At 31.9% G+C, this 130481-nt stretch overlaps 1 protein-coding gene across 1 annotated transcript; it reads right to left on the bottom strand.

The window, feature by feature from the left end:
- Nucleotides 1–13366: 13366 nt before the first annotated feature.
- Nucleotides 13367–99798, bottom strand: LOC123709775 (protein embryonic gonad-like). The gene is made up of 3 exons (XM_045661315.1): nt 99562–99798; nt 59482–59559; nt 13367–14567 (listed from the first exon to the last, which is right to left on the bottom strand). Exons 2-3 carry the CDS (start codon nt 59557–59559, stop codon nt 13662–13664), a joined length of 984 nt encoding a protein of 327 aa, XP_045517271.1. The 5' UTR covers nt 99562–99798; the 3' UTR covers nt 13367–13661.
- Between the last annotated feature and the right edge of the window lie 30683 nt (nt 99799–130481).

The raw sequence follows: 130481 nt of genomic DNA, 5'->3' as shown, positions 1-130481 counted from the left end.
TATATGTTTATATTATGTTACATGCATGACATAGTTTCGTTTTCCTTGGTGGCTTTTACATTTTACTACTTAAAAACATACGTAAATTTTGCGTTGCTTAAGACAGCTCTTGTCGCGCACCACCACTGTGTGGAACAAGTTACCCACTAAAGTTAACATATTTCGACTTAGGGTCCTTCAAGAAAGGAGCGTACCAATTTTTAAAAACTCGCTAAACCTTCTCGTAAAGTGAATGTCCATGGGCGGTTTCACTTAACATGAGGTGACCCTGCACGTTGGCCTCCTATTACATTAAAAATACCTGTATAAGTAACACACTGCACCGGTCGTTTAAATCTTTGGCAAACTCTATTTATCAAGACGTCGTCTTTAGGTATAACATCTCACTTCAAACTAACGTATTGCACACTACACGAATTTGGAACGTTAGAACATCTGCCGAAAGAATAATAATTATAATTTTTTGCTTAATATATCTTTTATTGATATCTATATCCAACACACATACTGCAGTTGCAGTGTTCCATTAACGCTGGCAGGATTTCCTCGCTGTATTGCTTATTCGTTGAGCGAAGGAAGCACCAGCTCAGTGGTCACTGGTACCAGGCATGAACTTAAATATTTAATAACAGCCTGGACACTTGAACTTGTGTATATCTTATCAGTTATTATGTTTTATTTTTTGTACATTCAAAACCACGTCGAAGTCTACTTATACAACTCATAATACATACTTTAACTGCCACCATTGACAATCAGCTGACGACGCCCTTGGTACAAATGTTATAATACATTTTTTGTTTTATATATCCAAACGATTTTTAGATTCCAAAACAGTCAAAATAGACCATTACAAAGATTACATGGTATTCAAACTATGTAGGAACAAAGCGTTGAGAAAGCAATCATTTAAGCACATCTTCTCTATATACGCATATCGGCACCTAGTGGAGTATCTTCGGAAATTTATTCCCCACACGCAGCCTTACTAATTTTGGTGTTGCCAGCGTACGGTTTATCGATTTCCAATCGTAAAGCGCTTCGGCGACGCTTAGAGATTTTAACGTAGGATTTTGACAACAGTAAGCTTTAACAAGCCCAACAATTGTGTTTTGAAATTGTTAAGCTGGTTAACCGGATAGTTAGTAGTAAGTCAATTCAGAGCAGTGTTGGCCTAGTGGTTTCAGTGGCTCTCATCCCTGAGGTCGTACTATCCCCGGCTGTACACTAATGGATTTTTTTCTATGTGCACATTTAACATTCGCTCGAAAACAAATGGAAAACATCGTGAAGAAACTGGCTTGCCTAGGACCCAAAAACCCGAGGGCGGCTGGATAGGAGGCTGAACACCTACTTGCCTGTACACCCAAGGCCTTGCCACCTACAAGCCCAGATCGAAAAAGGTTGTAGCGCCACTGATTTATTCATTTCAGTTTAGAAAGTAAAAGGCAACATATATCTAAAAGTAAAATCTGTTTCACTGAAAAGAGACTACGAAACATATATGGATACATTAATAATTCTACTATATCTTCAGTTTTAAGAGATGAGCGGCATCATAACTACTTAATTGTCTTGATCAATATTATAATCGTCGCCCAATACAGAAAGACCTAGGTTCCTTCTTTAAGTAAGTGTCAATTACTACAAAAGAAAGGAAATGTTTTATAATTGCTTCTATAAATGTTATAAAATATAATTCAACAACTTTTTTGAAACAAACAAAAGATAAAATGATAAACTCAAATTCGAAAATTGCATCCATCTTTTTATTTGTCAAGCTTGGAGATAAATTCATAAAATCTCTTGACAAATTGGACGAGTTTTTGTTGCCAAAATCGATTTCCAATGTCTTGTACTTGACATTATCATATTATTTGTTGACTCCTGCGACTTTGTTTACCTTTGTATTTATAATCAAATAACTGTTTATTAAGTACATAACTTTACATTATAGATGCGCGCTTGGTACCATTTCATTCTCAATGGTTTTATGCTTGTAATTTTCATAAAAATAGTTTCGGAAAAAGTTATCTACTTTTGTACTAACTTTAATACCATTATTTGGTTCAATAAATTAAAATATTTTTTTTAACCGTGAGATAGATACAACAAAAATTATTAGTTTTGTATGAATAGTTTCAACAAAAATGTTTTTTTTAATATTTTAATTTGTGAAATTATACTTTTTTATTTTTCTCATTGACTTTTCGACTATTAATTTCGTCGTAAACGTATCTAATTAAATTAGGTAACATAAGATAGAATATTGTTTAGAGATTTTTTTATCTCTAAGCGCAGTGCCATTTGGTAACATATATGGTAATAGTTTAATGAATGTCATATAGGCGAATCATATAGATATATTATGAACAAATATAATACGAAAATATATTGATATAAATAATACGACCTTGAGTTAATAAGTAATTTGTCTAAGCGTTTGTAGTTTTTATCGTATTTTGAACACTTTAGCGACATATATACATAATTCAACAATTTGCGATCAATAAGCCGACGGATTATTGGACCCCCTACAGATATCTAATATACCTTTTTGCTTAATCATTCTAAAGTTATGTGAATTAAATTTAGTTATATTTTAAATTCCCTCCGTTAATTTAAGTAATAGTTTGATTGATTCATGGATTTATTAAATAAACAATTTTCTTGAATTATATTGACATATTTTTATGTTCAAGTGTTTATACAAAAAATTAAAGTAATATCTCATCTTATATATGACTTACCAACCTGTTAGGAACACTGTATACTCTGTATATTATTACATACATAACTTAATATAACACAAGTCTCCAAAGTGACGTTTCAAAATATATATTTGGGTATTAAAATCATTTAGAAACGCTACGATACATTAAAAAACAATTGAAATTATACTACAAATGTGATATTTATATTAAAGGTCATGAGCTATTCAAAATAAAGATATTAGAAAAAGATAAAAATTATGTTTTACCAACGAACTGGTCAACATTCATTTCACGACGGGATGGCGGAAGACGGCTTTAAAATATACACTTATTATATCATTAGTAAGCAAATGATCTAATAAAAATCTAATTTCTATTATATTTTCATAATTTATATTATAAAAATTTAAGTTATAGTAAAATATAACGTATGTAATACGAGCAATCATATTTCTTACTTCGTCTTTTACTTTTATTTTTAGTCTTTCAGCCTTCTACCGTAGCAATCATTGTATTACAGAGTATCAAAGCTGCAGCAACTGATAAACAATATATTTAATATCTTTATACACAAGAATATAAACAGTTTCGGCAACATTCACGTCAAAGCGATAATTATTAGTATAATCTTTATATATTTATGTATTTACATTGTATATTGTGGACGATTGGGGGACCCAGGTAACTTCTTCGATACAAAAAGTCCCCTCGGGATTTGGGTACTGCGATATTACAGGCAGTTACATGAATTTAGTTAGTTAGCGTCTTCATAAGATCTCATGTCATTTTCTAACATATTTCCATAATAATAACAAATGTGTTATGTTTGAGAACACAAAATAAAAATATCACTTTTCTTCTAACGATGAATATTTTTACGTTACGATATACGAGTAATCGAGAATCGTATTAAGCTGCGAGAGTAAGCGCGGAATGTTAGCTCGTTGACGCTGGACTGTGCGAGTCACACACAGCAAAAAGGCCATGTTTCCGGCAGCGATGGTAATTGTCCGTAACGTACAGTCTCATAATCTCTCAGTAAGTATGCGCTTTCGTTAATTACGCTTAAACCAAATTGGATCAAAACTAAATCCTAGTTCTAAGTTCTAAGTTAAGTAGCTAAGTTCTAGTGAATCATAACTTCTTTTAAATAAATATCCATTACATTATTCGTGTGATTATTCCACCAATATTCTTAATGCTATTATTGTCACTTGTCTTGTGTCATTTAAGACACAGTTCATTAAATTAAATATTTAAAAAATTCGAAAATATCGTTGTCGTCGGTATCTTGTATATCATACACATTTGGGTCCAATAAAATACATAAGACACAGCCATCGAGCTCTCGGAATGAAGTTTTATTAAATGATACTTCGATTACATCCAATTAAATGTTAACTGATGCTTATTTAGGCTGTTTACATGTTACGTAAAGGTATTTTTGCAATGAGAAAAAAATCAGCGAAATTAATTCAACAAAAATATATTTGTTATGTTTGTTAATTTTATTATAACAATGTAGGTTAAGAAAATTGTAAATACTGTGTATTTGATTGTTATATTAATAAATTAATTAATCTTTCTTATATTGTTACTGAAATATTATTAAATTAGAAAAATGGTAGCGGTGGTAAACGAGATTGTCAATCATTAACACTTGCCATTTTATGTAATAGGACGCAAACGGGCAAGAGTCTAACCTTGTTTTAAGTGATATTTTCTTATTTTGCCCATGTACACCCATGTATATTGCCGGAAGGCTCGCAAGTGCGTTGCCGGTATTTTATGAATTTGTACGCTCTTTTCTTAAAGGTCCCTAAGTGGAATTGGTTCGGAAATACTACTGTGAGTAGTGTACGATTAGTTAAGGTTATGTTAATCTCAGCATATAGCTGCAAAACTGTTCAATTTTATTTCTTACTTTCAGTTGTTAATACCATACGCTTTGCTTCTCCAGGTACATTCGGGGTTCGTCAATACATGGGTCTAGGAAGCTTTCGTCAGCGTTACGTTTGTTTTCTGCTCCAGACCGTCGGACGGCCCAGCATGTGCCGAGATGTTTATTTAGTTTACTTATTGCAGTAGTATATTGTCCTGGCCCGAATGTTATATTATTTTATATAAAATATGCAAAAATTTGAGGTCAAAACCTAAGAACTCTCTAAGAACAATTAGCTTATAAATAATTAAAAATAACAAGTGGCATATTTTTTTTTAAATTTAATTAAATAGCTAATTTCTTTGTGTACGCAGACCTTACCGAATGTACCTTATATAATGTCAAGGTGATGACGCCCGGTGTACACTATAAAAATTGGTTCATTATTCCTTTTTCATTGATATCGTAATTAAGCTCACGAAAAGTTATTTGCAAGGTGATTTGTATTTCCGGTTTTTATCGTAACTATTGGCATTGTATTTTAAATAATAGAGGACCTTTTTTACTCTACATTAACCAATCGCGTACATCAATAGAAAATAAGCGTTAATTGATATGTAACGAGTGAATGCAATGTAACAGTCAAAGACCTCACGTCTGGGCTCTACTCCCAGGGCGCAACTCCGAAGATTTAGGTAATCTCTAGGCTTATAAAACTAAGCCTGATTGAACAAAATGTCTTAGTTGATACACGTGTTTTTTGTAGAATATGAATGCATGAAAATATTTTTTTCTTTAAGAATCAAGAAAAAAAATCTACACGAAAAAAAACTGTATTTAGCCGCGCTGATATCAAGAATTACAGTTCCAATTAGAAAATCTCATGTTTTATTATTTTAATAGTCCATTTATCGAGGAATTAAAACCAATGTGAAACTCATAAGAGTTAAAAAATTGTGTAACTAAACATTCCCTCTGAATCATAATTGACATCGGTGAAAACGTTGCTTTTCATTTTATAGAGAACGAACACACGGCGGAGCATATATTATATACTAATAATAAAGCCTTATTTTTTTCTTCTCATATTCTTAATCTCCATTTTAAATTTTGTTTGTAGTATTATTAGTATTTACTTATATCTTAATGTAGTTGTTTCATGCTATTTCTATTAAGTCATCAGCCCACCGACTTTTTGTTTTATAAAATATAAAATTATAAAATACATTATCTAATAATTCTCATCATAAGAAACGTCTTCGTCAAATTAATCCTTCAGTATTTCCCCAGCTACTCATTAAACAATATCCAAACAATCACATTGTATACAAAAACCAAAAACGAAATATACATTCACACACACACACAATATAAATATAAAACGCTGTTAACAATTATCATCTAAATAGAAATAAAGTATCATATATATTGAATTGTAAAAAGAATATATTTAATATAAAAGAGGAGTAACAAAGACACGATACACGATATTCGCAAAGCATTTTTAGTTTTATTAAATATTACTATTTGCTGGTCATTTGTGATATTGTATTGTATGAATAATTTAATATTAATAATTTTACACCGATTGTAAATAATTTAACTTTGATATTATTTTATGTTTTTAATATGTCATTGTAAAAATTTTAATATGTCATTTATTTGACATTTGCATGCCTATTTATATATGGTTGATTGTTGGGATATTTATAATTAATCGATCTAACGAATGTACTACTATCTTGGTAAATAAATGATTATTGTTATTATTATAAGGGGTGGGAAATAGTAAAAGCGACAATAAGTCAGGCCAGTCAATTAAACCGTTGCAAATAGCGTGTAAAAACATCAGGTCGTATTGTTTATGTCTACATTCAAGGGATTCAACACCAAATTAGTCGCAGGAAACTATATAACTAGTATACTTTCAGAATTCCTTGAAACTTAAAAATCCTTTTTTTATGTTCTATTGCATTATATTCTTGAAGATATGGGACCAAACAGTGCATGTTCTGGACTCCTAACAAAAACAAATTACAGCTGTTTTATTAAATTTATATTCTTTTTTTTAAAAGATTTCTACACCAACTCTGCAACTACCACGATTAAGTTACGTTTCTGTTTAATATTACATTTTTTCATATGAAATTTGTGTTTTGTATGGGCGGAACAAAAATTAGTTACATATACTCTATAACACAAATAACTATGACTTTCTATAGGTAAAATAAATTTCAAAATCTGTTAAGCAGATCCAAAGATATTATTTTCGTATTGATAATTTCAAAGGATTTTAAAAAGTTATAGATTATCTGATACTACCTCGCCGAAGGGCAATTACATGTTTTTTGTATGTTCAATTAAAAGCTCCTAAACGGTGTGAAGAAAACTACATAAAATTAAAAGCGAAAATATAAGACGAAAAACAAAAGTAATAGATGCCTTACAATATTTACTTATTTTTTTACTTAAACAGAAGTGGCAATGGGGGCGGGGCATATAGCAAGATACACAGATAAATGCTGGACTTTAAAGACAACTGTATGGAAAGGACCAAGGGGAAGAGGGCGCACCAAAAAAAGATGGATAGAAGAAATAGAAGCGGTAATAGGAAGTGAATGGAGAAAGAAAGCCATGAACAGAGTCAGTTGGAAAAATCTGGAGGAGGCGTGAAGGGGTTCCGATAGACGGTACTGAATTTAGCTAAGATATAGGATAGCAAGATAAATAAAGTAATGTATACAATGTAAAAAATCTAAGCTGTAAATTATCTTTTTTGTCATGATTGGAAATTAAACGGGCTTTATTATTATTATTAAACGGTGTCCAATGTTTCGGCACAGCAGTGAAGTGGTCATGTGTGTTTTAGTGATCAAAAATCGGTTACAATAAAGGAAATTATTGATAATAATTACACTGTTCTGTCAATTTACTTTCTTAAAGCATTTTATTACATGAATTATTGAATACTTATATAGCTGTAGATGAATGTAAAAATACCCTTAATGGCGAAGTAAATTGTTGGTTCAGTGCCTTTTTCATCTTGTCAATTATTTTATTTTGTATGCATGAACTCATAATAAACCAGAGCACTCATTATAATAATGAAAATGCTTCTTGTAACTCATAATTTTTAATTAGCCCAAGATTATGATTATATTTAATATAATAACATGTTCATAAATGCCGACACAGCGAATGCTCTCATTTGTTAGCGCATAACTGTACGCTTATCCTAATAAGGCTTGCGTACAATAAAACCTTAACAGATTTAATTGATATTATTAAGTTTTCGTTCTCATCTGACACCTGTACGGTAATATAACATTAACCCTTATTTACAAAGCGTTAATGGCGCGTATCCCGTGTATAGGTTGCAATGGTGTTTGGTGAGATTTTTGTCACGAAGTCAGGCAGAAGTAACGAATCATCATTTTTTTCTACACAGTCAGGATGTGGGTGAAAAGAAATGCGCCTCGTTAGTCGAAATATGGTTGGATTACTTAATGTTCGCTCGTTGTTACAATTATTTTTTCTCATTAAGATAAAATACTTCAACTGTGTCTTGCATGAAAATTGAGATTTTTATGAATGTGGTATATTTATATTAATAAAATGAAAATAAAAATGAGTATAATTTGTTATGTACATAACATATTAATGTATATATGAAAAATTCAATGGTCGTCATGCTCGCTTAAATGTCATTGCTTGTGGCAGCGTCCATGCGTCGGGTTGTCTCTCTCCCTAAAATATGGCGAGGGGGCCGATGGCTGGCCATGCGTTATACTCGTGATGGGGTGCTACTTGTTCCCACGAGTATACCAATGTAAGTGCGTGCTCCTATTTTACCATGCCTCCCACTGATAGAGGACAAATCTTTGTTTTTAATTAATTTTTTTATTATTAATTACTTCAGATATCAAGTGGAACATGGTGTAATGGTCGCAGCTCCTTACAAACGTTGTGTAAAACAAAAAACTAAAAAGAGTGGCGGAGAGTTTATTGCCAGTTCTTCTCTTCCGTTCTACGATTCCCTTGATTAGAGAACTGGCAGTAAATGTAAAATTAGAAACATTTCACAAACATTTCTTTTTTTGAGGTTTGAGTGTACATTGTGTAACCTATATAAATAAACTTGATTTTGAAATTTGTTTTTTTTTAAATAGAACGGTCATACATAACGAAATATATCTGATGAATAATAAAAATTTCATTGTTATTAAATAAATTCAAGAGAAAGGGTATTGTTTATCAAACGTAGGTAATTAAAAAAAAATTTAATGTGGTGAAAATTTGTTTCCATAAATGCATTAAATCTCAAAAACTAAAATGAATGACTCGATATAATAATCCGATAAAAGTAATGAAATGACAAACATACATTTACCTATGAAAGCCTAATTCCCTAATAGACTATCCAATTCAAACAATATGAATACAGGCCAAACTACTTTTTGAAGGAAACACGTCTTGCTATTGCAAAGCTTTCCGAGCCAGCCTCTAAGGCACGCTCATGCTGAGCCAGGAAGTCATTGGAGCTCTCATTCTTTTAAATTTTTATTTCCATACATAGTGAATACGAAAAGAAATGTTGCTTGTTAGTGCGAGTAATGGGCAAATTATTAAGTGTACAGTCGCAAGAGAATTACCTTAAAGATTCCATTCCTTGCTTAGCGTTGAATGAGTTTCGTTACGTGTTCTCAAATAGCTATCTAAATATGGGGTTAAAATTTGCGATCAGTATTCTTGTAATTGCTAACGGCGTAAAACCGATCGGACTTAATTATCCCTGCTCGAACACAAAACTAGCTACTGTGGAAAGGTGTGAAATAATAGCAATAAAATACTCAGCGCTTATGTAGTCATTAAAATGGGAAATTTAGTGTTGTTTTAGTATTACAGTTAATTTTAACTGGCCTGTTATATTATTGCGTAAAATCCCGATACAGAAGTCAAAAGATTATTTTGAATTATTCCGTATTCCTCGCTAAAATTTTACGTGTTTTTGTTGTTTGAAAATATATTTTGGAAGCAAATACATTAACGTATATTAAATTAATTTTGATAATACATAGTTAACGCCCAACTAATACATGTATGTGTTAAGTTTAATCACAAATCAATTTGTGTTAGTGTTATTAACAATGTCATAATGCAACTAAATCTGACTTACATAGATAATTCCAATATATTTTTTTTTTGTAATAACACTTTGTAAGTTTTCCTCATAGTGGTCAAATTAGATTAAGTGGTAAATTAATAAATATATTAATGATTCACCTTCATTAACTATCTCCAATGTATTTGCGTTTTGTTCTCGCTACAACGTAAGCGCTCTTGTCACGCCTATGGCTGATAGAGGCTAAGCGTGTGTTTTTTTTTTAATATTTCCGTGTCATGTGAAGAAAGGAAATGGTTGCCCCTAAAAGTATTTAGTAAAATTATTTAAAACTGGGAGTTTCTTAGAGTTCTCCATTCTATACTCTTGATTTGAGAACTGACAATAGATTAAAATGTTGAATTGTTTTATATTCTCTACTGTGCAAAGGTAAAGTAAATACTTTTTTAATTTCATATCTACAAAACTAGCCTGTACGTGTTAAAATAGATTTTTTTCCTTTTAATGCACACTGTACTTATGTTGTTTAAAAACTATTAATTACCATTTGCGAGTTGCACACAAATCACTTTTCCATTCGAATGTACAATCAAAATCATTGCGATTTTAACGAGTAAACATATCGCCCTAATTGAGATTACACCTTTAACCAAAAAATTATGTCGTTACAGCTTAAAATGGCGCTGATTTATTGAGATGTTTCCTCCGTAGACAGCTGGAAAGTGGAGCACGAGGTTTTGCTCTATATTTAATTTATTTTCATGATGTTTATTTAAATTAAATTTCTTTATATTACATTTATCTACATGACACCATAATTGAAGGCTTATCAGCAGGCCTGGTAAGCATAACTGAATTATGCTTACTTGCTACTTACTATTTGTAAATTTACCTTTTTTGTACATTTTTTAAGCACAATTTTTATTAATAACAATAAAAGTAGTGAGCAGTGTATGCTAGTCGCGCTTCTCTCCACCATAAGGTCGAAGGAGTCGATGTCGAGATTAGAATCCACGTCCACGTTTGTTGTCCACGAGGAAACCACTAAATTTAAACCGATGACCAATTCGTCTTAGGTTCCTTCAAGAAAAGAGACCAATTCCTAAAAATACAGCAACGCACTGGCGAGCCTTCTGGCAATGTAAGTGTCCAAGAGCGGCGGTATCACTTTTCATCAAAAATGGCAGGCACATAAAGCTGAAATATATGCTATGCCATTCAAATTGTTTTTGTCTTCTTCAGATATAGTTTCTCTAGCCTAAGTAAATAAAGCCATTCGATATTCCTAATTATGTAAATCATAGCCTACAAAACTTTCTCACAACGTAGTTTCAATATTAGGTATCTATTGAATAATTAATAATTGATTTTCGGAAGCCCACAGTAGTTGACAGTAGCGTAACAATTTTCGATCAATTTTCGTCAAGCCATTATAAACCTTACATCATAGGCTTGTCTATTCTAATTTAACTCAATATTTGCCTAGTTTATTCACGGAATAAACACTAATACTAGAAAATTAGTGTTTGTTCATTACTTATATATTTCTGTAAATTCATATATTGTAAGAAATTTTAATAATTGTTATTTAATTAGATTATTATTTTAAGTATCCATTTCAGTCACAGTAGATTTAACACGTTCCGGCTGTGCACTAATCTTTCTATGAGAACATTTGTTCGCTATGGTGAAGAGAAATATAGTCAAATCATTCATAAAGGTGAACTCAATGTACACTTATGAACGTCAAAAATAAATATGTATATAATGCATCTAATTTTACATTTTCTGCCAGTTCTCAAATCAATGGCGTAGAACTGAAGATAGAACTGGCATTAACTCTCCGCTCCGCTCTCCGCCACTCATCTGTCAAGCACAGGAGACTTCTAACCTACTTACATTACAATCTGTGGTTGGGTCATTATCTGGTCACAGTACTAAATTTTTTATATTTATGGAATGTATTTAATAAAAAGAAAAATGTTTCTTGACTTCCTAGTTTTTCAATAGTGGAGGAATTCCTGTTACATTAGATTTTTCTAATGCCTTATGACACCAGTTATAAATTATTATTTGTTAGGAAGCATAAGGATAATAATACGGATTCCCGTTAGGAGGTGCCAGGTAACATTGGCACCAAAATGTCCAGGACATGCGTTTTGCTGGTATATCATTTTTTGCCTTGACTATGTATCTTCATAATAATTTAGTTATCTTCTTATTTGTTTTTTGTAACACCTTGAGCCTATTTTATGTTAGTTGAGTAGTTTTTTTTTTTGTTTTAGGTAGGTCTTCGCATATAATTATCAAATCAATCTATACCAATACTATAGAAACTATTTTAAAAGACTAAGCATGGAGTTTCTTTTCTATATGAAACTATTTTTGGAACTAGTAATTTTTTGTAATATTTCTAATTTGTAATTTTGACTTTCAAACGTGCAATTTTAATAGGTCTTCTTGAATTAAATGATTTGACTTTGACTCCCCACTGGAATACTCTGAATTACCAATGAGTCTGTGTAAGTTAGGTTTTTGAGGGATAAATAATTAAATAAAAGAAATCATTTCTTTGCTGATTTATAATGAGCATTCAACTATGATATTGACATGAGCAATACAAAAATGTATAAAAGTATAAAATCTCCAACAAAATGAAAAACAAACAACGAAACATTAACACAAATCAAACCAAAACACAATCTAATTATAAATTACAAAATAAGAATTATTCTACTTCAATCTTAACTAATATGACTCAATTAACTGGCCTTAAAACTAAAATAAATACTTAAGATTCCAAAAGGTCTAATTTACTTGTTTCGTTAACGAGCTGTTTGGTAAAAAAAAAATCTAAACAATTCTTAATGTAGCATTTTTTCGATATAACATATCGTTATATATATCTATATAACGGCTATATCATATCGTTTTATTATGGTTACAATATTTTTCTTTTAAACATAACAAACAAGATTCTAGTTTTAGTCAACAGTTGATAGTAGCAAATACATTTAAATAATAAAGATATATTTGACAACAAAGAATGGTCAGAAGGAAAAATCGAAATTGCAAGATAATGGTCTCTCAGTTTTTGAGCTTATTCATTACAAACATAAAAAATGGAAAGAACAACTCATATATTGGTGTAGAAATTACGCCAAACTCCAAAATGGCTACCATTTAAACACACAAGAAGAAAATACAGCAAGCTACCACTAGCATCTCGATGCAACATATAGTAGATACCAAACAGCTTGTCTAGTTGTAACATAGTCATCAGTAGTCAATATTTACATTAATTTTAAGCTTCAACAAACTGGCCACAAATCCCATTAACTACATTGGTAATACATATATACACTGGCAAATAACACTGGCACAAATATCAGTTTTACGAACTAAATTTTTAATATATTAAATTTTAGGAAACAGGAGTTTTCTTTCTCAAGAGCTACTTTGAAAAATAATTTAATGTTTTAATTAAAGCCGATATTCTGTGACAAGCTCATGAATTTAAGACATAAAGTATGATCTTTTTTTAGATTAAACATGTGTTCTAAAATAAACTATATTTTGAGCATTGTCAAAATAGTCAGAAAAATGATTTTGGATAAGTGAATTTCTATACAATAAAAACAAAAAGAAACGCAGCCAACTTTTTCGAAAATAAACTCATTATTATTTTATTCCTAAACACACATTAAAAGTCAAAACACGACTTATAATAAACATGGCATTCGATATCACTACCTCATTGTTTCTTTAACTTAATATCTAAATAAAATCAAAATGAACTAAAATAATTAAAAATTTAAATACTCTACATTGAAGGAATGTCCGGATTCTTAAATACTGTATGGCAGAGTAATTTCTTAATTAATTTATACAGATCTAAGGTATTTACATTTAAATAAACGTGTCTGGAATGATTAAAATAACATTACCCTGTCATTGGTACTTCCTCCGTCCGTCCTAGACTTAAGTCGAGGGGATTTTTCATAATATCTTTGCTACTGTCTGAATTCAAGTCAATGCTGAGTTCTGGCTCGGAATCGCTAGCGTCATTAGGATTCCTAAACAATACAGCAGTAGACTTGATGGATAGATCGATAGGTTGATCTTGCTCCACAGCTATCCCGGCAACAGCAGGGGTATGTAAAAGTAGATCACCACCATTGTGACCTTGCCAACTCATGGCTGGAATTTGTCGCATTTGTGGCATTGGAGATGGCATAAAGGCCACACTACGAGGGGTAAAACTAGGTGTTGGAGTCAGCTGATGAGATAATCCAAAGGGAGCCATTGAGGGCTTTTTCCGTTTAACATCTTTATTTTGATTTCTAATCGCATGTGAACGAATGTCCTTGTCACTGCTTGGCGATGACGCAGATCGGAATATACTTAAACCACTAGTGCTTCTTGAACTATTATCATCTTCTGGATCAGCTGACGATGCCCCCGAGTCAGACGGCGAGACGCTCTGCCGGGTTACGTCGTCAGTAAATGACTTCTCAGAATTTTTATAATATTCAGCTAAAGCCGCCGCCGGCAAAAGATTTGTTGGGAGGAAGGAAGGATTTATTGACGTGTTAAATGAAGGCGGTGATTTATTTGTCTGTAATTGTTGTATATGCTGCTGTTGCTGTTCCTGCAAGAGGCAATGTATTTTGAACCAGTTCGACCTCCTTCCGTACCTCGATCCAGATTTTGACATTCCAACGAGTAGGCATTTTCGTAACCTGCACGCTTTGCAAGCTGTCCTGTTCTTCTTATTGATGACGCATTCACCATTGTTCTTGCATTCGGATATCGAGGACAGGTTGTTATATGTCCGCCCGAAGAACGACTGTAACAAGAGAAATTCGAAATTTAAAATATGTGAATCAAAAATTCGATTTTTGTAAAAAAACGTCTGCATTAATTTCGTGTAAAATATTGACTTCCGTAGCGGGCATAAGAAGTAGTAATTTATATGTCATACAGTTAAAGTCGCATGTGAGCTTATTCGATTCGACCCATGCCCGAAATTAAAAACTACATTTTTCAAAAAGTCATCATAAACAGTCGCTCGCAGTGAATGTGGGTCATATCGAGCGACGTATCTCACGCTTAATATTGCAGATGTACTCTCGTGTCCTGTTGCGTTCATAAATTATGGGTGTAATTCGTGGATTTTGGATTTGGAAGTTGTCATGCTGAGAGCGGCCTCGGTTCTTTTACTCAATTAAAACCGTACAGAGGATAAATTATTTGACTGTGCTACAGTTTCGTTCGCCAATTTCGATTTTCAGTAAATAAAGATCTGTCACATTATTTTAGATTGGAACAACTGGCCGTTTTAAGGATTCGAAATGAAACTTAATACAAAGAGATAATGATATGAAATCTGATTAAAATTTTGTCAAATAAACATAATTATGGTTGGTATAATTTTAAGATAAAAAAGAAACAGTCATAACTGGGATCGGTATGCCCATCTCATATTTAAAATGTATATTAATAATACACGTAACGGTGTATCATTCAATTGTTCAAAGTATACGTACTGTTTGATGATAATAGATTGTCCTACTCTAGTAACATTTGATATTTTTTTACGTAAAACATTATTTTACATAAACCTATAATAGAGAGAGAGAGAAAAATATTGCTCCACATATACTGTCTCAAAATTTCAATAAAAACCTAATATTTTAGTATGCACGAATCTAAATTTGCAAGTAAACATCAGTTATTAAAAAAAATCGGATTAGAACGCATTAAAATATGTATACTAAATTATGCTTAAAGCGTTTCATAAATAAACCAGAATATAATGAAGCGTTCTAGATTAAGTTGAAAGGCCTAAGTCCGACTTTTCGCGAACATTGCATGAGTCAAATGATGAGAAATTGAAGAACCCCTCTTCGTTATGGGTGAGGATATCGCGCTTTAGATAACAAGCTCTAATTGAGCGTTGTACGTGCCTCGGATCTACACTGTAATTGTACTAGGGTACTTTTATTGTTGGTCATATTCTAGAGATTAATTGGTTATGATAGTCCTACTAAGTGGACTGTCCTGGTTTAAAGCAGTATGTTTTATTGTCGGAAGGAATTGAGAAGATTTTTGCAAGAATATATTTTTAAGTGATTACAACTAAGGGCTAATTTATAATCAGTTTATTGCTTATAAGAAAATCTTCTAGGAAGTCAGAAGAATGAGAAATATAGAAGTTAATGTAATAATATTAATCAAAACAATATTGAAGTTATAAATAAACAGCATATACGCTTATTAGGATTTAAAATACATTCTTGGCCATCAAAAGTGGAATTATTTAAGGTATAGATAGATCTTGTCAGTTCTTTGTTTTGAGATATTAATTAAAAAACGGGACGTTGATAGTTTAACAAAAGTTTCATTAATAATTTGTATTTTTATTGACATATTAAAAATCAATAAACGAGTCAAAAAACAATTTTAGATTAAAAAAATCACTATATAGCCACAGAATACAGGAAGCTTCGCCTCGGCTGAACATGAGCTGTGTCCCCGTTTGAAAGTCAAAAACAATTATTTAAATACGTTGTCAATTTGAAGCGATCAACTCATTTCCTACTGCCATTTGCAGAAAATCATATCATTTGTGATTTATTTCGCAGGAATATGAATAATGTAAACATATCAATGTCTCATTATTGAGGCAGTCAATATAGAACCTATCAAGCCACCGTAAAATACATCTTATGTAACATGAATTGCGATTCAAAGTTCATTATATCTAATCACAAGTCTTAGATGAACTTTGTCATATAAATATACACTCTATGATTGTAACCATAAAAACGATATTCGCTTCGTGGTAAACATTCGTGTTTGAACCTAACTGAAAGAGCTGTCAATACAATCTTTATCTTAGATCATATCTAGCCATAGGGTGACTTGAACGGTATAATGTTTTTAGATTCTTTACCATTATTTTATTCATATTTTGTGGTGTGTAAAATCGTTACTATAATGATATACTATAGTCTCGAATAAGACTTTAATGTGGAATGGATTTTAGTTTTAACAAAAATGTGTTTATTCAATATAAACAATGCATTATAATGTGTTTGATTTGGGAACCCTTTTATGTAATAAACACCTGTGTAAAAGTACGAGCCATGGATGTACATTTCGATCACTTATAAGCGTGACGATTTACCAAATCGTCGGAGTTACGTCCTGAGAGTATAGCCCTACGCAGGAACTCTCTTCTACAAACAGTTATTCGTTCATAGCGATTAACTAAATCATGGGAGTTACACCCCGAGAGCATAGCCAGACGTAGGCACTCTCTTCTACATACAGTTATTCGTTCATAGCCATTAACTAAATCATGGGAGTTACACCCCGAGAGCATAGCCAGACGTAGGCACTCTCTTCTACATACAGTTATTCGTTCATAGCGATTAACTAAATCATGGGAGTTACACCCCTAGAGCATAGCCAGACGTAGGCACTCTCTTTGACTGTTAAATTGTATTCATTCGGTATATAGCAATTAGCACGTCATTATTTCGCTCATATTCTATTGTAACACGCGAGTAGTGAATATAGCGTAAATCAATAAACCTCTATTATTTAAAGCATCCCGTTGACCCAGGAACCGTACAGTAAGGGTTCCCAGATCTTTTATAACAAACATAATAGTAAACTTTTGAACAGTTTTCTTTAATTTGTTTTTTCAATTACAATTTAGTTTTTTTTTTTTTTCACTCTTCTTCTCTCAATTTTCTTTAACAAAAACAATGTAACCCGTTACACACGTGAGTGCATGAGTGAGTGTAAAGTGTAACTACTGTGTCTGCATCTCTTTTTTTAATACAAAGATCTTCTTTTAACATGGTACATATAGTTAGTATATTTTCAGGGACAGTAAAATTTTAAACTTTAGATAAAATTTCTTATTCAAAATATTCATATAGTGAGTATGAATTAGAAAATTCGTTGTATAAAATACATATTTTCTGATTATGTATACTTACGTTTATTAGTTTGATATACAGCGATAAATTTAAATTATAATAGGCCATAGCTAAATGCTCGTGGTGACTGCTCGGTGCCCAGATGTCTTGTAACAATCATTAGGCAGATATCTTGATCGTGCAAACAAGCCGTGTTACAACGGACGCCACTTAGCTTAGTAGATTTATTACTGTACTAGCAGCAAACGCTTCTGTATTACACTTAAAATTTCATATAAATAAGTTTCTATGTTGACTGTACCAATCAATGCCAATAATATGCCAATTTGGTGACTCATAAAATTGACTTAACAATATTTACGGGGTTAAAATATTATAATTAAAACTACATAAAATTACAGTGTTGTCAATAAAACCTAAAATTCCGAGTAGCGTAAAGATTATTTTTCTAAAGCTACATTAAAATCTGGTAGTCATCCATAGATTGTTTACCTGCAAGTTACCTGCTACGCTGGTAAACATCAAATATCTTTAATTTTATCGATCGAACTTTGGGCTTAAGATATTGTGTTCTTCACTGTTACATGTAAAACCATAATTGCTTAAAACTGTTATAGACTATAGAATTTATAAAATGAAAAATAAATGTTTTAAAGTGTTCCAAGCTCAAACACAACTTTGTTATTTTTAAGCGTTATGGTTTATAAGATCTTTATAAAAGGTCACTTATAAATATAAATTTAACATACTAAGCATCATTTACAGGTCTTAATAGCGAGTTTTTGTATGATTCCAGACTACATTGAAATTGCATACTAAATGTCTGTATCGCTATTGTAAGCAAGAAAGTACTTTGATTGAAACATGTCTCGAAACTAGTAGGCGCCTTTAATGCTTATTAATTCATTGTAACTGTCTAAATTAATAATTTAATTTATTTTTTAAACAATAGATGGCGCTGTGCATTTTGATACGCGATAACAACGCTTAATATATATTAATTAAAGCAGAGCCCCCTGTTCATACAAAAACACCCCGTGCTGAGATAAAAATACCCTTAAGGCCAACAGTGAGATTCCATTAAAAAGAAAAAAAATGCTTTGTAATAATACGCAATGGAAAGCATGTTATAATATGATGAAATAACTGTCAACATTTTTTCATTTTCCAAATAGTGCGTGTCGTAGGTGTGGATTCTCACGACCTACAAAACCTCAATTCTTTATACAAAGCTATTTTCTAACGCATTATTTATTGCCGACAGGTCATGGAACATTTAATGTATTGCCTATATACAAACGTTAATTAAAATGTAAAATTGTTAATTGATTGTAATTATTATTTTAATGATTTACGCGATCTACTTTTCTAATGCCTAAAGAGACTAGTGTTAGTCTAATAGTAGTGGCTTCAGCGTGCGACTATCTCTGAGATCGTATGTGTATCCCGAATGTTTACTAATGGCCTTTCTGACTGCGCATCTAACACTTGTTCGTCAGATAAAGAAAATAATCGTGAGGAAACCGGCTTGCCACAGACCCAAAAAGACAACGGCGTGTGTCAGGCACAGGATCTACTTGCCTATTAGATTGGCAGATGATCATTAAACAGATATAAAAATCTGCAGCATACAGCACTTATATAGGTGTACATTTTAAATCAAACATATTCCTGTGTATATTATTAAAGTATATACTTCGGAATACCATATTAATATTAACTTAATGCACACGTACGAAGAGGTGGGCATACAATAACTATCCACATACTAATATTTCGTAATTTTAGTTATTATATCAATTATTAGAGAAACCTATCACCTACCTCACAAGTCAAGCGTTTGGGTGGCATTTACCTGTGTGGTTTTGGAAAATTTTGGGTGAAAATGGGTTATTTGCGATTATATAATGGTAATGTGCAATATATGTATTTTTTATCTGGATGAACATTAACATAGACATATACATAAAAGCATAAAACGCCATCAGTGTATGACGCTTGTAGTTGCTAAACGCAATGACAGTATGTGGTTTTTGTATTTAGGTTTCAACCACATCTGGGTCAGAGACGTAAAACAAGCCGTAATAACTACGTGTCGTAGATCGTATAAAAGCCATTTTTATATCAGAAAATCCTCTTAGCATACAAGAGGATAACATATGAAAAATTAAGATTATAATATTATATTTATAAAAAGATTACATTTACGTTTTTTATGTAGCATTATAGTGAATTAATATTGTTGTTATGACTAATACAATTTCTAAGTGGCGGTGAGCAGGCCACAGCATGCATGGACAAGAACTGATGGACCCGCAGGACATCCTTGACATCCTTGAGTAGAGACCTGGGCAGAACAAAAGACTGCGCGGCCGTCCGCCTACTAGGTGGACTGACGACATCATCAAGGAGTTCCCAGTGGATACAAAGAGGCCAGTGTTGGGCGTACTGGAGGAAAATGTAAGAGGTCTACGATCAGAAAGGGACCGAGTAAAGAGGATGATGATGAAATAATAAAATTTAAAGTGTTGGCTTAGTGGGCGTCAGCGTGCGACTCGCATCCTTGAGGTCGTAGGTTCGATCCCCAGCTTTGCAACAATGTATTTTCTTTCTATGTGCGCATTTAAAATTAAATTGAACGGTGAAGGAAATAGGGTGAGGAAACCGGCTTGCATTAGACCCAAAAAGTCAGGCACTGAAGTCTCATCACCTATTCTATAAATGATCATTAATGATCTGAGGCCCCGACCTTAAAAGGTTGTAGTACCATTGATTTATATTTTATTTGTATAAGAACAAGTCCGTATTTACATTTCTGATATCCTATATTTCCTTTTACTTTTCGTCGAATTCGTATTGAGCAAATAAAATGTGTTATTGTACTTGAATACAGATTCAATATTACAAAATATGCTAATTTTGTGAAATTACGTAATGGCAAACACGCGATTACTTATGTCAAGTGGCTGTACCAATAAAATCAATTGGCAAGTTGGCGTGTTCGGAGTTCAATGCAAATAATTTCTTTTTCTGACTTATTCAAGTGAATTCTGATATTTTAAATGTTGGTTGATTTTATTTTTCTTCTCATACAACTGGGTTAACATATGTAATTAGAATGAGTTTGTAAAGTTGCGAGCATGCCTAAGAATCAAAATGGTTGGCAACGGTGGTAATCACAAAATGCTAATTACAGCTATTAAAAGGCCGGCGATCCACTCGCGAGCATCTAAAATTATCCATGGGTCGCGGTATTACTTAATATTAGGTGAGCCTCCTGACAATTTGACCCCCCCCCCCCTCCCTTTCAGAGATAATTCTTTATATACATTAAAAAACATATGTATAAAAGTAGCTTTTTTAAATCATATTTTATTTTGCACGTATATGAATACCTTCGAGTTAAAATACATATTAAAAACATTATATAATCATAACACCAAAAATACTATGAGCTCCAACTTATTTAACGTAATTTATTCATAGTCGTGCGCGTAAAACATTTTTGGTGTTAAGATGCGCCTACGCACTTGACCCGTGATCTATGGAAATCTCAGGTGGAGTGTGAATTGTGATCTACTTTAACTTTTGGGTGCTATGTACATAAAAAATGACTGACACGTCACTATAAGGACATTTAAAGACAATATATTTGATTTATCAATACCCAAAGTCCTAACTATGTGTTCACACTATCAGAGTTAATATGAGCTAAAATCAAAGCCTGGTAATATATACTAGTTGGCCTCGTGGATCGAGAATGCGACTTACATGTCTGATGTCGTAGGATGGAACCCGTCCTGCAATGGACTTTTATATCTCACTCACAGAAGAAAAAAAATTGAGTTATTTCTTTTTGTACTGTTAGTAGTTCACACTTTTTCCTTATTTCACAACAATGATATCATGTTTCTGTGAAATTGTGTTATGTGATACATATACTATATCTATACACTTATCTTGATCAAATTGTGTTGAAAACCCACTGACGCAGTATTGTTTCTAGGTATTAATAAAGTTTTAATGCTTCTGTTATAAAACTAGTTTTTTCAATTTAGATTAGACGTTTCTATAATTAAATAAGAGAAATGTCTAGCCAATGCTATTATAAAAGAAAACGTTTTATCTCAACAATATTCAGTGACATTTCAACCTTTTATATTTTGGCTTCATTTCTGCATCTGTTTCATGATTACTTGTCAATCTAAAGGGAAATTAGTGTGATATACGCCGTCGACTTTTTGGGTCGGGTCGGGTCTAAGGCAAGACGGTTTTCTCACGATGTTTTCCTTTAGCGTTACCGAATGTTCAATACGCACATAGAACGAAAGTCAATTGGTGCAAAGCCAGGATTCGAACCTCAGGAATGTCATACAGTATATATGATATTCAATAAGTTCATAGATAGTTTAAGTTTATTTGATAATTTCGCGTCAAAAATATGATTTACAACACAATACACGATGTAGGTCACAGTTACACGGTTATAAATTGACCGTTGCATGTAAATATCGCAATAAAATGTAAAAAACTGACTGTTTATGACACGTATTTATATTAATGAGTCATTAATTACGTCAGGCTTCGGTATCATGTTGATCGTGGTTGTAATTACATCATTCTTATATTTATTATGATCATGACGCTATAGAATACATTTTGGCAATTTTTCAACGTAATAAGAAAGGAAGCTGTCCGAGCTTTTTAAATCGTTTTTAGAGCATATTTTTCAATTGAAATCAAGAAATCTAAATTTAATATTATGCCAAAAAATTATTGGAATTAATGTAAATAAGATTCTTTATGAAAATCCCTACTTAAAGCAAAATTTCATTTATAATAATATTATTTTTGTAATCAATTAATATAATATTCAGGATTTAAGGAAAGTTTAAATTGAGATTACCTTCTAAAGTTTAGAATTAAAGCTTTAGATAACATTTCGAATGTTTTTAATACAAGCGGAAGACTACACGTCGAACAGTATAAATAGTCGTAAATATAATGAAGGCGACTTAAGCATACGATTTGACAATAAAGCCAAGAAAAGCGAAGCGTGGGTGCTTGGATGGTTTTATGTAAAATAGAAAATATTTGTCAAATAGACTGACTTGATCTGATCTGATATGACTGAAATGATCACGAAGCAGCGCCACTGATTTTTTAAATGAAAATTCAATATTTACGTATTATATTCTAAGTAACAAATACGTAAGTACGGTACATTTATATGTAAAATTATATATATAATTACATATATCTTATAACATCAAACTTCTGAAAGTCAGACATGGAACGATTGAGAATAATTTTCCAAGGTTGATAACGCAGTTCAAAATTGTTATTAAAAAATAATTATAACAAAACCGAACCTGTCATATTTTCATTCACTTTACAATGTGGTAACAATTCAATACTATCTTTTTATACACATCCAGTTTTTTTTGCACAAATTATACTACTATAAATGTCACTGTAAATATTCAAATACTCAACTACGATGGCAGCCGTTGCATTAAACCATCCTTAGGCATAAGAATTTGTCGTGTGTCAGTGAAATGTCCCGTTCGCGGCTAACATCAAATTCTGTTAATTAATTCAGCTCCTTCATGCCTGTTGAGTTTATATTTATTCACTTTTTATCTGCGCACACGTTGATTTAGCGTTTTCTAGTTTTAAGACACGAGCGATAGCGATAAATTGGTATTTTGATCAATTATTATTGTTACAAGTAGCACGCCTGTGATGTTATTTTTATATAACATGGGGGCAATAGACAAGAGGTTCATCTGGTAAGTTATACCCGTGGAGACTCGCAGAAGGCTTGCAAGTGTGTTGCCTGCCTTTTAAGAATTGGTACGCTCTTTTTTTGAAGGACCCTAAGTGGAATTGGTTCGGAAATACTTCAATAGTGATGATGTGCGGCAAAAACTGCCTTAAGAATTACACAGTTGTGGAAGGACTGACGTCCAGGTATTGAGTAGTATTTTGTATTCTGCCCTGACGTTCGATGACGAAACTCATATGCAGTAATATATACAACTATTATTTATTAACATTTTGACGAACATATACAAAGCATTACTACTATAATAACTGTTTATTGCCCTTATTCACTTTTTACAAATCTCTTCCAAATAACTCAACATGTAACAATAATTTAATAATCATATTTGGATTCCAAAGCCACGCTGGAGCTAAATAAAAACGAATAAAACTTGAACCAAAAATTTCGTAACTCGAAAGCATTCTTTATTGTTTAGGTCATCGTACGTCGTATTGTACCTTTGATTGTGAAGATTTACTGTCTCCGAGGTGTGGTGATAAATTTATTAGCTTTTATCACGTAATGGACGGAGATATTTTAGCCGGCAAGTGTTTCGGGCGACATTTAGATATAATATCGGTGAAGCTCTCAGTTGTATAAATGATTTGAGTTTTACTTACAGTTAGAAGTAAGCGGCTTCTAATTATTTATTTTTACTAGCGGTTACTTTGGTACTCGTAGTGTCAATGTTATCAAAGTTAGAGACGCTTTTTCAATTTGTGAAGGTCCTTAATTGCTAGTGGAAGAAACATTCACACATTATATTGGTAAAAGAAAAAAGTTATTTTACATTCGTAGCTTGTACGAGTATCGTATTGAAAGCGGCATTTTTAGACACAAATCAGTGGTGACACAAACATCGTTATTAATAAGAGATTAAACTAGTGTATACATGTTTCTGAGAACAAATAAAATGGACCAACACTAAAAATATACTTCACCGTTTCACAATTAAGAAATCCACATAAGAATGTATGTTCGTTAACATCCTTCTAATTATTATAACGTGCCGTGGTTTATCTTAGTGCATCGGCCATTATGGAACCTGATTACAGATGGGTGATGTCTGCCTTTCCATTTGATTAGAATCTATTTTATTTCCTATGTTTCTTAGTTGACCTGTAGCCCGGTTAACTAAGACATTGTGAGGTTTAAAGGTTTTAACGAGTGGACTGTTTTGTATATTGTATTTAATTGTTAGAAGGTATAAAGCTATTGTAATGTCTTAAGTGTTTGCTAATACTGTTCATTTACATCATTTACATAATATTACTGTTTCCTTTTGAATAATCATTATATTTTTCACTTCCTTGTATAAAGATTAAGTAGCGATCACTCGCTTACTTCGGGCTTAAGAAATATAATTCCAAATAATCCAAAATATAATTATGTGTAGGTTAATAATAAGTCTGTTGTGTCAATTGGACGATTGGCATTTAAAAATATTGGTGAGAGTATCATGCCAGTTTTATTTGTCCGTTCAACGACTTTGGTTTGAGAAGTGGCAAAGTAGTAGTAGTCATATAATGGTGTGTAGAAAAGTTATATAAAGGTATAATATTTTGTTTTAGACATAAATAAGAAAACCTGATTCATATTTTTTTAATTATAGCACTATTATGTATAATAAAAATGAAATAATATCTGTCAAGACCTAATTAATATAGTGATTATATAATAATAAACATTACGAAATTAAATATTAAATAGTAAAAAATTGCATCAATTACATAATTCTTGTTCTAAAATCTTCAACTTCATCTTATTATATAAAACAATACCTTTTTACGATTGGCGTGTGGTCCGTAAAATTATCGAGAGCTTTCAACGGCAAAAGTTGTAGCCGGGCGTTGGCCCGAATTAAGATTGATGAATGTCACCGGTAGAGCTCTAAATTGTTGTTGGCAATTTAATAATCCGTATCTCGAAAATTTCGAGTTTAAACATCTTTTTCCTCGTTTTAAAAATGAGTTATTGCGTAAAAAGTTTTTGTAAAACTAAGTGTGTCAGTAAACATCTGCCCACTGAAGTGTTCCAAACCAATTTGACTTAGGGTCCATTAAGAAAAGAGCGTCACAAAATAAGTCGGCTACGCACTTGCGAACCCCCTGGCAATGTATATATGTGCTTATGTATCAATTAACGCCAGATGACCTCTCCCCTGTTGATTAAAACAGAAAAAAAGCAACAAATTGCGAATGAGGGGCTTAAGAAATATTAATATAAGAGAAATGTATTCCTTTTTTATTTAAGTAATCACAAATTTATCTACGATGGTGTTACAATTAAACTTGGTTTAAGCTAAACATAACTCAACGTTATCTTCACCTAAGTGTGAGGTCAGCTTAGATTAGCATTTAGAGGATTCATTTAACTGGAAATCGTGTGATTCGATTACAGAATGAAGTTAAGCTTTCAACTAGACTAAAGAGGTTAAACCTTTTCGATAGCTGCATTTATTCTCAGGAAACGTATATAACAAATCTATATAAATTAAAAAAAGCGCTAAATATGTTGATACTCGCATAACGAAGGCGGCTAGACCAATTCGATTTTAAAATTTATTTCTTGAACTGAGAGAAAGGTTTTCGGAGAGAAAAATTAAAAAATAACTCTTTTATTTAGTACTTAGGTTTACGGTTTCGAAAAACAAATAGTCTTTATAACATTCAACATAGCATTGTTTTATATTTTATATGTCATATATATAACTACTAAGAAGATAAGATTAGTAGAAAAATCGTTAAAAGTCGAAACGAAATAAACTGACGACTACTTTGCGAATTTTCATTCGCTTTTCAACAATAGGTAGAGTGATTCAAGCGGAATTTCATAAATCCTAAGAGAAGGTTATTTTTTAGGATTCCAAAAATAATTGTAACCCATGCCAGATCGGGCAATAAATTTTTTAAAATTAATAACTTTAACGAAATTAATAATATATTTATAATTAACTGTATTATTATATGTTTAAGACTACTTATCAACTAATAATGATAAAAAAATACGAATATTAAAAATTATCCCTTCGTAATGATAATAAGTAGCTGTCAAAAACACCATACAATTAGTTTTCAATCTAAAATCAATCACATCTGAACCGAAGATATTATATACTTTTACTATGACTTAAGTTACTGGAGGATGCGAACAATAGTGATAATAATTATTTATTTCGTAACCATGCAGCTAATATAAGTTATATATAAAAAAAATATACTAAAGATATAGCCAAAGATGGAACATATGACATACAAAAAGATTCAATCACTTACGAAAGGAAAAAATTAAATACATTTAACTAAGTAATATTCGGCTGTGTTGTGTGATGGTGCGTGTGAGTGGCATATGTGAGTGTGTGGGGTGTGCTCATGATGCAGGTTATTTAGCGATATGCGTATTCTTTTAAGCATATTTTGCAATAGCTTAAACAACTCAAGGCTTAAATAGTCGTTGTTTGACCGGGCTTTTCATAGTTGGGGTTGATGTGAGGAACGTGAAACTAGGCACGGTTCTGGTAGGGAAGAATATGGAAGTGCATTTTTTTCTAAAAGTAAGTTGCAAGTTATTATTTTAATCATTATTGATTAGTTTTAGAACTACGGTTGCTTCAATGATTACTTAAAGTAAAAAAAAATCAGTGGCGCTACAGCTACTCTTTAGGTCTGGGCCTCATATTTGTATATCTGTGATCAGCCTGTGCTTTACACACGCCGTTGACTTTTTGGTTCTGAGACAACACGGTCTCCTCACGATGTTTTCCTCCACCGTTCGAGCGCACATAGAAGAAAGTCTATTGGTTCAGAGTGGGGGATCGAACCTACCTGAGGTCAGGTATGAGAGTGGCCCGCTGAAGTCATTAAGCCTATACTGCTCTATTAACGTTTACTAATTTTTTATAACTTATTAATAATTAACTGAAAAATACGACGCCATGTTTTACGTTATCTTATCACTTGTACCACACACCAAGCGATAACTCGGTAGTAATTGTTTCCACCTTATAAAATATAAGACATTTATTATAATACCATCTTGTCAGTCTGTCTATTGAAATTCGAGCGTATCGTATCGGTAATCGACCATCATTACAGTTATAAAAACGATTCCACAGTAGAAAAAATCTGAATCAATTACTGGTTTCACGATATATCATAGTAGTTAATAAATAAAAGGGACCAAGATATGAAAATACGTCCTTATAACATTTATAACAGTTTAAGTAAACTCTTAAAGTAAGCTATTAATAAAAAAATTAACTGAATTAATTTATTACAAAATAATTACAATTTATAATAAAGTCCATTTAACATAATTTTTTTTCAAATAAAAGATTTAGATAATTCAATAAAAACAAATTGTTTAAGACTGGTTTGGTACAAAGAAGTGTTAATTTCAGCACAAATATTTTTTTTATCAATGAGCTAGATTGATATCTAATAAAGTTTTTATCTCAATTTAATAAAGTTTATTGCTCAAGTTGATAAAGTTTTTATTTCAAATATTTTTTTATCAATGAGCTAGATTGAGATCTAATAAAGTTTTATCTCAATTTAATAAAGCTTATTGCTCAAGCTACTAAAGTTTATATCTCGATTTAATAATGTTTATATCTCAATCTAATAAAGTTTATATTTAAAATTAATAAAGTTTATTGCTCAAGTTGATAAAGTTTTTATTTCAAATATTTTTTTATCAATGAGCTAGATTGAGATCCAATAAAGTTTTACCTCAATTTAATAAAGCTTATTGCTCAAGCTACTAAAGTTTATATCTCGATTTAATAATGTTTATATCTCAATCTAATAAAGTTTATATTTAAAATTAATAAAGTTTATTGCTCTAGTTAAAAGTTAAGATTTAAACTTTATTAGATTGAAGTATAAACTTTATTAAATTGAGGTATAAACTTTATTAAATTGAGATATAAACTTTATTCACTTGATATATAAACTTTATTAAATTCAGATATAAACTTTATTAACTTGAGCAATAAACTTTATTAACTTAAGATATAAACTTTATCAACTTGTGATACAGTGGCGTAACAAAAGGGTGGCAGGGCTGATAAAATGCCACGGGCCCCCGACCCAAGAGGGCCCCTGCCCAAGAGGCCGCGAGCTAAAAAAATGTTATTATTATTTCATTGTAAATGTATGCAGGTTTCCTTACGTTTCCTTCACCGAAAAGCTAGAGAATAGATGATGAAAGTATTGAGATATAATGTTCTATGGATGAATTCCCTGCCGCCTAAGAGAGAAGTTATTATTGTGGCATTAGTGGGACATCGACAACGTGTATTATACTCAATTATGCTGAATTTTTCGAAGTTTATTAAAATTTAACTGAATACAACGTGACGATTTTTACTCATAGGACCCCATTAAAAGAAATTGCAAAGGACCCCAGATGGTATGTTTAGTTTTTGTATAGCGTTAACCCAAGCTTGTGATGTCAGAGGTATCGGATGTCCGAGGACTTCATGGAAATTGCTAACAAAAATTGTAATCGGTTTCGTTTTAGGAAGTTTCGGAGTATCGATGCTGTTTCGCGACAAATTCTGACGAATCAAAAGTCATTCATATACCATTCAAGGGTATTATATTTTAAGTTTATTTGTATATTATGTGCAATTAAAATATTCACATAGTAGTGTGAATTGTCATGTTTTTTATTCTATATAATAAAATTGTTTGTTTAATATTGTTTGCGTCCATAAGGAAGTTTTCCGCCTTAAGGTCAAAATAGTTTCCTAAGAGGAGTTATGATATGGATTATCTTTATGATTTTTATGTATCCATTTTATATACAATGCAATATTTTATATTATTTTTAAAGTACAATATATACTATATCTTGAATAATACAAAAACTTAAAGTGTGTTTTTCTGTTCTTATCTCGAAATATTATTTTGTTGCAAGATAATATATGCATAGTTATTGGATTTCGGATCCTAAAGCGTTACGTTCAAACTCCGTTCGGTAAGTAGTTCCTTCCTTGCAGGCACTTCTTAGACCATTGACGATGACTAGACTACTCCATCTCCCACTGCTGAAATATCATGTGACAGTAGTTATTTCAACCCCTTCCTAGTGTGGGTGTGCAAAAATGCGGGGCTTCAGCCAAATGGGCAGCTATAACCAGACCACTATCTCACATAAAATCGGCGTTTAGAAGCAATAAAGACTATAATAATAATAATAATAATAATAATAATAATAATAATCTTTATTTCTTCTCTCACATATACATACATAGCAGGTTATTATGATTAAACTAAGATGATAACATTTGGAAGTGTATGTGAGAGACTGGTCTCTGTAACAGGAGACCTGAGTGACAGATAGCCAGCCTCTCCACCACCGGACCGGAACACGTACAATCAGGTCATTGTCATAATATACAATAGAAGAAAATAAGCAAGTGCTAAAGGAAGAAAAAAATGGAAACGGAGTCGTAAAAATAAATTTGGTGTGTGTTTGTGTCTGTGTGTGTGCGCGCGTGTGTGTGTGTGCGCGCGTGCGTGTGTGTGTGTGTATGTGTGGGCGAGTGGGTGTGTTACAGAGTAACAGTTATTAAATCTTCTGTTTCATCATAACTCAACGTCTTCAGCCAATTAGTAACCATTTTTTTACATTCATATTTCGATAGTGGGTAAATGTTAATTTTTTCATTTAATTTATCATACAGGTAACAGCCTAGGAAACCAAAGAATCTTTGCGAGAAAGAAGTTGTCCATCGTGTAATACGACAGCAAACTTTATGTTTAATCCGCTTGTTAATCCGACTACCCCAGCGCTCCCGATAGCGAATCCCCCTCTGGGCATCCTCCACTGAGATGCTCAGCACCCGGTAATGGACCCAGAGACTGCCCTTCTTCTATGGGAGGCAAACTTTGTGCTCTAAAACTTAAAAAAAAATACGAACCAATTCAACTTAGATCCCTTTAAGAAAAGAGCGTATCAATTTTTAAAAGGCACTTGAAAATCTTCTGGTAATGTGAGTGCCCATTAAGGAAGCAATAATCACAAAGAAGGTTGATTTGGTTTAATGAAAAAAAAAATGTAGTTCCTTCAACGAGCTTTGTGAATGTCCCTGCCCGTATCGCTTAACATTTGGGGAGCCGTCTGTCCGTTAGCCTATCTCTCTTATTTTACATGCTAAAGAGTTGCGCTATTGGGTTGTAATAAAACTAGGACTGGCAGTTGTTTGATGCCGTTTTAGTTGGCTTTTCGTAAGTTAAATCAAGATATGAATAGGTATTAAGCGAGAAGATATTCAAAGAGTAAGAAAGTTTGATTTCTCCAGCGATTGATATAATTGTGCCTTTTTCTATGATAAAAAGAGAGAGTATAAAAATCGCTCCGGGCGCTAACAATTATTTCGGTAGCGGCTTCCTCGCATTATTATAGAAGCGCTCAGATCAATATCGTAGATATACAAATGATAAATTATTGTTAGAGTTTGACAGGTATGGATTTCAGAATTTTATTTTATTTTAAATCGACTTTTATATTAATACACGCTTCATTAATGTATTTATTTTTAATTTAATTATAAAACACTCCCAACATCTAACGTTGTAACCAAAATTATGTCAGTGTACGATCAAGTCAACCGACAGCTTACCAAACAACTTCTAAACTTGAATAGAATAAATCTGAAAACAATGATAGGGACAATTACGGGTCATTGTCTCCTTAATAAACATCTTTATGTCCTAGGCACGACAGACAGCCCCCTGTGCAGAGGCTGTTTCAGCGCAGAGGAATCAGTCACCCACGTAGTCCTGGAATGCTCCGTGAAGCCTGCGAGGTGCCCAGGAGACTTCTGTGCTTCTGGAAGGAGTTAGGCTGGCTTAGTTAGCCAGGACTTTACGCACAATGGACCTATTCAGCGTCTAAGTGCGGAAACAGAGTCCACACATACATACATACAGTGTACGATCAGGGATCTCTACAGTTCTGTAAAAGGCTACATTGTCTCTTCATTTCCAAGGATCAAAACCAGTAGATTTTTTTCAAACTCATAACAGAATAAATCCTTATCCTTAGAGCTTGATACATTCAGTAGTGAACTGATCATTAAAAAAAAACCGTTGCCAAACGCCTGTCTGGTATCAGCATTGCTACACAAAAAAATACTAGTAAAAACAAAAAATGAAAGTGTAATATTTCTTTGTAAATTTATGTTCATCATTATTGTCATATGTTTTAGAATAGCTCTGACCGATTCTCATAGCATATATACGATCGTGATAATACGTCCCTGTCCATCAAAAATCAGAGGTACGAAATGACAGACATTCAGCTAACTATAATTGTTCTGTTAATCATTTCTCGTGATGATGGGTTATTAACGAAGCCTGAGAATGGAATGTGTTAAACGATTCAATCAGATCTATATCGGTTATATGGTATATCCTTTTTGTCTATGAATAAATTGGGTATTTTTTTAAAGTAGGCTATGGCATTCAAAATATTTAAAAACTGATAGTATTAAGAGCGTGATGTAAATGATATTGTTGCAGTTGCCAGTGAGGCCCAGTGAATTACATTGGGTTACATAAAACTGTATATTTGAAGCGGCGTTTGTGATCAGGTTAGGTTAAAGCAAAAAATTGGTACCGTCTTTCATTCATTTCAGAAATCGTGATGTTTTAATTAATTTCTATGGGGTATGCATGAGATATGTAGATTAAAATTTGGTTGGCTGTTTTAAAGTGGAGCTGTGATTCGACAAAGCCCATAAGTTGTATTTAAAACAAGCTTCTAGGTGCTCTGTTGCCAATGGCTAATTTGAGTTCTTCCAATTTTTAAAAGGCCGGCAACGCACTTGCTAACCTTCTGACAATGTGAGTGTTCAAACACCGGCTGTGTACCAATGGACTGTTCTTTTAATGTGCCTTTTTAACATTCGCTCGTACGAAGAAAACATCGTGAGGGATCCGGTATGAATTAAGGACCCAAAAAGGGTTTTAGCACCTCTATTTGTTTTCTAGTATTTCAAAATGCTAAAAAGGAGTATTAAGAATATAACCTGCATCATGAGCACATTCGACAGACACACCATCACATACAGACCCTCAATGCCACACCATCACACAACGCAGCCGATTAAAGGTATTACTTAGCTAAATGTATGAACATAAATTTCAGTTCAGTTAATGTGAATTGTAATAGTGCAAAAAAACTCCTCAAGACTTTTATATTATTACAATGAAATAATATAATAACGGTGGGACTTAAAACTTGATTAATAATATTAAAAAATATGTAAATAATTGGTAATCAAAAAATTATAAATACCGAATACAATATTGGAACCATTCCTTTCCATTCATTAGCGAAAAAGTAATTGTTTTTTAACTTTCTGATTGGTCTGGCATTTAGATTTATGACAGCTTATTTGATAAAATTAATTTATTATGAAATTGATTGTGAAAGATTTCGACATATCGTTAGTTTTATTTTATTACAGAAGTTAAGAATAGTTTATATCTTTACTATCATCATCTTCAAGCGCCTCTAGGAATTTTCTCGTGATGCAGCTGTCCAAAGAAGTATTTATATTCAGCGTAAGATGTTCTAAAGGGTGAGTCTCTTCAAACGTTGCATGTCTATGGGTAAAGCTATAATCTAAGTCATCCACAGATTTTACTAGGCATTTGAATCTAGCGAGATACAATCTCCATTTTTAGCGTTCGCCTCTTAAAGGTCCGATACTAATTCAACATTAAAATAGGTGTCCACTTGTTTACTCCCCCATCATATATAAAAGTGTTCACTGTTCCAATTAATTAGAATAGTAGAGGTTTGAGGCATAAACTCATATGAACTGGTGATTTTGTAGCCCACCTTTGAGGGAAGATTAGGATCTTTTTTAATTTCTTGGATGTCAAAAACATATTGAATATTCCCTGTACTCTGAGTACCTCTTACTAAGACGGCAATTACAGGTCCGCTATCCGTAAACGAGAGTATGAAATGTATCAACAACTAAACTAAAATAAAATATGTTTTAATTGCCATTCAGCAATATAGATCGTATCAAAGTGCCGCCGAAAAGACCGTGTAAAAATTCCCATGTCGATCAAGTGATCTCTATATCTAGGAGTTAAATTATAGACTATTAATGATCGTATATTGTAATTATTTTGTCTAAGTGCTCGTTATAACGATTTGAGACAGCGATCTAGTGAGTTTTACATCGGCAAATGTAATTATATACAATAGTGGGCTTACACACTGTACATTAATGTTATTCATATTCCTAATTTAGTTGAATACTGTTTTTTTAAGACTATTAATGGCTAGAGTAATAATGCTAAAGGTAAGCGCTAAGTATGGCTCCCGTATCAAAAAGATGATAAATGATTTTGACATATGGGATGCTTAGTTCGCGCCAAAGGTTAAATTCAGAGACGAGAAGGAAGTTAAGGAAGACTAAATCTTACCCGGGTCATTTATTATTTTAAACTTATTCACGTTGTTTCGATTAGTAAGTTATTGAGTTAAATTTAGAGTAAACAAGTTCTACGGCTATCTATTCTAAAACATTTCAGCAATTTAATGAATGTATAGAAACTGCACAAATTTGATTTGAAGATTGATTTAATCAAAGGACATTGTACGGTTCCTGGGTCTACGGGGTGCTTCGAATAATAAAGGATTTTAGTTTTCCCACTCACGTACAACAATACAATATAAACGAAATAATGAAATGTTAATTGCTGCAATGTAACTCAATGTAACGAATGAATGCAATGTAACTCTCTTCGACTGCATACCTCGTGGCGTAACTACAACGATTTAGAAAATCGCCACGCTTATAAAACTAAGAAAGCCTGTGAGTAAATGTACAGCCTTGGCTCTTACGCACAAATAACAATCACTTTAAATAATGGGCCCAACTCGGATTCAAGTTGATTCAACTCTGATTTTCAGTGGACCCACACTAACTACTGCTATTTCAAATTACAAAAACCAGTCAAAATTAAACGGTCTGATGGCTATAAAACCCTGGAGGAATCATGTTAAATTTCCAATATCTCAGTTACGTAATAATTGTTTTTTACCTACGAATACATCAAGCGAAGTGTAAAATTAAGTTGTGAACACTTAAGCTTTTTACCGGTAATTGGATAGACAAGTTAGCGCGTCTAATTTATTGCGATCATTCATTTTTATGTATTCAACTTTTTCTTGAGTTTTTTAATGAAAACGCGCAGTGCGTATGCCATTATGTATGAGCTTGCAAATACCATAATATTAAGTCAAACCGATAACTGGCTAATTATCTGTAATAAGTGTAAAGTTACAGTGATTAGAGCCGTCAGAACACTTGTACTTTTAACCAGTAATTGGACGGACGAATCTAGTTTATTGATATCGTTAATTTTTATTACGTTCTATTTTTTATCAAGATATCGCAAATGTACTTTCGCATATTATCTACAAAATAAATGTATAAAATATTTCATATGTACTAAATATTCTTTTAAGTGGAATAAGTAAAAATATATATGTAAGGAAATATAGACCAACGAAAATATACCACTTCTTAGTTAGCTTTGATAAAAATAAATGTTTATTATGGAACATAAGATACAAGTATCAGTTATTCCATGTCATTAAATTTAAATAGGTAGACATCTCTACTCATTGGCAACTAAGATATGGTCTTTATTTATGGGAATATGTAATGGTGTAATTATCTGAATATGTTTTGTTAAGAAATTATTAGACGTACTTTCCATATTTAATGTTAAGGAGAAATAAAATGACTTGTCTTCTCTATAGAATATTTAAGAGGAAAGCAGATGAAACTAATTTGTTCGAAAATGGTCAAAAGCTGTTGTCCTATATCCGCCCATGTTGCACACAAACGAGTCGTGTACATACAAGATGACCTCACGCACACGAGCGCAGACTCACCTGCAATGAACGATCCACTCGTGCGCACTGTCACCTGTTAAGTAGCGCTTACATGACGTCTATTTAAAATCCATTTTATAATTATGACATAAGTGTAAAATAACTTAGATAAATGACGATCTATATACCTTGTGGTATTTCTAAAAGATTGGCATATTTTATTATCCTTATTTGAATAAATTGCGTTTTAAAATTGAAATAAAAACAGCATAGCATTCCTTAAACGTTTAGCAATGTGTGAAAAACAGAAATTGGTCTGTTAGTTACATTTATGGAAACACATTTCAAAACACGTATTCATTATGCCCATAGAAAAAATACAGTTAATTAATCCCAAGTCAATCCTCATTCGACATTTCCTCTACCGAATTAAAATCTTAATTAAACAAAATGTAAACAGAATTCTCCGCGCGCCATTGTATCTATAATTGTATTACCAATCTTAGGAACTATGACATTCCACACACACAAAGATTGTGTCACCTGTTGAAGACCTCCTATCTACAATATCAATACTATTGGTCAATAAACGCTCACATGGAAGCGCTGCTTATAGAATTTCAACTTTATTCCTTTGGAATAGAAATCACATTAAGTGTCCACTTGTAACACGTAACACATTAAAGGTGACGACTTGTATGTGTGAATCTTGAATGGGTGAGACCGCTGGTGTTATTTAGAACTTTAATGTAATGAGGTTAGGGATTGGTTTTGTCTGAATCAGGAAGTAGATTGGATAGAGCACAGCGAAATGTAGCTGAGGTCGTGGGAAGCTTCGTTTCGGTTAGTTACGTTATTCTCGAGGTAACTGTACCTTTTGATAAGATATTTGTGACGAATGTGTACCGGATGAATTTAATTAATTTGTCTTAATTATAGCGTTGGAAAACATGAATGAAATTGTGTGATTTCTGTCGCGTGCTGTTTATAAATAGAATTTTACTATTTTTTTATTGGGCAATATTTGCATTAAAAATCAAAGCAAAATTTAACTAAATATTTAGTTAACCTCCTATGTTATTTTCGGTCGAAAAATTTGTCAAACGTATATTGTATATTTAGTTTGTATAATGTTCTTTAAATGTATATATAAACAGTGAAGAGTATCTTTAATTACATTTTTAAGAACAAAAAAAATATTTTATTTTTTACAAACATCACACATATTCAAATGAGGACAATCCAATACTTATGAAAATATATTAGAAAAAGGTTATACACGTGTGAAAATGACATGATGTACTTAAAAAGGCGCAGCGCGAACTAGATAACAACTTCTTCAAGTAAGCAACGCGCAATCGGAGGTCGCCTGGGTCTACCAAACATACGCGAATATAGAACATAATTGTGTAGGAATAAATAAAATAATAATAATAGCATATAACACAGCAAGGTTGCTGTCTCTATGGAGTTGCTAAAAATTTTGCTGAAAATGACTTTTTCCACAGTTTTATTGTAAATCCGACATTATTATCGATATATTTAAAGTTTAATAGCGATAGACTATTAATATAACAGTGCAAAACATTGTGTCAAATACTAAAACGGCCAGATTCATAATTAAATAAATTTGTCTTATTATAATAACATTTACGACTGATTTTCAATTTCTTCGAAACCGAAGCTTGTATGAGAATCTTTTTAACAATCGCATAAATTATACAATTAGTAGCTAATTGCTAATAGTTTGATAGCGATTTTATAGCTTTTATAATCCACTGATGTTGCCGTCCGCTTTTACCTAATTAAGATCGGAATTATGTTCCTTTCATTAATATGGTAATAGGTTAACGCAAATTCAGATTAATTTTTGATTGAGTCATTAGTTTGGGTGTATCGATTATCCCGATCCCAAACAAAGTTTATATAAAATTGTATATGAACAATTCATCATAGCGTTTAAATATTTTGACGTAGAGAACAATATGTTTATTTACTAGATGAATTGTTAAACTTCGTATCACCTAAATATATTTGTGTCAAGCCTTAATACAAACCAAAGAGATCGAAACTTACTACAGCTATGAAACACAAGTTTATAAATACATAACAACCAAGTGACAATTTTTACTCTGCAAAGGCTGCAAATATTTCCCATCTAGGCAAGAAAAAATTAATTGTAGTTTTTACTTACTGTTTATGCTTTGTACCGTTTCCTTCCCTGCACTTTCACAAATATTTATTCTCGAGTTTGAGCTACTTACGAAGACAATTCTTTTTTTATATAAATAGATAAAATCAATATTAAACATATATGGTTTATATCGTATAATTATAATTATCATATCTGATTCTTTTAAATAATTTTAGAGTCAGATTTGTTTGGTGTAAACGGATTTGTAGTCAAAGTATCAACGTTACTTTTGACGGCGCGTTTGAACCACAGATGTGTACCAATATATTTTACGTTCTTATAGGACTTGCTCGAACGATGACGAAGGATTTCCCCAATACTGGGGATGTTTTAGTCCTAAAATTGACAAAATATCACATTTCTGTTTATTTAATGTTGAAAACAAGCCGAGACGTATACTACCTACTAAAGTGCCACTGCGTGTATATTATAGAAATGTGAGCAACACTGCAGCCTAGTTGCTTCAGCGTGCGAATCTCATCTCTGAGGTCGTAGGTATGTGTATGTGTGCACATAATATTCGCTTAGCGGTGAAGGAAAACATCGTGAAGAAGCCGGCTTGCCTTATACCCAAAAAGTCGAAAGCATGTTCAGGCTGCCGGTCAGCTTGCGTATTATGATGCAACAAATGCTGAAATCTGACGCCCAAACTATTATTATTATTTTAGAAATGTATATGCTACGTACTTAGAGTTTAATATAATAGAAATTATTGAAGCAGTAACTAACATGAAAGAAGATATCTATCCTAATGAGAAGTGCAGATACCTCCAAGTTAAGCGGTCATTAGTTATGTAAACACTTGGATGGGTAAACCTTGACCACTTAAAGTCCGTTATCTTGTTAGTATTATGTTTGGAGAGCAATGCTAATAAGTATAACGGGGAAATTAGAATTTACTAAGCGCCTTGTTGTTAATTATATTTGGGGCAGATAAGATTTCTGTGATTTAAAATTTTTTTAAATGTTTAAGATAGTAAATTATCATGTAAATGTCAAGAATTTTTTGGTTTATTTACACTTTTTACACACACAAGAAAATAATAAACATAGCTTGGTATTAAAAATATGTTGTCTTAGTAAAATTAGTGATATCTCATATGCCTTTGAAAGGCTGAAATATTTTACTTTTAATTCAACTGAAATATGTTAAGGTAGGCTCGTGTTAAATCATCAACTACAAGTTACATTGGGATATAAAATAAATCGATATTTTCAACCACGTTTAAACTGTTCTGGTTTAAGAGGTCTAACCCCGAGAAATGGGAGCACGCCGTATCAGATCTCACACATCACGAACATCCTTTATTTGCTAATTAGCCGATAGTTGATTGAAGAATTTTCCTACGTACTTGGCTCTTGCATTATCGTTGTTTTGAAGAGGAAACAAAAATATAGTTTGTTTTAATTATAAACAATATTTCTAGAAGCATCGTATATCTGTTAGTGTTTAATAACATCTTTCTTTTGTCAATATATTCAATATTTATTTTACTATTGTTTATATATTTAATTTTTCTTCATTGACGAGTATCAGGCATAATAATTTGTTTGCATAACTGTAATTTGGATCATTCAGAAAACACTTGTTTATCTAGAAGTATAATAATAATAATAAGCTTTTATTTCTATCATCTCATACGTTTTGGATATCCTTTTTTGACAAGGCTCGACCAAATCCCGCCATGAACTTGATGTGCTACTCTCTGCTATGTACCAGCAGCTGTTTCCTTAGTCCATTCATCTTCTAAACTGTCTTCCTCTTTAGCGTTACTTTGTTACTATTAAAACTTTCTATATAATTTTCTGTTCCTCTTGCCAAACTAAATAATCACTGAATGAATGCAATGTTCCCACATTAATCTTAAATCAATTTCTTATTCTTGGACAATTAAACACGTTGTAAGCTATTATCTTGTCCACAATAAAAATAGACGTGCGTGCGCGCATCGTGTAATGCAATCTGCGTTCACGCTTCGTCACCTCGCGCTACTGACTTAATAAACAGAGCTTTTTTTATTGCGATCAAATACCATTGTAAATTATCTGAGTTAACAATGCATGTTAATCAATGAAAATTATATCAATATCGGAGATCAATGTTTATTGTATTTGTAAGGAATTTCAAAAGAATTTAAAAATGAAAAATAACTTTTTCGTTTGGTTGAAAATAATCTTTTACAAATACACATTCGAGAAAAAAAAAATTGTATGCTTTCATAATTAACAATCGTAATTCGTTTTGTCACTGACAATGGAAAACAAAATTAAGATCAAGTAATATAGAAGAATATAACTCAAACATCTCCTCTATCTCACTTTGATATTTCACGTCGAAGCGGAGTACGAAATTCCACCGGTATCACTCACCATCCGTTGTTCCAAAACTAAGTGTTTCTTAAGGCAGTTTTTGCCGCCGATCACCACTATGTGGAACCAGCTGCCCACTGTCATCAATCAATTCGATAGATTCCATCAAGAAGATAACGTACCAATTCTTAAACGGCCGGCAAAGCCCTCTGGCAATGTGTCTATGGGCTATCACCTAACATCAGATGATCCTCCTGCCCATTTGCCCTCTTTAAAGAAAGCTTTCAGTCGAAGATTAAGCCCAACAACGGTGTGTATTAATTAACTAAACCATTGCCTTACAATATCCCCTTATTATCAAATGTTCGCAATGAAATCGAAAGTTAGTTATAAATGATGACCATTAGTCAAGTACAAAGCAATTTGTAAGTTTTAAATATAACCAATTATCATTATTAATATATGTGTTATGATAATTACTGGTTTCAATGTAACTATGATGTTACTACGTTTTTATATGAGCATTCGAAGCGAACTAGCGCTAATGAATTCGTCCATGGAAATCCCATGGAAAGTATATTATTACCATTACAAACATTACCAGTATATTATATGTTTAATTTTTTAGAAGAATTAGTTCCATTCCACATATATTAATTTATAATAGGTCCAATTCCCGGTAACTATGGACTTCCTGTCTATTTACACATTTAATATTCACTCGAACGGCGAAGGAAAACATCGTGATGAAACCGGCTTGCCTTAGACCTAAAAAGTTGACGACCTGTGTCAGGCACAGAAGGCTGACCATAGGTCTATTAGATTGACAAATGATAATGAAACAGATAGATATGAGGCCCAGACCTAAGAAGACTGTAGCGTCACTGATTTGTTTTATAAGATTATATTTGTACGAGAACCGTTTAACCTAAAATAGTTTAAAATAAGATATTTGTTGCAAGGATTTTTCTAAGTAGTTTTCTATTTTTTTCTAATCGAATAAACTTTGAAATAATATATTTGCATATTTATTATGTAAAAGGAGTCAAACGGGCAGAAGGCTCATCTGATGTTAAGTGATACCGCCGCCCATGGACACTTGTATTGCCAGAAGGCTCGCAAGTGCGTCGCCTTTAAAGAATTGCTTAATTTCTTAAATTATTACAAATAGGCTCTGCATAAATACATTTAATAAAAGGTTACATTAAAAATTTAGGTCGTATAATTATTACGAATTCGTTATGGTTAATGAGATATTATAAATGAGGATATTAATCACGTGGGTGGGTTCTAACTAAATATGGTATGTTATGCTAAATTACGAAATACCTATTGATCTTTAATATTTTTATGGTAATTTGAACTGTTTATCTGTTATATTGTAAAGATTGTTTTTAACTTATAAAACGTTTTAAAACAACTTTCACATTCCGCGTGTCACGCGTTTGAATCCCGATCGGTGTAGAGATAACCTTCATATACAGTAGAAAGAAAAGAGTTGCAGATTTACATTTTCTTATAATAATAAATCATAATTCGATATACTATATATTTCAGCTCTACCTACAGCACCTACCACTCCATAACGTACGTATATAATGCATACTAATTCTTAAAAGGCCGGCAACGCACTTGAGAGCCCTCTGGCATTGACAGTGTCCACGGGCGGAGGTATCACTTAACATCAGGGGAGCCCGTTTGCCTCCGTTCTATATTTAAATAAAAACACCAAACATTTAAAGAAACTTGCCTGTATATGTATCTGAATCCACGTTGCCCCACGATGTATTTAAAAAAAATTGTTACGCCATGGCTATCAAACTATTTTGCTGCCTTCCTATAAGTTATATATCATTGCCGTATAACGCCTTGACTGCGTAGGAGAGTATTTAGACTATATGTTTTGACTATAATTATAAATAACTTAACTGATCTTATTATTATAACATTATGATAGCTAAGCCATTGGCATGTCTACTTTTATATGGCTGATGGTGCGGTTTTTTTATAATTAATCTGAATGTACTATGCACATAAACAATGTATTATTAATTAACGAAATAGGTGGAATCTGAAGCTAGAACTAAAATACTATAACACATAATGGTTTAATTTTGCATTGATTCGTTTTTGAAGTGAAACTACTTTATCGGCTTGCAAAAAATTTACCGTCACATTTTTCGGTTACGCGTCACATTTTTCCGTTACGCGTCATCTTTTTCTTGTCCCTACCATGGTTGATTCGATGAGACTCGAAGCCATTAATAACAAAAATATATTATTACGATAACAATGATAATAATAATTAATGAAATTCTGTGATAATCTTAGTAGTAATAAGATAAAATGAAATTATTGTATTATTATAGACATGAATCTAAATGAACTTTATTTAACCAATTTCTGTAAAGTTGCATATAGAAGATCATTTTTCGATTAATAAGGTAATATAGAAGTTTCACTTCTTACGTGTGTACAATAGTACACGCACACATTTTTTTTGACCACAGAATCTACTTAAAGCAACAAATTATGGTTATTCAATAATTTTATAATGTCGCTCACTGAACTAAAGTAAACATTGGGTGGTCCCTAATGGGAGATCTCTGCTTTAGTACAAAATTATTCAAAGTAAACCAATAAATTGACATAATTCCAATCACTCGGTGCCTTGTATCGATAGTTGAATCGATTTTCTTTCGATTCACCGCTGGAAGTCGGTAAAATACGAGCGAACCCGACACAAACGTGTTAACTTAACGGTTTTTATATGCGTTTCCATCGGTTTATTATTATAACACTCTTTATTTTTATCTAGGACTGATATTACGTTATCGGGACTGGTATTTACTCGGTTAAGATACCTGTACAATATACTAAAAAAACATTATATTATGATTACGTAAGTCGATTATACAAAATGTACATGCATATACAGTTCTTAAGAGTGTTTGAAGCTGCTAAAGGGTAATTAGTTGATATTATATCAAAAGCGGTAAAAGGCAAACTTCAACATTTTTTTGTCTGACCTACTGATAACTAATTAATCGTTCACCATGAAACAATAGGCGCGGAAGTGACATAGAGCCCCTCAAGAATAGAGGGTACCAATTTTAAAATACCGGCAACGCACTCTCGAATTCTCTGGTATTGAGATTCACTTAATATCGGATGAGCCTACTGCCGTTTGCTCCCTGTTCTATAAAATTACGTAACTCAGAGAGGGTTCACAACCCACGGCCCTAATTGTCTCCCATGAGATTTCCAGAGTTTCTTACAATATATATGCAATGTTTCATTAGTATTAGAATTTACTATATTTAGAGTACATCAGACATAAACTGTTTTATTAAATGGAAACGCAAATTTTATTCCAAGTACAAAATTAGTTTTAGATTTGATCTCGCTGATTAAGGCTGCTATATTGATAATATTTGCTTTTATTGGTCGCATTAACTAAATGGCTGGGAAAAGAGAAAATTACACTTGCGTTTACGCACTGTGTTACGAAGAAACTGTTCTCTTATACTAAAGTGCGTAAATTACATAATATCTCAAGTTCCGGGGTCTTTTGTATTGTAACAGTGACTTATAATATTAACTCCTCTGTTCTGTGTCTTCCTGAAACGGAACTTTCGACGTGTTACTTTTAAAACTGATCATTAAATTCTCATAACAGAAGGTGAATAGAACCTCACACGATTGACTATTACTTAAGGAAACAGCCTCACAGGGGTCCTTCCTTATAAAAAGGCACACACGCTCTATTTATAGAGTAAAAACATAGGAATTTCCCATTACTAGTTACCATTAATGTAGATGCAAGTTTTATTTGAACCATTTTATCGCTCAATAACACGAACTATGAAATAAAAGTCGGAAAGTTTATCGGATTTTAACGTAAGACACAGTCGAAGTAAGTAAGAGACGAATCTCCTTGTTAACTAAATTATTTTTTATGTGTACGATGTATGTATGTAACTTTGCTGTATAATAAGTGTAAAAAAAATCTAATTAGCAATGGAAAAATACATGAAGAATTTTTACTAGCCATATCTTACAAAATATGGACACAAAAATCTCTAAGAAATAATCTTTATTTTATTTGTATTCGTAATCCTACTGCTAACATAAAATATACAAGAAAATACTATTTAACATATAGCCAAAGATGGAATACATAATATATACAAAAAGGCTCAAATATTCATCAATAAAAATTATTACATACGTAATACCTACTTCGGCTGTGCTGTGTGATGGTGTGTAAGTAGTATATATGTGGAGTGAGCTCATGATATATGCAATATTCATACTCTTTTAAAGCATATTCCGCTATAGTATAAAAAGTCAAGGCTTAAAAATCGCTCGTTGTATTTCCGGGATACAAAATAGTCACCTGAGCATAGTCAGTGTTTATGTGAGGGACGTGAAGCAAAGCACAATTATGAGTCTAATAGGCCGGAACATCAAAAAAAAACAAAATTGTTTACTGTCTCAAATTTTACATAAAATACATAAGTTGAGGCAGCAGCCGTAAGTAGTCAGAGACACTTGTGTTTGGGTTGACTCGCTACTTCCCTTATTTATACAATATTGAGACGGGTGTTAGAAAAGAATACAAAACAAAACAAAACCCTGCCAAAACGCAAAGTCATAGTTTCTCTGAGAATTCTATGAACTTATTCTGTGCATGCGTATTTTGTGTGTACGTGCGCATGTGTGTTTGTGTGTTATTTAGTATATAATTATGTATGTATGTCTCAAACTAACGAATTCGTACTAAAATGTGCTCAGTTTCCTCATATGTTAAAGTTTTTAGCCAGTCTGTTATAACTGAAGTTTAGCGTTTATTTTGTTGTAAATTTATGCAGACTGAGTCACATACTGACGGCTTGTAAAAATCGAACGAACAATTGTGGAGTGGGCCACAATATCACTCAGTCTTCTATCCCGGCAGGCAGAATTAAATGGAATAGATTTATGTAAATATAAGCACACATTCACATTTAGCAGGTATAATTGTCTTATAACAATAACGATAACAATCCACTTGTTCTGTATAAGTTAACTGTGGTGTATCTATAAGGTTTAAAGTAAACATGGAACATGGAAGTGCATTTTTTCAAGAAATCAGCTGGAATTAATTTATTAAATGCAAGTTGCACAGTGAGTTAAGCAAAACACAGCTATTTACATACAACAAAGTTGTGATCGAAAAGTGTTTTGATAACGTGATCCCAATGTAAATACCCCATTACACCAAACCAATAAAAAAGGGGCCATTCGTTAACCTATTAATCTAATTTGGCTTACATAACTAATACGTGACAATTTATTCATTTGAATCGCGTGCCATGCCGTCATCTTAATTAACGCCAGACGAATTCAGACTTTATGTGTCGGTTTACAAGAGAGTTTAAGGGTGAATTTTGTGTGATGGATAAACGGAGATATTACGTTTGGTCGAACATTTAAATGTATCGTTTGCGTGAGGAATTGTCAATATAAGACAGTAAAAGCTACACTTGATAATCTTGACTCAAAGGGAGTAATTTTTTTTTGTAAAATTTTGCTTTAATTAAACAGTTTTGTTATGAGCCACCCAATATGGAGTTGATTTACGGATGAGATACCTGCCACTAAAAATTAAAGTATTATTGTATAGGTACCGAGACTTTACAGTTGCATTATGGTTACAATAGATTATAAAAATATTACTACTGAGTAAACTGACTTAGAAAAGTGAACTTTTCGTTTCATATAACTCATCGTAAAATTTTCGTGTGTTTCACAACTGTTATTAGAGAAAACTGTGGCCGTACGTTGGGTGCCTATAAATTACCAATCGAATCAATGTTAGGTGTCGATTTAACAAGCGATGCATACAAATATTTTGAATTGAAGTAAACCCTCGTTTTATTAAGACTACTTTAACGTAGTAGTTACGCTTGTAAAGGGCATTGCGCCGTTTGAATAGAAAATTAGGATATCTCAAAATACATGTCAGAATTCTATAGTGATTTGATGAAAACCAAAATATAAATTGTTATTTAAAAAATATCACCATTGAATTGCCTTGATTATATTATAATAATAATTAAACTTTTGCTATATAGAGTGAAGTTTATTAATGAGGGTAAGTTGAACAGAAAAGTGGAGTAACAAAGTATCAAACTGGTGACACATGTACAATAAACACAAAATATGTAAACATTGTAGAAGATGGATATACCAGATTAAGGAAAAACATGGCGGGGAGTGACACAGTGCAGACAGAAATTACGGGATTTGGAGTAGGCTCTTGCTGAAAACGGGCACACCGATACCTAGGAATAATTGAGGTGATAGAAATACAAAATATCTGAAATAAACATTATTATTATTTAGTAATAAATCCAACCATTCCTTAATGCGTGTTAGTCTTAAGATCGACGCTGAACACGTTTAGAAGGTTGAGGTTATCACCTATGACTATACATACATAAAGAATAACATTATATTTCGCAAATACAGCGATTTAAGAATTCCGATAGCGCGTGTGATATAAATTGAATCAATAAACGTTTTTACCTTCGCTGTCAATAAATGGTTTATAAACAATAGAATATGTGTGTTGTTTAACAATATGCACTTACAGGGTCAATCTTGTATTTGAAAGAACATTAAGTTATAATTCTCTAGCAATGTGTTGCAAAATAGCATATGCAATTAATTAAGCAAGCTAACTGTTGTTCGTGTTAATAAAAATTAATATTTACTTGTAAGAAAAACAGTTTTTCATAATCTCCATGTCCATGCAAGACAGTTTATTTATTTATTTATTTATTCTATCTTAAGTAATTCCGTAATTAGCTAACAGCATATTATAGTAACCATATTAAAACTAAACATATTTTATGTTTTAAATAAATTTGACCTGGCAATCGCACTAAACAATCGAATTATGAAATTATGTATTACTTGTGAGATACAAGTGTATGTGGCCAAATGAATACATTTATTTAAATAATATTTTTTTATTAATTTTTAATGACTACTTAAGAAAATTGAAAATATTGTTTAAATGTATTATATATCTAATAACATTTATTAACAATTTAATTTGTAGGTTTATTTAAAACATAAAGGATTGAGAATACTTGAGAAGACTTAGACTGCCTATGAACATAATCGTAGTTTAAGCTATTCTATAGTATTGTAGAAAATTAAGTCAATATAATATTATTTATTAGCCATAATTATTGTAAATGCTACATTGTAATTCATGATAAGTCTCACTCTCTTTTGGGGGCTTTATTTTATGTAAAAAAACATTGCACTAGAAAAACTATCAGCATATGATAGCAAATGATCAGCAAATTCCCGACAGTTAAGATCTTTCTTTTATAAGTGCGAAAGACCACACACCCCTACCGCGTACAATCAAAACCTTCATAAAAATACCTAAGAATACTCCGATGTCGTAATGATATTGAAATAAAAATACATATTGATCTTGGCTCGTATCAACCACCTTCAGGTACAGCTTACAAATTGTGTCAAATGACTTTTTATACATTAGGGCTGATACAATTTTTAATAATTTATTTATTTTGTTACACAATTGTACTTTTTATTATTTTAGATTATAAACTGTTTCATTTGTGTTTATAAGGGCGTTCAAAATTGCCGTAATACGCATCATCAATAAAATAATAAATCAACATTTACTGTCAGATTTCGAAAGGGCGCAGAACGGAGAAAAAATCTAAGAAACACTCCACTTGTTTTAACAGACAAACACTAGTATCTATTCAAACAAAAGAACGTGTTCTATGTTTTGTTTAATAATTATGTTACTTTCATAATTTACCTCAGATATATAGCAAGCCTCGAAAATTTTGTGAAATGATTGTTAAATAATCTAATAAAAAAATAATTAATATATTCCGGAATTCTTCTATACAGTGTCAGTTTTGCGCACCTAGCCTGTCCTGGTCCTGGCTAATTAAGTCAGCCTCCTTTCAGAAGCCCAGAAGTTACCTTGAATTCGCAGGCTTCAGGGATATCCTCACTGTTCCGTGGAATTCTGTTCGTTGAGAAGCACTGATACGTATTTCAGGACTACGTGTGTGACTGATTCCTCTGCGCTGCAACAGCCTCTATCGCGCCAAAGAGATATTTATTAGGTGGTCCATAATTGTCCCTATCATATATATAATAAATGCATTGAACATTTGTGCCTGCCCTACAACTTTGAAGGATATATAGTTCAGAAGCCGCTTTTAACTTCACCGATGTCACACTCACCTATTCGCAACCATTGTATTTTAATTCGACCGTGTTAGGAATTACTGATATTAACCAGCTAAGATAGTTTGCCAATCGAATTTGCACTCTATACACTTGCAATAAAATCGCAAACAAGACCAATATATGATGGCTATTTAAAATGTATAGTAACATGAGTAATTTATCGTACTGCAAAATGGATTAAGATGAATTTGCTGTGGTCAAGTTTAACTGCTGACTTTGAAATCATTCAAGTTATTTTCTGTCATTAAATATGTATTACTGGCCAAAGATCACTATAATAATTCATTATAAATGTAAGTGGATAATGGTAATCTTCACTGTCAATATTTAGCGCCATCAGAAGATCAGATCTACGACAAAAGGAAGCTCTATTAGTATGGAATAGAAAGCTCACCGAGGCTTTTTTGTAGCTTTTCTGATTTCTGTATTCTTCATAATTTTTCTTTAAAATAGCATTCTGCAAAAATCCATGGGATTATTTGGATTCTCTATCCAAGAGTATACACTCTCACTCAGTATTTAGTCTGTCTTATATGGGTAATAACTATTTATATGACTCATAACATCACTTCAGCGTATTTATTTGGAGACTACGCTAGGCATGCTTTATATTTCAAGCATTTGGAAAATAAAAGTTGTGTGCCTCATTGCAAATGCAGGTGCAGAATAAAGACGCTATATAATCAGTTATTAAAACATCTATTTTATTTCATTTATTTTTTATGTAATCATTTATTATGCGTAAGAAAGGTGAATCCTTTAAGGCCTCTGTAGTGAGGTTATGGAATTCACTTCCTGTGCCTATACGCTTAGCTCCTTCTCTATGTTTCTTTAAATCTCTAGTGTACAAGCATTCTCCACATCGTATCCCAAACTTTCGTACTAACTGATCTGAAACTGACCTTAAATTATTGTGATTCATATGCACTTTTTCTTTTTCATGTGTCATTTTTTTAATATTGTGCTGATCACTGTTTACATAGGTTTTTAGTTTCGTCTAAATAACTATACGTCTTATGTATTTTTGACTTCTATTATAGTCAATTATATTATATTTCTTTACATGCAACGAAGTGTTAATAAATAAAAAAAATAAAAATTTTTGAAAGTCACCATAGATAAATAGTAAAAGATAAAAATTTATTATCATAAGGAACTATACTCTTGCATATTTTAACAGTTTTCAAGTATAAAACATATAACAAAGAATATTTTCACGACGCAAGGCACCCGCTGGGACGCTATAAATCGCAATGCGGCTGTACCCAGCATCTCACAATTATGTTCGCGGAATTATAATGAGCCGGTGTGCTTGCTTTATGTTATTGATGTGTTTTATGGGCACGAAAATAGACCTAGGCCAAGGCAAGGCTTCAGGGAGGTAGTTGAGTAGGAGGCCTTATTGTTACACCTACTAAGACTGACACTGGTAGACTGAGCATATGGAATTTCATCCATATGACCTCGACGTCCGTCGTTCCACAGTTGAGAATTTTTGATCCGATTAAGGTCCTCCAGGAAGAGCGTACCGTCTATTAATAGGCCACCAACGCACATAAGAATCGTCGAACATTCTGAGAATATATGGTATCACTTAACATGAAGTCCGTCTATGTTTTCCTCCTGTTCTAAAAAAAAGAACATTAGTGATAAAATTGTATACGATTATGAATAATATTTTTAATATTAAAGTTCTCCCTACCTTAGTACAGCCAGGTGTTAAGTAATACTTAAACTTTGAATTTAGTTACAAATATAGCTATTTATAATAATTAAACGATTTAATGCAATATTCAAAAGGCTATTTCTAGATTAAGGAAACAAGTTTCATAAAAACAGAAGCTTCACGATAAAGGGTAAATCGCTTAAGGGCAAATTTATGATACCTTATTATATATTCCACAAGGCCCATTTTAGCTTAGCACCGTTGAGGATAAAAAAAACGATAAATTCGATTACGGTGGTCAAAATTGAGTTGATTGCAAACAATTTGATACAATTACACCGTCGCACGCTGTTATTTTCCGAGAAAGGTGCGAAGGAAATTTTGAATTATTACGCTCGGCGCGAATAAATCAGATGGTGTAATTAAATCCATTTCTGCAGTGTATCGAAAGAGTATTACAATTTTACCGCACCAATAACATTTTAAAGGGCATGTCGATATAACTGTAACATTCGTGCACTTTTTTGGTCGTAAATTACAATGACAGTTCATACTAAGATGAACTTTGTAGTTTAGAAAAGAAATGCAGTAACTGATACTTTTTGTTGCCTTGGTCCATTTCTTGATTTTTCTTGTTTTTTCACTCCGTCGATTGGATCTAATGCATCGAAAAGTCCTTGTTCTAAAAAGCCTTTATTCAAATGCAAGACTTCAGAGTTACAAGTTAACATCAGCCACTAAGTGAACACCATCCATCGCAGTAAATTAAGTATTACCCTTGTTCAAAGCGCTTAAAACTTTTTGACACGTATTCCTATTTTTGACAGTTTTCTCAAAAATTCCTGTAATAAAATATTTCTTTCTGATAGCACGCATACATAGGGTTTCCATACTTATTACATAACATAGGTTCCATCGAATATTTTACTTGAGACAGCCATATTGTAGTATTTCCGACCCAATTTGACTTAGGAAAGGAAGAGAAAAGACCGTACAAATAAATGCAACACAAATACGTGCTCTGTTATTGAGAGTGCATGGGCAACTGTAGCACTTAACATCAGGTGAGATTTCTACCCCTTTTCTCACTGTACTATAAAAAAATCAGCTATTTAATATTTCGATTTTTGTATTGAATTTCTATAATGAACCTATGAATATGATTATTTTCCTCAAAGCTTTTTATTATTAGTATAATACCTATTTTAAATATCTGTTTGGGCATCCGTATATCAACAATAGACCCAATCAGTGATCGAGAATCACTACCGTTACAACATACTTAGAGGAGATTGGGCATATTTGAACGAAACATCAAAATTTTAGTTTTCAAGTGGGCCACTATATAATTAGTCAATAATTGATGCAATTAGTCAATAATGTACAATTCTGAATGGTTAACTTAACTAACCGATTTTAATAAATACGATGTCAAAGTATTTCTTTTCATCATCTATATGCCCCCTCTAATTTATAAATCATAAGTTTTAAAGATCTAATAATATCATTTTATCACTGAGCTATTAAAATATGATATAATTCAAAGGGAAATAGATGATAGTAGATGTGGTACCGATAGTAGTAATAGTTTTTAAACGTGTTGGCCTAATGGCTTCAGTGTGCGACTTCCATCGTATTGAACATTCGCTCAAACAGTGAAAAAAAACATCGTAAGGCTTGTTTGGACCGAAAAAATCGGCGGCAGCACAGGAGGCTGATCACCACTTGCCTATTAGAATGATGATCAAGAAATAGATACTCAGAAGTAAAACGTTTGCAGCTGACTTATGTTTTTTAGAATTTAAATTTTCTTGTAGAAAATAGAACCAAAAAGTCCCCTATCTCCCCATTCAAAATCACGATTATCATGATTCGTTGGAAGATCAATAGGCACATGATGTCTTCCATCACAATGGAGGGGAAAGTGTAGATTTGCTAACGATGCTTTTTTGGTGTTGAAATCCATATGCCTAAAATAAGTAGACCACTTTCTATTTGTCACAAACAAATAGTAAAAATAAATCTACCAAAAATGTATTTTATTAAAAAGACAAGTAATACCTCTAACCTTTAAAATTAATATTTAAAACAATTTTAGTGAACTTAATTAAATATTTTACTCATACTTTGAGTGTTTAAAATAATCTTGACGTTTTCGCTGTCAAAAGTCAAATGTCATTTCAGTGACAGTTGAAGTTTGTGTTATTAAAAGTTATTTTGTGTAAAATTAAACAGGAATCCATTATTTAATTAGGACTATTATGTTCAATTGTTTGTCGTTTAAACTTTGTTGGGGTAGATATAATTAAAAGCAAGTAAAAATATTCACCCATATAACATTCAATTTCACATTCTTAGTTTTAAATTTAACTACTTACTACTACTATTCGGACAAACACAAAAGCTGGCGCCGCCGCAGAGTAGGCGGAAAATAATGAACGGGTAAAATCTAATTCTCCTCCAACTTTGATTCTGTTGCCTTTGGTGTAGACTCATAGACTCTAGTGCAGAAGTGCTAATTAAATGATTAAGTTGGCGTGTCTGCCATACTTAGACTTACTTACATGATCTATAACATAGTCCTGGTGACCTCAGAGCTATACTCGTTCAATAAATAAGTATTGCAATCCCGCGAAGAAATAATATGAATGTAATAGAACCTTGTTAAGCAGTAAGTGATGAGACAAAATGGTAGGTACGTAGCTAATTATAGTAGGTTGACTCTTTTTTTGGTGTGCCTGGATCATCAAATTCAACCGTATGTTAACTTCAATCGTTTTTGCGTTCACATTACCACGCATAAACACATACCAACCAACATTTCACAGTGATATTATAATTTATATCTAAACCTTTGACCCGTATAAAATAAAAACTCGAATACGAAAATTTTGACACTTATAAAAACCGGTTACATTTAATGACAAATTGCGTACAGCTTTACAAAAAACCGTCAATAAATTATTCATACCGCGTGCTCACATTATACGTCATTATAATATCGAAGTCGCGATCTTTAATTTCAATACTTGCGCAATTTTTTGGTTCATTTGCTTCGAATGAGGCTTCGATACAACTTTATTCTCAATGTACTATTACAGATTCAGAATGGAGCGTGGTTGTGTATGTTCTGTGCTATTGAAGAATGTTGTAATCCACAGGTCTGACACGTTATCCATTTTTGTGTAGGGTATGTCAAATACCTGAGCAGTGTTGGCTTAGTGGCTTCAGCGTGCGCATCTCATCCCTGAGGTCATAGGTGTCGATCCTCGGCTGGGAGGCAATGGACTGTCTATGTGCGCATTTAACATTCACCCGAACGGTGAAGGAATATCTTGGGGAAGTATACAGAAAGTCGACGGCGTGTATCAGGCACAGAAATCTGAGGTGCAGACCTAAAAAGGTTATAGCACCAAATGTCAAATCCCTGTATTCAGTAAATACAATAAGCTTTTGAACAACAGTCATACTAGCGCCAAGTGGTCCTTGCCCATCATATTTCAGACATAGAGGAAAAGGTCAAGGTTCTTAGTACTAGGATAACATACATATTAGTTTTCTTTTTCAGATCTGACATACTTCTTCTTTTAGGAATGTTATAAATACAGTTGGTATTTGTAACATTTGGCAATAGATGGCGTTAATAAGGCAAAAAAAATGGCAAGCTAAATTACCATGACATATATTTTGTAGTCAGTCGAAGCTTTCCAAAGTTAAATCAATTAAAAAGCTTATTCTGCATTTAGTTACTTGAGCTAATGTATGTTTACATAACATGTCAATATTTGACATTCATTGTCACAATACATTTAAGTACTCAAAATCTTAGACATTGATTTATCTAGATTAATGTGCAATAAATTATTAAATATTTGTAGAGTGTATCTGTTAAGAATCAAAGAACTTTTAGCCTATATAATTGAAAATATTACAGTTCTTTTTTCGCAAATATTTTCATTAACTAATTCCCCGACTTATTGTCGTCGAAGGTAGTAATGTGTGCGTATAGATATTTTCATTAGCAAAATAGAATTTGTAACTAGAAGTACTTGTACTACATATTTCTGTAAACAACTTTTTATTTACAGAAACTTTTAGAAAGGCTTAAGCTTTTGTCTAACATTATTTCTTTGTAATTCTCTGTTATGTTTATTTCTACAATTTGCTCAGTGGTGTACCTGTCGTAACCATTCTTTTGACAATCAATCAGGACATGTAATACTTCAGCTGTATTAAAAATAGCGTATAGTTATTATAATACTATAATAAATATTTATTATACATCGTAATTTATAAGCCACGCCTGTATATAATGTAAACGCCTACACAATATTTAGTTTTATTATTAATTGATAAATCACATTTTAGTTTCCCATTATGTTCATAATGTATTATATCATTTTATTTACTAAAATCTTTAAAATATGGGCCTTTTTTAATAGAAGTAACATGTCTGGTTAATGAAAGATAAATCATCTATGTAGGAAACTAATTTAAAACTGTTTATTATATAAAATACACCAACTATAACGTTAAATAAATTATGAAAATCTCTTGTTAGTAAGCTATTTGATCGTTACAGACAATACACCTTATACAATGAATTCATTTTAAGACCTTTCTCGCAAATATCAAATCAATATTTAGTGTGAATGTCTTTAGTGCAGACCGTAGTCTTTAGTTGTAGATTTTAACAATTATGCTAATTATTTCTAAATTATTATTTAGAGGTAAGTGCATGTGTACTTTTTAATTACTGATAATTTAATTTCTTAATCAGGAATTGAATAATTGTTAAATAATTCAAAAACATTTTGGAAGTAGCATGATTTCCAAATTGTAAAAGTTTCTGTTCGCTTACTATAATTATAGAAATTATATGACGGAAAATACGGTACCCCAAAAGTATTGAAATATTCTAAAGTGGATTACATTAATAAATAATTCATTTGTTAATTATAAATATGCATTGATATGAGAAAAACCACAGGAGGTCTACCATTTAAGAACACTTCACTCTAATATATAAATCGCGCCTAATTTATATTATTTACAGCGGTAAAAGGTCACTTACCTGCTAATAATAACAATGTATGTAGTATCTTTATCAATCCCATTAAAATTTATGTTAATTTTATTAATTTTTTAATTATTTTTCTCAAGCCTACAATAAATTCCCGCCCACTCACGAGTTGCGTTTGTTTTAATTTGAATAATTTCCAATTTATGCTAAACGTGTTTTAAAATTGTTATAAATCTCAACAGACTGTATGGCGTATTTTAAATGTATACAAATTTTATACGAAATATTGGTATTATACATATTTTAGTTTTTTATATACCAAATAACTTATATATTCCAAACAGAGCTTTGCTTTTAATATTTTGATTAATTGCATACGTAATAACAGAAAATGTTTTAAACTACATTTAATATTTTTTTCAGAATTTACTAGTAATTATAGATGAAGGGAAGTATAAAAGCACAACTGGATCAGTCTCTAATCCACATCTAACTTTAAATATATGAAATGTAAAAAAATCGCATGTATTCTTCAATATTAAAACCTGAAAGAGGTAATGTGATAGGTTTGTTAATTACCTTTTTATATTCAAAAACAAAACTCAAAATAATCCTGATTATTTTGGATTACAAGAGTATAAGCCTCCCGTAGTAATAGTAACTTATATATTTCAATCAAAATTAAATTTCTATTTAAAATATAATGCTTATCTAACTCGTCGACAGGTTATAAAACACCTCCATATTTTTAATTCGCAACAAAAAGTTGTCTTGCGTCGGTTCGATTGAACGATGTCGTTCCGTTATCGCAAAAACGACGCAGGAGGCGGCGCAGCAGCGCACTTAACAGAAAATTGAAACGAGCTACATTATTTCATGACAAAAACTCGGCAAATTGATTCGGGGTAGCAAATTGCGCTGCGCTGGCGACACTCATGGCTTATTATGTATCGATGACTCTTCTATACATTTTGCATTTAATTTTAAATAAAAATGTCATATTATAAGAACCTTATTATACACATAGTATTATATATTTGTAAGTTTTTTTAACAATTACTTATTTCCTGTTTTTAAAAACACTTTGTAATAAATATTAAAGTGATCAAATCTAAATCTTATGCAGGCTGTTAGACGTGGTTTGTTAAGACATGTAGATAGGTGATGTTTTTTTAAATATTTGTATGTTTTGTTTTAATAAACTGGATTGATATCAACGTTATTCCTAAATAACATGGTCTACAAATTTCTATCACTTAGATTCTATAACTATTCTAACGTTCAGTCTTAAATGCATGATTCATGATGATTAGATAAAATTCGCTACAGATAATGTTGAATATCTTCATATGTTTCAAATAACATACAACTTTATTTAGAATTATACACTTGTATGTGTAACTTTATCAATGACAGTGACTCTCACTATTGCCATTGCGACACGTAATGCGCACGCGTCACACGTCGTTAATCATACATTACTGTTCCGATAGCAATAATAATAAATTTTGTAATTTATAGATCCATTGCGTGCGCAATTATTTAATAGTTTCTCTGATTTTGACATATTCCTATCTATTTGTAATGAGTTTATTATTTACGGTGCATACAATTTATATCGGTAATTACGGCCTCTATTTGAAGCTCTCATATCTCTTATTATAAACTGACAAAGAAATTATGCGATTAAGTAAACAGGAAATCATCCTTGTCTAGTTTAGTTTTTATAACAGCGATATGTCGATTAATATGAATACAGGTAGGGTTATACTGTATTTATTTGTTGCTCTATAACATTATTTTTTAGTAAGCTAAGTTTATTTAATTTTGTAATAAATGTATTAAACAGGATAGGAAAGTACGAATGAAATATTTTCAAACTAATTCTACTTAGGTTCCTTTAAAACAATTCCTAAAAGACTGGCAACACACTCACGAGGCCCATGGACACTCTGACAGTTCATTGAGAGTGTACATGGGCGGCGTTATCACTTAACATCAGTTATCTTCCTGCCCGTTTACCTCTTATTACTTAAAATATTTATATATTGTTGGTTTAACATGGATTTTTTTAATGAACCGTGTAGTTTTTAATGTAGATGTGATGTATGCTTTGTTACTTTACCGCAGATCTAGCGTAAAATACCGTTTCAGTGGAATATTAAAAGGGATAATAATTATGCAAAAGCAATAAAACATTTAATTGCGCAATCAAAATGCTTCCCAAAGAATTTGCAATGAAAAATCGAGTACCAAATATGTCTTACCAGTTTAAAATATCTGGCTGTTATATTTCGCATGCTTTTTGGAATAGTAATTAATTTTACATGAATTTTTATAAGGCTAAGAGATGAATTTGTTAACATTTATTAAGAGAAGATTTCGTGTTTTATTAATTTGTTTTTAATAACGCTGATGTAACCAAAGATCGCTAATACATTTTATTACAAAAGTTTAACTTCAACCCACGATCAACTACATTTTATTATTTCTTTCAATGTATATTATATACATATATTTTGTTTAATACATCTGTCTTTACTTAGATGTCATGGAATAATACGATCTACTCTAACTAAAGACAAATAACTAATTTAATTCTGTCCAAATTCTTCTAATAAGGATATTTAACATAAGAAAATGTCCAACAAGACTACTTACTGTCTAAAGCATAGACTGTAAGTAACCCCTGTTTTTTTTGTTCAGTATTTAATATTTACGACTAACGTGCACTGACACTTTTCACACATTCAAATAATACACATATGATGCGAGATCATTTCCAATTATTGAAATAAAATAAATATTTACTAATTAAATAATTGCAGGAATAATTGCGGAAAAGCTATAACTGTTTTGAGTTATTTAAATACATAATAATATAAGTCCATACAATCAGTCTAAGTCGTTGTAAAGTGATTTATTCTCAGACATCAAGTGTCGGTGTTGGACCATTGACACGTCAGTAATCTTGTTTTGTGTAAATCGCTACTGATAGGAAAGATACAAAAAGTAAAACCGGATTTCCTTTTATAGGAAAATAATACCTTGTTTAGCATAGTTTTAGATAACTAATCTTACAATATTCGAATTAGCAGTTAATCAACCGTTATTATACGATTTGAGACTTCTATCGGACACATGTCGTTGATTTTTGAAGTTGAGAAATGCTGGTTTTCACACGTTATAAGCAAACTATCAAAGAACGAGATGTAACAGAATATAAGCTCAAAGAATATAGAAAAGCTCAAAGAATATAGAGAAGCTCAAATAATATACAAAAGCTCAAGGAATACAGAAAAACTCAAAGAATATAGAAAAGCTCAAATAATATAGAAAAGCTCAAAGTATATAGAAAAGCTCAATGAATATAGAAAAGCTCAAAGAATATAGAAAAGCTCAAAGAATATAGAGAAGCTCAAATAATATAGAAAAGCTCAAGGAATACAGAAAAACTCAAAGAATATAGAAAAGCTCAAATAATATAGAAAAGCTCAAATAATATAGAAAAGCTCAAATAATATAGAAAAGCTCAACAATATAGAAAAGTTCAAAAATATATAAAAGCTCAAAGAATATATAAAAGCTCAAAGATTATATAAAAGCTCAAAGAATATAGAAAATCTCAAAGAATATAGAAAAGCTCAAGGAATACAGAAAAACTCAAAGAATATAGAAAAGCTCAAATAATATAGAAAAGCTCAAATAATATAGAAAAGCTCAAATAATATAGAAAAGCTCAACAATATAGAAAAGTTCAAAAATATATAAAAGCTCAAAGAATATATAAAAGCTCAAAGATTATAGAAAATCTCAAAGAATATAGAAAAGCTCAAGGAATACAGAAAAACTCAAAGAATATAGAAAAGCTCAAATAATATAGAAAAGCTCAACAATATAGAAAAGTTCAAAAATATATAAAAGCTCAAAGATTATATAAAAGCTCAAAGATTATATAAAAGCTCAAAGTGTATAGAAAAGCTCAAAGAATATAGAAAATCTCAAAGAATATAGAAAAGCTCAAATAATATAGAAAAGCTCAAATAATATAGAAAAGCTCAAATAATATAGAAAAGCTCAACAATATAGAAAAGTTCAAAAATATATAAAAGCTCAAAGAATATATAAAAGCTCAAAGATTATATAAAAGCTCAAAGTGTATAGAAAAGCTCAAAGAATATAGAAAATCTCAAAGAATATAGAAAATCTCAAAGAATATAGAAAAGCTCAAAGTCCACTTTAATGGTTCCTTACGAGATTAAATTGAGAGAAAGAGCTAAAATTCACTCCACATTGTTGCAATGTTTTCATTAATACTATTTACGAGATGGCACCACCTTCATATGGCATATCTTCACTGATCTGTGGCTGAGCTAGCTTTGGTAACACTGATGCATTAAACACATTATATTTTTAGTTATTGTTTTCGCTTATAAAGTATAAGGCAGTACAATATACTCATACATAAAAGATCCAAAAGTCAGTTTTCAACACTTAAAATGATATTAAATTACTAAGTAATAAAATACTGTATTTTAATAGAAGACAATTTCTATTCGTGACAATGTTTACACATTATCTTTATTGTTGAATCAATTATGAGATAATCTTACCTTGCATCCCTCACAAGTGAAAGCTCCGAAATGAAAACCAGCTGCTGGCTCTCCACAGACTTTACATTGCTGGTTCATCTGTAAAAAAAGGGATTTATGGGAATTTTATTTTACAAAAAAATAAAGTTTTTAGATGTGGAATAAATCAGGAACATTTACGAAATCATTTTTTTTTTAATTCTAGTGATACTCCTATAATGGCTCTAAAATTGTTGAATAATTATGTAAGTGGGTCAAATTTAGACGTTGATTAGAAAAATTGTGAAACTGTCATTGAGCTTTTTTATGGCTAAAGAGTTGTGTGTTTTGGTGGAGTTCGTATGATATAGTCATAATTATATACGACATCGTTAAAAGGAGTATTAAGAATATATATCCCACTAAATCACCTGCATCATGAGCTCACCCTCACTTTACCAACACCACAGCCGAATTAGGTATAACTTAGTTAAATGTATTCAATAATTTTTAATGTTTGTTCTCTTTTGTAAAGTTTTGAACGTTTCCGTAAATATTTCTATTCCATGTTTGGCTATATTTTTAGTGTAATGGTTTGTTATTATATAATTTTTGTTAACTGTAGAATTACGAAATAAGTAAATGTATAGATTTTTTTAACTTAAACCATGATTTTGTAGCATAAGTTAAATAAACAATGATTTATATAACAAAACTTTGAAATTATCTTATTATTTTTTCCTCTTCACTTATATGAGTTGTGAAAATAAATTTGAATGGCTACTTGAAATTAAATTAACTTGATTCAATCACTAACTTTTTGCAATATATGACTGACAGTAGATAATTGCAAAAACAACCAAAATTACTAAGTCAATAAAGAACAACTTAACGTCAAATTCATAACATTTCGAGGTTATCGTTAAGTGTTGATTTAGAAATTTAATTCTAATTATAACATTACAATTTTTTTATTTGACGGTCGTTTCAAGAGTACCTATTGGCCATCAAATCCAAGATGTGTTGACACATGTCATACTTAGCTATCTCAACTCTGAATGCACTCTCAGAGTCGTCTATCTCTAATTGATGATCAATCAATCAAAACCGTTTACGCCGATATCGTTTAGAACAACATACCGTTTATATTGACCAAAATCATACGTCCCGGCTGAATTCTATTTATTGGGTACTTAATAACAACGTCATCTACAATAAGAGTAGACTACTCTCTGTCATTATAACAGATTTTGACTATAGTTATAAATTTCAAAAATCGCGCAATGAAAATGAATGCCCGTGAGGCCCACCCCATATAAGAAAGAGCTTTTAGCTTCCGATTCAAATTTATTTAAATCGTTATAAAATAGTTTTCGTAATCTGTTACTAAAGGACTTTAGATAATGCTGTGCCTTTTATCTTATTCTACGTATTACATATACGTGTAAACATTAATAAAAAATGTAATATTGAAAATTTTAAATAATTCATTTGATCTTAATAATTTGTTTAAACCACAATTCAGTTAGCATCGCGTGTGCACGGTGTGTATTTAGTGCAAGAATTTTCTCGTCGACAGCTCGTGAGGTTTCGTTAAAAAATTAAATATAAAACATAATAACATGGTGTTGAAGGAACGCTGATGTGGCGTGACTTCTCTCTGTTATCGCAGTTTGCAAACGAGCTTTCGTTGTTACAATTGGACGTGAACATTAATTTGTGAAATTTTTATCAAGTTTATTATGAATTCCAGCTAAATGACTGTTTTGTATATGGGAGCGAAGTGTTTTTAGAATAGCCATAGTATTTACACATACGTATAGACTATAGATTATAGCGTGTTTTGTTTAAGGTTTAAAAGTACGAAAGAGTGGTCAATAAACTAAGTAAATCTATTGTAAATCTATTCTCCACAAACCACAAAAAAATTTCATATAGTAATTTTGTATAGTTACTTGATTATACGTTTTACGAGAACAAACGTAACAAAAATGCCAAAAAGGCAAATGAGTGGCATTTGTACATTCCGAAGTCTGTGTATTCTCACAAACTACAGGATCGATTTTTTTGTGTGTTAAATATTCTATAAATTAGGAAAGAATATAATTATTTATTCAGATAAACATTTTACTGGATTATTTAAAGTCGCATATAAGAAAAAAGGTCAAAGTTCAACCGTTAAAAATATATATTTGTTTTAATAATTAATCTGCGAATTTGTAACGAGGCCAAAATTCCATTATCGTCCGCTGACGTGCTTAACACTGCTTGTTGGAGTGAAAACGATCCGTCAACAGTCAACAATCAAAACGGCATCTCGGCGTATAAATATAAATGCATTTTGCGTTCTCTTTTTATACGACTCTTTTGATTAATTAAAATTTGAATTATTTTTTTATAAGAAAGCCGTAAATGCTACCAAGATATCGTATTTTTTTCCAATTAAATTATTAATAAAGTAAAAACTAAATCGAACTAAACTAAAACTAAGTCGATGGACTAGAGCTTATCTAAGTTCAGAGGGGTTAAATAAAACAAATGTGTTTGTAAGAAATACCTCCAAACCAAAGTGAAGTGAAAATGCATATATATGGTTGTCTGTATTTTATAATTGTATAAAGAAGAGTGGCCAAACCCAAAAGAAGGTGGGTCCAAATTATCAGGCGTTAAGAGAAATACTCTAAAACTGACCATAAATCATAATCCAGCGCATTAAGCTTTAGTATTGGCGCCAAAATGAGAAAACTCAATTAATAATCATATGCAAATGACAGATTCCAAATTCAAATGTAATATTTTGTTTATTTTTAATTGTAACAGTATTTATGACCAGACTAAGCATATCCATATTTTCTATTGCAAAAGTTAGTATTTACGTATAGCTATGTTAGTAGGCTGTGGTGGACCACAGACATACATTGGGTGAAGGCCAGTCTGTCAGTCTTTTCTTGCTATTTCTACCAAGTCATCAGCCCACCTTATTTTTGGTTTGCCCACAATTATTTATAAAATTATAAAATACAGACAAGTAATACATTTTAATGCAGTAGAAACATTTTTTTATTTGGTTGAGTATGGCAAGACTAGGTAAAAAAGTCTTTGTTATTATTGTTATTGTAATTTTAGATAGTCTGGGACTTTGGTTTTGTTTAGAAGTCCCGGCTCCAAAGTATATTGATTTATTTGGAAGTGCGAAAAATTAAATTTCCCCCATATCAATAAAATAAAATAAAACATCCACCAAAAAAATATACACGATAAAATCCCAAAAAGCAATACATAGTACCCAGTGACATTATCTAAATTAGCACACTCTTATCGAAATAAAAATAAATACCGTTGAATTTATATCGATCCGAAAGCGAGATACAGTTTTTACTTACATTTTATGCCCATATTGAAGTCCTTTTAAGTACATGCTAAATTTGTTCAAAGATCAATTTGAGCTGTCAAAGACGCATTTATAAATTGTCCAGCCTTAATCTTGGCGACCATCTTGAGCATGAATGATATATCAAAGTCCAAAAATTCGGGTTGCAATCTCAATTTTATCTGATTATTGCCCTTTTGGGATTAATTAAGTAATACTTATGTGTTTGCGCTTAGCTTTGTTGATTGTATCGTAATTGTTATTGATTGTGATTTATTAAATTTTATCTTTATGACGTATCGAGCAATCTGATATGAAACGTAAAGGGTTTCTACCGTATTTGGCGACAACAATCTACAGGGCTATTAAACGTGAATTACGACAAATTAAACGTGTGATTTAAGTCTGGCGCTGAATGTTTTTAAATTAAAACGATTGAAGCGACGATACGTTTCCGCAAATTGATTTTTAAAGAAGCGCCAATCATTATGATGCTATTTAAAAACTCATGTTTACAATGCCTATATTTACTGTTCTGTATAATAAAAAGTACAGACCTATAAATATTATGTTGTGTTCTAAAGGAATCAATTTGTAATTTCGAAAACATAGTTTACACCCATCGCTTGAATTCACAAAACAATATTTTTGTTAAACATTTATATCAATAAATAAAATAAATTATTTATAGATATAATAATAATCTCGTAGTGCAACAACTCCCAAATGGGTCTTGGATTTAGGAGCAAAAGCTAATCCCATTGGTGCTCAGCCGTTATTGGGATGCACGACCTCAGTGATGAAATTTATCCGTTTAGTCACCAGGCCAATATTGTTTTAAAAAGATATACGTAGATCATCAAATATAGGTGAAATTAAATGCTAGGGTTTGTAACCTTTTTGTTAATTATAATTGATAATAGTTACGTCCACTATTTAGAATTTTATAGTGAGTGTTTTGTGCGTTTTGAGAACTATCGAGAGGCAAGGTATTAGCATCAGTCTAACCTCTCTTTGTTCCCAAACTAATATAATTTCTCTAAATACTTACGGCTGATAATATAGACAATATTAGTGTGCCTTTCTTCCTGGTAAGAAGATATTGTAACGAGTTATGTACTCAGGACTTATTATTCTAGTATAAGATTGTGTATATATACAGCCACCGAACCGTTCTTTGTGGTACATTATTATATTAATTCATTTTAAAATACAACACATACATATTATGTATTGTAAGTAAGAAAAGCTTACGGAAAATATCAAAGCGAAAATGTCACATTACCATGAGCTGACGGAGCCTCAATAAACACAAGAATGTGGTCGCTTTGCACTTTACAGTGTGAATGGAACGATTTACATTTGAAATGAAAAATAACGCTACTTACATTGTTGTCAGTAAACCTTACATTTGTCTCTCGAAACTAGTCTTAGCATTTTTAAATGAATGGTAATTTGACAGATTTGAACAAAAGCTACATTAATGGAAAAATTTAATAAAATAAGGTTTTATTTATCCACATCTTCTTTCCATATAATATATTAAAATAAATATATATATATATATAAATATAATATGCGAACAACTCCCCCCCCCCCCCCGGAGCAGGTCTCCACTTTTTTATTTTAATGTCTTTATTTTCTCCCATATAACATTTGCAACAAACAATAAGATTACAGTTAAGAAGGTTGGGAGGCTGGTTTCCAAACCCGTAGAAACTGTGATGTGGACTATCCTTTCAAGGAAAAGCTAGGATCTAAATATTTCTCAATTTACAATTCGCACTTCTTTCAAAGGAAAGTTTTTAGTTAATGCGATCAGAAGCTTGAAGTAACCTTGAGATGGTTTTGATCACTGACTGGCTACCTCTATACATTCCAGGATGACATAGACGACTATCCTCTGACTTCAGGTATCCTCTAGATAGTGGACTGTTGTTGACAACAGTTCGTTCTACATGTTTCTAGCGTGACTACTTTTAAAATATAATTTGCATATATATTTTATTTGTATGATTTAATTGTACAACTAAACAATCGCTGTCTCCTGAAATCCTATTTGAAATTATAAATTGGTATGTCTGACAATGTAGAGAAAAATGAGAACTAAAGAATATTTGTAGAAGGAATACTTAGCAAAGTTTAAAAGATGTATTCATATTGCTGCGTATAGGTATTAAACCTATAAAAACAAAAAAAAAACAAAATGCTTGGCATGTAAAAAATACTAATTTATTAATAGTATGGAGCTGATTTTACACTTTTTGCTCCATTGACCTTTAGAACATACCTTTTTATTTTAGATTAATATTGATCGATAATTACGAAATGTTAATAATTCAAACTACCATTAAAAATTACATATTCGATAAGTATTTTAAGAATAATATTGTGATGTTTTGTGTCTTAGAGCTCAGTTATGCATTGATTGGGATTATTTAGGACTGGATGTGTAAATGAAATAAACTTTATTTCTGCTTATATTCGTTCATAATCATCGAAAGCTAAACATTCATCATTTTGTTTTTATACAAAATTTATTTCTTTGCCATTAGATCGACAGAGTGGAGGAGGACCTGTAGAAAGCCAGCAGTTAATGGGAGGTGGCATAGGACAGGGAGCGAAGGAAGTTTTCATTTCGGAGGCCAAGATTCTTTTTGGGTAGCAGATCCAGCGACTGAGTGAGTATATTTTTCTATACATAATCAGTATACAACATAGTATATAATATATTCAGTTTAACTATTTAAACGTGAAAGCGTAACAAGATCTTCTTATTTATCACCGTACCAGATTACAATTTGTTATAATTTGTGGCTTCTAAATGTTATAAAGGATTAAAGTTGAACATATCGACTTAATCCGATCCTAATCAATTGCTACCATAAATTATCTTAAAGTAATATTACGTAAATTGCTTACGTAATCGACTAAAATACTTTTTTGTGTTATATTTTTTTACTAAAATATGTTTGAATACCCTTTAAACTGCGTATATAAATAAAATATAATTTCAAATCATAACTTTTTTAACAAATGTCAATACCATAAAAATTAAAATAAAAACATTTTTTAATGTCAAATTCAATAATGTTGTCGATAAGTACATATATGTATAAGTTTACATACAACTTGTGTATATGTTCATCTCTACACGGATGTTATCCGGCGCCAATCTTACGTCACTTTGATAAAACTATAGACTAACAGAACCAGAAAAACCACAGACTAGATCTTGTTACTTATGTATCTGGAGCTATTCAAGTAATTCGTCGAATGAGTGACAAACACACAGAATGGAATGATGAGAATGAATTCATTTCCGTAGAAGGAGAATGCTTGGGCCAGGTAATTGGGGCTAATTATAGCTAAGAATTCAAATACAGATCCAGTTTCGAGGCGTTTACAAGAAATTAGATGATATTTTTTATGTTAATGCGTCGTTTAATTGTACGGATAGCCTTATCGTTCATTTTTATTGTTCGTTTTAATCACAGATTCAACTACCATTATAATTGATTATTAATAGCCAAAGCGTGCGATTCACAATACTGAACTCCTACATTTGTACCCGGACTGTACCCATGGATAATATACACCAAAAATCAACTGTTAATGTCTTTTTCGAAATAGATATACAAATGTGTCTGCGCTGGAATTACGAGATATTCACTTGTACTTATATATATATATATATGAAAACAATGGCGCTATAACCTTTTTAGGTCTTCAGATTTCTGTATCTGCTTCATCTTCATTTGTTAATCTAATAGGCAAGTTGGTGATCAGCCTTCTGTGCCTGACACACGCCGTCGACTTTTTTGGATCTAAGGCAAGCCGGTTTCCTTAGGATGTTTGTTTTGCTTCACCGTTTGAGAGTTTAATGCGCACATTGAAAGAAAGTCCATTGGTCCACAGCCGGGGCTCGAACCTACGACCTCAGAGATGAGACCCGCACGCTATAGCCACTCAATAACGACCAACACTGCTCCTTGTATATATAACACATCGTTTAAAATTTCCTTGTTAAACTTAACTTGTAATACAAAACGTTTTCATTTTTCACAATGGTGCTACTCAATTTATAATTATAAAAATTACTATGTTTATGTATTAAATAAACAAAGCATTACCAAATTAATCGGTGATTGCAAATTGCTTTTTAAACAGCTTGAAAACTTAATTTCACGTCCCTGTCATCCAAAGTTTATAATATATTGCAATTAAACCAATTCCACAACAAGCTGTTAAAATTCCATCCAAAATTGGCTACATGTACGGCAATATTCTTAAAATATTATTTATTGTTGAGGTTTTAAATTAAACTTCGTAAACGATTGCTATCTATAATTGAAGGTAATATAGACATTATTGCGCGACCGTTTTTCAGCTTAACGGAAAACAGAGCGTTTATTCTCGATGGTCAAGCCATACTCAAATATTTAGGAGGTTTTTTTGCGTTTTAAACAGTACAAATAGGTTTTTTATTTATATAATCTCACGAATTTTTTCCTAAACTCTTATACATCAATGATAATGCCAATTTCATAATTTTTTATAAGACAATAAAAAAAATGTTTTTATTCGTTATAAACAATGCATTGTAATGTGTGTCTTTGGGAACCCTTTCAAGTAAAACATATGTCTGTTAGGTGTCTTAGCTCTTATAATTTTTTTTATTACATTTAACTCATGCAGTTAACGTGGGTGCATGTGACTAAGTGTGTGGTCTCAAAGACGTTTTTTTTTATTCAAATTATTAGGCATATAAAACGCATTTTATAATATTATAACCGCCACGTTATAAGTATTGTATATATATTGTGTTTGGTTAGGTAAAAACATTATTTGCTAAAAGACATGGCTTTATTTCTTTAAAAAATTAAACATACAAAAGTTTTATGAACTCAGTTTCATTTTAATTATTAATAACTTATATGCTTCAAATTTTGCAATAAGATTCCACTGTTTTGAAATTCTGACAAAAACCTATATCAATTACGATAATGATTACACTGTTTTTGCGTCTAGATATACAAGTTTTTGTCCCGATACAAAACTAATAAAATAGGCCCTATTAGTAATTTGCGATGACATTTAAGGACCAACCTTCATCATCAATCTTCTAGGATTAATCGATAGCGTTATTTACATTCAAACTATGTCTTGGTCTCGCTTGTTTCAATGGGTTTAAACTGTCCTTGGTTCGATTTGCAGATAAATAATTGTTTTGGCTATAAAAATTCAGAAGGATCCTTTGGCCTTGCATAGATGTAATGGAACAGATATAAGGGAAAAAACATTTCTAACACAGAAATATACAGTATTTACAATATTATTAACCTACATAGTAAAATTAATAGCCATAAAGAAATAAATGGAGAATTGTAACAAATTTAAAAGTTAAAAGTTTGGTCCGTGTGATACCTTTAACGCGGTATGGGTTTCGTAAGTTATTTGATAATGAATATATACTAGTGCCGTATAATTAAAATATTTCACTTTTAGGAACTTAATAATAATAAATAATGCTCATTATCTGATAGCTGTATACACAGGCATGAGCTTATACAACTGTTATGCTAAATATTACATTATTATAATGAATGTAAATTGTAGATGCAATATTCGTACGTAAACAGAACAATAAGTCAACAACGTATGTGGAAATAAAAATTTTAAATACATTTTTATTACTGCGTCGTACATGAAAAGGTAAACATCTTGAAAATAATTGCAGTTTTTATAGAGCTAAACTAATGTTGGTACATTAATTTCGTTCTTATTAACTAAACTAAAATTGTAAAATAACTAAAAGTAACTTATCCTCTCCGTGCTTAAACTTAAATCTGGCGGAAATACTGACAGCGCGGAATCACGGTGAAAGTGCGGACAAGAGGGTACGCCCTTTGCGTCCTATCTCTATGTAATTACGCATTTTGGGATTCGTGAATAATAAACTACATTGTAATTTAATTTAAAAAAAAATAATTTAATTTTTATACGAAATATTGGTGGATTATTGTTGAAGTACTCACGACAACCACGTTCAAGACACAAAGGTTAAAGGTTTAATCATATTACAATAGTGTTAAAAAATAATATATAATTAAAAAGAAATATCTACCTTAAAAAGGTTATCATTACGTGCGTAATGAATAAATTGTATCTATATTCATTTTGTTTCTTCAATACAAACCAGGACCTTCATCTTAGCTCTCTTCATTACTTTCTATATAATACGCAATATACATTAATATCCTACAAGATCATTTTAAGTTCAAAGCGTTTTAGTACGCTTAATATTAATTAACTAATTACAATAAATTAATAATTTGTGTTCCGCACTTATTGGTCTGTGTGTTTATTATTCACTTTTAATATTTATTGAAATACAAATATTATAAAGAAGAAAGTATCTTCATAAGGAATAGAATTAAAATATACGTACACTTGAACGACTTCCACATTTTCTTTTTCAACATTATAATGCTTCCAAAATATTAAGAAAAAAACTATCTGCAACATAAACGCCGGGACAGGCGGCTTATCGTTGGATATCAAGACAAAAACTACAATAAAAATTCGAGAGAATAAAAAATAAATACAAACAAACATCAAAAAATAAAAATTGAAAAAAAAATTATGTGAACACTGTTTTTTTTTAAACGAGGAGAAAAGTAACTTTGTATCTGTAGAATACGAAAACTTATTTTCTAATATAAAAGTTTACGTATAAAAAATACATCACGATAAATATCAATTCTTCATAATATTTTAACATCATTTAAAACACCTTTATTAACCAATTTCTAAAACCTGATAAGTATCAATTTTACGTATAACACATCTTTCCAAAAATAACAAATTATAAAATAAGTTCTTTACAAATACTAACATATCGAATTAAACATTACCCGTATTTACAATATTGTTAACGTATATTAATAATAACCAAAAGTTGATAAAAATACATTCAAAAAAGTGTTTACTATTTGTAACTTTGTACTAGTTAAAAGTAACTGCTACATATACCACGGTCACGAAAAATTACACGGAAAATTAAATTGTAACGCCTCCACTACTCTATTATGTTACGCGTAAAACAAAACATTAATAATACATATATTTAAAAACTAAGTGGACCGTACAAATTGTTAGGTCAATGGCCATAGACGTCAAATGTTATGCACCAGTTTGAAAATTTCGACTTTATTGTGTTGAAAAAAGGGTCTCAAAAGTCTTATGCATATGCAAATAGAAATGAATTGCTTCGAGTATGTATTTGCAAACAATTTTTGGATTCACGAGAAATATTTTTTTCAATATGAATTAATTAAGATAGTTTAAAATTACTTATTATTGTATTTTAATATAAACCAGATCTGACAATTTATTTATCCGGTTCGTAATAAATTATAGCTATATATAAGCCATTCTTATCAAAAATTAGACCGCTCTAGAAGAATAATCGTTATTGCCTTGAGTTACATTTAATTAAATAAATCTAATTTATTTATGATTAAGTTAATTAAGATAATTATAATCAATTAGATTTTAACATTATTATGATTTACTGGAAACAAAACAATAACGTCACTTAAGATGTTCTAACATCTGATAAGTTGTTTTTTTATAGACGCTAACAGTACTAGATATTGAAATTAATTATTTAAAAGATTTTGGCTTGTTTTAAATACATTATTTACCAGTGTAAAATTAGCCTAAAATAAATATAAAAAATTATAAGAAGTACTAAACTTTAATATCCAAGCTCCGACCAAATCTTTATATTAGAAATATAACTATTCACGTTGGACGTTACTTAATACCTTGAATGATTGACGCTTAAAATAATCATAATATAAAATTGTAAATGGAAGCCGCCTAAATTGTTCAAATTTTTACGTTCTGCTTTATTAACATACTCTATATTAAAATTTTAATTGGTATATTGTTTAAAAAAGCCTCGAACTAACACTAGTATAAAACAAAACCTCTTGTTCTATAAATGTTTTTATAACAAAATTAATTAATTAGATTGACAGCATTCATTTTTGTATAGAAGATTCATTTGCAATAAATTGACCTGAAAATTATCGAGTCATCCGCCAATTATAATTAATTATTTAAGCTGTCAATTAAAGCTTAAATCTAACTAAGCATTAGATCTTAATTTTGGCTTCAGGGCTCGAGTGAACTTTTTAAAAGATTTCTAATTCTATTGAAACCTTATTCACTTTGCGAAATGAGTAAATCTCATTCAATTAATTTCTAATAGGATTTTTATTTGTGATAAAAGTTTAAACAGGAAGTGAAAATACATTTCGTAGTGTATAAAAACTAAAATTATTTCGTAGTGTAATGTAATTTATCGTAAACATTTTCTAAATATTCCAAAATGAATCCTCAAACTGAGGCATTCTATTTACACCAAATTAAATAATAAAATAAATAAATAATATACAGTCGTTTCTACAGCGTCAAAACGCTCGTATACTCATTACAAAGCTCCACCGACTACGTGACTATGTGAAAAGCCAACACAGCCTTTTACCAAATGTTAAAGAGCAAATTTGCTGACACGCAATTTGTACTTAAACAAACTTGGGCAAGTTTCTCTAGTGCTTTTATTGCGTTCAGTTTATTTTTGACCGAAAGTAGATTAAATAAACGATCTTTAGACTACGTTTTAAAAGTGAATATATTATATGAACATTTATCCTTTTCGTATATACATAATCATTAACTATTTGTATTCAAAGTTTGTTAGTTTTATTAATAGTCGGTAAATAAATGTTTTGTTAGGAGTTGTCAATAATACCGAAATTATTATGCAGTTCTATTTTTTTGTCATAATTGTATTAACGTGGAAATAATAAATAAGAAATTTTAAATGGGTAATATAGTAGTAAAGTTTATTTGTGTGTCTTCTCAATGTCATACACCACAAACACATTTATTCATTCATTTACACTTTGTCCCTTATTTAAAACATATATATAAACAAAAGCAGGTTACATAAGTTATTAGACAACGGGCGGCCTTATTAGCGACATCGAGGCAACCCTGGTATGAAACAATTAAAAACCAACACCTACAGAGGGTAAAGATCTAGATAATGCATAAATAATTAACATAACATATAACACTAACTATAGTATCTAAAATAAAGTAAAATCTAATAAAAAAATGTATAATCTAAACAAAATCTGAAATCTTATCCAATGTGAGTAGTTCAATTGCGAATCAGGAGATAAAAATATTAAAAAAGAAGATTTTTAAATAAATTAAGAGACTGAGCTCGTCTGATATCAAGAGACAAGGAATTCCAAAGCAGGATACACATTGATGCTTTCGAAGATTTCAACGCGTCGTTTGTAAAACAGCTATAGGGTATACAATAACAAATATTATAAATCTTACGAACTGATACAGTTCAAACATGCAATTAGGATAAAGTTGCAATTTCATCACTTAAAATGTTAGCGAACACTAAAGGGATAAAAACGAATAATGATTTTCATATTTTTCGATTCATCGTATAGTTTAAGCGTTTGCATTTTCCATAAATATTATATTTAATATAATAATTAAATGTAGGTGAGTTGACTATTTGAGTGCCTCAGACTTTTGTCCTCTATATACTCGCAACGACAAGATCGTCCAAGAACTAATGAGCGTTATGTTAGCAGTATAAGAAGAAGATAATCAGGTTACATAAAGAAATATAATTCTCGATTATAACGGATAAAACAGTAATTATCGATACCTGGATGTCTATTTTAAAGAAAACATTGTTTAGTGCCTATCTCGTACCTAATCCGCTGTTTTGCTTGTCTTTTTTTGTGCTTAACAAAAAAAATCTGGGGTATTTTTATTTTTATTTTATATTGTATACATGTTAATTGTACTTTTCGTTACATTTATGTTTACCTAAATTGTCATACATTTTATAAAAAAGAGCTTGTATAAAAATCGTAGATATACATATGTATGATGGGGTCAACTTGAATAAATACCTTAATAAAAAAATTAGAGAAATTTAGGTATATTCTTATCTTAAATATTATTGAACTTTTCTTTTATTATTTACAGTTACTTATTGGTCTAGATATATATTTGTTTTTTAAGTTTCTCGTTACCACAATTTCTGAAAATAATTCGAAATTATACAACGTGTTAATAAATAATATATCTGATAAACTACTTCCAATCTTATTGGAATAAGAGCGAAATTTATTGAGGTGTCAACTCTTGTACTAAAATATTATGACCACCAGCGTTATGCAAGTAACGGACCCATATCTCGTTACATCGACACCTCCGAATCCAAATTCAGACAATTACAAGAGAGATCGATTAAAAAATCGATTTTAATATCGTCGAGACATTGGTAAATGACGTTACCGTTACCTTTGTTTATCGATTAATATGCGAGTTTCAATTAATTTCTCTTTTGCTTTGGGCGAAACGATATATCACAGATTATTCGATCAATTGTGTTTCTACGATTTCTATTATTTTTTTTCTAATATGATGAATGGTCATTATTAATACAGCCTAAAAGGTTTTCTTGAAAAATAGCTCTTAGGAATTTAATTTATGAATTATTTAACTTTGTATTTTGCAAGATATATATGCTATATACAGTACAATGTTACAGGACCGATTGAAATGTAAACTCAGATCGTATTGAGCTCCAAAACAAAAGAAAGTTTCATACCTGATTTGCAGTACTGCCACTACCAACTCCAAAATAATAAATTATATCTTTATCTCCAATAATGGAGTGGGGACAACAGTACTATACAACTAGTAGGAATAATATGAAATGTATATAAGCCCAAAAATCAACTGTAATCCTCAAATTATCTTCAAATTATAAAAAGTAAATGTCTTTCAGGTTTTTAGACACTTGATTAATATGAAATATATGGAAATGGTATTTGTTAATAAATATAACGTTTAAATTACCTAATCTATGAGGAAAAATCGAATAATTATTTTAAAAATAAAGTGAGGTTTTGTAGTGTAAAGTATATACATTAGAATGCAATATATAAAAAAACAGCAAACCAGATGCAACCAACCCTAGACTCAAGAATTTACAGCATCCTTCCTCATTAAAAATATCACGAAAAATCCAGAAATCTGACCCCATGACCAAAGATAATAGTGCAAATTTGAGTTATAATAATAATTTATTTTATTATTTTCTTAGTATCGTCCTTAATATTTTATTAGTGGGTTGGCATTTAAGTATATTAAATCATAAAATTAAAATGGGGTAATTAAAAGTGCTGACAATGTATTTATTTATTACAGAAATACATACATTATCCTTACAGATTCTGCCAATACGATAGTATCGAGAAAAACAAAATAAAAATATAGTAAACTAATATAATAATGTAGTATACGTATGTAGCATCATTAAATTATGATTATATTAAACATATATACACAATACCGCTACCGTGAATTCACTCTGCGAACATATGAATATGTTGACAGTGTCGAAGACACCATTCAGTAGATATGTCTAGTATAATCTAGTCTATGTAACATACCTAGCTTCATCCCATAGGTAATCTCCCAACCATATAGTACTAAAAAATAACTTAATACCGAGATACCGCTACAGTTTTACGAAAGAATATTACAGTAAAAATTAATCCGAATTCGCCTTTGAGAGGTCATTTCTCCGAGATACAATTATTGGTAATTTATCACATCTTCCGACGCACAGCGTTTTTCACCGGTGATTGAATTAACGGATAACCGCCTTTTACTTATAAAAATATTACGCATATACTTTAACTTTTCCATAAGATATGTGGTAGATATGTCTGTCTGCATAATTTTTATAAGGAAGTGATTAGCCATCTGTAACCCACGTCTACAATTACACACAGAAAAAAGAATTGATTGGTTCACAATAAGAGTTTCAACGCACTGAAGTAGTACCTTGAGCCTAGCACAAGAGGTAACGCGGATTATCATGAGGATATTTCCTGAGTAGTTGTCGCCTTGGCCCGGTGGGAGAGTTTAAGCAAATTAAGTAAATTTTTAAGAAAGGAAAGATTTGACGCTCCCCTGCTGCCTAGCTTAAAGGTCACAGATCTGTCTGATCACGACCTACAAAGGGTTTAAGTTTAATTAAATTATTTAAGTGAAACTTTTGTTTCGGCGTTGGAAAAAAATTACGGTCACATTTTTCGGTTACTCGTCACATTTTTCTGTTACACGCCATCTTTTTCTTGTCCACAGTTGATTCGAAGCCGTTAATAACAAAAATATATAATAACGATAACAATGATAGTAATAATTCTATTACAATAAATGAATTTCTGAAATAAACTTAGTAGTAATAATTGTATTATTTGTATTCACGTCTATTATAATGAAAGCCTTTTGTTAAACTTTATCTTATTTAACGTTATTTAACCAATTTCTGTAAAGTCGCATATAGTAGATAACTTTTCGACAAATAAAAGTGAAGTTTCACTTCTTACGCGTGTACACTAGTACAAGCACACATTTTTTCATTAAAAATCATTCAGAATTCTCGAAAATATCTCGAACTATGCTTAGTTACTAAATTCCTATAATACTGTGAATTAATTTTTCTCATTAGATACTAATGTCGTGAATAAATACAGTCTAATATGCAATTAGAACCAGGTTTCACCAAGTAAATTGCGCATCTTCATTTCGCAATCCCAAAGGTCACAGGAAAGTTTATATTCATTTACATATTTACATACAAAAACGGTCTGAACGCTACCTGTATTCACACTCATGAGTTCATAGCTATAAAATATAAGAATAATTGACAATTAATAGATACAGTTCACTAACTAAGAGAGAAAATGTGAAACTTAATATAATACAAGACCTTTTCAACAGTATGTGAAACAAGTTGATTACTTGACAGCGCCATTCTGCCTATATTTTTGTAGGACTGCGAGAATAAATGTCATACTAAAGGACAATTTTTTTTATAGATTCACTACATGTCTATATACTGCATATGAAAATAGGCGTGAGAAACGTCAAGATTCCTTATGAAAATTATTAGGAGTACATACATCGTTAGATCAACAAACTAATATGATGCGCTCAGAAATTATGACCGCTTACACATAACGCGATTCTTGTCAATAATCATAATTGTCTATGAGCTGGTTTCGTTTCATTCGCAATGTTTACCTGCCTTGTCTCAATTCGTATGCGAATTGCTAGATGATTGTGGAGCCACCCACGGTAGGGATTGGTATAAGTGAAAATTTAGTATCGGCTTATCGCTTAATATTAAGTTATGGGTGTATGTACTATAACGATCGTGAATTTTCTAGTACGACGATTTTTCTCATTGTTTGTTTAAAATATTATTACTAAATTTTATGGCCAAAGTTCGTTTTTAAATTAATCTTAGTGTGGTAACTGATTACTATATAGTAGTTATTTCCACGATACATACATAGTAATAATAAAAATAATTAAACATTAATACATAGAAAATTCTAATATTTCGTCCTTGTGGTACCTTTAACGTTAGGAGCTGAAAGAAATCTAAAAGTGATATTTTTTTTATTTGATAATACTCTACTCCACTGCCATTGGGTCCAGGGACTTTTTATATATTAATTACAATAATGTAGTTAATGAATGGTGTGTTACGCCCCAACTACATTGGTAAAGTGATATTTGAAATCCCTCAGCTTACAACTTAAGTCCTAACCCACACATACATTTTATGCGCGCACGCACCTATTTCTAGCACAGTTTCTACTTAGTGTCAACTTCTTGCCAACCAATATTGTCTTAGCGATTTGCATAATATTTGCTTTAAAGCTAAACGATATTTTTCTTAATCGGTCGTGGTTCAGTGAATATAAATAGTCGTTTTAAAATAGTTGATATTATCCTTATTGAGACTTTTAAATCGTTTCAGTATCGCAATTAGTTTAAATATAGTTTTATGTAAAAATAACTTGCTTATATTATTTTCTGTATTTATTAAAAATATCAATTTACATGTCATACAAATTATATTGGTATATTTCTAGAATAAGGGGAGAATATTGGGACTTTGAGTATTTAGCCGAACGTGTTACGCGTTACCATACCTAGCCACAGGAATACATACATACAGGCAAATGTTTAGGGCAGCCGATCAGATTAGTGAAATCATACTTCACGTAATTTTTTTTTATTTATACAATATAAATTCAATTCGTACTTAGTTAATCACTGATTTAAGGAAGAACTTAAGTTACTGAATTTAAAATCTTCATCCGCCACTTTCGTCTAGTGGTTATGATGGTAGACTGCAGATAAGGTCTGTTCTGCATTCGATTCCCTGGCTGAGACTGATAAAATATATTTTTGTATATGCTGTGTGTTGTTTGAAATTTAAATATTATGTATTATTATGTTAAAGTTTTGGCATTGTTTGAACGAGCAGTTTTATAATTTATGTTGTAATAAATAATTCGTAATAAAATTTACAGTGTACTTTCAGATCACTACTTCTAAATATAAATATTTATCGTCGTGTCTAAATTATAATTCGATTAATCATCGCCCGTTTAGCGAATCGCTAAGTATTCGATTGTTCGTTAACGCAGTCCAAATGTGTTTTTTGTCGAAACGAAAGTGAGTTTTAAATCATTAAACTAACATTTGCTTAAGCTTCTGTAGGAGTCGATAGCGAAAGTGCTGACTCATTGTTTTTCTAAGGTCAAAGAGTTTGTCGAACCTGACCAGTGATTAAAAAATAGAATTTAATAAAATATATCTTTTAGTAAGCGTCTGACGTTTTTTTTAATTTCAAACCAAAATTATAATTCATATTTTAATATCAATCGTAGTTTTTGATTGCATAACTAAAATGTTGGATTTTATTGATTGACTGTCAATTATATATATTTTCTAGCTCCTAATAAGGTTGTGCATAAGTTATTTTTGGGAAATTTATTTTAAAAAAGTTACAAAAACAAAAGACAAATCGCAATACAATTTGTTTTATATCGTCACATCTGAAGCTTTCCTAAACTGTTATTTATTTATTTTTACACTTCGTTTCAAAGAATTGAACCCAACTTTTGAGCAATAGGCTATATCGATAATGCATTCTGTTCCAGACAACCATCATAAGGAAAAATAACCTATGATAAAATGTAAATATTGTGAAACATAAAATGCGTATGAATCAATATTAGGAATATGTCATCGGGACCTAATGCTCATAAACTATAGATTTTTAAGTGGATGTCAACTAAAAAAATGGAGACTATTTTTCATTATCACACATAAACATAAACGGCCTATCATTCCAAGTATTAAAAATCAACTTTATACTGTCTCAAAGATTTATTTTACGAGCTGTGCCCGGCGGACTAATTTTGTTTATTCAAACGTTTTGTCAAATAGCTCTACTTTTGATTAGAACTGCTGACGTCATGTTTATAAATTTGGTTTTAAAACTTCCATGCCTTTTACACCGTTGCGTAACCAAATGACATTTAATATTAGTTTGGTAGAATTAGTTGGCACTTATGGTGTGATGACAGTTATTACGGATGTTAATACAATTATTATAATTGCATCCTTTGGTCTAAGATCTATGGCTCAAATGGACTTTGTCCTTTCTGTGTTCACTCAATAGCTAAACGATAATTAAAAATGTTATTATTAAATGGCTCTTCATTTAATTATTAAAATTAATTAAATTAAAATTTACTTTATTTGACTCAAAAAACATTACATTTTGTACTTACATTGTAAAGGTTGTAAACATACAATAGGCAACGAAACATTGAGATACAATATTCATTTTGATTAACCTTATACATAATATACTTCTATGAGCACTAGCGTTTAAACTAGGCCTAGCCTGTATCTTAAACGCTAGTACCTTCCAGTGTCAATAAGAAATTGGTTAAATTGTTTATTAATTTTATTGATTATTAAACTAAATGAGGGTAGAATCTGTTTAAGTTGTTGCAATGGATTAGACCCTAGTAAGTGATAAAGATTTTTAAGTCTTGTAGTATTAATAAGTTTGTTTTCATACTCGAAGGCCCAAAGTTTTAATGTTGTTCCAATTAAAAGAAATTCACTGCATTTCTGGGTCCAAAGGTTAAGACATATATAGTACATAACTATAATACCTAATGTAAAAAGAGTTTCGATATATACAATCTATACTAATATTACGAAAATAAAATAAAAATTATGTTCCTGCGTACCTACATTTACATTACACTCGATTACACTCGTAATCGTGCTTTGTTTCATGTTCTTCACATCAACACCAACTATGCAAAACATACTGTTTTGTATCGCGCAGCCCGGGCTATTTACGCCTTGACTTGTTTAATCTATTGCAAAATATACTTAAAAGAATACTCATATCGCATCACAACGAGCACACCCCACACACTCGCATATGCCACTAAGACGCACCATCAAATAACACAGCCGAATATTACTTAGTTAAATGTATTTCATTTTTTTCCTTTCGTAAATGATTGATCTTTTTTGTATATATTAGATATTCCGGCTTAGGCTTTATTTTTAGTATACTTTTTTTTGTTATTTGTGTACCTGTACGGTGAAAATATAACTATAATACTTACAGGTAAGTAAATAAACGACGGTGTAAAAAACAGTCAGCTCCCATACAGTACGTAACAAGGTTGCTAATAGCAGTCTCTAATCCGTTGCATATAAATATTAGTATTTCGGATCATAACTCGGTGGTCTCATTCTTGTCTATAAATTTATTATCTAGTTTCAAAATGCTGTTGATAGTTTTTAGTAACATAGCAAATGAGTTAAAATATGTTAAACGCTGAATAAAAGTTATTTAGTTTGACATTTATTATATCGTTCTCTTGTGTCTATAGTCTTTGATTTTCTGCTCTTTTTGGTTGTATAGCCCTTAACAATAACATATATATAAATATCGTAGTAGCTTTTCAAATTATTTTAAAAATTTTAGTCTTAACAACTGGTGCCAACGAGGAGGGAAAATCCGAAAAAATACCCGAGTAGAAAAGTTAGATGCCCAACCCAACGGCAACGGTTCAGTGTGGAACCTTGATCCAAGATGGGGCTGTGAATGACGCTTGTCTAAACGGGCCTAGTAGTGAGCCTAGGTACCGCTGAATTGACAGAGTGGATTCCCGATGCAGCTAAAACCCAACTATTGGCGGGAGATGGCACAGGACACAGAGAGCGGAAGTTTCTCGTTTCAGAGTCAGCAGAGTGACTGAGTGAGCGAATTAGGGACGTCTATTATTGATATAATGTATTTATAAGATATTTTTTATTTATTTATTTACCATTCTCTAAAATACCTAAGGGACGCGATAGTACAGTAAATTTGAATGTTGTTCAAAAGCTTATCTCTTAACTCATTAATTAAGATTTGAAAAATGTATGGTAACTATGGAAACAAAGTGAATGCGCAGAAAACGCAATAAAAAATGCATCAAAGCGCAACAACTTTCCCAAGAAATTATAATTAGACATTCTAACCTCAGATGTAATATCCTAAATGTATTAAGGAACCGCAAAAGTTGATAAGAAATAGCGGATGCTAAGAAGGCTTGTCCCAAATTTAATCAGAACCAAAGCGTGTCCAATTGTATCATTTATCAAATCTATATACCACACACGATAGTATCGCAATTTGTTACGGTCCTATATACAAAGGCATAAGGGCGAAAATCCCTTGCCATTTTTGTATTGAAAAATTTCGCCGACTCATCGTTGCGACATAATGCGTCTTATGCAAATGCAATAAGGTGGATTTTCTTGTGCAATTGAGTTCATCTGTTTATACTGGTGTCACTTAAGGACAGATGCTACGTAAATACGTATTAATGATTCTTTCAAGTGAGAAGTTGTGGTTGTTAGGAAAAATTGCTTTTGGTCATCAATCATGCTTTGGTTGTATTATGGGCTCACGGGAACTACGGAATTCTAACATCTTTAAATTTAAACGGACACATGCTTAATTATTAATGCAGAAATTAGTATAACATTATCAATAAATACAATAAAGAATTAGAAACAAATAAAAGTCATTTCATTAGTTGTGTTAAATTTAGTTGCCTTTTTAATGATTGATATATAGTTTATACAGAGTTTTTTAAGAACATCAAAAAGAAAAATTTATACGATTGTGATTAAAGTTAGTCAATTACTTACGAAAAAACTACGTAAGGAAGACAAAAAGCAACGCAAAATGTATTAAGTAATGCACCTTAGATTAGTCAATCTTAATTAAAAGTTTATCATACGTAAATTAGAGAAGACAGTAACAAACCTCATTAAGTAGCATCTTAAAGTGATTTGAATCAATTAAAATTATGTTCTAATAATCATTAGTGAGCCAAAGAATTTATTTTATTGTTATTAGTAGCTCATTGCGTGATCGTATCGGCGTTTTAGTCAAATGAACTTACGAAATATGCTAATTTTGATGGGGCTGTTCTAGTTTTGTGCCCTTTACGACAAATTATTAAGAACCATATACCACTCATAAAATTGTTTAATTTATGGTCGTGTGTTAAGATATTGTTATTTTAATATAGAATAAGTCTGGGCTTCAGATTTATGTATCACTTTCATGATTACTTTTCAATCTAATAGGCAAGTAGGATGTGCCTGATACACGCCTTGGACTATTTGGGGTCTAAGGCAAGCCGGTTGCATCACTGCCTCACCATTCGAGCGAACGTCAATTGCACACAGACAGAAAGTCCAATGGTGCATCGGGAATCAAACCTACGACCTCAGGTGATGAGATTCGCATTCAAAAGCTCTGGTGTTAATTTGATTATTGAAATTTCGTCTAGTGTGTTTTACAGTTACAAAGTCAGCCCTATATTTGGTAGTTTGAGGTGTTTGAACAACCCCATACCTCGGATGTGCTCGTAATGCTGTCGCCAGCCGGTATTGCCTCAAGCTCATTAATTTAAAAGTGTGATATTTAAAAGCTATTAAACCACTTAAATGTATTTCCTTTTTGTTCTCCCATTCGGTGTAAGTGAAACAAAAACAAAACGAATGCGTCCGATATGAATATGTATGTGCGTAGATTCGGTGCTTTTTAATTAATATAACCTATGTGATCTACCTCTTTAACATAATTCTAGAATTTTAATAGTCAAAACATATAAGTTTATATGTTTTGACGATATTTCCGTATACTAATCATATATATCTGTTTTTTATTTGTAAAACATCTAGTAGGCATCGCGAAACTTGATGGCGATCAATACAGTGGAGAATTTATTAGATTTGCTCCCAATAAACAACGGAAGAGGATCGAAATGTTGAAGAATATGGGAATGCCTTGCCAAACCGTTGGATTCAGGCAGTCCCTGTAGACAAGACGATGTGGAGAGGATTTGCTGTTTTCAAGATTGTCCGAGTACAATGGAATCCCAGATGTTCATAAATATATGTGCCTTTCAATTAGCGCTAACAGTGGTAAAATAATTTTAAATGTTTTTGATGAAATGATGAAATGTCAATATAGGTTTTTTTTTTAATAATGAATTTTATCGGTCCAAATGATTTACGTCGGGTGCTGTCGTAAAGTTAATTGGTAAGAAAAACAAAGCCGTATCGCTTGTATACCTATAAAACCAAGTACTCGAATCGGAATTTAAATTTTTGACTCAGATATGTCTTGGCCTCTCTTCGCAATTTGAAAAATACTTTGTTAAATCTTCAACGAAAATTCTATGGGGCATATACAGCCATAATATTATTCTTAATAAGGTAAGTCGTTTTGTCAACTGCGTACATATTTCAGCTTTATTTGGTGTTTATGTCAAATATACATGATATATGTTGTTGAAAAATCCCCGTTCAGTTAGGACGCTATCTAGAGAGTAGCATTCTTCAACCACTGGCAGAGAGTGATACTATTTATCTATATGAATCTGTGATTTCTCTTTTCTTTATTCCTAAATATGCTCGTGTCTACAAACTTTCAAGGCGCTTTGTATGTACAATTACCTAATCATTGTACACAATTGTAGTACAATAGAAATAAACAAACATAATAGCAAATTCAATAAACGCACAAAGAGTGTCGTTAAACAGATGCTTCGGTAAAAAGCGTTAAGTGTAACAAAATAGAACCAAAAAAATGCATGAATATTTGATCCCAAACCAGAATCATTAGTCAACTTTTTTACATCAGATTAAATATTAAATTGAACTCTATTCCATTGTGATAAGGAATGTTGGATTATTGGTATTGTCACAAACACAAACAATTCGCTTCCTCAGAATCTAGTGATAGCGAAGATCATTAATCAAGGATCTTCTATTGAAAGAACGATTCTAAACTTCATTGAAGTTAAATTTTAAAGAGCTTAATGGATTAGTAATAAAGACGATAATCGTATGGCATTTGAAGATCATTTATTAAAGTCCGTGATCCCATATTTACCCTTGGATTTTCACCTTCTTATGTGGGAATATTCAATTTGTTTGCGTCAACTGTTTTTGTCAAACGTAACGCGAACTTTAGTAATGATGTATACATTGTATTTTATAAGTCCTTATAATAAATGATTTTTGAGCACGTACAAATAGATAGTTTAACTTTAGTAAAAATAAATTAAATCATTTTTTTTTCAAATCTGTAACTCCATGACAATAACTATGTGTCAATAGTTTCAAGCACAAGGTTAAAAAAAGTCTGTAACGTTATATATGAAAGATTATTCGTTATTTTCGTTAGAGAAGAAGGAAAATTTACTTAAATAAACAAACACACACAAAAAAGAACAAAAATAGAGAATAAATAAATTAGTAATAATTTAGAGAGACTCTTATCCCTGAGGTCGTGGGTTTGATACCCGGATATAATATAATAATAAATAAATTTCGATGCTAGTATTGAAACTCTGTATTTGAATCAAACTGTATAATAAGGTCAATCATCGTGTATTATATATCGGTATATAGTTCAATTATCTTTCGTTTTTAACAGCACACATTAAATTAATATCTAGTTCACTTCTGTTCCCATGTAAAAAGCAATTCAATTAAATTTTTCATACCACATCGCTACTTCCATGTATCGTTTAAAGTCAATCACCTATAACTAATTTGATTCGACTACGATCATTTAGTATGAGTTAATAAATAACTTTATTACAAGTACAGGGGCCATTTTAAAGTTAGTTCCTTTTATTGATGGAAGCCACAAGTTTTTAAACAATTGAAGGTGTGGGATAGTCATGTTTTAGCATACGTTTAGAGATATTTGTTTATGACACTATATACGTAGGATACAAGTAGTAGGAGCAATGTTGGCCTTGTGGTTTCAGGGTGTCTTCCTTGAGGAGGTAGGTAGGTGTGAATATAGTACAAATGAAATCTAAATGAAATACGGTGAATGGAATTGCATAAGAATCTGGTAATACAACGGCGTGCGTCACGCACAGAAGGCTAATCACCTATAAGAAAATTAGCAAATGATCACAAAACAGATACAGGTATCACCACTGATTTTTGAAATAGTTTCTCCGCGAATTGAAGAATCACTGAGGCCAGGAGGCAGTTTACAAAACCTACGATTTTTATTAAAAATATGTATTTTTTTCCACTTACATCAAGGGTATTTTTGAAGCACATTCGCTGGCTACAAAATAATTAAAAATTGCAGTTACTTCAATCATTGCTAATCTAATCTATTAATCAAAATTAATAGCTAATATTAATTGATTATTCATTTGCCGTTAGAAAGTATAAAAAGCTTATTTTCTCTTCACTTAAATACAACCATAAATTGTTAATATGAATGTAGGAATATGATAACGACCGTAGTATTGACATCTCAGTTAAAATTTAACTATTATTTCTATAGAAAACGTAAGCTAAAATGTTCAGTGCCTGTTAAATTACGTTAAGTATTAGAGAGTCCAACACCAACTCCAACAACACCGATGGTTGCAAAAGCCGGACTGTAGACAGTCCAAAATGCCACTTCCAGCAGTTAAGCGCTAGTGACAAAGCAACTTTTAAGCTTCAGAGGAACTAATCGCAAAATAATGATAGGAACAATAACTGGCCACTGTCTCCTCTCCATCTCTTTGTAATAGGCACGACAGACAGTGCCTTCCACGGAGGCTTTCTTGGAGCAGCGAGGTCGCTCCTTGCAAGGTGTCCAGAAAACTTCTAAGCTTCTGGAAGGAGCTAGGCTCGGTGAGTTACTAAACCCTTAGATATTTAAGTGTTATAAGTTAGAAGTAACTCAATAGAAAGTTATCTATTTAAAAGAAAATATTCGATGCTATTATGGGACTTAAACTGTCCAGCATCTGTACTGGATAGAAATCTAACAAATATATCATTGTGTTAAACGGACGATATAGTATGTCTTCATATGATGTTACTTTTACTTCACTTTCCCACGTCTCAAAATATTATTATGGAGAATTAGTTCGCTCAGATTTACGTGCAAACAGTGCTTTCCGTATAGGACTGTTGGATCAATAAGATTTTAGATTTTTTTTTATAAAAATCTCCAAGACACTAGTTTCGCATTTATTTCCAGTTAGCAAATACTTTAGTCTAGTGCGGAACATTCCACCAACCAAAGCAACTTATTAGCGATTCTTCTGGCAATGTGAATGTCCATGGGCGGAAGTATCACCTAATATCAGGTGAGCCTCCAGTTCGTTGGCAGTTGGGAAAAATTGCATAAAATCTGTAACGTAAAACAAAATGTCATTGTCATTCGAGATTTTTTTTCTATTAATATAATAATAAACCTATAGTGGTGAATGTTTATAATATTTGAAAGCCTATTGAAAAATCGCCTAAATAAGTATTCGCACTAAACCTAATTTTATTCAGAAAACCCACTGTTCTAAGACTAAATAAGTTATAAAAACAAAACACAACGTCTCAATAATTAACATTATATCATTCAATGAAAGGTATTCAAGGCATTAAAAATCCTCTAGTTCGAAGTGGAACTCACCATCGGAATTGATCTGTAATGGTTTTATAATAGAACCGTGATGGTCGTCTAATGAGTTCCCGCATTTTGGTCAGCGCCATGTTAATGGCAGTGTTTAGTAGATTGGCCGTGTGCATTATTCAAACATAATACGCTTACGCTTGAAAATAACTTTAAGCTCAGATTTTTGTATCTGTTTCATTATCACTTGTCAATCTTATAGGCAGCCTACTGTGCTTAACACACGTCCTCGACTTTTTCTAAAGCAAGGCTGTTTCCTTTACCCTTCGAGTGAATGTAGAATGAACACATAGACAGAACGACCGGAATTGGTGAACGGCTGGGAATCGAACCCACGACCTCAAGGATAACAGTCATTAGGCCAACTTTGCTATAAGATAAATAACGATTCCTATTTTTTTTACAAGGTTTCAACTCTAGATTTTCTTGACCGCTGCCTTTTTCATATTCGCGATAATTCATGTATTAAATTAATTTAAGGGTTTTGTAACATATTACTTAGAACAAGAATAGCTGGTGCTAAAAACTAAATAAGCATACTACAAAATGTTGTTTTTTTTTTAATTCTTTATTTACTCAATGTCTAAACGTTAAACATTTACAATAATTATAAGACATATGTTTGTGTTCTAATTAATCTACCTAAAATCGAGATGTAAACTCCATTGTGCAAATAAGTTATCATAATCCTTTCATAAAATCTAATATTGAGTTTAACAATACGTTCATGGGACACAATGGTATTGTGCCATGAGTTTACCAACAAACGACACTGGAAGCGTGATTAATTTTATAAGTGCATTGTAGGGTATAAAGTTCCCTACATTTTTTGCAAGTATGAATTATTGGACCGAAGTTATGAATATTTTATATCTAAATTATAACATTTGATGTTACATTTTAAACATATTGCCTTATGTAGGTAATAAGTTCTATTATTTATCTTCATAAATTTATTACATAAATGTCCCAGGCTGTTGCGATTCAGGAGCCTATGACTTCTCAGATTAATTTTTATAAAAAATTATCTCTCTCTTCAGTCGATAGCTCATGTGTAAGCGTCATGGCCAGCAAGAAAACAGCTGAAGCGGACAATCTGTGTCTACCAATTTCTGTCCAGCGCTTATCTTTACAATATTGTAGTTTTGAGAACGATGAGTCTTTGATTTGATCTTTCCACCTGGTTGGTGAGCGGCCACATGATGCATTCCGTGTTACCAACCACGATCAGTTTCTCCGAGTTCGCAATCGCACTGCGCATTGTATATTATAAAAAAAAGTACAATTGAATCTAATTTATCATCCAACCAATAAAAGTTTCTTAGGTTATATCTTAGTAATTACACACCAAATTGATATGCGACTTTCCAATGCATTATATTTAACGTCTTTTAATTTCCTGAATCGATTTACTTTACTTTACTTTAATTACTCATAGAGACAGTTTTAGTTTTGTAAGATGTCACACGCCGATCAGACCCATCACAATAGGTCAAACCCAAATTCACGGATGACATATTTTGACACGGCTCCGCGCTCTTCAATGCGTTTTCGAAATCGCAAATTGTGTTTGTCATTGTCATTTTTTTATCGCGCTTGTCGAGTGACAAATATTTGGAAAGCTCACCTGTGGGCGTAGCTGTAATGTCAAAAATTGAGCGAACCCAGCGAAACTTATGACTTTAGTCATGGTTAATTTGAGTCACGGTTGTGCTAAATTACTTGAATAAGAAACATTTTGATGTTTAAAAAATTCACTCCCGGTTTCGAACCTACGACGTCAAGGATGAGAGTCGTTCAAGTCACTTCGCCAACACTATTATATAAATAAGAAATCTCTTATTGCATATAGGTTATATTGTTCAAATGATGGATCATTATCTAAAACCTAAAACCCTCAAGCTTGCTGAAGGATAATCAAGAAGCAGTACTGGCTACCATTACGCTAGTTTTTACATCAATAAATATAAAATAATCTTAAAAAAATAACCGCCTTAGTGAGCTAATTTACTGATATTCACGAAGCTGTCCTGTGCCACATCCGGCCATCTAAGCTGCAGCAGATTCCCACTCTGCATTCCAGCGGTACCTGGGCCGAACTACTTGTCTCCGGCCACTAGTCCGGCTCAGTTAAGCTTTCCTTTTCATCGCTCAAAGTCTTGTATTCGCCTATAATGTTAATCTAACTTCTCTTTTGGCATTTTTCGGACTACTCATTACAAGACCTTCCTCCCTGTCGGCCCCAGTTGCGTTAATATATATATAAATTATCTAATCTTATATATATGATTCAACGTTTACTATCTTATAAATTATAAGCTTCTAATTCCGCCCCATATGGTGTCTATTAAAATATCGGTCAAAAGACCACTTCAGATCAACCCTAATACACGGAAGCTCCAACCGGTCCCAATTTACATGTCAGGGGTTAACTTTGAGTCTATTACAAAATAACACCACTTATACGAACAATGACAAACAGACCAGAAGTCAATTTAACTGGTTTTGTTGTAATAAATTATTTTGAGACAATATTGTTGCTTGACAATGCTTTATGGGAAGAGTTTTTTTTTAGGTGAACTGTTATTTGGTTTTGCTTTTAATGATGTCTCAAGGGTTCAATGCTTTTTATTCCTTTTAAATATTCATACTGAAAGTAAACGTTTGGATACTGTTAAGTTCCTTAATTTGGAAGGTTTTGTTTGGATTGGAATGTAAATAAATCATTGGCGCTACAACCTTTTTAGGTCTGGGCCTAAGATGTCTATATTTGTTTCATGATCATTAGTCAATCGAACAAGCAAGTAGGTGATCAGCCTCCTGTATCTAACACACGCCGTCGAATTTTAAGACAAGCCAGTTTTCTCACGATGTTTTTCTTCACCGTTCGAGCGAATGACGAATGCGCACATAGAAAGAATATCCATTGGTGCACAGCCGGGGATCGAATCTCAGGGATGAGGCCGGTTACACGCTGAAGCCACTAGGCACTGCTCTGTTGGGATGTAAGAGATTATAATACAATTTTAACTATATATCAACAATTCAAAGAATTGACAACATAATTATGTACACAATTTTAGAATAGAAAAGTGTGAGTCATGCATAAATGTGTAAAAATAAAATTCCACATTAAAATAACTGTTGATACATTTTTCTAAATCCAGTTTATGGACGGTGCTCGCATCTGGACAATAAATACCAATGAAATTAACATTAAATCACAATTTACTCTTTGATATAGGATTACTGAACACGAACGAGACGATATGTGATAGGTCAAATGGCGACCTAAACAACAGAAGGAAAAAGTAATTATAAGTCGTGACATACAGATATAATGTTTAAAAATTTGTTTTGGTTAGTTTTTAACTCAAACTCAAAGTAACTTTATGCGTATAAACAAAAACACTTATGAACATCAGAAAAGAAGTTAAATTAATTGAAAATTTTCATTTACTACCAGTTCGCAATCCTAGGGCATAAAGCGGGCAAATTTTAATCGCAAAGAACATTACTGAACTACTACCAAACAAACTGGATTTTTGGTAATAGGACTATATTCATATTATCTAAAATCACATTTAGCGATGACTCATTAAGATCCGGAATTCGAATTAAAGTAGTTTTTAATCGAATTTAGAAATTACCACTATTATGCAAACTATTTATAACGTCATTCGAAAATTTCAAGTTTTATTGTATAATGTATATAGGTATTTAAGAACTTATTTACTTGAATAAAAACTGTTTTTATACCATCATAGTGGCTTCAGCATGTGACGCTCATACCTGAGGTCGTAGGTTCGATCCTCGGCATCAAAGAACTTTCTTTATTTGTGCGCATTTAACATTCGCCCGAACGGTAAACATTGAGGGAAACCGGCTTGCCGTGTCAGGCACAGGAGGATGATCGACTACTTGCCTGGATTGACAAATGATCATGAAACAGATAAAGAAATCTGAGGCCCAGGCCTAAAAAGGTTGTAGCGCAATTGATTTTTTATTTATATATACATTGAATATGCAAATATAGTACACAGGTGGAAAGGCACACCCAATGTTTTAATCTATTGAGTTATTAACATAAGACATGATATATTTAATATATAAGAGTCGATCGAAAAAATTATAAAATATTTTTCAATGATCGTGATTAACTATCTAGTATAGTTAACGGACTCGACAGAACCCAAACCATTTTCAAACATCCAAATAAAATTATTATAAATATTTGATATTTGTTATTTCTAATAAACGATGTTTTCATTTACATAAATATTTTGTTTGACATATAAATATATTCGCTTTTTTCTCTACATACAAACAGTTGCTTTATCGCCTTGATTTTGACCTCAGATTTCTGCATCATAATTTAACAAGTAAATAATAATAATAATAATAATAATCTTTATTTCTTCTCTCACATATACATACATAGAAGGTTATTATGTCGAATGGTCGAAGCCTGATCGAGTCTCCGTTTCTGAAACTTGCCGTTAATTATTAGACGTGGCAACTTTTAAACGATGCTTTTTACATCGTACTATAAGTATTTAACGCACACATAGATAGAAAATTGGTAAACAGCTAGGACTTCTAACCACCACGTTGAGAGGTGAGAGTCACGTGTCACTCTGGCGCATATAAAGTCAAAGTAAAATCATTTATTTCAATTGGGATCATTTATTTAAAAGGCACTGGTGGGCAGGCAAAAGGCAAGGTGAAAATTACAAATTTAAAAATATTACTCTAAGGTTTTCCAGAAGGTAGTCTAGTCTAAACAATGCAGCAGATAACTAAATTATTATGTAGATACATAATGCTCACAAACTGACAAATATTGAAACTATAGATTTTACATTATTCTTTATAAAAAGAAACACTTAACAGTGTGTGAGTTACGTCAAAGTTGATTTGTTTGATTTGTAACCACTTGATTTTGTCTTGTTTGGTTGTTCTATCGAGCAGGACCCAGTATGTTTCCATGCATTTTTTAAAATAAATATAATCCTTCAAATTTTTAACACTTCTATTATAGGAATGTTTTGTCTCCATTTGTAGATGGAAACCGTATTAAACTCCATACAGAAGCAGAGTATATCTCAAACAGACGAAAATATATGAAAAAGACATTATCTTATTAATAATATTTAGTGATGTTTATGACATTGTCAGCATTAATTTTCAATCTCTTGAAACCCTATCTCTTTTAATAACCCATAATCCCTTTATTAGTCTATCGAGAGTTGAAATCTAACTATTACCTATCGAAATGACCATTTAGATATTCAAATGCTGATTAGGCCTAAGTTCAAAGGTGTTTTTCATCGGGTAATTTCAAGTAAGTACAATTCCGGAGAAAACTTACAATGGGCGAGTCGTAAAATAGCGTCACTTTCCACCGAGCATAAAATGGCGGTAAAACTGTAAAACGCTGTTGTCAAGTGGTTTTCCTTATTTCCTGTTCGATTTTCAAAGCTTGCTAACTTTGTCTGTGGCATTCTCTTTGGTTTGTGAGATTCCAGGATTTAAACTATATTTTACAAAACCTGTCAAGGATGTTGAGACAATAAAATGCAGGATGAAGCGTTCTAATTCAAATTAACTCATATGTCTAAGAATGTTGAGAATGTTGATGTGAAAAGTCACCGCTCACGTCAGCGCTTGACAGCTCAGTTCGCTGTCAGCTAACTAAGCACGATGGAAGGCTAAAGTTCACACAGTAATTTAAATTAGAACATGCTCTGAGATGAATACTCAGTGAATTTTAATGAGGAAACACACATACGTACAAAGATTTCCTTTTTATCTAGAAATATCTGCCCCCGCGAACTTTGTTTTGCCTTAATGTGTGATTTTAATCAGCTCACCCTTTTAAAAGCTGCATACCAACATATGGAACGTTTTTCTATGCTATCCCCATAGGCAATTTGCTTTTCCAAAATAAAATACCTGAGTACTTGGTAAAAACTTGTGTGATTTTAATTTTTGTTGATTTTATCTCGCCAAAAAAACCTTCCACGCTGTCCAAGGAATAAATTTAAAAATATACTCGTGTTGGTCAATAAATATTTTTTTTTAATACAAATCAATAATGTGAGTAATAACTGCGGTAGAAGATTGCTTATAAAATACTACGTTGGTTTGGTGACCAATAAAATTTATTTTGTTTTATAAATGATCTGAAATGAATGGTTCATTTCATATAATAAGACAAATGAAATTTAATAAAACTTAGATATGAATATAAATCGTGGAAATACATTATAAATAAATCCGTTAATTTTGTCACCAACACGTTCTATAGGGATAGTACGGTACTCAAGCTGTCCAAAGGACTGTCTGCTGTCCACGTCATTTAAAAGTGAATAGTAAACTCGATCAGTCAGTGGCCGGCGAGGTCACCCGTCAGAGGTCACTTAGACTGTCAGACCCCGTGTGAACACTTGAGACAAATATACCTTTATTCGCTTCGTTAGAATTATAATTATAACAATAACGCTTGTACTAATGTGTTGTTGTTCCATAGTACTTTTCTAATATCTTTACAAATTGGCAACTAATATACTAATAAAACACATTTAAATTTTTACATAATACTAAAGTAAAAAACATCCTTTCTATTACGCAATGTAAAGATTAAATGCGCTTTAATCTAAAATATCAGTGATTTCATTATTTAAATAATCTCAGATAAAATCACAAATAAATAGAACAAGTTAAGTAGCACGTTTACATATTCGTGACGCAAGGCTAATATTTGATCGCATCTTGACCCAGCCTAATAAAATATTATCTATGTAAATGTAATAGACTAAGCATGGTCATATTATTAGAAGGATTTTGTGAGTGTATAGTATTTTTAAGCTTTGCGTAACTATGTTCGATAATACCATAACCATACGGTACGAGCGTAGTAATAATTCCAGTAAGAAATATAAAATATTATAATTATACCAAAGTACTGAAAGCTTGCCAAGGCTCGGCACACTGATGCATTGGTAAAAGAACTACAATTCACACTTTTTAATTGACAAGCACTTAGAGGCAAACATGACAAACACTAAGAGATCATACAAATATTATTATATTAAACTAAACAATTGAAATTGATCGAAAATCGATTTTGAAGTGTGAGTGAAACATATGGATATTCAGACCTATCTCGTTTATCAGAATGCTTAATCTGGATATCGGCTTTGATGTCCCAAACGGCTTGTACCAAAACGCGTACTTCAGAAAGGAGGGACAAATGGAATGATGGGATGCCTGAGGTATCTTGAAGGTACAGAATATTTAAATTTTGATTAAAGTTATTTAGTACTTATAAAATTAAAAAAAAATACTTTATTTGTAATAAATGTATAATTTAAGTATTCCAATGTTGTCCTACTGGGACAATTTTATACTTATATTTTTTATAGACAAGGGGGCAATCGAGCAGGAGATTCTCCTGATTTTAAGTGATACCTATGGACTCTCTCAATGCCAGAGGACTCGCGAGTGCGTTTCCGGCCTTTTTAGAATTAGTAAGCTCTTTTCTTGAAGGACCCTAAGTCGAATTGGTTCGGAAATACTTCAGTGGGCAGCTGGTTCCACATAGGGATGGTGCACGGCAATAATTTCCTCAAAATAAATAAGCATATTTGACATACCTTTCACAACCGCTGCACTGAATTGAAAATACTTAAATTAATATTTAGTTTGTGATAAATAAGAAACGTTATTTTAACATAACAAATCGTAAGTGATAGAATAATTCATAGTGAGATTTAATTACATTAGTTTATGCAAATTTATTCAATAGAACAAAAAAGGGATTCCATTCTCATTTTTCATTCGCCGTTCAACGTTTCCTAGTATATACATGTTAGTTGTATGCAAACGAGGAATAAAATTCTTCAATCTACATTTAGAAATACAGGTGAAAAAGTCACCATTCACATCACATTTTCAATGGTCACTAATGAGATTAAAGATCCGAGAAACAGCGTTGTATCTTTTAATTATATAACTGTGAGAAACAAAAATAGATGTTAATTAAATGAAAATAAATAATACGTAAAAAATAATCTTTAAATTAACAAAAAAATGTGTAAGCTACATGACTCAAGTGTCATTTGAGTAAAAAAAAGGGGAGAAATTGCTGTATATCAAAGTAATTGTAACTTCTAACTGTTGCCGGAACAAATAATTATATGTAATCAGTTGCGAGAAATAATATAATTATCTTTGATCTGTGTCAGCCGATTGGTTGTGATATATACAACCCTATCTACCTATGGGGTCGTTGGTGGCAAATAAAGCCTAGCAAAATTCGGGTGATACATGCGAGGATAACAAGAAGATGGAGTGTCAGCACTTGTTATATAGACTGATCAATTGGGTGAAAAGATGAAATAAATGCGTAAAGTCTGAGTCGAAGTTTCATAAGAATGCAATTAGTCCTCTAAATTGTAGGTGTATGCGGTCAAAAGTTGACTAAATACAATCGAATCTTTAACAGTTTGTTCATAAACCAGGTGTGATTTTTAATTTATTCATAGCTTCTATTTATGTTTTAATTTATTTTAATATAAATATTATCAGCTCCAACGATCTATGTCTAACAATTTTATTAATTTCAATTTGTACAGGAACTAAAAGTAAAATTTTGCTATGCAATTTAAAAGAAAAACTATATTTTTTAAATACATACATAAATCATGTGAATTTTTTATCTTGGTGGTTTAAACTTCTATATAAGTATCTACTTCTTTATTAAGTAGATTTAACTACTCAAATCCTTCTTTTCTCTTCTCTACTATAAACTTGACACAAGTATTCCGGTTCAAGTTTAAGGATATTGATCAATGTATATAGAATGAATTAAGATGTTACTGGATTTACCTTTGCGTTTAAAGCGAACTACAGAACAAACAGACGCAGAATTGCATTGTCATTTCCATCAAGGTACCCTCAAAATAATACGAAATTTGTTTAATGCTAAATAACAGTACAAGTTTTTTTATAAACTAAAAACGATATCATTAAATTATGCTCGTCACTATTTTAATTAAGTTAAAAATGAAAGGTAAACTCGACACAATATGAAAGACGGTTACGTCATTACGATTCGGGAAGAAAACACAAGTGTTTCAAACTTCAATCAATATTTATGTGGCGTCTCTCAATTTAATTTACGACCACTGTCAGTGCAATAAAGTCTAGGAAGACAATAAAGTTAACTCGTAAGGTGAAAATGTCATGTTGGTGACCGCAGACACACCCAGTTGTAAAAACTTCTACTTTCTACTTTGCATGCGTGGTACAATCTGTAAGAAAATGAGGTATCTTGGGATCTATCAAACAAAGCAATCGTTAATAATATTTGCAATAATTTTAGGACGGCGATAAAGACAAAACACACTATATGGGCTTAATAAATCTACACTACACTAAATCTAGTAAAAGTATTTAAAAAATTGTATTTGCTATGGTTGTGTACGATTAACGACCAAAAACAAATTTTTCTCTCTCACCCACATGTTAGTTATCTTGCAATAAGCGTATTGTCGCATATATTTTACTGACTGATAGTTAGATATGCCTTCTAGCTAGTCCAGTTACTAATAGTTATTTAGCACAATGATTGCACGTGTGTATGGTGGGTAATTCGATTTTTTAAATATGATATATGAAATGCAAACTTTTATTGAAGTTTTGCGTCTTGCGATCAACAAAGTGGTATAAGTATTTTGGACACGTCTTACATAATACCAGAAAATACGATCTCCTTCAACTTATCATACGAGGCAATTGGCAGCTGCTTGGCAGTGGCAGTTGAAGAATCTAAGACAATAGTCAAAGCACCAAGTCAATGTGCCGAAGCGTGGTATCCAATGATGATCGCCATCTTTCTAAAGGTGATGGCACCATAACAAGAGGAAAGTAGTCAATACTTTATGCCACATTAAAGCAATGTAGTTTTTAAGTTTTAACTAATTGTTAGTCCGTTTAAAGCATATTATTTTACGCTCTCGCTTCCGCTTTTAACTTATACCAAACTTATAATAAGTGCGATTCTAATGTTCTCTTTAATTACACATGTTCCGTCGGTTCCACTCGGAATACAAATGACCTTGTTTTGATGGCGTCATCTATTAATGAATTACCGCCTATTATATTTATTGAGCATAAAGACAAAATAAAATAAAATGGTTCTCAGTTAATGTAAACAATTGTGTTTTTACATAAATTTGATTATAAGACACTTTTAAAAACTTATTCTTTTAAGATAAGAAAATTTTAAGGAATAGCTAAGCTAATATCGAGTTTTGATTAATACCTTGTTATATAAAATAGTAAATCAACAAAGACTTGTCTTTTATATGGTTTATTTAGTTTTATTTATTTTTTTCTTGAGCGAAAAGGCTTGCCTTTCATATATGTTAAAAGAAATAAAAAAGCAAAGTCAAAAATATCTTTATATCACGAAAAATATTTTTGTATTTTAATGACTACTGACAATTTGTCATGTGTACATTAATCATGCCTTTTGTGACTTAAAACAATGGATCCTGAGATAAATTTAAAAACGAAACCAGATTATAGAATATTTTAATATAAATAATGGTTACATGCAAAACACCTGCAAATTATTTTATATATTGTGTACAATTCTTATATTAACAGGATATGATGTATGTCCTAAGAATTTTAATATTTCAGGCCCAGCATTTTATTTTCTTTGCTGACGATTAAATAATTTGTTTATTTTAGGTCTGGGCCGCAGACTTATGTATCTATTTCATGACCATTTGTAAATCTAATAGGCAAGTAGGTGAACCTGTGCTTGACACATGCCGTCGACTTTGTGGGTCTTGACAGTCCGGTTTCCTCAAGTTTTTCTTCACCATTCGAGCGAATGTTAAATGCACACAGATATAAACTCCATTAGTGCTCAGCCGGGGGTCGAACCTATGACCTCAGGGATGAGAGTAGAGGTGAGGTGAGGGATGAGGGATGAGAAATGGGAATGATGGCGACAAACAAATGAGCGTGAAACTGCAGGATAATATTAATAAGGCCTTCAAGGAGAGAGCGTACCAATTCTTTAAAAGACCGTAAGACCGTAAAAATACACACAACATAGAGAGATTAATTACTAGTTTTTTTTTATTTTATTTTTGGAACATACGGTTACTAAAATTTACATATATTTTAGACAAAATAGCTTGTGACAATACTGTAGATATAGCATTATAGTACCTTAAATAATATATATAAAAAAGAGGTTTTAAGCTTTTTTAATTAATAAAAATATATTGCTATAATAATCTGTGACAGTTGATCATCTAGATCATTTTCCCACGGAGATATTAATAAAATTCGGTATCATAACATAAAACACCGTTAAAGCTTAACGAAACAGCACTTTCGATCGCAAGCGCAGTAATTAAATTAAAATTTTATATCTAGTAAATTTTAATATACAGTGTGTTCTAGCCTAGACTAACTTTCAGTCTTAATAATATAAATAGTCAAATTAAACTTTATTCGTCTATAAAATAATTTTGATGGATTATTTAAATTACCGACTAGTGGTAATAACTTTTTAAAAGCCAGTTATTATATAGTATAAAGGATACCATATGTAAATCTGTATCTATAGTAACATTTTTGAATAGTTATTGTATACTTTTAAACTGGTATTACTGTAGAAAAAAACATTCCTAAGAGTTTATCGGTAAATTAATTCTTCAGTTGTTTTCATTAGTTTGAGAATAGATACTAAATAACAAGCATTGTTTAGCAACATCGAAGAAGAATATATTATAATATAAATTCTAAGCATACCACTATATCAATAAAAAAATACTCATCTCTATAACCACGTTCTTTAATATTTCTGAAACTTAATATAAAGTTTTATTTATAGTTATTGTTAGGGGCTCCAGTATGAAATTATACATTTAGCATAGGAGTACATAGTAGTGCCTGTACCTTATATGTAGCTAAAATTATTTATTATCAAACAAAATTTTTCATATAAAGTAAAAGCTGTGGTACAAGCTTATAAGGTCTGGGCCTCAGATTTCTGTATTGTTTTATGATCGTTTGTCAATCTGATAAGCAAGTATATGGTCAGCCTTCTGTGCCTGACACATGCCGTTGACTTTATGAGTCTTGGCAAGCCGGTATTACGATATTTTTCTTTCAGAAAGAAACTACATTAGTGCACAGTCGTGGGTCGAACCTACGTCCTCAGAGATGAGTCGCATGCTGAAGCTAACACTGCTCATATCTCTCATAGTTTATCTTTTAAAAATATAATTACAGTTTTATGTAGACTAAATTGAAATAAAGTATTTAATTCTTATAAAAACAGCCTGTGTCTTTTAAAATACTTGGTTGCAATAAATTTATATCATTTTATATTTACGACATGTGCTAATGTTCTAGTTCTCCGATTCATTTATTATTTAGGTTAATTTTTCTAAAGTTTTTGCAATAAAAATTCATTTTTATGAGAATTAATCTAAGTTTTTATTGTTTTGATAGTTTTTATGGTGGTTTTTGGAGATAAACAATACATTTGTTCACATATGTTGACGTAATACAAAGAAAAAATAGTTTAAAATGACGCATTCGCTCATGTACTCCCTATATAACAAGTAGTTTTATTATAGTTTTAAGTATGAGTGATACACTTTTCATGTGTCAAACATTATGTTAATTCAATAATATACTTGATTTTTACCTTCTTATTAACTTCTATGAAAAAATCAATGTTGAACATATAAAGGTAAGTAGGTAGATATTTTTGCTAATACGAAACATCCTGTTTATAGTTTTACTAGCACACTCATTATATTCATAATACCTACAATATTCTACTCAATACATCAGCTCTCTAATACATCTTAAATTTAGTCACAAAAGTTTACGATACATAACTGTTATAACTCGAAGTTACGTACATTAAGTAATTTAGTTTTAGTACAAGTTGGAGAACAATCTTATGTTATATCACTTATGGTTCAATTAATTAAAAAAAAATGTTAATTATAATCACATTATTGATAAACTTATTCTATCTCGTTTACGTACATCCAATTTAAATGATATTTGCAGATTTTTCAACACTCTAAAACAAAAAACATCGATCATATATTTGCAGTTCTAAAAGCAGTACAATAATTGCAATGTTCGCTTGAGGGTAATCAATCAATGTTGATACTGAATCGTGATACATATGTACAATGTTATGGTTCACCCATAAACAAATATAGGTGAGCAACACAATGTTGAAGATAATTTCTATTCAACTAGTGATGTCGTTTTGGAATTTTAATTTGAAACATTTCAATCAATATTTTTAATTTATCAAAAATCGAGATGTACGCCCGTTGAACTCTTTTATATAGTTGACAGTTTTCCGTCGTACAGTTTTATGTAAATTTAAATTTTAAAATATAAAATTATTCTTATAAGACGCAAATACAAACGGTGAATATCAGTTTCTTTAGTATATAAATTGTCGAGTTTACCTTTAAAAATTCCGTTTTTATGCAGTTTTTTGACACAACAGGTGTTCCACCCACGCGTTTGTAAATCTGATAGCTTAACGGTTCACTTATTTATAGTCTATTGTCAAACGTTTGTGTTACTCATAGTTTAAAAAAATACCATCAAAGCAAAAAGAAAACGTATAATGTAAAAAAAAAGTACTTACGTTGGTTGATAAAAAAAAAATGTTGATTGTAGAAACTCCACTTGATACCCAATACAGTTATATCAAAAAGTTATTATCGTATTCACTGAATTACTCTTTCATATATTCACACCACATAACCACAGAATCACAAAAATTTAATTGACTAGTAAAATGTTCGCGCGAATTCTATATTGGAACGTGCGTACGCGCAACGCAAATCGCGCGTTTCGTCATTCAAACCGTCTCGAAGCTTACTCCGATATGGTTCGTGTGTGACTGTACACTCATCTTGCGCTTCACGATCACCGAAGAAGATACATCTTGCATCTCGCTCGCACGTCACACACCATATATCACTGTCTCCCTCTTACTTATTATCAGAGGTTAACCCGCGCTCATCCGTCAGTCGACACGCGGGCACCGGGTGGGAAGGTCGCATTATACCGTTACTTTCTCTATGCGTATTATAAATACGGAACGTATGCGCATGAATATAGTTGTCGCTCCCGCACAGGTGGCTCAAAGGGCGCAAGTCATTGCGGTTCGCAAAACTGTTTAATTAGGGCAAAGTTGATGACATTTAATACCGAGGTGTGAAAGTAGATCACCGCCAAAAAGGTATTATCAACGACCAATCGGGTGCACGCAAAATGACAAGTAAGCTAGATCATTCGTTTAGATGATCGGCGGTCGGGCGGCACTTCTGCGATTGGTGTGTGCGACGCAGGCCACGCCTGTACCGTTATAGGGGGGCAATGACTGCCCCAAAGTGGGGGCTTTGTAGATCACAAGACCTGTGACATACCTGCTATATGATAATTAACACGATATCATTTTATTGTTGAGTTGAGTTGAGCAAACTTTGTCAATATGCAAAATGTTGAAACAATTAATAAGTATCAGCTAATGCAGTGTGTTAATAAATTCTTGTTTGTATGAATGCAAATGACATCACATATTCTAAAAAAACCTACCGTTTGTCATTTTAAACCGTCGTAATCGTAAGGCAATTTTGTCTCTGACAGTTTTCAACACTCTTTAGTATTTTAAACACTTTTTGTTCTTTCATTTAATTCCTTATTCTAAGAGTATTTGTACCAGAGAGTGCTTGTTATAATAATAAAGGCTCATTTTTAACCTGTATTTAGCTAACTTGGAAGTTAATACTATACTACGTTTTATATATACCTACTACAACAAACATACAAATACATAATTTATACAAAAGCCAAAATGTTTATTAGTTCCTTTGCGTTTTTTTTCAAATATAAAGCTTTATAGAGGTATACAGTTTCAAAAATATAAAAATATCTTTCAAGTTTTAAAACAAAGTGAGAGTAATCAATGGCGCTATAACCTGTTTAGGTCTGGGCCTCAGATTTCTGTATTCGTTTCATGGTCATTTGTAAATTGAATAGGCAAGCCTTCTGTGCCTGACGCACGCCATCAAGTTTTTGCGTCTAAGACAAATCGGTTTCCTCACGATGTTTTCCTTCACCTTTCGAGTGAATGTTAAATGCGCACATAGACAGAAAGTCCATTGGTGCACAGCCGGGGATCGAACCTTCAAGCTCATCCTTGGGTTATCTCTGAGGTCGTAGGTTCGCACGCTGAAGTCACTAGGCCAACACTGCTCTAAAAACAAATTATCATTATATAAACTATAATTTAACAGATTTGCTTAAACGGACTTAAAGTAAATAAATTATCCGTTTGCTGTATTAATAATTCTTGATTGGAGAATCTATTTAATCATTTTATTCGTGTCTGGCATTGAGAGTGTCCATGAAAGAGAAAAGAGAGAGAAAGAAGAGCGTCCAGGCCCTTTGCCCTCTGTGCCTAAACGCACAATCAGATTAAATAATAAATACACCAATAGCCTAAACGAAACTCTAAGATTACTTATTCTAAATTGTAAATAAGCCTTGTCGATATAAATTTCTATCTAAGAATAAACCATAGATTTTCTCTAAAGTTTCGAAACCATGAATAGTTGCACTAAAAGCGACATAAATAATGTTGTTTACACTATCATATAAAATGCACGCGACACTTGGGTCACGCTAGTTATACGCCAAGTATTGTAATATATCGATAACTTTGTTGTGAAAATTTTTGTAGGAGTTTTTGTATGTAGATGTCTAAATAAAACTCTTTGTTTGAAGCTGGGTAACAACTGACTTTAATGGTTTAAAGCTTATAACACGAAATTAGGAGGAGACGGGTTGCGACGCTAACACAAATCTAAATGACACTTATACTACAAAAACTAAAGAGCTCATATTAAGGGGGCTTTTACAGGAGGCAACAGACAAATGTCACATTGGTTCGGAAATACTTTATTAATTAAATACAGATTACGCTAACAAATGATTTTACTAAGGAAGCACTTATTTTGTACAGTATTTTGCACAATTCTATTCCAGGTCCTACTTCTAATCGAGCAACAATAAAATATAATGAATAAAAATATAAGCCAGCTTATTGTTCCAAGGTGAACTGAATCCAAATGATAAAAGGTAGTTTCTTATAAGAAATAATAGTTTCAACATCTTATCTTATTTTTTGAGTTTCGACAAAGAACCTAATTAATATTTTGGTGAGATTTTTAATATAGACTGTTAATAATTAAATAATTAATACAAACTATTAGAAATATAATAAAGTATTTAATTCCTTGATATTCAAATCATTTTGTTACATCACTTAGTCTACATTATTACTTATATTAATCTTAATATAATTTTAATTATTAATATTACTTTATATATTTTATATTTCTTATTTTTTGGGTAGATGTCTTAGCTAACCTTAGATGCCCAAATATACTATGACAAATTAGTGATATGAGTATATTTCATAATTTGTTCTTTTTGTTAAATTAATTACGGCGTTAAAATATAAAAAAAATACTACAGCATTATACTATTAATTTTATGTAATCTATCGATTGTGAGCACACCACTACTTTCTAATGTAAACTTAATAACCTATGGTTAGCACCCACTGCGCGAAGGTTACGTATAAAACCAGGGGTCAAATTTGTACTTACTGAAGACCAGAGGCCAAGGAAACAAATAAACTTACCAAATAAACTGGTTTCTATATAGGAAAATGTCTTTGATATTATTCATTTTAGAGAACTAATCCTAGCTTAAAAACAAATAATAATTTACTTATTTATTATATTTTAATTATTATATGTCCTACAATCAGTAAATTATAGCCTTACTAATGGCGTAAAGCGTAGTAAACTCGTAGTAGTCAACAATTTACCACTTACCACATGTAAATACCTCCTACAAGAATCTTATTAGAATAAATAATGTCCCGAAAATGTTTCATTTGTGCTAATATCCATGTCTGTTACGTTGATAATACGAATCTATTCAAGTTTTTTTTTAATAGTTTGATTAAAAATAACTATTGTAAATATTTTTCTATAATTTAATTTGAACGTCCTGTTGCAGTTACCACATTTGCAGAATAATTGTTGATATTAATAATTATTAAAGTTTATAAATCATTTTTATGAAACAAGAATACTTGTAATATTTTCCGTAAATAAAAAATCCCATAAAACTTACTCGTAGTACATTATGTAATACGTTTTACAATATAACATAACGGCCATGTTAATATCGAAATTTTAAATTATTAATTGGGAACGTTTCAAAATAAATGTCACATTAATTCTGACATCTCAATTTGTCAATGGTTTAAAATATATTCTTGTTAGAATTCGTTTAACGAGATTAACATTATTACTTAGAATTATAATGATTGTGTGTTAAAAAATAAAATGTTTGTATGTATTATAATTATAAATTATTTTTTTGTGAAAACACACACACTTATATAATTTAAATACGAACATAGAAAGTAGCGAGAAGATAAACACAGTCAAATATATTATCTCTGATATAACCTGTAGGAAAAAAAATATGGTAATATAGTATGAAAACTACTAAATATAACAAAAAAATATAGAATGTCAGAAAATCTCCGTTAGTTGACATATATACATATTATGTTTCTGATGGATCATAGATGTAATCAACATCATTGTACTCATACATTTACAATACCAATGCGGTTTATATTTGTACGAAATATCTCGTCATAACATTGTTTGTATAACTTCATTCTCGTTACCCACTATTTGTATCATCGCTTATTAACTACAGCTGACCGACAATTTAAAATCTATTTTAAAATGTTTTCTTATAGTATAATCACAATATACTAATTAATTACCTAATATTACTATTTAAGGTGGTGGTTAAATTGCAAAATTTAGTATATTTCAAAATTATATATTTTTAGGAAATTATTCAGTGGTCAAACGGCACATTAAGTTACGCCGTCACTCAAGCGTAATTTCACGTAGTTCCTGTGACTTTCAAAAGATGGCGCTGATAGCTTTATTTCAACATCATTTCACTTATTAAATTCGCAATACATTATGAAATAATTATGCGTATTCCTAACATCTAAAATCTATTTCGTAGCTGTTCAACTAATTAATATTAAAAAAATATTTTCTACATAAAATCAAAAATAAACTAAACCAATTACACTAACAGTACCTATCTTAACAAAATTAATGGCGGATTTTTAGCCTAGAGCCTAGTATACTTATAGTATAGTAATATACTTAACAGCACAATCGAGAGTATGAACCCCGGATTGCCTTATCCTAAGTTTTATATAAAAGTCATATATAAAACATAGATGGCTGATCACTAACTGACGACGTGCTACGACACTTCCAAAATTAAATTAATTCTGTAAATTATAACATACTTTGAAATTAAAAAAAATGCAAGAAATTAATTAAAAGTGGTTTCTTCGTTAAATACATACTTCGTCAAACTAACAAAGCACGAGTTAATCTGAAAATAACTTGAACTTACAATAATAAACGTTTATCTCACTAACTGCAGTACTCGTAACCGCTATAAAGTTATTTAAATCGAGATTAATGAAAAACTGTGTTCAGGCGTGGTACAAGAAACAGTGATTTGCATTTTCAAAACCCTATATCAAAATTTATTAGCCATTCAAACTTACTATTAATTATGACAGTAAACTTCGTTTCGTGTGATAAATATAATCCGTGAGTTTTGGCGTTTTATCTAATTACTAGCGGACAGACGTTGACCTGTCTTAACTATGAATATTAATTTTGAATTGGTATAATTAACTAAAAAATATTTCAGAAAAAAAGTGTTTATTATTCTATTGCTTTATATGTTATGTTTGTTATATGTGTATATGTTTGTTGGTATATAAATAGGTTCGACACGGGAACAGGCGACATATAACTGGCCATGTGAAGAACAAGGATTTATAAGATTAATCACACAATTATTTAGTTACTGTAATTATTTAACATGTATTTTATCAATATAATAACTCCGATCCATTTGTTTTAAACGATATTCATTTTTCTTACATCCCCTTTAAAGATATTTGAAAAAAGTTTGAATTGCAAAAACGCTATGCACTGAAAAAAAATTGGTATCGTAACAACGGCCATGATTACTTAATATGGTGGTTAAGTATTCATACATTTTCCAACTTAATTTTTTCTTTCATAAGAACCTTCTCTGACAATATCAACAAAAAAAGAATTAGAGGAATCGGTGATGCCGTGACCAAGGGAAATAGAGAATCATTATATAGATAACAATCTAGGTTAAACACAGATTATATGTTATAACAATTGACCGTCTTCTTTTCATTAAAAGATAATAAATACTTACCCATCGTTTCAGAAACACAAAAAAACAAATAAGATTTAATCCTGAAAGTTCACATGAATGATTAACTTTTCAGGTTGTTACAAATATATTCTTATATTGTATTTCAGTAGGTTTATTAAAATATTTAATCTGCTGTGTTTTTTATTACAACAAATGCAGTTACTTCGTCGCTTACACCATCCAAAAAGCAATAAAGCGGCACACTGTGTCATCGTTTTACAATTTAATAAAACCATATCTCGAACGCTACAATCAGCAAGAATAATATTCGTACAATTAACATTTACAACCTTAATAAACACGACATTATGCCACTGTACTTTATTAGTTATAAAAGTTATGTTTATCGGGTTCACGGTAATAATGCGACATAAACAGTGTTCACGACAAAAAATCTTAATGTCTTGATGAAATCTGAACGACGTCGTAAATTTTTTGATGGTAATTGCAATAATTTTAATTTTCGCATGGACAATGTTGGGAAATATGTCATGATGGTATACGTTTAAGAACAATCGAATCTCTTTTTTAACTGACAAAAAAACATGGGATACTGATATAATTTTTCAGTTTTTTGGGCAATTTTTGCGACCGATGGTTGAGATTTGTTAATTGATCAGAAAATGTAGAAATCTTTAGATTTGCCTGCTTTGTCTGGATCCTTTTACATTGGTACTAAATTCTCTTACAAAACAGTGTTGGCCTAGTGGCTTCAGCGTGCGACTCTCATCCCTGAGGTCTTAGGTTTGATCCTTGGCTGTACACCAGTGGACATTCTTTCTATGTGCGCATTTAATAATCGCTCGAACGGTGAAGAAAAACATCGTGAGGAAACCGGCTTGCCTGAGACCTGAGACGAGAAGAGTCGACGGCGTGCGTCAGGCTGAATACCTACTTTCCTATTAGATTGAAAAATAATCATGAAGCAGATACAAAAATCTGAGGTCCAGACCTAAAAACGTTGTAATTAACTTAATTCTCTTAATATGCAAATTCATGCCATAAAAAATATATTATCGTTATTATACTCGAGTACTACACAAATAGTTTATAAATTTGCTTTGACATCCATCAATTAACAAAAATATTTTAAACGCATTAAATTAACTTTAAATTGATTGACAGTTTTTTAATTAGATTACTTTGATTAAAAAAATACTTATACGCACACGTATTTTAAAAAATAATTTTAATTTTTTCTTAGGATAATAATTGTCTTAAGTAAGAAACATAATACAGGCAAAAAATTTGACGGTCTTCAAAAATTAAATTACAGACGTAACTGCAAGATCCAAAACAGAAATATGAATAAAACTAAAAACAATTAGTTGACCCTCCAGGTGGTCAAAATTCAACGATCAATCAAATTAAGGTCAAGCAACAGACGCCAATACAATTCAATCATAAATTAATTTTAAACAATTGAAATATTCGTTGGAAAAAATGAAGATTTTCGAGAAGGATCTAAGTTCAAAGAAGCAAGAAAAGGTTTGTGTATCATTAATATTGTCGACTAGCGCTCCATATTTTATTGCGTCCCGAATTCAATATGCGACAAAATAGAATAAATAATTTTTACACTTTAGAGATCCTTTAGTATTGGAATTTATTCGATAAAAGTTTCAAGTTTGATTAGAGTAATGAAAATAAAGATTCGTGACAAAGTAATGTAAAAATCTAATAAAATAGTTTCAAAAATACTCCAACTTTATTGGTGTGGCTTTCTGTGTTTTCTTTATTCTTTATTGGATCCCAGAAATACGGATTTCCATCCAATGCTTCTATTACTTCATTTCACGTTTCGGAGAATTCATTTATTTACTACGCTAGACTAAGACTGTCTGTCTGAATTCTTTAGGTATATTTTAATATACTTTTGATATATCAAAATATACTTAAAGTATTATACTTAAAAATACTTACATACAAATCATGGTTTAAAAAAATAATCATTTATGTTCCAAATTTAAAGTTTCCCGATCTGAAGAAGCCATCATTATTCCATATTATTAATAAAATCTGCGGATCACACTTGGCCAAAAGCGTAAATGCCGTGCTCACGCGGCTAGCAGGTTCATTTTTTGCGAACCACCGTCAGTGTACATTGATTAATGATTTCGTTCCTGTTGTATTTTTATGGTTTTTGGAGCATCTTTTTATTGTAAGGGATTCTGATACAGTTCGATACAGCTTCATTTTATTGTTATCTATTGGTATTTTATAAGTCTGAATTTGATTTATCGTACTGTTATGTTTACCGTTGTTTTTTTTGGTACTTTGACGCAGAAAATACTTGCAATTTTAAAGAAATATGTATATTATTTGATATCAGAATAATATCAAAATTGCATTAACAAATTTAATCTACGTTGGCGGCGGTAAGATGGTGAGTAGTTAAGTCGCATAAACAAGAGATTCTAGGTTCTACAGCCGACAAAATTTATTGTTAAAAAGTCGTACCTATTATTTATTTCGTTAGGAACTACTTAATCGATTAAAATAATGTTTACAATATACGTTGTGCAAAATATTCTAACAATTTATAAGTTCCATACAAAGTACAATTCAACAATTGATATTAAAGTACAATTCTTTTGAGATTCGTTCTAAATTCATACATAGCCATAATTTACTAACAAACCGCCTAAAATTAAGTACCTTGACGAATGACTTTGAAGATACGTTTTCAATTTACTTTCTCTAGTACTCGATATAAATTGTGCGCAATTGAGGTCTGTCTAACAATGAAATAAGGGCCATAATGGTATATTTATTTCTGTGACAAATTCATTGAAAATACATTGAATTCGACAATACGAAATAATGGCATCATTTGACACGATCTCTCATAATATTTTTGAAGCCAAATGCTTTGAGAATCGGGTGATGTCGGCTAATGAAATGTGCAAAGATTTGTGTGGTACAAGATGTTCGATTAAGCGGTTTACTTTTGTTGCCTAAACCTTTTCTTAGTAGGTATCTGCCTATTTATGCTATGTATTTAATTACATATTTTCAAGCTAGATATTCCACATTATTAACAAAAAAAAATACATATCCAGTACTCAAATATTCCAGAAATTTCCATTATACTTTGCTTCTACCATCCATTTCATGCCAGTAATTTCTATTATATCGTTCCCATGCTTCTTCCTCGAAGGTGCAACGTGTGGCTTCGGCGATACATTTACGGCTTTACATTCATACTTGCATTTTATTCAACTTAATCTTTTAATTCAGTCTTTTTGTAAATCTAGTCTAGTTTTGACTCCCGTAAACCACTCATGGGTGGCTAAATGAACTGAATGACAGTTTTCTTAAAATCTAGGCTGTAGTCACTCTACTGATACATACTAGTCATTAAAGGGAGTTCTAAAAGTACTTCTTTTGTTATACCTACTTCTAGGTCCTCGTTATTATTTTAAATAGAATTAAAATAAAACTAAGTTTATTTAAAGTATTTTACACTTTGACATCTGCCTATCAAAAATAATCGCATAACATAGGTACATGTATATTTTAAAGGAATTTTTAAAACTGATAATATTATTATTCCAATAAGTCTATATTGCGCTTTAACTCCTTCTTTGTACCACACATAAAATACAGTAAACAAGACAATACTGCGTTAAGTGGGGGGTCTATTGGACCCCATTCGAACAAAAACGTGTCAATATTGTGAACAATGTTTTCGTTCGCTTTGTGGTCGGCGAAGATAAATTGCTATCACCGTTTACGAATAATATAGGATAATTTGTTGATATTAATTCTGTATGCTAGTTTATAGTGGACCATTCCACTCCAGATTTAAAAAAAATTGTAGTATAATCATTTTTTATTATTTTCTAATACTGACACCAAAATCAAATAGGTACGATCTTTGCGTTGTGTCTATGTATATTTTTATGAAGATAAGTGATATTAGGGCAACATTATAATGACATATTTAGAACTATAAGAAGTCAATACGTATAAATACGTGATGGCTTTTAAAATTCGAAAATCTTTTTTTATTGCATTTAATTTAAATAACGAAGAATCGTGAATGATTTCATGTTCTAAATTTAAAATGGCCAAAGCTTAGACATGACGAAAAAATTACTTTTTTTATCTACCATTTGAATAGGTTAGAGTGTAGACAGAAAGAAACATTGTGATTTCATATTCTAAATTTAAAATGGCCAAAGCTTAGACATGACTTAAAATTTAGTTTTTTTTATCTACCATTTGAATAGGTTAGAGTGTAGAAAGAACTAAACATTGTGATTTCATGTTCTAAATTTAAAATGGCCAAAGCTTAGACATGACGAAAAATTTAGTTTTTTTTTATCTACCATTTGAATAGGTTAGAGTGTAGACAGAACGAAACAATGTGATTTCATATTCTAAATTTAAATTTTAAAAGCCAGGGCGTGTCCGTACTTTTGCCGTCTGCTACTGTTTATGGACACATTTCAAGCGCAGTTTACCAGTCACCGCCTACCGAATATTCGTCTATTGTGGACTAGCATCTGTTTTATCGCATAACGACCCCAGGTGGTTGACTGCGCAATCATATCTCATGATATCTCCCAATGGGGATCGCAATGTGTGAATTTTGAAGATTTTTATCGATGTTTTTGTGGTCGTTATAATAAAAATTATTGATAACTTTACGCACTGAACCAATGTAACCTACGGCATATTGGTAAAGATTTTTCGTCTGATAGCAGATAGTTTCATGTACTGGATTAATAGTCAAATCTTGTTTTTATTAAGTAAACCGTGACTTGAATACCGAAAATCTCTCTAAATATTGCATTATATTGTCCAGTACTACGGTCTATGGCGTTAAACTATAAATACAAAACATAGTCCCTTTTGGTATAATATTGATTGGACTATACTATATGTTTTTATATTGTCCAGTACTACGGTCTATGGCGTTAAACTATAAATACAAAACATAGTCCCTTTTGGTATAATATTGATTGGACTATACTATATTTTTTTCTAGATATTTTTAAACATATAAATATAGTAAATTATAAATGAAAAATAAAAAAAGTCTTTTATTTCTTGCAAAATCAAAATAAACTTAAAACTTAATCCAACTATTTATAAAAGTAAATAAATTACACAAATTGTTGGCTAAGAACGTATTATTTATTTTATAATTAGTTTGCAATAACTTTTCTGCAGGTGAAGGCCTCCTCCAAGGATCCCCAGGTATATCTATCATAAACAGAGCTATTCACTATCGCATATTAAATCACTATATTCGCAAGACCTTTAATTAGTAGATATAAAATGTATATATCTATAAAATTTACGCTTTGTTATAATATTTCCGGCATTTTCACATAGCGAGTATATTTCTATGTTTTGTGTGGACTTGATAAATCCATTTATACAGACCGTCTCAAATGTTAAGTTATAAATACCGCGATTTGTATTCTTTAGTCAATGTTGCGTTGAGAACGCGCTATTGTGGCTTTAGTTCGATTTTGTTCGGGTTAACTTGAGACTGATGCAGATTAGAATTATTTTTTGTATTTAGTATTTTTCTTTTTGTCCATAAGATTTTATGGAAAGGCTTTGCACTTTTGCATGGTATATCACCCATGTAAGTTTGTTCATGATTTTCAACAACTTTAAACGGATTAAATTTTATCATAGTATATGTAGTGGTTTGCCCACAAGAAGTCGACGGCTAGTGTCAAGTACAGGAGGCCGATCACCTACTTGCCTATTAGATTGACAAATGATCACTAAATAGATACAGAAATCTGAGGCCCAGACCTAAAAATGTTGTAGTTACACTCATTTATTTTTATATATATATATATATATATACATATATATATATATATACACATATATATATATATAACAAGTATTAATGATATTAGCTCATAGTGTACAACCGGGAATCAAACATACGACCACATAGTTTAATTTTGCGTTTAATCACTCTCTGTATTTTAGTCACAGCCGAAAAAATAAATGTAGTAAACCCATGTATACTTCATTAATTTCTTAACCCTGCAGCTAATACAAATTTTATATAAAAAAAAAAACAATTATACTACAGATATAACCAAAGATGGAATGCATATAAAAAAGGTTAAAAAATTTACAAAAGGAAAAAATCAATCAAACTTATTAGATACATCTAACTAAGTAATACCTAATCTGACTGTTGTGTGATGGTCCGTAAGTAAGTGTGTGTATATGGGGTATGCTCATGTAGGTGATTTAGCGATATGAATATTTTTGATTTGAAGCATATTCCGCGATAGCTTAAACAAGTCAAGGCTTATATTGGTCGTATGTCAGGGCTGTGCGATACAAAACAGAACCTTTATTAAACTAGAAATTACACGAACTGAGCAAAATAGCGACTGCTTCATATGCTAGTCTCAACAATGTCGCTTCATTAGCTTTTTGTGCGACGAATCTATAATCGAACGTGTATTCATCAATATTTCATTTATAAAGGAAACACAATGCGTTTAGTATATTTAAGATTATTTCAAACACAAATAGAACACAAGTTTAAATTTATGTAAGTAAGTATTTATATTGGTATAAGACCGAAAGTATAATATTTATATTAATGCGAAACCGTCACCCTGTGTCTCTTGAGATGCCCAATCAAGCAGGATTCACCCAATGAGTGTTTTAGACAAGCCTAAATTCAAATTTAATTAATCAAAATCATTTATTCTTAATACCATAAAACAATAAGTAACGTTTCAACCTTATTAGATCTGGGCTGCAGATTACTATAAACTTCTGTATTTTCATGATAATTTCTCATAATAGGCAAATAGATCAGGTACCTGTGCCTGAAACAGCGTCAACGTTTTCGGTCTGAGGTAGGCTGGTGAACACACGATGTTTTTCGTTACCGTTCGAGCGAATGTTAAATGCGTACATAGAAAGAAAGTCCATTGGTGGACAGCCAGGGATAGAACCTACGTCTTCAGGGATGAGAGTCGCACACTGAAGTCACTAGACCAAGACTGTTTCATACTATAGAAACTAATATATCAAAGTTGAGTTGAGGGAAGTGGGCAAATATTATTTTCTTCTTTCATGCTTCACATTTATTTGTTGTAAATATCATAAATTCACTAATCAAATAATTTTAAATAATACACCAGCGTAACACAAACGGTAAAGTTAAATATATTAATTTTACTAAACAATACTTAAATACCAGTATAAACATTCCAATAACTTATATCACGCAAACCGTTATTATGTACATTCTATGTGAACCTTGACCGAGCCGTGATTTACTTCGACACAAGATTATTACAATATTTTAGCCTTTTCGGTGACAAAGAGTATTGTTCACCAGCTACTTTAAGCTAATAAATTACTGCTTTATTTATAATATAAGATATTAAGAACAAAGATACCAACCTCGGTTACTTACGCCAGATTTTTTTTTAAATAAAATATATGACAAACGTTCCTGCCCGCTCATGTTATGTTAAGTGACACTCTCAATGCCTGTGGGCTGTGCGTTCCCAATTAACAAATGTACTATGACTAGAATAACTTGGCGGTCCTTTTTGTGTTGTTACCAATTAAAGCTTAAGTATTTAACGGTTATGAAGAAATATTTAAGAAAAAGATTTTAGATTTGGAAAATGGTTTTCCTTACCACGCTCTGCTCTGAACCAGTAAACATTACTCCTTCTCTTTTGCCTAATGCTTCATTATTTTAATATAACTTTGATAAGTGAAGCATGTTGCACAACGAGAAACATGGTTTGAATGGTACCACTTCCTTGTATCAGTAGCAGAGCGATTAAACGGAGTACAGGAAATTTTCTTGCCAGTTATTTTCGCCCTATATTTGGGAACTGCTAGTAGATGTAAAACTAGACCTTTTTTATATAAATATTGAGGAATACAGTAAATCAATTTTGCTTTGGTTGTAAGGTATGACCAGGCTCTCTGCTGCTAACAGAATAGAATGAGTAACCTAGGATTCTCAGAGTCCCACCTTCGATTTTCTTTAAACACTGTCTTATATCTAGTGCAATATATACAGATGTAAAAAATATATATGTATATAGAAGTATACGCACCACTCAAACACTACTATGCGCAATTTGCCTTAATTTTTATGCTTTTGCTTTAAAGTTATATGACACTTTTGTACGGTTCTGTAACGGAAGTTTCATCATCGGACGTCAAGGCATAATTAGAAATTCCACCGATAACACCTCGACGTCCGTCGTTCCACATTTGACCCGATTTTTAGGGTCATTTTTGCTGCGTGTGCATCCCCACTTTGTGGAACCAGCTGCCTACAGAAGTAATTCTGAAGTAATTCACCTTAGGGTCCTTCAAGAGGGTACCAATTTTTAAAAAGACGGGCATACTTGTGATCCCTCTGGCAATGTGTGTTTGGTATCTTAACATCAGTTTCACCCACCCGTTTACTGTTATATATAAAAAATCGCCACGGGCACAAATAAAAGCCGGCGTATACCATTTGTATTAGATTAGAGTGCTACGTTTAACTTATAAAATATTATATAATCTCCCATAAATAACCAATGAATGCTATGAAAGTCACAAATATCTATTTGATAATAATTTAGAAGGCGCATCGAATCTTTCAAACGATTGGTCGCGCCCCGCTCGATAACTACTTTTAAAATAACTCATTGTTACAATTTCTTTCCAATATTTATTAACTTCACTTACAAAGTACAGTACTACACGTGTATTATGAACCTTAGTGCTTTGTAATAAGGTTTATATATGTTGAGTTATCTTTGTCAATAACTTCAAACGTTTTATGTGCTCACGGTCTATAAATAAAATTAACACAAATGCCCTACAAAACGGTCACCCTGCTTAACCTACAAACGGTGAGGGGTGAAAATATTTTGACAACTAAAACCCTGAGCTCTGATAACTAGATATGCCTAATCAAATTTAACAATTGTGATTTATGTATGTATGTGATGAGGACTCAGTCCTTCCGCACTTACATACATTCGGTCTGCTTGGCTAATAAAGCTAGCCATGCTCCTTCCAGGTTATGATTAAAGTACAGGTAATACTCTGCTCGTTCCACGCCTCAAACAGTGTCTTGGCCTCCCAAACGCAATTTTAGATTTTCTTCTGGTGCCACTTTATGGCTAACGGGACCTGGTTGTCGGGTATCTCCCGCTAGTATGAAGCTCCTCGGCGGATGTTATGCCCGACCCTCACTCGTATGCCCCGCAACCTCGACTTCTTTCTTCTGCCAGCCAGCCTTTTCCCTTGCTTTTTACCTCACCTTCAAATAAATTTATTTATAGTAATAGAAATCTCTAACTTAGTTCAACGGGTACAGGAATTAATTCTAATATAATATAAAGAACAAGCAAAATAAAGCCAGTCAACATTTAAACACTTTTCGCTTTTAATAGCATATAAAATTATAAATCTCATCTTACAAAAGTATTTTCTTATTGTTAACTGTCATATCTAGTATCCATAAACCCAAAATCGTTATCCAACGACATTAAATCACTCCACTTCAACGATCCAAAGGACAATCGGTGAACAACAAAAGCTATGATTTGTTAGCAACAGACCATTCCTCCCTTCCTTCCAAAAATGTATTATGGTTAGTTTGGAAGCCGATGTGTTGTCGAGATATGTCATCGACACTAAAGTTATGGCTTGATAAGGCGATTGTATATTTCTGAAAGTAACTACATAAAAAAATTCAAGCCGTAATTCGTACCTATGTATATATGATTTCTGTTCGTTTTCCTTTAGAATGGCTAAACCGATTTAACTTATATTGTTCTTGAAATTTATCAAGTAATTATTATGAAATTAATAATTATTTTCCCAAAACAATTCGTTTCTAGCTTTAAAACACTTGATTTAATTTGCTATTTCAATGTTATTAGAAGTAAGAAATTGTCACTTGTTTGTTAAATATATTTAAAATCGTTCTAAAATTTGAACAATTGTATAATGAAGATAAATAATGTCTACTTATCTTTGACCATATTTTACAGAAATATGTGTAGCTGTTCACCGGTAATTAATATTAATTTGTTAATCTGCTGGAAATTAAGTGGATTCAGAAGTAATAGTATCTTTATCTAATTCTAAATAAATTCTAGTTATATAAACTAACCCATTTACAAAAAATAAACCAGTTCAATGACTTTTTAACGAAACTGTGTCTGCCTGCTTTCATTACAGCGTAAAAGCATTTTGTTAGAAAGTGTAAAAATACACTAATTTCGTTTTCACAAGAGATGTAAATATGTGTATCGTCATTTTCAATATTGTTTATATCATAAGCATCAGCTTCTTTATTTGGTCCATTTTAGACGTAGGTCTCCTCCATCTTCCTCCAGTACACCCTGCTCTTGCCTCTGAGAGGTTATCAGTCCACCCAGTAGGTGGGGGGCCGCGCGGTCTTTTGTTCTCTGGATGTTTCTATTCAAGCGTGCACGTCAATACTTGTCCATGCGTGCTATGTGGCCTGCCCATCAAGCACGGGATAAACCGGATCTCTTTAATGAGATTTTCTGCTCCATCACTATCTGGATCCAGCTACCCACTGAAGTATTTCCGAACCTATTCGATCCGAACCTTTGGGATCCGTCGAAAAAAGAGCGTACCAAGTGTTCTTAACTCCGTCCATAGGCCTTAATACTTACCATCAGGTGAACCTCCTGCCCCTGTTATATATCTTAGTTATATATAGATTTCTTATCGTGTTTATATATTGTGCAAAGAAGTAAAAATACAATAAATACAGTTTAATGCCACTTATCTTTATTTAGTAGAGACAGAAAATGACTCACATATATCAAAACAAGTTCTTAATACCAATGCTTGCTTTATCATAACAATCCCATGATATCGTAATATGAAAATAGCAATTCATACATTAGGCGTCTAGTTCTCGTGTCAAATTATGCAAATGGCGTCGATATGCTACCAAATATACACCGCCATTGTCAAGCTATGACTAAGTGCATAATACTAGCTCACTGAATCGGGACAGACTTATGTCAAAGAGTATAAAAAGAGAAATTTTATTAGTGTTGCCATAATCAATTCTCAAATATATATGTCTTTATTTAAACGTAACCAAACTTAATGGTATAAAAGAAACAGTTTAATTGACTCCGTTATTCCCAGGAACGTTGGAGTTCGAAGAAGCTCGCTTTGGTATTATTATTAGAGAGTTTTAACCTTAAAAGTCAACATCTTAGTCCTATAAAAAAAAAACTAGCACGTTGTCCTACAAGAAAATTCAATATTTTTAATCATAATAATAATCAATTAAGATGACAGCGATGTTTTAAGCGAACTGGAATTCCCTCTTTGGCAAAAACAAAAGAGCTGTGACACCAAAATCATATCTGTATAACATTATCTATGCATCATTACAAATTCAGTATTAATAATTTATCTGGAGCCAACGTGGGCGACACCTACTAGACAATGCGCAGTACTGATTTTTATTTTAACATTGCAACACTGTTCAAGGGCCTGCTTTATGCATTTTTGGGTTAACGAGTGTGGGTTGCTAGTAATTAAAAAGTATTGATTAACTTTAATTTACTATTATTGTATGTTTATCAATATACCATTATACGTGGGTAATATTGAAAACGTTTAGAACGGGCCAGTTACAAAATAGCTAATTTTTTTGGTAGTAGTAGTATATTGCATTCATTTGTCATTTGTTTTTGTGAATTGGCGGCAAATCTAAAACTCTTGTTACACGTGAAAATGAACCAAACGCGAGAAAATTTTCGGTCAATGATTTATTATGACTTTCGTTGTAGGTTTACTCAACAACAAAGCTATGATAGGCTGCGATTAGCATTTCTTAATGGAGCCCCATCTCGTGCCACTATGCTGATCCGCGTGAGGGACGTCTATTAACAGCGAATACTGAAGATAACATCAGTACTGTGCGACGCACGATAGAGGAACATAAGAGAGTGACCTCTCAACAGATACGGGCAAGCCAAGCATTGGTATGAGTCAAGTTCAAAAAATATAACACGAACATTAGGGCATCAGCAAGCTTTGTACCAGATGGATTCCCCATACTTTAACCGATGACCAGATACACCTTCGCAAGGACTGGTAAATGTTTGAATATGGTAGGTGTCGAAATAATAAGTCATCCGCCATACAGTCCTTACCTGGCGCCCTTTGATTTTCATTTATACCCAAGAATTAAAGATAAAATTCGAGGTATGCGCTTTACCAGCTCTGAAGATGTAGTGAAAGCGTAAGAAAATGCCATAGAAGAGACCCCCAAGGAAGAATGGGCCCACTGCTTTTGTCAGTAGTTCCATCGAATGCGACGATGTGTAGAGGGGAACGGAGATTACTTCGAAAAACAATAAAAGTACTGGCAACTTTCTACATTAAGCCGTTGAAGTCCCCTGGCCATGTCCATCTAGAGAAAACATTAGAGTCAAAAATTAGAAGTTCTGTTTTTATATCACACAAATATTTGTTTATATTTTAATAACAGAGGCAAATGGGCAGGTATCTGATGTTCATTGTACCCATAGGCACTCACATTCCCAGAAGATTCACAGCGCATCGCCGGGCTTTAAAGAATTAGTGATGTGATTAAGGTTTAATGTGACTAAATTGACTAGGAATATTGTTGAACTCGCAAAAAATCTTCCCACAATATACTAAAACCAGGTAATGCTGCTGAAAAGCTGCAGGCCAAAGGCAGTTTTTTTATAACAGAGCGGCAAACGGGCAGGAGGCTCACCTGATGTATAGACACTCACAATGTGAGAGGGCTCGCGAGTACTTTGCTAGCCTTTTAATCATATTTTCAGGACCAAGAGTCAAATATTTAATAATATTTGCACTGTGGCCTGACGAGCTTAAACAAGTTGGTGGAGGAGATTACGAGAAAATACTTAAGATACAAAGATATGAAGCCAATATAGAGGCCTATACTCTACGAGAGATCCTTGGAAAAAAATATAATTGTGTAAATATATATAAAAGTGTATGTATATTTTGTAAAGATGTAAATGTGTGTGATGAATGTTTCAAGGAATAAATGAGGCTTAATTATTATTATTATGCTATACAAATAATTCTTAAATGTTTACGACACATTATAATTACTATATAACACACCAATTATATAGTTATTCGAACCGTGGCCAAGTGTAAGGCAAAAGCTTCGCCTAAGGCTCAACATATACAAAGCTTTCCAATAATCGCAAACCATACATCAAATGAATAATCGATGCTGAATTATTCATAAGTGCGCTTTCAAATTGTTTCGCGCCGAATCGAATGAGCATAATCGAGATGAATCGAATGGGATCAATCGAATTGATGGATTGTCCTCGATGTGATTCATATTCGATTGATCGATTGTCGTCGCATTGATTTATATATCGATTGATTCATGTATTCGATTTGTCTTTCAGTGAGTGAATGGACTAAAGCTATCTAATGATGTTTTGGTTTTACAGTTTAAAATGTGTTTATAACTATTTGAATTCATTAATAAGCAAATATTATTATGCTAGGAGGGGGGGGGGGGGCGAAACAGCCTCAGTCAAATAAATGCTTTTCAAAGATGCAAACGCGGCATACAAACCAGTCAAAAGAGGCCGCTTGAATAAAATAAAAATATACAGATTCAAACTGAAGACGAGTGCGAGTGTGACGAAAGAACGAACCAATTGGTGGTTCATTTACTCGTTGACTGTCCAGCTTTGGAATGACCCAGGTGCATGAGTATAGATCGCAGCTGGAAAAAATTATCTCAGTATCTCGGGTACCGCCGACGAGCGGGCTCCGACGCCTTTACACAAAACAAACAGTTGAAACATATGTTTGGACAGCAATGGACACACGAATCATAAATAATCACAGGGTAAAACTGCCGGCAAAAATATTTATTTTGTAACAACTTTCATAAGTACTACAAGTTATGTCACATGTGATAAGACAAACATTTATAATTCAAATCTAGAGGACAACTATTACCCCTAAACTGCAGAAGCTGCATAATAAATCAGGATGGAATAATAAGTGCCCCAGGTCGATTAAGGGTTATTACAAGTGGGCCAGAAATACCGTTGGGAATCAAACCAGCGATCACGATGCGGCGTCACAAATTACAGGTCCCGAAGTGTAACTTTTGGTTATCGAAATTTAATGGGTGTTGCAGGTAGAATCGGTAAACTGTTATTTTCAATATATCTGTTGTCTAAATTGTATATTACAGACAATTGGAGTCACTTAAATGTTCATACAACGTACATTGCTAGATCGGTTCATAAAAGTACAATTGCAAATGAACAAATCTGTCTCTTTCGTGTTTGTGAAAGCCTTACAATTTTTGGTGACAACTTCTTCAACCTTTTGCTAATAATTAAATCTCTTAGAGCCTAAAAGGAATATTTGTGTGATTTTTCAATTAATTATCCCTTAATTGTTATATCGTAAGAAACATAAATGAATTGTACATGTCTTGAATCTTGGAATGTGACACCTATCCAGTCTTTTACTGACGATTTTCTTAGAAGTTTAACAGGACTATTTTCGGGACTTTTTATTACATTTCATAAGGCCATCAAAAGCACTCCAAATAAATATACAAAGAAGGGTGAAAAACACAGTCAATTATCTGTTTAAATTCAATTAACCTAACCTATAAATAGTCAAGATTGCGTGCACACAAAAATATCATTTTCGAAACGAAGGTGAATTTAATAAAAGTTAATTACAACGTCCCAAGTTAAACTACAACATGGTATCGAAGCGATTATTTATGTGTTGCGACCAATTTGAAGCGATTTATTTCGCCACCAACCTATGATTTAATAAATTATACACCGCTAAAAGGTTATTGCCAAATGTTCGCGCGGAGTTTCACTTGCTCTCATTTAGTAATCTGTTTAGGCTAATTTGTTGTAATATGTAGTGCAGATTCCCGGTTCCGCGGTACCAAAAACTTTCGGCTACTTATGAATTGAGGTACTTCTATGACATTAGAGCGCCAGGGCGCTATTATCAATAAGTAAGAGTATCACAGTTATATGCACGGACAGTGTCGGCACGTGGGAAATCTTCCAGAGATTCTGCGAGATCATAAAGAAGAGACGAGGGCCAGGGTTGATTCCGCAGCCCTTCCGAGACCCTGTTTTACCATGAAATCCGTTAGCCCTGGACACGCAGACGCTTTAGAAGGAGCGTCCAAGAATGCAGGTAGTGAGTATTGCCTTGCTGTGCCAAGGTCCATTCCTCGTCATTCATGGCGGCATACCTATGGCGCATTTCCTTACGAAAAAAACTGCTCTGCCGTATATATAGGTTTAGAGTTATTGCAGCCATTAGAATAAAGCAATAAAAACAATCAAAGATCGTTTAAATAAGTTTATAGATGCAGGCACTATCGCTTTGATATATCGAAACACATTAGGGCTTATTAGCACACAGTTCCATGGTTGCACGCGAACAAAAAAAACAATGGACTGAAACAATGACAGAAAATATCGTTTAATCCAATTACAATGATACATTCGAGAATTCGCTAGAATTGTATGGACACGACATTATTCATGCGAACAGATGTTTTTTTTTTGATATGACAAGAAACTCAGTGTCTAAATAGATAATGATACTGCACTTAGCACACCTCCGTTATTTCGATCACATCAACTGATATCATATAAAATATATATAGTGCCGCCTGACTGTAACAATACAGCTGAAGAGACGGTGTAACATGTCCTGACCGAGTATCCAACGTATGGATACGAAACATATGACAAGCTCTGGTATTTAAAGTAGCTTAGTAAGTAACTTTCTGGAATTTCCTATAAATGTTGTACAGAAACTTGATAACAAAAGGTTGTAGCGTTTAATGATTCGGGTTATTATTTCCTTAAGTTGTACATATATGTAAGTTATGTAACACGCCCAACGACAACATTGTCGTGAAATTAGCTAGAGAAAAAAAAGTTAAAATATATCAACGTTTTTATAAATGTATATACATATTTAATGTAGATACATTTTTTAAATGTCTTAGTGTGTCTAATGTGTCTTAATGTTAAAACTTTAGTTATTATTTAAATAAAACGATACAAACACTTAAATCATAAGGACGGAAATATATATAATAATACACATATTGCGAGAGGGCTGGAAAGTGCGTTGCCGACCTTTTACGAATTGGAAGGCTTATTTCTCTAAGTCTAATTGGTTCGTTATACATCAATGGGCGGGAAGTTCCAAATAGCTGTGGTATGTGGTTTAAACTGGCTTAAAAACGCTCAATTGTGCTTTCTGTCTCGACATCCGATGATGAAACTACAATCTAAAATAGCTCTTGTATTTCCTTTACACTGTCTTAAGCTCGCAGCGCCAAATAGAAACGAAAATTATCTGTTTATTGTCTTATCCATAGAAATTTATTGACTATATCTGATATACATATACAGCGGTCGGCAAATGGGTGGTCCATGTTAACATTTTATCATCGTGAGCTGAAATATTACCCATACTCGCTCCTTGATAGGCTTAACACCTCAGGTAATGCCGCTATTTCTAGGTTCTAACCTTTTGTATTTATATAACAAATCATTGCCAGTTAATTGTACTACATAAATATGGTTCAACCAAATTAACTTACGTTATTTACATTCAATTAATTCACAAATATGTATTTCTTAATAAGCGAATTAATTTTTATCCGTCTAATACGGACTCGAAAAGTAGCTAAAACCGTGGTACATAAAAGTAAAAAAAAATAACACTATAAATTTTCTGTACTTACTAGGACCTCGCCGTAATCTTTTGACAGATGGAAGAAGAGGGTAGAAAGAGAAAGTTCGCCGATCTCCAGCCACCTATGTAGCCCACACTTTGTCGACGACGTAAGATACACCTCTGAGGTCCCGGTTGAAAAGCCCGAGGGCCTCATTGATGAGGTCCTGTTGGTACTACCCAAGATGGTTTCAGTGGGTATAGCTTACACGGTTCACAGAGTACCTGGTGTGAGTCGACTCCCACATACCCCCTACCCACATACTGTAAACGCATTTTCATAATTAAAAAAAGTTTCTTGTCGTGAACTCAATATAACGACACTGAAGTGACGATTTTATAGCGTTATACAGAATTATCGTTAAATGGAAAGAAGAAAAACGTATAGATAATCCATGACTCCTACTTATTTGTCATGGACAGCAACAGTCTGGAAGCAATCCCAGTTATTAAACAAAAGAACGAACTTCTTAGAAAGTTCGTATGCATGATGGCGACAGCCGACTTTATTGCGGGCTAGGATAATAAAGCGACAAAAGCTGTGTACGTTACACAGGTGCGCAGTTTTTGCTAACTTTAGCAACTTAAAAAGTACTTTATTACTCAAATCTTCCACGCTGTTATTCACACGACATTTCCATTACAAGCTAGTGAACTGTGGACTTGACTCCCGGTGGAGGTCTTCTCTGAGAGATGCGACATCGAACTGTTCAAAGTAAAAGTGTACTCCTTCCGAGTCCGGCAAACAAAAAACGGGTGTCCATGGGCTGCGATGACTGACCTCTTTGGGCGTCCCGTAGGCTTGTTTATCCCCCTCTTCAATAAAAACAAATAATAGTATGAAAAAACTTAATTATATACATTCTTGGATATGTGAAGGACCACCACGTTACTAATACAGAAATATCACGTTTTTGTTACAAAATAAATTGAAGGTGATTCCAATCATTAATCTACAATATGACACTTGAAGATTTCAACATAACAATCATTTTCAAGTGCGTATGTAATGTTAAATTAATTATTTGATAAAAAAAATAATTAAATTCAACAAGTGATTGGAAACCTTGACCGAAAATAAGTAGTACGTTATTTTAATAGAAAGAAGGTTTTTTTAGTAATACGGATTATATTTAGCTTTTATTACAACACCTACAACTTAAATAGAGATGGGCAGACGTGAGCGTTATACACATGACAGGTCTAAAACAGTAACCTAATGGTCTGGGCCAGAAGGAAGAAGGGCAAACCAATAGAGCGATGGGCCAACGGGATCGAAAGGATAGCTGGAAAAGACAAGATACGATAGCAAGAAATACAATAGGGTAGAAAAAGATCTTAGAGCAGATTTATTTATTTATTTATATGTATTTTTGTTAAATTGTATATAATAAGATGTGCATGGACAAAGGATTTATTATTACTATTTTACAAATCATTAGAAGTTAGTATTATATTTCTTAGATTGAAATTATTGTGCAGATTACAATTTTTATTTTCTCGTATTGTAAAAAAGGTTCGTTGTTACATGTAAAAATATTGTAAAGAAAACAGGGAGTAGGAATTAAGACAGGCTTTGTAAAACATTTGTTTGCTTTGTTTCATTTCTGTGTCTATGGTCTGTGGTATCATTTAACATCAAGTGAGTCTCCTGCCCGTTTGGTCCCTGTTCTATAAAAAAAATACTCCGGGAGGGAAGTAAGACGAGTAATTGCTGATGAGAAGTGGTTAACAAGGATACATAAGGCAACAATGGATGGTACATGATACATACATCTAATCCAGGAGGTACTAGAGAACGGACAAGCTAAAAGTACCCATTACTGACGAGCAAGCATGGTGATTGTTATGAAAGAGGACGAAGGACGAAGCGAGAGAGATATATGAGGAAAATAAGTGGAGGTCTCTGCCTATCCCTTCGGGATAAAGGGGTGACACCGTATATTAATAATTAAAGAAAATTAAATCACTTACAAATGAGACTTAAATGCGATCAAGATATAGAAAGATACAAATTTATGTATACGATTAAAATTCTTGAAAGTTGAACGAAATTTGAAACGATAACAATAAAGAAGCCCATTTTCTTTGCGTAACAAACTAATCGATGAAGATCCGATAAAAATCATCTATATTGAATAGAATCGATTTGAACCGCATTGCTGTATGAATTAGGCGCTATTTATATTCCTAAGCCATCGTATTTAACGGGAAACTAGATTTCAAATATCGTGATAGTCCAAGAGAAGATTCTTGTATATAGTTGATTCAAATGATTTATTTAATTTTATAAAATTAGGAATTTACCATTAATCTTCCTTAGTTTCAAGGTCTACTTTATATATTTATTATTATTGTACGTTTCCTGGCTCATCGGGGTGCTAAGAGAAGATTTTTATTTTACTTTATTTTAACCACTAGCGTACAGCAATAGAATATGAACGAAATAGTGAAATGTTAATTGCTAAGTACCGAATAAATGCAAATTAACAGTCAAAGAGAGTGCCTACGTTTGGCTATACTCTCGGGGCGTAACTCTCATGATTTAGTTAATTGCTATGAAACGATTGACTGTAATACTGAAGAGAGTGCCTGAATGCGCATAATGTACAGCCTTGGATCGTACAGTTAAGATAAACGTACACATCGTCAATTTTCAATCAAAAAACAATATTTTATTTGAATATTATGCAAAAAACGTTTATTATAATTAAATTAAATTAATTATAACTTAAACATTTTAATTTGGAGCAGTGCTGGCAGTGGCTTCAGCAGTGACTTTCATCCCTTAAGTCGTAGGTTCGATCTCCGGTTGATCACCAATGGACTTGGAATTGCCATTTAACATTCTCTTAAACGCTTAAGGAAATCGTCGTGAAGAAACCGGCTTGCTTTAGACCCAAAAAGTGTAAGGCGAGTAACATAGGATGCTGATTACCTACTTGCATATAAGATTGTCAAATGATCTGTCAGAAATCTGAGGGCCAGACCTAAAAATCATTTTAACTAAAATGCGAAGTTGAAGTTGACGCAGGTACTGGATTATACATTATAAACCCTTAGCTAGTCCGATGAATTAGAATTTATAGGCCAATGTGAATGTCGTTATATTTTTGACCTCTCTTAGCCTATATTACTAAGCCTGTAATGAACCAGCTATCAGAGGTTGTATTGACACCCGCCAATAGATCGATGAATTTGTGTGTCGTCAGGTGTAAAGGTCACTGAAGCTCACATAAATATTAAAAAGCCTTCTTTAGATAAAACCACCTACGCATTAGACTTCCGAATTGTTTAATGTGTCAGGCAATCTTTATGAGATTGTATAAATTTTGTAGGGATTTTAGTGTTATTTCACGCTGTTGCGATTTTATACAATTTGCATCAGTCGGCCGCGTGGCTAACAACAATTTGTAAAACAAAAAACTTGGCGATTAAAAAGGGTGCCGGAGAGTTTATTGCCAGTTCTTATCGTCAATTCTACACCCTTGATTTGAGAACTGGCACTAAATATATAATTAGAAGTATTTAATGTGTATTTCTTTATTGATATACATAAGTGTACAGAGTGTTACCTAAATGAATAAATGAATTTGAAAATTTTAGATTTTGATACCTACTTATAGTAAAGGATAGAACAAGGACGACTTGGTCCTGTTTTGGTTAATGCAGAGTTATTAATGTTATAAATTATTTTTGTTAATGATATAAAACCTTCTTTTTAATTGAAAATAAAGCTACAAAAGCTTGACGTGAACGCATCACTCATGTTTTTCGTTTGGGCAGTGAGTACCAATGTCGGTTGTAATCCTCCTATAAGCAGATCAGATCATTAAACGACGCTTTGCGGACTTGCCAGTCTGATCCAATTTATGACAGTCTCCAGGTCTTCAGGCATAAGATGCTACTATTGTTCCGTCACCAATAACAATTGCAAATAATCCATTTCTTGATCTAGTCTATTGTCATTTAATTAATCTTGTTTTTCTTTAATTATTGAATAACTAATAAAAAAATCATAATTCTACATTATTAATAAAATCATATGTATATAAGAACTTAACAGTATCACGAGACTTATTTTAGTTTTTTTTTAGTTCATTTCCGAACGTATATTGTGGGAATCTGAACAATAATTTTAAACGCTTGTTGCAACTTCACGGAAGGTATACAATTCTAATGAGCCCACTTGAAGCCTCAAATCATTTAGGAATATCAATCACCCGCCTGATTGGCATTAGCATGAGTTTTATGGTCAATTTTTTTACCCTTTTTGACCCGGCTTGACCCGCCATTTGTATGATACAGCTTAATGAAAGTGAGCTTTACGTCCATTTATAATATTTCGCAATTTAATGATGATGTTGAGGTTGAATTGTGAAGCGTGAAATCGGATTGTTATGATCTAAATTTGGGTATCGATTTTCGATTTACATACGTTGACGTTATACGAATGTCGCACATGTCGAAGCGAGAGCTTCTAAGCTGGAATCCCAAAAACCTAGTAACCTAAAATTTTGCTCATGAGATGTCACTCTGTATCTTGTACCGAATTTACCACGCTGTTCAGATTAATACCTGTGTAGAGTGTCATCATCGTACGAGGCAGAATACGTAATTCTGAGTGTTTTTTAAGGCAGTTTCTGCCACTTATGTTTAACCAGCTGCCCACTGAAGTATTTCCGGAACAATTCGATTTAGGTTCTCCAAGAAAAGAGCGAGCATTCGCGAGTCCTCTGGCATTGTTTGTTTATGGGCGCCACTTAACAGGTGAGGCCCCTGCCCGTTTGCCCATTGTACTATAAAAAATGTAGATATATGTTTCCCTATCATCAAACACGGGATTTCTAACATCGAGGACAAAATTACAGTAATAACATATATTTTTTGTAATTGTAAAGGAAAAATGAACTATATTTATGTTATATAATATTACCAGGGTCTCATTAACACGAAGCGCAATAATGTCGGCACATTAAGATTAAGGACACATCTAGTTGCTTTACCGGAGATCATGTTTTTACACTCCTATTATATTTTCAATGATTGCAACTAGATCATAGACAATAAACTATGGATGTGGCATTTTAATAATTAAGAATGATTTATTATGCAGCAGCTTTGCACTTTGGTTAAAATATTCGGATCCAACGTCAAATCTGTCCTGCTCTATGCCTGGACAAAATGGAAGGTCACTAAAGACATCTCGGACCGACTCCAACACTGCGTCGGTTGCTGTCTTTTTTCTGCCCTGCCCGAGAAGATCTCTAACCAGCAACTTTGGGAGCGCTGCCGAGAAACCCCGCTAGGCTAGCAGATCAAGCGATGCAAGTGGAAGTAGATAGGCCAAACACTTCAAAGGGGGAACCCCATCCAGAATTATATCCCTAAGCAGACGCTTGATTGGAATCCCCAATGAAAGCGGATGCGTAGTTATTCAGGCAAATCTCATACAGTTGCAGCTGAGACGAAGAGAGCTGGAAAGACTAGGAGCTGCCCTATCTAGGGATTAAAGGACAATAAGTATTGTTCTTGTTCTTTTGTATTTTGATCGTAAAACTATTGTTTATTGCACATACAATGTTGGGGTTTAATTTCATAGTACTGGAAGGTGATGCAACTCAGCCACAAACATTGACGAGCACACGTGGTATTTTTTATAACTAAACTAGAAGCATAAGGTGGTATAAAGATTTCATAGGCTAACATAGAAAAGCTTCTTTTTGATAGAATTTAATTTGTTTATTCAATATCCTTCGAGAGCTATACAACGATTGTAGCGGTTATACAATTTTTTGATACCATTTAGTATACAATTTGTCTTTAGCCTTTAGGCTTCAGTTTCGGCGATTACCTTTAGATCAGCTCTCTCTCAGCTCATCACTCTAGATTCTGCGCTCTATGACCATTATATTTTTAAAAGGCCGCCAACGCACTTGCGCAACATCAGGTGATCCTCCTGCCCGTTTGCATTACATTAAATCTGGTGAATATGGTGCATGCGGTTGATTTAAATGAACCACTGTTATACTATAAGTGAATATAATACATAATGTAATAAATTCTCAGAGCGACATCCATTCCGTCGACCTCTCGCCTAGATCGCATCATTACGCAGTGCACAATCGGTCACCTTGACTTTTCCCGATCGGTATGAAATAATTTGACATAATACTAAGCATCATTAGGTTATTACGTTGCAATAGTTGGCTTGATTCGACTCGTGTTTTTGTTAGCACTTGGTTTTGTTCAATATTGAAGAGAATTAAATTATTGCAGAATTATGATGGGTAATTTGTTCACGATATATTTATGTTGTATGTTACGTTTTAGTTCCTTTATTTATTACTAGCTGATTCGGCAAACATTGTTTTGCCATGTATATTATTTCCAGAAAACATTTTTTAGTTCAATATATAACCTATCTAAAATAGGGGTTGATCATAAAAATAGTATGTTGTATCATAAAAAATCACTCATAGGTGGACACCGCTAATCACTTAGGGGAATGTAGTGATACCGACGCCCATGGACACTCAATGCCAGATGGCTCGTTGCGTTGCCGGCCTTTTAAAATAGATAGATAGTAGCCGATTCTCAGACTTATTGAATATGCATAAAACAAAATTCATAAGCTTCGGTCGAGCCGTTTCGGAGTATAGGAACGAACATTGTGACTCGAGAATTTTATATATAGAGAAGATAATATTAAATGGCTCAAGAAGCCTGCAAATTTCAACAATAAAATACACCATAAGACTATTTCTTACGAATAAGCCCTCTTTGCTTAGGGCTTTTCTTTAATCTTCAAATTGATTTAACATTAATTATTCGAAATATTAACAATGTAGGATTTAGTTAATTCATAATTATAGTTATTATAATTTTGCAACATCCGTATCGCGTTTTTTCATTGAAATCATGTCTCGTCAACTCATCATCTGCAAAGGTAAACAAGTACTAATAACATGACCAAGATTAAAAGCATTTTAGTTGTAGTGTTCTGTATATAAAATTGTTTTTGAAAATCAATGAAACCCTTTACAATTACGTTTCATCCATTCCACGTCCAATGAACTAAAAATTTTCTGTTATATTAATTTTGATTTGTTTTATGCAAATAAATGATATAATAATAAAACCAACACAGGGGGTGTAGTGGTTAACAAGTTGTATCTAGATTCTATACATATTAAATTCAAATAGTATTTAATATGTAATTGTAATACTAAAACTGATATTTCTTCAACGATATATGACCTACAACTATTTAAAAAAGAGCATACTCTCCCCTCGAAGGCCGGTAAAACACCCATTAAAATGGGTATCCATGGGCTGCGTAGACCCTTTTTGGTTGTTCTGTAGGCTCGTTTGACGTTTGATTTCTGTAGGCCCCTTGCTATTAAAAAAATAATCAAACATATATCAAACCTCTATTAAGGTAATTTTCTTACTTCTTCAAACCTAGACAAGGGTAAAATTTGATCTACGTTTTAGAAAACGAACCTAAAATTTAAAAAAAACAAATATGATAGTAAAACCCTACCAGTACCTGTTCATGACTCTGTGAGGGTCTAAACTAACGGATCCCGAAAACGCGATAAGGCATCAGTGTTATTTACCACCTCGATATCTTAGCGACAGATCGATAACTCATTACAATCTTGACTCATCATTAAATGTTATGTTCATATTTATTTCAACACGTACAAGGTTCTTTCCCATCCATATTATAATCGAAAGTCTGTTGCAATGAACAATAAGACTCTCGCTTTCGAGGGAAGAAAAAATGTTAGTCACTAATAATTTATAAAGTTTAAAAAATTTGGTATGTAAATTAGATGATACGAAGTTCAACGGATTATCTAGTTACAGATATCAGTATTTTTGTTAACATTATCTATATGTAAACTAATTTATTGAACTATTATTTAACATTAATAAAAAAAAAACAATTGGCCAGTTATTACATCTGTCATGTTAATATATGGTAAAAATTATGGAATAGGTAGTTCGATAAATAGTTCATCAGGTTATGTTAGGTTAGGTTTGGCCCACTCGTAACTGTCCATTTAGTTATTTTAATGCTCAGTATTAATTATTCATTTTATAATGTTTAGGACTCATTTTTGTTTGTGCGGCAGATAAAACCTTACAGTAAGGTTTTATCTGCCGCACTTGTTACTAAATATGCATTTTGTAATTTTTAACTTACCAAAACTACTGTATATAACTGTCGTGTTAAATCAGTGCATTCAAGTAATACATAGTTACTATATTATTTGAGATGTGATACACTCCACTGAATCTAGGTGAAATTGTGTTGTATATAGCTTAGTATAAAAATTATGTTTGAGAAAG

This window comes from Pieris brassicae, chromosome 5 (genome assembly GCF_905147105.1).
Source record: "Pieris brassicae chromosome 5, ilPieBrab1.1, whole genome shotgun sequence".
In the NCBI taxonomy this organism is placed as follows: Eukaryota; Metazoa; Arthropoda; class Insecta; order Lepidoptera; family Pieridae; genus Pieris; species Pieris brassicae.
The sequence above is the reverse complement of the archived record's forward strand: the minus strand, read 5'-3'. Positions and strand labels throughout refer to the sequence as shown.

Excerpts from the sequence above, each read along its gene's own strand:
- LOC123709775 (XM_045661315.1), bottom strand. The coding sequence starts at position 59,559 with ATGAACCAGCAATGTAAAGTCTGTGGAGAGCCAGCAGCTGGTTTTCAT. Across the intron at positions 14,568-59,481 it reads TCACTTGTGAGGGATGCAAG|TCGTTCTTCGGGCGGACATA; the intron begins GTAAGATTATCT and ends CTCTTGTTACAG.